Source organism: Mesoplodon mirus (genome assembly GCF_964341445.2).
Source record: "Mesoplodon mirus genome assembly, chromosome: 18".
Lineage (NCBI taxonomy): Eukaryota > Metazoa > Chordata > Mammalia > Artiodactyla > Ziphiidae > Mesoplodon > Mesoplodon mirus.
This window is the reverse complement of record NC_138994.1, coordinates 12,618,292-12,755,863: the sequence shown is the minus strand read 5'-3', so window position 1 is coordinate 12,755,863 and position 137,572 is coordinate 12,618,292. Positions and strand designations below refer to the sequence as shown.

General features: G+C 53.5%; 8 protein-coding genes and 1 long non-coding RNA gene across 16 annotated transcripts; 4 read left to right on the top strand and 5 right to left on the bottom strand.

Annotated features, from left to right (window-relative positions):
* Nucleotides 1-7,041: 7,041 nt before the first annotated feature.
* Nucleotides 7,042-10,393, bottom strand: CD7 (CD7 molecule). Its single transcript, XM_082603062.1, has 4 exons — nt 10,213-10,393; nt 8,637-8,951; nt 8,261-8,394; nt 7,042-7,476 (listed from the first exon to the last, which is right to left on the bottom strand). Exons 1-4 carry the CDS (start codon nt 10,280-10,282, stop codon nt 7,369-7,371), a joined length of 627 nt encoding a protein of 208 aa, XP_082459188.1. The 5' UTR covers nt 10,283-10,393; the 3' UTR covers nt 7,042-7,368.
* A 3,220-nt stretch (nt 10,394-13,613) lies between these two features.
* SECTM1 (secreted and transmembrane 1) lies at nt 13,614-25,501 on the bottom strand. The gene is made up of 6 exons (XM_082603065.1): nt 25,476-25,501; nt 15,627-15,780; nt 15,127-15,441; nt 14,518-14,550; nt 14,102-14,265; nt 13,614-13,723 (listed from the first exon to the last, which is right to left on the bottom strand). The coding sequence occupies exons 2-6, from the start codon at nt 15,712-15,714 to the stop codon at nt 13,709-13,711; spliced, it is 615 nt and encodes a 204-aa protein (XP_082459191.1). The 5' UTR covers nt 15,715-15,780; nt 25,476-25,501; the 3' UTR covers nt 13,614-13,708.
* Nucleotides 25,502-33,692: 8,191 nt separating this feature from the next.
* On the bottom strand, nt 33,693-34,723 carry TEX19 (testis expressed 19; the record flags this gene model as incomplete). Its single annotated transcript, XM_082603052.1, is given in 3 exon segments — nt 33,693-33,995; nt 33,997-34,203; nt 34,205-34,723. Coding segments are annotated over 3 exon segments (1,029 nt in total).
* Nucleotides 34,724-55,908: 21,185 nt separating this feature from the next.
* On the top strand, nt 55,909-57,063 carry UTS2R (urotensin 2 receptor; the record flags this gene model as incomplete). The annotated part of the gene is made up of 1 exon (XM_082603041.1): nt 55,909-57,063. The coding sequence occupies one exon, from the start codon at nt 55,909-55,911 to the stop codon at nt 57,061-57,063; it is 1,155 nt and encodes a 384-aa protein (XP_082459167.1).
* A 6,050-nt stretch (nt 57,064-63,113) lies between these two features.
* On the top strand, nt 63,114-66,778 carry LOC309792995. Its single transcript, XR_014291847.1, has 3 exons — nt 63,114-63,269; nt 63,452-63,530; nt 65,935-66,778. It is a non-coding gene; the product is annotated as an uncharacterized lncRNA (long non-coding RNA).
* Nucleotides 66,779-69,277: 2,499 nt separating this feature from the next.
* On the bottom strand, nt 69,278-87,035 carry OGFOD3 (2-oxoglutarate and iron dependent oxygenase domain containing 3). Its single transcript, XM_082603054.1, has 9 exons — nt 86,913-87,035; nt 84,643-84,860; nt 81,619-81,694; nt 80,446-80,488; nt 77,773-77,837; nt 77,167-77,223; nt 76,070-76,223; nt 72,417-72,540; nt 69,278-69,600 (listed from the first exon to the last, which is right to left on the bottom strand). The coding sequence occupies exons 1-9, from the start codon at nt 86,984-86,986 to the stop codon at nt 69,464-69,466; spliced, it is 948 nt and encodes a 315-aa protein (XP_082459180.1). The 5' UTR covers nt 86,987-87,035; the 3' UTR covers nt 69,278-69,463.
* A 503-nt stretch (nt 87,036-87,538) lies between these two features.
* On the top strand, nt 87,539-105,109 carry HEXD (hexosaminidase D). Of its 4 annotated transcripts, XM_082603017.1 has the most exons (14): nt 87,539-87,654; nt 87,957-88,006; nt 89,730-89,870; nt 92,629-92,738; nt 94,709-94,796; nt 99,199-99,363; nt 100,501-100,684; nt 101,523-101,594; nt 101,724-101,919; nt 102,692-102,774; nt 103,701-103,779; nt 103,855-103,956; nt 104,128-104,217; nt 104,764-105,109. In XM_082603017.1, exons 2-14 carry the CDS (start codon nt 87,992-87,994, stop codon nt 105,023-105,025), a joined length of 1,587 nt encoding a protein of 528 aa, XP_082459143.1. In that variant the 5' UTR covers nt 87,539-87,654; nt 87,957-87,991; the 3' UTR covers nt 105,026-105,109. The 4 variants fall into 4 exon arrangements, with proteins under 4 accessions (XP_082459143.1, XP_082459144.1, XP_082459145.1 ...); XM_082603018.1 differs by lacking the exon at nt 89,730-89,870; XM_082603019.1 differs by lacking the exon at nt 104,764-105,109 and having other exon boundaries at nt 104,048-104,174.
* On the bottom strand, nt 105,105-111,630 carry CYBC1 (cytochrome b-245 chaperone 1). Of its 4 annotated transcripts, none has more exons than XM_082603072.1 (7): nt 111,529-111,627; nt 110,363-110,490; nt 109,254-109,295; nt 108,581-108,654; nt 107,897-107,993; nt 107,138-107,282; nt 105,105-106,735 (listed from the first exon to the last, which is right to left on the bottom strand). In XM_082603072.1, exons 2-7 carry the CDS (start codon nt 110,445-110,447, stop codon nt 106,615-106,617), a joined length of 564 nt encoding a protein of 187 aa, XP_082459198.1. In that variant the 5' UTR covers nt 110,448-110,490; nt 111,529-111,627; the 3' UTR covers nt 105,105-106,614. The 4 variants fall into 4 exon arrangements, with proteins under 4 accessions (XP_082459198.1, XP_082459199.1, XP_082459201.1 ...); XM_082603073.1 differs by having other exon boundaries at nt 110,363-110,529; nt 111,529-111,618; XM_082603075.1 differs by lacking the exon at nt 107,138-107,282 and having other exon boundaries at nt 111,529-111,630.
* Nucleotides 111,631-116,466: 4,836 nt separating this feature from the next.
* NARF (nuclear prelamin A recognition factor) lies at nt 116,467-136,993 on the top strand. Of its 2 annotated transcripts, none has more exons than XM_082603029.1 (11): nt 116,467-116,608; nt 117,552-117,636; nt 120,623-120,762; nt 123,240-123,372; nt 125,897-126,031; nt 129,887-130,005; nt 130,593-130,722; nt 131,740-131,803; nt 132,713-132,850; nt 133,131-133,288; nt 135,188-136,993. In XM_082603029.1, exons 1-11 carry the CDS (start codon nt 116,582-116,584, stop codon nt 135,427-135,429), a joined length of 1,371 nt encoding a protein of 456 aa, XP_082459155.1. In that variant the 5' UTR covers nt 116,467-116,581; the 3' UTR covers nt 135,430-136,993. The 2 variants fall into 2 exon arrangements, with proteins under 2 accessions (XP_082459155.1, XP_082459154.1); XM_082603028.1 differs by having other exon boundaries at nt 116,468-116,608; nt 117,552-117,632; nt 120,619-120,762.
* Nucleotides 136,994-137,572: the final 579 nt, after the last annotated feature.

Here is a 137,572-nt window from a genome sequence, read left to right as displayed (position 1 = left end):
ATGTTGACATCTTCCACTCTAAGAATACAGTGCCTTATATCAGCATGAAGAAGTTACAGAAGATGGACCTTCACCCACGATCTCATAAAAATGGAATGATGTTTGACAGTGGGGAATTGAAAGAAGCTCTTTTGCCCCTTTCCTGTTTGCCCATTCCTGTTCCCCTCCAACCTTAAAAGAACCTAATTATAGGAACAAGATCACTAGGCAATTTAACCAAACTCCTGACTTATGCTCTCCTGAATGCACACCATGCCTTGCCTAATCTGTTGATTTGTTTCCTAGATAAAAAGAATGAAGTGAGGGACTTCCCTGGTGGTCCAGTGGTAAAGAATCTGCCTTACAATGCAGGGGGCACGGGTTCGATCCCTGGTCAGGGAACTAAGATACCACATGCTGCAGGGCAAATAAGCCCGTGCGCCACAACTACTGAGCTCATGTGCCTCGACTGGAGAGTCCGTGTGCCGCAAACTATAGAGCCCACGCACCCTGGAGCCTGCCCGCCATAACTAGAGAGGAGCCCGTGCACCGCAACGAAATATCCCACATGCCCCAACAAAGATCCCACGTGCCACGACTGAGACCCAATGCAGCCAAAAATAAAATAAAATAAATAAATGATAAATAATCTTAAGGGGGGAAAAAAAAGAATTGAGCAGTTAAAAAATGACTAGCTCTCTACCTGCAATAGTCCCCTTAACAATCCTACAAGCAGATCACGAAGGCAAGATAATGTCTGAAGCGTGCACACAATGGAGAATATGATGCAGAACCCAACATCCTCCCTCAGTGCTTCACTGAGATTCTTTCCCTTTTTTCCCCTTTAAAAACTGTCATGGCTGAGCAGAATCTTCAGAGTTGGTCTTGGGACATGAATCCACTTCTCCCCAGATTGCTGGCTTTTGTGATTAAAGCAACTTTCCTTTCTATTGCTACTTGCCTCTTGAATTATTGGCTTTTGAGCGGCGAGCAGCTGAGCCTGAGTTCGGTAATAACCTGAAGGAGCCCTCCTTCCTGGGCCATCCATCAGGGTGGGGCTGAGGTGGGGGCCAGTCACCCACCCTGGCTTGGTTTTGTCCCCGGGGGGTGGGGCAGGGCATGGCCTTGTGAGGACTGAATGCCTGAAGCCCAGGGCTTGAGTCTGAGAGAGGCAGGTGCCATGCATGTGTCGGGGGTCAGGTCCAAGGAACTGTGGGAGCTCCAGGCTGAGGAGACAGGCCACCTGCCCATGGCTGTCCATCCCCAGGGAGACCAGGGTGGCTCAGGAGGCCCTGAACGCCATCCAGTAGAGAGCAGAATGCTCAGAGTCTGCAAAGGGGTGACACCCCTCAGCCAGAGGACTGAGAAGGGGGAAGAGGAAGAGGGGAGGGCAGGAGGGTGGAAGGAGCCTCCAGGAGCTGGGGACAGGTGGGGAGGGCTGGCCAAGGGCTCCAGAGGAGGTGGGAGCAGAGCCCAGCTGGGGGGAGGGCTGGGCCCACCAGGACTGTGGCTGCCCCGGTGGCTGGGTAGGGGCAGGGGGTCAGGGCAAGGTGCACAAGAATCCTTGGCCCGTGTTGGGGCTCTGGGTTTTCATGTGCCAAGGTGGTGAAGGGGGTACATTTTATTAGCTGCTGGTTCCTTGGTTTAGGTGTGAAAGACAGTTGCCTGGATACGGGTACCACTTGTGCCGTTGCCCTTGTGGGTGTTGGGGGCTGGGGAGGGCGGGGGGCTGCAGGACTGAGCAGGGCTGGGGCGGATGTGAGGCCAGCGGGGGAGTGAGAATTTGGTGGGGGGCACCGCAGGCCTCGCCTCTCCTTCCTGCACCCAGACAGCAGCTCCCGTCACGGCAACCACAGCCTCTGCTGGCCAGGCTGACAGGTGCCTGTGAACAGACTGACATTTCTGTGGCTGCTCACCTCTGCGCCTGTCGGGGAGGGTCTCCTCGTGTTTACCCTTCCCCCTCGCCCAGGCCTGCAGACCTGAGAGTCCTCCATAGGGGCAGTGAGGGCAGCAGATGGACTTACCTACAGCCCTGACCCTCGGCGTGGTGTCAGGCTGAGGCCCTCCCCTGGTGTCCCCAGGCTGGCCCCATGGAGCATTGCCGCCCTCTCCCGCCCCTGGCTCCCCGCATCCCCCTCCTGCAGTATTTCTCACCAGCACCCAGGTGCCTCTTTCCAGATCTCTCTCCTGCCACCTAGGAGTGCTGGCTCCTTGGGGGAAGGGCCCCTAGTTTGTTTACCGCTGTACCCACAGCACCTAGACCTGTGCTCTGTGCAGTATGGCCACTCGGTCAGTATTTGTTGGATGGACATAAAAGTTATTCACTTAGAAGAACAAGAACTGCCCCTGGCTCTACCTTTGGACCCCAACCTGGTTACATCACACGGACATCAATAGGGCACAGCCAGCGTGTTCTTCAGGGGCTGAGCACCCACTGCCCCTTAATTGCGTGTCCCCTACTTGGGGAGCCAAGAGCTGACCCCACAGCAATGTGGTGTATGGCAGGGCTGGAAAGTTCCTCAGTGGGGTAGGGGCTTGGGGTGGCCTCAGGCCTGACGGTCCAAGAGGTCCACAGAAGACCCTCAGGGAAGCTTCAGGATGTGGGGCTGAGTCGGGCTTGCGACCTGGGATTGGTGCTGCGCCTCAAGTACCTGGGCCCCATCCCGCCTGCCGTACAGAAATGACCACCCACTCTGTGGCATCTAGAAGCTGTGCATAGGTGGCTTGAGCTGGAGCTCAAGGTGGACATATCTCCCAGAACCACCCTGGCCGGTGGGCCCAGGCGGGTTTGCTATGCGGTTCTGACACTCAGGCCCAGCCCCTCCCAAGGCCTGGAGGGTCAGGTGTGATGTAAAACTTGGTAAAGGTGTGTAACCACGGTGGTTCAGACCCCTGTCTCCTTCTAGTGTGCTTCTGTGTCAGGTGGCCTCAGGCTGGCCCAGAGCATCTCTGGGGCCCGGCTAAGAGGAAGTTGGGCTGGGGATACATTTAGTTGGTTAGTGGATCTACTTATGAGTGTGAAGTGGCTTCAAGATCTATGAAGATTTTGCTATCTATCTGGGAGAGGGATGGTGCACTGAGGGTGAATGGTACCCCCCAAAATTCATGTCCACCCAGGACCTGTGAATAGGACCTTATATGGAGACAGGGTCTTTGCAGATGTAGTCAAGTTAGGAGACCATCCTGAATGGCCTTAATCCCGTTATGACTGGTGTCCTTATAAGAAGAGAGAAATTTGGGTACAGGGAGAAGGCCATCTGGTAATGATCTTGGAGAGGCAGCAGGTGAGAGGTGGCTTGAAGCGAGATCTTAGTTCCCTGCCCAGGAATTGAACCTGGGTAACCTGTATGAAAACCCTAGCCACTATACCACCAGGGGCTAGAGGCTAAGAAGCAAAACTCCCCCGGCCCTTGCCCCCATTGAGAAAATGCATTTCTCAAGGAGGCAAAAACTATACAAACAGGTACAAAATTTACTATTAAAGACAGTACAACAAGTGGGAGAGCACACAGAGAAGCAGTTTGTTTAGTTAAGACAGAAGCAAGGCAGAGATACACACCCAGAGAAAAAGGGTATGGGCGTCCCCCCTAATGAAGAGGAGCACAGTAAAGAGGCGGTTAAATCATTTACATAGGGCAGTTCTCCCCGTCTTTGTTTACCTTTGACCAATCATCTGGTTGCCTTTTCCACACCTGACGCCCCAGGATTCTCCCCAGCATACGTGTGCAACATTTTTCCAAGATGGATTCCAGCCCAGAGGCCTGTGGGCGGCCTTGGCATCACCTATTCTGGGGTGCTGCCCCCTCCTTTTTGACCCCCAAGGTTTCTGCGCATATGCAATGTCTCCCTTGCCCCAAGGATGGGAAATATATGACCTCTTGATCTTTTACTTAAACAGGGTTTAGCCCCTCTCTGTTCCTGCCTTGACTGTTATCTTAAAGTGTCCTGGATATTTACCCTGTTTCTGTTGTTACTTCTTTTTTTTTTTTTTTTTTTTTTTTTTTTTTTTTGCGGTATCTGGGCCTCTCACTGTTGTGGCCTCTCCCGTTGCGGAGCACAGGCTCCGGACGCGCAGGCTCAGCGGCCATGGCTCACGGGCCCAGCCGCTCCGCGGCACGTGGGATCTTCCCGGACTGGGGCATGAACCCATGTCCCCTGCGTTGGCAGGCGGACTCTCAACCACTGCGCCACCAGGGAAGCCCTGCTTCTATTTTTGCTCAGCTCCTCTTGATAGTAAGTGATCATTTTTTAAAGTTTCACATATGGTGTACAGTCATGTCTATTTTCTGTTCGATGAGTGTGGGATTTCACATTAACTAACAGCATGATTCAGATCTGAAGGAGCAAATTGAAATCTCAGGCTTAATTGGTTGATTTATCTATTTCTCACAGTGGTTACGTCCTTCCTGTTCTTATGTATTTTGCTGTTTTTAGATTCATGGGTTCACACTGGTTATATGTTTTTGTTCTATTGTTGCTTTGCCAGTATTACTACTTTGCCAGAAGGTAGGATTGATAACTCCAGCTTTCTTGTGGTTCATGTTTGCTTTTTATATGTTTTCCGTTCTTTTCCTTCCAACCCGTGGTGTCCTATTGTTCCTATTGTTCTTTGCAGACAATATAGTGTTGAATCTTTTCTTTTAAATACAGTTTGAGACTATCTTTTAATTAGTGAGTTTAGCCCCAGGATTTGGGGCAGGCCAACCTGGAGTGGGAGGGGTGCACCCCTGGGCCAGCTGAGACCCCACCCTCCGACCCCTCTGCCCACTGTGCCGGCCCCTCCTCATTGGCTGCTGTCCCTGGCCAGCCCCTGTGTCAGGAGGGTCAGTGCCATGCTTTGGGGGCCAGAGTGAGGAGGAGCCAATGCCCAGAGGCCCATGTTTCCACTGCTGCTCCCAGTGCTTGGCCAGCTGGGCCAAGCTGACGCTGTTTCTCCAAGCCCCCCACTGGAACCCCCAAAGCTTCGGTCTGAGGATGGAGCCTGCTGCCACAGGCAAGGCCTTTGCCTCTAGCTGCCGTAGGCTCAGTCCACACCCGCAAAGATTGTGAAGCACTTGCTCTGCGGAAGCCACCCTGAGGGCTGACCGAGGTATCTCGGTCCTCATGGCCCCACCAGGTAGGGAAGCTGCTGCCCCCATTTTTTTTTTTTTTTTTTTTGTCTGTGCCATGCGGCTTGCAGGATCCTAGTTCCCCGACCAGGGATCGAACCCGGGCCCTTGGCAGTGAAAGCACCAAGTCCTAACCACTGGACCACTTCCCTGCCCCCATTTTACACTGAGGAAATCGAGGCCCAAGAGGCTCAGACCCAGACACAGACATGTGAGAACCAGGACTCAGGCCACACTCAGGTTCTCTGTCACAACGGAAACAAAGCCAGGAGTATTTAAATGCCACTGTGCTTACATGTATGTAACATGCCCAGCATGCAGTGGTGCTCAATGTGGGGCAGGGGGCACATGGAGGAGGGACCCTGCCCTGCCCTTCGTGTCATCACCGTCCTGGCAAAGGACAGAGAAGCAGATGATTAAGGGGTGATCATGAGAGGGGAGGACAGTAGGGAGCACAGCCCCGAGCACGGATCACAAGGAGGGGAGGAGGACCGAGGGGCACAGCCTCTGGTCGCTGGGATGGAGTCGGGTGGAGAGATGCCTCCGATGACAAGGGCCTCTGGAGGCGGGCCGATGGCGCTGTCTGCTTCCGTCTCAGGTGGTGGGAAGAGGGCAGAGCTACGGTGACAGCTGAGGGTCAGGGTGACAGCTGAGGGTCGGGGCAGTGGGAAGGGTGGCCAGTGTGACTGGTAAACCACAGAGTCTAGCCCTTGAAGACAGCGTGGATCCCACTCCTCTAATTTACAGATGGGGAAACTGAGGCCCAGAGAGGCAGGACTTGCCCAAGGCCATAAGAGTGGAGACCAGAAGTCAGCAGGCAACAGGTGGACACCTGCTGTATACTTGGCTCTGTAGGGTGGCCTGCCTTTCCTCAGGGCCCTAGGAGGTTGGGGGTACAGGGGCGCTGTGTTCCTTGTCTTTGCCCCTGGTACCCGTTTGGGTCCCGGTACCCTCCACAAGAACAGCTGAGATCACATCCTGAGCTGCCCAACCCAAGCCCAGGGTGTCCCAGTGACTCCCTGCCCCGGTGACACACACCTCACAGCGACAGAACCAGTGTCAACACCCCATTTGTTCTTCCATTACGTCATCCGTGTAGACATAAAAGTACTGTCATGTGTTTAAACAACTACATACACCCATCTGTGCTTTATAAATGTGGGGTCATACACACACTGTGCACCAGCTTGTATCGTTATGGCATCTTGCAAAGGTCCTAGTGTGATGTTTCAGATTCTTCATGGTGCCCTTTTAATGCCTGCTGCATGTGCAAACCGTAATCGATATAGCGCTTCTCTTATTTGGACATTTAGGTAATTTCTCAGTTGTTGATTTTTGTATTGAAAGCAACACTGCCATGGATATCACTGCAATCTTGTTTCTATGCCCAAAGATCATTTCCCAAAGATAGAATTCCAGCTAAAACGAACATCATTGGCTAATGACACTTTAATCTTTGCAAACCCCGTGGAGGAAGGGTTATCTCATCTCAGTTGGTGGGCAGCATGGTCTGCTGTTTCTTGGCCCTGAGTCCAGGAGGACGCAGCCACGGTTCACATCCACTCTGGGCACGCCTGTTTCCCCAAGGTCGGTTCCCCAAGGTCCCATCGCACCCCAACATGAGCGCACGCCGGGAGGGGCCCTCTATTGAGAACCCCAGACCACTGCTGCTGGCTCCCCTTCCTCCATTCCCACGTCACCCCGTGGTGGAGGCTAGTGAGGCCAGGAGGACTCTGGTGGATTCGTCCCTTCTCCAGCCTGAACAGGGGCTGGAGTGAGTGTGTGTCCCCGTGCCCCTCCCTCCTTTCTGAAAATCTCACACATAGTCCCTTAGGCTGTCAAAGTCCTTGGAGACTCTAGGGAGGGTGTCAGGCAAGCCTCCGAGCCTCCTTGACTCTAAGCTGGCTGAGAAATAGACACTGGAGTTGGAAAGGGGAGAAGAGAAGCCCTTTATTTCTGGCAAGGCTGGGCTGGGGTCAGCGCTCAGTCCCCAGCCTCCCCAGCACCCCCAGCTGTCCGTTGCCCCAGGCCCAAGTCCCTCCTTCAGAGCAGCCTCTTCTGCCATGGAAGGGTCAGGGCAGCAGGACGACAGAAAAGCTTCCTTCCCGGTGGCTCCAAGGTGCCAGGAGCAGCCTCAAGGGTGGGAGGCAGGCAAGGAGGGCTGCCTGGAGGAGGCAGCAGGAGCCTGACTGCTGTGGGGAGCTGCCTGTGTGTCCGTGCTGGGTTGGATGGTCTGCCCAGAGCTCTGCTGGACAGAGGGAGGCCTGGGGTCCTGCCAGGCTCACTGGTACTGGTTGGGGATGGAGATGGTGTTACAGCGGCTGTGGGACATGTCCTCGTAGATCACGCACACCAAATTCTTATCCTTCGCACAGCAAAGTTTCTGGATCTGAAAGAAAGCCTGTCATCTACCACTGGGGCAGCTCGCTCAGGGCCACCCTCTATCTTCAAGGCATCTCTCCTCAGGAAGCTTTTAGATTTGGGGGCCTGCATGAACCCTTTTTAGGCGGGTCCTCGGCCAGACCCCCAGTTCTCCAGAGCTGCCCAGGCCTGGGCAAGGGTGGGCGAGGCAGGGCCATCGGGCAGCGGCAGGGAGGTGGAGGTGGAAGTGACCTTGCTCCCTGGCCCTGGACAGGGAGGGGTCTGGCTATTGCAGGGGACATGGAGTTGGAGGCGCTAGGTGAAAGTGGGGGCAAAAGCTGATGGACCAGGGACAAGCTGACCACTTCCTGGCCCGTCTCTCTTGCCCCCTCCCCTCCTGCCTCCAGCCCATGATCGCACATGGATTTCACACACCCACAAGCCTGACACTCGCATATGTACACCCATGCACACGTGCGCACACTCTCACAGTCACGCGCGGCATCCCCATGCTCTCCGAAAGGGTCTCTCTGGACCCTCCTCTCGCTCCCCCGTAAACGTCTGACCAGGACGTGTCTTCCTGGCCCCACGCCCGTCCTTGCTGGGGGCTCCAGTTCTTGGGTTTCCTCCCACCTTGGACCTTGCCGTCCAAACCCTCTGAGCTCCAGGAGACCCTGACAGAGGGAGTGGCTGGGTGCTGAGGTTTCCCATGTGGCCAACTCCCTGGGGCTTAACCACTCTCCTTCCCTCCCTGCTCTCTGAGGGAAGCGGGCTTATAGGGATGCAGATGATATCTGAGGGTCCACACTGACCTCTGTCCTTCTCAGCACACACACTGCTCCCAGCCCCAGCCCGACGAGGAAGAAGCCCACAGCCAGGGCTGTGGGGAGGGCAAAGAGTATCAGCTGAGTCTCCGGGCACGTGTTCACTGTTTGGGGCAGTTTTTCTGGGAAGAAGGAACAGAGAGAGGCATTTGGCAGGTGAGGGAGTCCACGAGAGCCTCTGGGTTCAGGGCGAGGTCGGGGCTCTGGAGTGTGTGTACATGTGGGAATCCAGGAGGCTTCCTGGAGGAGGTGGGCTCACGGTAACTCAAGCAAGGGTAGAGGGAAGATCCTCAGACAGGGGCCGATGGAGCCTGGGCTGGCCAGCAGGCAGGTGGAGTGGTCCCCGGGGTGGCACACTCCTTACCTGTCACCACGACCAACGTCCCGGGGCCCCAGACCTCGTTATTCATGATGGCCTGGCAGGCGTAGTCACCGGTGTCGGCCAGCTGCAGGTGGTGCATGCTGATGGTCAGGTTGTACTGCAGCCCTGAGAAGGTGACGCGGCCCTGGAACCGCTGGTCCACGGTGGGCTCCTTCCCGTTTTCAAAGTAAATCACGTTGCTGAGCTTCGGCCACCTTTGCTTCAGGTAGATGCCAAGCAGGGGCCCCCGGCTGGAGCAGGTGATGTTGACAGAGTCCCCCTCTAAAGCGATCGTGTAGGCGGGGGACTGCCACACCTCTGCAAGGATGGACCTGCCACTGTCACCACCAGCCTGGCCAGAGGGGCAGGGACCCACCTCTCCGCCGGGGATGGTGGCAGGGCAGAGGTGCCCTGGGTCAGCCCGCTGGGTTTTCTCTGTTTTTATTTTATTTTGTTTTTGTTTTTTAATTTAAAGAAGGCTTTAATCTCTCTCTCTTTTTTTTTTTTTTTGGCCACACCGCGTGGCATACAGAATCTTAGTTCCTTGACCAGGGATCGAACCCGTGCCCCCTGCAGTGGAAGCGTGGATTCTTAATCACTGGACCACCAGGGAAGTCCTGGACAGCCGGCTGTTGTCAAGGATGAGGCAACTTTCGGAAGCCTTGAAGCACCTCATGGCGCCAGCACCCTGGGCTGTACTCAAGTTCCAAAGGGGCTCCAGGGGGCTGGGCAGCCTGTGACCTCTCCCCACCCTGAGGGTCGGAGCACGTCGGAGCTGGGGCCTCTTCCTTCCACAGCAGCAGGCCATCCGCTGAGACCTCCAACCACTCTCCCAGGCGCTACACCTTCCCCCTATCTTAAATGAAGCTCCCGAGGGCTGGGGGCAGCTGTCTGTCTCCCTGTCTCTTTCCAATGTCTACTGCCTCAGTTTCTCCACCATTTTCAGGCACCTGAAGCCAGTGGCTCCATGGGGTGGGCATATCCTGGCTTGTCCGTGGGACACCCAGAAAGTTCCCTCATCTGCCCAGCAAGGCCTAGCAGGACCCGCTTCCAGGTGCAAACATAATCCAAATACCAGCTGTCCACAAACTAAATTCTGCAGCTGTTTTTGGGAGAGAGAACACAAGAATTTCACCTGCCGGGTCCCCATCCCACCTTGTGGAACTAATCTCTCCTTCTCACTGCAGAACTCCGCACAAAAGGTAAACCGAAGGACAATGTTCTCTCAGGACAAAGGCAGCCTTGCTGGTTGTAGGAGAGAAAGTCCCCAGACATTCAGGTAAAGAGAAAGAAGAGATTCAACCATAGTGATTCTGCACCCAGATATCAGCGTCTTGGTGCCCATTGTTTTTTGTCTAAGTGTCCAAAGTTGGACCTTACCCTCTGGAGGGGATGCCAAGGCTTCAGGGGAAGGTCACACTCAGCATCCCCAGCATCCCCGGGAAGGGGGAGCACCCCCTTCCCAGAAGGAGAGTCTGGGGCGGGGAGGGGAGGGGTGCAAGGGTGGCTGGGTGGGAGCACTGGGCCCGCTGATGGGTGCAGTGGGGGACGGGGGGACGGATGGTTGGGAAGTGCTTACCTTGGGTAGCCAGGTTGCAGGGGAGCACAAGGAGCATGGGGAGCAGCTGGAGCCCCAGGAGCCCAGCCATTCTCACTGCAGTGGGGGAAGAACAGGGCCCCGCTTACAGGTCTGTCGAGACTTCCTCTCTGCAGCACCTAACTGCGTGCCGCCACCTCACAGCCACTTCCAGGGGCAGTCGGGGCAGGATGGAGCAGGAGGTAGGCAGGGGGACTGCACACAGTGACTGTAGGTTGGACACTCCAGGAGGGCTTCCTGGAGGCGGTGCCATGAGTGAGGGGAGGTGCTGTGGGCGAGGCTGGGAGGGGCAGCCCTCATCCCCGCCTCTAAACTGCTGAGTGCCCCCAGGTAGACCCATGGTCCTGGTCCTCTGCCCCTGCTTCACAACAGGAGAGGAGAAAGGAGGGTGCGGCAGGGGCAGGCCCAGGAGAAAGATAAGGGGGTCCCCACGTGGGGACCTGATTTATGCCCAGAAACTTGGAGTATTTTGTCAGTCATACCCGCAGCGTGGAGGCTTGGTTTGGCTGTAGGGACGGGGCCAGGGCATGTGCCCAAGGCTACGGCTGCCCTGGTGGCTTGCGATTCTGCTTCCTGTGGGTGCAGGGGCTGGAGGCATCTCAGCTGGACTAACATCCTATGTTGGTGCACCAGGCCCTGGTGATCAGCCCCCAGGGCAGAGGGAGACCCATGCCTGGCCCCTGACCCCGAGGACACGGAGGAAGACTCTAGGCAACCAGGAGGTCATTTTTCTGTGGGCCACGGGCCAGATGGCCAAGCCTCAAGTGTTGGGCCCAAAGCCACATGTGCATGTACACAAGTATGTGTGCATGGCTCACATGTGGTCTGACAGCCTTAAGCTGTTTCCTTCCTGGAAGCCCCCTCCACTGGCCAGATGCTCCTGTCTGTTGATGGCTCAGGGTCCTGAGCGGGGTTTGGTGATGGGGGCAGATTAAGTCTGCTGGGCTGACCCACAGACGCTCCTTCCACGAGGGGTATCTATTTCGGGGGCAGAATCTCGCCAAAGGCCCCTAGGAACCTAGCAAGTTGTTTGCAGGAGGTCATGAAAGCATAGGGCTTGGCAAAACAAGACCCTTCCTAATCTCATTCTGCCTTTGTTTATCACCAACCCTCACTGGGCGCCCGTATGTGCCAGTGCCTGCCAAGAGCAGAGGGCAAAATGGACAAGAGGCCTGTGGCCCGGAGCTGACCTCCAGGGATGGACAAGCAGACCTGCAGCAGGACACACAGCCTGTGTCGGGAGAGGGGGCCAAACCTCAAGGGGCCATAGGAGTAAAGCACTGAGGAGATGAGGGAGGGTCATGTGGTGCCTGGGAAGAGCATTCCAAGCAGAAGGATCAGTAGGTGCATGATCCCTGAGGCCAGAAATTGCCTGGTGTGTCTGAGAGTCTGCAAGAGGCCAGTGTGGCTGCAGAGGGGGAGGGGGAATCAGGAGGAAGGGCTTCTAGGGCATTGCAAGGACTCAGAACTAAACGTCCTTTAGAGAAATCCTTGAAAATACAGACAAGCAACAAGTAGAAAATGAAAATTAGTCAAAGACCGAGATGCAGTATTTCCTTCTAGGTTTCCTGCCTTGGGTGTGCAGGGGCTGAATGACTTAGTGAGCCCTTCCCACCATAACACCAAAGTTAAAATAACCTTTGAATTACTTCAAATGCATCAACACTTTTTGTCTGTTTCAGGCAAAATGGAACAGATGTCCACGGCCCCCAAAGCATGGAGGTCCCAGGTGCCGTGCACACTGTGTCCCGTGGGCTTGGCCCTGTGGTGGCACAAACCCAGTATTTCTCGTGTGAACCTTACTTTAACCTGAGAGATGGAAATGCAGCCCATTCTAGACCTGGACTCTGGGTGCCAGCAAAGCTGCTCTGGGATCATCCTCCTCCTGCAAGGCCACAGTCGTCAGGCACCGCGCAGGGTCTCCAGTTTTGGATTCTTCATGGTGAGTGAGGACTCCCAGATGTCTGGTCTTTTGGATGCCTTGGGACTTTTTAGTTTTTGAGGCTCGAAGCAGCTTGTTTCAGATTTTTATTTTCTCCACTTAAAAACGTGCTTCTCAGCTCATTTGATGATTTGCTATTTGGTTTAGTTTATTCATCTTGAGGGTTAGCAATACGGATGTTTTGCAAAGCACTGAATGCAGTACTTCTAGAAAAACCTTCTTTTATCACCTTATATGTACCTTTTAAGAATACACGAAACACATCACCAAACCAGCTCTACAACAAATACTAAAGGAACTTCTTTAGGCGGAAAAGAAAAAGCCACAACTAGAACAAGAAAATTATGAAACGGGAAAGCTCACCAGTGAAGGCAAACACACAGTAAAGGCAGCAAATCATCCACCCACAAATATGATATCAAAACCAGTAATCATGAGAGGAGGAGAGACCAAATGCAGGATATCTGAAATGCGTTTGACATTAAGAGATCGGCAACTTAGAACAATCATGCATATGTATAGACTCCTATATCAAAACCTCATGGTAACCACAAACCAAAAATCTATAATAGATATACACAAAAAAAAGAAAAAGGAATTCAAACACAACACTAAAGACAGGCATCAAGGGCTTCCCTGGTGGCGCAGTGGTTGAGAGTCCGCCTGCCGATGCAGGGGACACGGGTTCGTGCCCCGGTCCGGGAAGATCCCACATGCCGTGGAGCGGCTGGGCCCGTGAGCCATGGCCGCTGAGCCTGCGCGTCCGGAGCCTGTGCTCCGCAACGGGAGAGGCCACAACAGTGAGAGGCCCGTGTACCGCAAAAAAAAAATAAATAAATAAAAGACAGGCATCAAATCATAAGAGAACAAAAGAGGAAAGGAAGAAAAAAGACCTACCCCCCACCCCCCCGCCGCCAAAAAAAAGAACACACTCAGTGGAGTTACACAGTTTTGATCACGAAGACATCTGGCATAAATGGGTTGGGGACCTAGAAGAGCCAGCAGGTGGGGCAGATGTTGGGGACGGGAGCCCCAGGGCTAGGGGAGACCAGGGGGTTGGACACAGGTCCCCAGCAGCCACCTGTCCTACTTCCCTTCCAGAGGGGCCGCTCTACCCCCTGGTGGTGGAGGAGGGGCCCACGCGCCACCTCAGGCCCCTGATCCCCGCATCCTGGCACCACAACTGCTGGCAGGAGGGTCCCCAAAACTTGTTCATAGTCCAAAGACAGGAGGGTGTCCATGATCCACACAGGACCCCAGACTGGGGTGTCTCCGAGGTGACAACAGCGGGGCCCTCCTGCCCCAGGGAGGAGCCCAGGCCAAGAGGCCCGGACGGAGCAGAGGAGGGGGAGGGTCCTGCGGGGTCAAGCGCTTTGGAACTTGAGACGTTTGCACTTTGGGCCAGAGGAGCTGCTGAAGAGCCCTCCCTGGCTTGCATGTCAGGGAGAGGCCAGGACGTTGCCAGGCTTCCTAGTCCTCCCCTCACTTTCCCTCTGTGTAGTGTAGTGCGCGGTGCACACAACTCCCCACTCTGGCTCAGAGCCTCCTTATCTGGGGAGAGAGGGAGGGAGGGATGAGAGCCATCAGCAGACACCTGTGCCTACCGGCACACCTGAGGACACACCAACTGCCCACACATCGTAGGTCTCCTGGAAGGAGCAGGAAGTCCAGCTCCCCCCATGCCATCCTCTAGGGTGTCCTGGGGACAGTGGGGACCTGGTGGTCCGGCTGGGAGTGAGGCATCTGTGTGCTGGGCCTGGAACTGCCATAGTGGGCTGGGGTCCTCTGGGGGAGGACCCTGCACGCTCCCCACTCTCCCACTAGCCCCGGTGGGTACAAGGCCATGGGGCCGAGTGTCCATGCTGAGTCTCAGAAGACCCCGTCCAAGACCCCCTGCCCGACCCACAGACCAGGCACAGGGGCCCATACCTGCCAGAGCTTGGAGAACTTTGGGGAGCCAGACCTTCTGCACCAGGCCAGCAAGCAGACCAGCAGGACAGAGAAGGCGACCAGGGCGAGGATGGGGAGGACCACCTGGACCTGGCTCTTGTCTTCGGGGTCAGGCTTGAGATTGGGGAGCAGCATCTCCGGGCCTGTGGGGAGTGGGCAGGACCTCCACCCTGTGTTCACTGGTGCAGGAGCCACTGCCTGTCTTGGGGGCACCCTCGAGGGGGACATCACCTCCAGCCAGGAAGCCCATAGGTGGGAGAGTGGCAGGGAGATGGGGTGCATGGGATGGGCAGGGTGCCAGGCACAGAGGGTGGGGGTGTCTGATGGGGGGAGACCCAAGGGGGCTCCCTTGAGGCTCCCCTCCTGTACCCCAGGATGAAGATAGAAACACCTACCCCAGGAAGGTGTGAAGAGTGTGTCCTGGGGCTCTGCCAAAGAGAGATCCCAGATAGGTTGGTGGGGACCTGCCCTGGGCCAGCCCTTATGCAGCCCCTCCACCCCAGGTATCAGATGAGCTCTGGATACAGGAGTCCATGAGGGCCTCACTGGCTTCCCCTCCCAGGGCCCGGCTAGGCTGGGGGTGCCGTTCTCAGCCCCTCCCACTGTACCTGGTCGGGGGCAAAGCTGAACCTCTGCTCCCTGTCCCCAGAGCTCGGGGTGACCGTGACTGCATTACAGCCAGGTGTGGGGGCGTGAGACTGAGGGGTGGTGACTTGGGAAGTTTTGCAGCAAAGGAACGGGGAGCGGGTAGGAGGTTTTCAGGGAGGGAAGGGACCAGCTCCCTGTGCAGACAGGGGATGGTGCCCAGGGCATGCGTGCACGGGCTGCCCTGGGGAGAAGCTCGGAGGGGGCACAGATGTGGGGTGGGCGGAGCAGATGGAAGCCCTCTTTAGGCCCCACCCCTGTGGCTCTGGGCACCTCAGGTGAGCAGGAATTGCTCCTCCCTGGTTGCTGCCCCTCCCAAACAGGAAAGCACCTGGGCATCAAGGCGCTCCTCCCCTCACCTGAGACGTTCAGGGTGGTGGTTTTGAAGTTTCTCTGGAGCCCCACAAGACTCCACCTGTACTGCCCTGCCTGGGCGTCCTGGGCTTTTTCAATCACCAGGTGCGCCTCGCCCCCTTGAACCCAGAGCTGCCAACCATCCTGGCGGAAATTTCCTGGGGCCTTTACACTGAAGACGAGCTGCCAGCTCTCCCCGTGGTGGGTTCGCCGGGAGATGTTGATGTGGGAGAAGAGGTTGGTGATGTTGCAGGCCATCACGGCTGGCTCGCCCCTGAGCACAGAAACCACGTCCTCGGTGCAGCTGGGGCTGTCCCAGTCTGTGTGGGGATACAGTCCAACGTGTGGGTCACAGCTGGGCCTCAGGACTTCCACTGATTGCCCTCCCTGGGGTCACTGACACTACCTGGGGCCTGGGCCCTCCTGGCCTGACCTAGGTCTCTCCTTCCACCCCTGTCTCACCCCCAGGGGGGACCCCCTAGCAGAGTGGGACCACGAAGTTTACCTCCACTCTGAGCACTCCCAAAGGTGGCCAAGAGCAGGAGGGCCCAGAGCATCCTGGGAGCGGGAAGGGGAGATGCCGAGGTCAACATGGCCGGCAGGACGGGGAGCAGGCCTCAGGGGTCCCTCGTCTTCCTTAGTGGTTTTTGGGACACTCCCTGGAGGAAGGAAAGCCGATGAGTCAGAGGCCCCCTGGCCTCCTTCAGAAGCCAGTGGGAGCGGCCACAGCCTGGCCAGGGCGGGTGGGGGTCCCCAAGCTCCTGCCTGACCGCTGTGCCTTGACCCTTCTCTGTGCCTTTATGATGTGTGCAGTGGGGCCACTGTCAGACAGATGAAAAACATGGATGAGACGGGAAACAAGTCCCTGGGACACAACCCCATTTACATCGCAGGGGTTATCCTTCAATTTTATATAAAACATACAAAACTGCCTGAGCCGTGTGTCCTGTAGAGATGGGTTGTGACACACAGAGTCTCGCATAGCCGCTTGAACCTGACACCAACCTAAGACCACCTTGGAAGCCCCCAGCCCCTCTCCTCCTTTTGCATTCCACAGCTGGGCATTTGGGGACATTTGGCCCGCTTGCCAGATTTATTAACGAAAAGAGTCTTCCTGTGGAAGTCGTGAGTTCTGATCTGGAAAACTGAACTTTCACTTCCTCTGAAACAAGGGTCCATCTCAGGCTTCAGCCTCCAGTAAAAGGGACATTTATCCTGATTAGTTTAAGCTATTTAAACTATTGACCCTTTGATTAAAATAATAATAATAATAATAATAATAGACTTTTTGGTTTTGTCTTTGAGCAGTTTTAGGCTTACACAAAAATTGGGCAGGAAGTGCAGATAATTCCCACACCCTCCGTTACTGGCATCTCCAGTCAGTGGGGCATTCATTACATCTGATGAACCTATCGTGCTTTGTTCTCACTGACTGAAGCCTACGCTTCACATCAGGGTTCACTCTCGGTGTTGGACATTTAATGGGTTTGGACAAATGTATAATTACATGCATCCACCTTTAGGTAACATACAGAGTAGTTTCACTGCCCTAAACATCCTCTGTGCTCCATCTATTCATCCCTCCTTCCCCCCAACTCTTGGCAACCACTGATCTTTTTACTGTGTCCATAGTTTTGCCTTTCCCAGAACGTCACAGAGTTGGGACCCTTCCGTTTTGAATTCAGCCTTTCTGATTTTTTTTCCACTTTGGGGGGAATTGGGCAGAAGGGCCAGGAGCAAAGGGAACTGTGAACGCAATCGCTTCCAGGAGCTTGGGGCCGTCGGTGAACAGGCTCGGTCCTGACCTCAGGAGGCTCTGGGCCGAGCAAGGAGAATGACGATGGGAGGGACAATCTCAGTCCCCCCCGCCACTGTGGCCACAATGCACCCCCATTCCAAGCACTGCATGTGTGGAAACTCGTCAAATCCATGGGACTTTGACCAGGTGGAGCCTGTGGTCCTCCCTGTTGTCCCATCTCCCCATTCCGCCCCAACCCTCACTGGGTTCCTGCCTCAGAGCCGAGCTGACAGCTGACTAGCCTGTAGTCTTGCCCCCTCTACCTGCCTCGCCCCTGGGACTCCTGTTGGACCAGCAGGTCCTGGCCAGTGTACTGGTGGCCCTGGGAGTTCCTGGCAAGAGTGGGACAGGGTGCACAGCCCTGCTGATCTGGGGGCCTCGGAGCAGCAGGAGAGGGAGGCCCACTCTACCCTGGAAGGAAAATGGCTATATCCAGCTTTTGAAAGAAACATTGAATTTGAGTCAGGAAGGGTTTCAAGAACGTAAAGTGCAAACCAACCCAAGCTCTCCTGTCCTCCTCCTGAATGGCTGGGTCTGCAGGGGCTCTGGGTTGGCGGCCACACTCCTGGGGAGGGCGGGGGTGGACCCTAGCATGGGTGTGCCCATGGGCCCAGGGCTGGTCCCAGGCGGCTCACCCTCCAGGGGGATGGACCAGGCAGAGCAGACAGACAGATGGCCAGGCTGATGGATGGGTGGTGCTTTCTTTCTCACTCAATCCACATGGGATTCTGGAGTCCCGGGGCGGGGTGTGTACAGGGTATGGTGTACCGGTGACAACGCATCCCCCTGCCCTTAGGAGTCTTGGTGCTCTGGTCTCTAGTAGACGGTGCTGACCCTGGGTGCATCCTGGATGAGACCCCATGGCAAACCGAGAATGGACTCTACGTGGTATGTGCCTATTCTCCTAAGAACAGGGACCCTGAATCTCCCTGAGGTTTGATTAATTGCTGTGCTGCATGTGCCCAGGCATCTGATGACAGCGCTAGGAGCACTGTTCCTAAACTTCATAAATCAGAGGCAATTGCTATACCCTGGATGCCAGTTTTCCATCTATGCATGCATACCTGTTTAATCTAAGAGCACACATGGCCCAGAGCTGCATTACTGGGATTCCTGGTGTGTGTCTTCCCACCACTGGTCCAGTTCATTCATTCATTCACTCACAATAATCAGCACCCATGAGCCCACCTCCCACATCAGGCTCTGGCTGACCTTGCCCCTAACCTGCACCCACCAGGCGGCCCCACCGGCCCACCCGCTGCCTCCCCCTCCCAACCCTCCACATCACTCCCTTGCTTTTTTATGCATTGTTTTGCGCCTCTGCATTCATAAAAAATAGAGAAGCTTTCTTTTGGCTGTCTTTAATAGTATGATAGGCTACTGGCCAGTTTCCGCTGGGGAGCCTCCTTTTGCCATCCTTCCAGGCTTAGCTGGTGGACCCGGTTGCCAGGAGGCAGTGGCAGGTCCTGAGGCAGCGGAGGTGTAGGCCACCCTGGAAGCTGAGTCACCAGGCCCCACCAGGTGTGGCCCCTTCCAGCGGTTCTGAGCTTCGTGGGGTCGGGGTCGGGTTCCAGAGTGGTCAGTGGGCCAGAGTCTGAACTCGTGTGACCGGTGCTGCTGTTTCCCAGCTTCCTTTGTTTGACTTTCTAAACTTGTTTCTATTCCTAATTCACCATCAGAAGGACAGCCTTCTTTTCTCATATATGTACCATATATGTAGCTGAGGAAGAAAAAAGCACTGAAAGATGTCAACTGAGAGACACGTATTCTTGTGCACACGTATGCACACACACGCGAGTAATTTTACATATGTGGAATCATATTAGACGAGCTTCATCAGAGATGCCCACTGCTCGTCCTCTCTCCTTTCTCCCTTCATACTGTATGTAGTGGGGTGAATGGTGACCCCCAAAACACATGTCCATCCAGAACCTGTGAAGGTGGCCTTACTTGGAAATAGGGCCTTTGCAGCTATAATTAAAGATGAGGTCGGGGAGTACAGGGGGCAGACCGGCTCATCCTGTTTTTGGCCCTTTGAGTTTCTGCATTGCCACTGCCTTTGCAAACCCTTTGCCCATTTTCCTGGGATTGTCTGTCTTCTCCTTACAGGTTTATAAGACTTTCACGCCTTACAGAAACAAACCACCATCCACGGCAAGTGCCTCCCCATCATCATTTCTCCCCTGCTTGTTTCTGAAATAAAGACTCCACATGTTTATGTCGTCCTGTCTGTCTTTTCCTTGAAAGTTTCAAGATTTTGTTTTAAAGTGGTTTTTGTTTGTTTAAAGTATCCTTTTAAAAAGGCCTCCCAGGACTTCCCTGGTGGCACAGTGGTTAAGAATCCACCTGCCAATGCAGGGGACACAGGTTTGAGCCCTGGTCCAGGAAGATCCCACATGCTGTGGAGCAACTAAGCCACAACTACTGAGCCCGCGCTTTAGAGCCTGTGCTCCACAACGAGAGAAGCCACCATGATGAGAAGCCCGCGCACCGCAACGAAGAGTAGCCCCCGCTCGCCGCAACTAGTGAAAGCCCGCGTGTGCAGCAATGAAGACCCGACGCAGCCAAAAAAAAAAAAATTAAAAGAAAATAAAAATAAAAAGGCCTCCCAGACTGTTGAGAATCCATCATGGCCAAATTTTGTCCATTTTTATATTCAAATCTTAAATCCACCTCAAGGTCTTTTTGCAAGTGGCATGTGACAGGGTCTAATTTTGCTTCCTTCCAGGAGGGCAAGTGGTACCCAAGGCACTGAAGAGTGAAGCACCCTGTCCCCTCTGGCCGAGGGACCCCCACCAAGCGGGGCCACTCAGGGCCTGCCAAGCCATGCGGTCCAAGCCGCTGTTGTCCATCGTGTGTTTTCACCCCTGGGATGGCAGGCTCTCTCTACTGCTCTGTTTATCTTTCCTTGGACTTTTGTCTTACATGAGAACATCAACATAATTTTAATCAATTTTTTTTTTTTAGAACCAAGTTTTTGATGATTGAGTGGAGAGGGGCCGTTGTCCCGATCCTGCCTGAATCTGCTCAGCGTAACACAAAAGAGGCTGAGATTTCACAGTTGGACACAATCCAGTGGCTACCTTTCTGATTTTACTGCCAGTCAGCAATTGCCAGGATGGGTATAAATAGCTCATCGCCATTACATGTTGCTGAGAGCCTTGTGATAGAAGGTTCTAGAAAGAGGTTTTGCAGCTTTCTGTGCTGGGGCTTTTCCTGGCACCTCAGATAAGATCTGCTCAGTCCTTTTCCTGAGTATTTTTGAAAAACAAGTTTTCTTAAATTGGAATACACAGAATGGTGCCGAGCAACACATGGGGCCCAAAGGCATCCTTGCTGGTGGTACACAGTGACCCCTGGCCCCCTGGCCAGAGCCCTCAGGGCTACCTGGAGGGAGACCCCTGCACAGGTGTGTCCTACCCCGAGCCTGGCTGAGCAGACAGGAAACTCATCTTGTGTGGTCATCTCTGGCCACTGGCCGTCCCTAGAGGAAGCCTTGGGCAGGACCCCCAGCATTTCCAGTCTCCTCAAGGTCTCCCCCCACCCCTGCCACTCTGCTGCCTCCACTGACCTCAGAACAGTCTTTGGTCCCCACACTTCCCCGGCCATCCAACGTGGGTCTGGGTGCCCCACTGACGGGGAGGCAGGCCAAGTCTCCCCAAGCCGGAGATGCGGGAGGACACGCTCCCAGGGAGGCTTGCCCGCTGACCCCCAAGGCTGGAGCGGGCAGGTGTCCTCAGGGCCACATGAAGGATTCACTCCCAGGGGACCAAAACATGAACGCCACCTAAGCCCATGCTCTGGGAGCCTGGCCCTTCAGCAGCATGAGTGGTGGAGCCCCCTGCTGGTGGCCCGGCATATCCACCGAATGCCCAGTGCACAGACTTGACACCCGGAGTCCTCTGAACGCGAATTTATTTCTACCACGTTCCTTCTGTGCAACCTCGAGACTTAGCAGGCGTGTTCTTTCTGGGAGGGAGATACCCAGGGGTCTGTAGTATCCAGAAGGAAACCCTCCCCCTCAAAACCTTTCCTCATCACATGTTTTCCTGACTGTTGTCCGGCGTTTATCTTTCCTATAAATTTAAGAGTTGTGTTTCAAGTTCCAAGTACACTTTCTGAGATGTTGATTGATAATAAATGAATGGGTGGGTTAGTTCACAATCCTGGACCATGCAGGGCCTCAACAGCTGGGAGAAACCACCTCCTCTTCAGAGGCTTCCTTGATCCTACTCCCACTCCCTGCGAGGCCCACCCCTCTACGTGCAAGCAAGCACACAGGGTGCACACACACACACACACACACACACACAGTGCTGGGGGGAGGGCCCCTCAGGGCCTCCCACTTGCTCTGCATACAGTAGGTACTTAATCCCTGCAGACCTGCTCAGCTTCCCCTGCAGGGCCGTTCCCATGAAGGGTGCAGTCAGTCCCCCATGGTGGGCCCTGAGCAGGGGCCTCAGTTGAGCTGGGAGGGTAAAGGTCAGCCTTGGTTCGCACCTGGATCAGGTGACATGGAGAGGGGGTGACCTCAGCAAAAGTGTGTTTATATAACAGAGGCTGACCTGCCTGGCTGGACTTTGGGAGGGAGCATGTATGTTGCCAAGTAAAAGGAAAGCAAAAGGAAGCAGCAGGCTGAGGTCCAGAGGTTGGCTGGGAGGACAGCCGGGGACCGCCAGCAATGAGGAAGGGGCCCTCTGAGAGAGGTGTGCGGGGATTCCCCGAGCCTGCCACCCTTTGCCCTCAGTATTGGTATGTCCTACTTCACCTGCCTGCGAGGGAAACACCCTAGTGAGGTCAGCCCACCAGTCTCCCAATCCCACCAGCCTCCCGCCCCAACCTCTGTGGTTTTCACCACACTACATACCCCAGTATCCTAACAATTATTTTATTTATTTATTTATTTATTTATTTATTTATTTTTTTTTTTTTTTTTTGCGGTACGCGGGCCTCTCACTGTTGTGGCCTCTCCCGTTGCGGAGCACAGGCTCCGGATGCGCAGGCCCAGCGGCCATGGCTCACGGGCCCAGCCGCTCCGCGGCATATGGGATCCTCCCAGACCGGGGCACGAACCCGTATCCCCTGCATCGGCAGGCGGACTCTCAACCACTGCGCCACCAGGGAGGCCCTATTTATTTTTTATACATCTTCATTGGTGTATAATTGCTTCACAATGCTGTGCTAGTTTCTGTTGTACAACAAAGTGAATCAGTCATATGCAGACATATATCCCCATATCCTTCCCACTCTCCCTATCCCACCCCTCTAGGTCATCACAAAGCACAGAGCTTATCTCCCTGTGCTATGCTGCTGCTTCCCACTAGCCATCTATTTTACATTTGGTAGTGTATATATGTATATATAGTGTATATATGTCGATGCCACTCTCACTTCACCCCAGCTTCCCCTTTCCCCACCCGCGGTGTCCTCAAGTCTATTCTCTATGTCTGTGTCTTTGTTCCTGCCCTGCCACTAGGTTCATCAGTACCATTTTTTTTACATTGACTCATTTTTTAAACATTAGTATCTATTTTAGCCTCACCTTAAGAAACACCCATCTGTAGTCATTAGATGTGCTATTTATAGGTATGTTGTCACACACAATGAAATGACCAGAAGACTATTAAACCAGGAAGTGTCACAGACCTCCTACCGCCACCTGGTGTCCTCCTGAGGGGGTATGACCTGGGTAAGGGTGACCCCTGGCCATGCTCTGTCATGTTGTCTGAGGGAAGCCAGAGGCTGCTGAAGTTGTGGGCTCCCAGAGAGGCCCTGGTTGGGACTCCAGGCTCTTTTTCCCACTGCCCAAAGCCTCCAGTCTCCTCTGAGCCTTCCTCGGGCCATGGGAGGGCTCTGCCCTCACACACAGGGACCTCTCAGTCAAACTTCATGTGCTCCCTGAGGTTCTCCTCACTGGGAAAGCCCCTGGATGATTCCAGAATCCAGATAAGAGAACACCTGGGTCGCACACATCTCTGCCCCCAAAGCACAGCCACCTTGGGCCTGGCTCTTCACCATCAGAGGATACAGCCTAAGAGCTGGGCAGACCTCCAGCTCGGGGCAGACCCCCAAAACTGTGGACAAGTCTTAACTCAACTGAACAAGATCTATAAAATGGAGACACAAACTTCCACCTTATAGAGCACAGAAGGGCTGTCTGCAAAGAGCTATACTGGAGATGGAGGAGCTGGACTGGGCATGGAGGGAGATCCCCATGTCCTCAGGAACATTCTGCTGCCTTGATCTGTCTGGGGCTCCACTGCTGTCTTATTTTTAAACCTAGGTATATTCTATGCAACATTTGCGACATACTTGTATTTCAAAGTGATTCATTATCTGAAATTCAGATGGGTTTTTAAGTTTGGCAGCTCCACTCCTCTGCTTGAGTCTCCCCTCTCTTCTCCAATGCTGCAAAGGACAGAAAAATGGGAGAGAGGGAGGCCAGGGCACAACAGGGAAAGTGAGGGGTGGGAAGGCAGAGGCTCAGGTGTGGCACAGGAAGACTGCATGCATGGGGCAAGGACTGGAGGGGCCCCAAGACTTCTGGGATTGGGAAAAGCAAGGCAACAATTCAGATTCCTCTCAAATCATGGGCACGGGTGCTGGCATCTGCACATATCAAGATGGGGCAACACAGCTGGGATTTGTGCAGTCACTTGGGAGCTCTTCACATTTGGGGGTCAGGGAAACACCTTGGGAAGTGCATGCCATTGCCAGCACCGTGTCCTGCCACAGGATCTTGGGGAAACTGAGGCAGCAGGTTTGTGGAATCAAGGGTGTCGGTTGGCCAGGTGCACAGGGGTCCTCGGTCAGCGGGGATCTCCATTCCCACAGCACCTGTGAGCAGCGGGAACAGCTTTCCCACCTACCGCAGAGGCTCCGGTAACACCCACTTGTATGTACTTGGATGTTTACATGGGAAGGTGAGCGCAATGCTGCCCCGGCCGGCTTTTCACCGACACTGTGGAGGGAGGCGACCAACCACCTCCAGAAGATAGCTGAAAAGGCGCAGAGCCCCAATTCTGGCTCAGAGGGAGGAAATGCCCCAGTCCAGGGCGCCACTGCCCATGTCCTGTCCCTGCTTCTGTGGCCTGGAGGGAATCCCCACTGGGCATGAAAGTCCTCCAGGCCTAGGGGCCGAGCCTGAAAACCCTTCCCGCCTCAGCCTCAGCACATGCCTTCCCTTCTGCCTTTCTGCCTGGCTGCTTCTCACTCTCATTCACAAGGTACTTCCTGAGGACTTCCCTGGTGGTCCAGTGGGTAAGACTCTGTGCTTCCACTGCAGGGGGCCCGGGTTCTATCTCTGGTTGGGGAACTAGATCCCACAGGCATGCCGCAACTAAGGATCCTGTATGCCGCAACTAAAGACACGGTGTGAGCCAAAAATAAATAATAAACAAATAAATATTTTAAATAAACAAATAAATACATTTGGATATCCCATAAGACTTTATAAAATAATAATAAAAAAACCCCACAAGGCACTTCCTCTGAGAACTCTCCTCCCCCTGCACCTGCTGGTCGTACCCTCCTGGGACCTCAGCGCCTCCCCACCACCTTCACTATCACTATCAGTATGTCCCTGGGGATGAAGGCCTCCCAGGGGCTCTGGCACCACAGGCATGGAAAGTGGTTTTCAAACTGAAGCTCATTAATCAGTAGTGGGTGGTGAATTGAATTTAGTGATTGCTGCTGCAGTTAAACCAAAAATGAAAGGGAAGCGTGGAAAGGGGAAGTTGAGCACACCACACCTTAGGGGAAGTCTCTGGGGGGTTTCATTCTTTTTTTTTTTTTTTTTTTTTCGGTACGCGGGCCTCTCACTGTTGTGGCCTCTCCCGTTGCGGAGCACAGGCTCAGGACGCGCAGGCTCAGCGGCCATGGCTCACGGGCCTAGCCGCTCCTCGGCACGTGGGATCTTCCCGGACCGAGGCACGAACCCGTGTCCCCTGCATCGGCAGGCGGACTCTCAACCACTGCGCCACCAGGGAAGCCCTGGGGGGTTTCATTCTGTTTTACGAGTGTTTGTGAGTGAATGAGCTGAGTGCCTGTGAGTGTGAGAGTCCACGAGTGTGCGTGTGCGCCCCTGGGAGTGCACACAAGTGTGAATGTGTGCACGAAAGTGAGCGTGTGTGCACGAGTGGGAGAGCCGCCGTGCTGGGCCTGGACGTGAATGCGTTTCGCCACAGACGTGGTCGGGGGCAGGAGGGGCTCTGTCCGGATGGGTGGATGCCTGGGAGCCCGAGATGCCACCTCTCTGCCCCTCCAAGAGCCGAGCCTAGGGACGCCCTGCAGAGACGCAGTTCCCCACCTCGACGCGAAGTCCCTGTCCCCTCCCTCGGCGTGCAACCTGCGCCCCCGGTCGCTGGCTCGCGGACCCCGGCCCGGCGCTCTGGGCGCAGCTCTGTGGCAAGAGGCAGCCGGCGTGAGTGAAGGTAGGGAGCTCCGCGCCCCCGTTGTCTGCATCCCAGCGCGTGCCTGAGTGCACCAAGCTGTCCGACACCCGGAGCCCCGCCCCCGCCCCTCTGGGCCTCCCCTCTCGGCCCGCGAGCCCCTCACCTGAGGCCAGGGTCCCGGTGCGCCCGGCTCCTCCACGCCCGCAGCTGCAGCTCGTCTGTGCGGTGTGGGCCGGATAAAACTGAGCGATCCCGGGGCGGAGCCAGGCGAGGAGGCGGGAAGGAGGATCCAGGATCCGCTTGAGGTTGGCTGGGCACCCAGGTCCTATATTCAGGAAGGAAACCCAAGTAATGAGAAATCACTCGAGTTTCAGGAACTGCCCTGAGTTCACGGGAAAAGTTGATGATTTTCTTGGTAGTGATTTCCTACACTGCATTAGATGATCATTCTAAAGATAACAGCAAGTGGTTGTTTTTCTGGAGAGCCAATCCCTGGAGTTCTCCATCCTCAAGCTTCCTCAGAACAGATGCTTCTTTGGGGAGCTGGGTGGGTTCACTGCCCTTCGTGGATCAGGGGACCTGCCAGTCCCCTCCTGTGTGCACCACCCCCACACACAGGCTCGCACCCAAGGGTCAGAGCACTGCCTATTGAGACTCCTCAGAGCCTGATTCCAACTTGTCAGAAATGCAAGTTGGGTCCACTTGGAAATAGGACTGGGGGTGCAGACAGGGATAAGGAACCACAATAAATAGGCGCAGTGGTCAAGAGTTAAAAGGTTAGACTGCCCTTTATTAGCCCTTGAGCAGAAGGAGCTCCTCCTCCCAGCTCTCTCTGCACTGAGGGTCATACCCAGGGTGGGTGTGGAGACACATCGTGGGCAAACGAAGGTGACCTAGGGGCATACCTGTGTGAGATCGTTCCCAGAGGGTGAAGGCCGATAGGTGCTGACCTTGGAGAAACATTGGAAGCTAGGGGTTCATTACAGGGGTTTGTACGTTTCTCATGTACAGATGGTTTTGGTGCTTATTATAAAAATCACTAAGATAAAAGTTTCTCTTTGAGACTCTGAAAGTGGGGAATAAGGGGAATATGTGAGCGTTACATGGGTGGGGAAGGGCGGAGGTGTTTGAGTCATTCTTTGTTCACTCTAGTCTCCATTTTTCAAATTGCTGGAGGGAAGCAGGTGTTGTGGACTTGAATCCAGAATCCTTGGTCCATGTCCAGCTTTGCCAGCTTTGGGGGGCTCATCAGCAAGGCCCAGCTTTACTGCAGACCAGGAGGCAGCTGCTGACCCTTCATCCACTCGTTGTCACTCCCCACTGACCAACCTGCTTAAACTCGCCAAGCTTCATCTTCCTTGTGACAGAGGGGCAGGTGTACAGATGCAGCTGCAGGCAGTCTGGGTCCTGTGAACTTACACCTGGGGCAGTGGAGTCATGAGTCAATGGCTATGAGAAATAAGGGGGCGTGTGCAGGGCTGTGTCAGGGGATGGGGGGCAGGAGAAGGGGTTTGTCTCTATCCAGAGTGGGACGTCCCTCATCAGACCTGAGCTTCCAAAAGCCCCCTGGAAGGCAGGGGTGGGGTGGAGGCAGCGAGTCTGGAGGTGCTTGCAGTGGTTCCATGGGGGTGGGGAAGGCTCGGAGGTGTATGGAGAAGGGAGAGCCCACAGATATTGCTGGTTTGGAGGTGGGGTGAGGAAGCCTGGAAGTGCTCAGTGCCAGCTGGGTGGCACGTGGACTGCCCTCTTCCACTAGAACCCAAGGTGACCTGGTGGCAGGGTGGAGTAAGGGACAAAGACATGTTTCTAGGCCACCAGGGGAGAGGTCCCACAGGCTGTGGACCCATGGGTGGGAAAGTCCTTGTCAGGCAGGCAGTGAGAGGTGCCAGAGTAGGTGATGCCCCAGTTTCATGAAAAGAGAGGAGGATGCAGAACTGAGTTCTGGGGGACCCTTGAATTTTGCGGGTGGCAGAGGAGGGCCCCAGACTGGACAGGACAGAACATTCCAGCTGTCCCACAGGTGGAGCATCTCGGCCTTCAAGGAGGTCAGAGGGCAAAAGGGCCACCTCTTCAGCTGGACTTGGGCCTGAAGGTTGACCAACAGCCTGGCATCTGAGCTAGGCAGAACAGGACAAAGTCCTGGACGTGCCAAAGAAGTAACCTTTGTCTAGTGGGCAGATAAACCTTAAAGCCAGTCATCCTCATGGGAAGGTGGCACCAAGGTCAGTGTGAAATTCAGCCCCTCCACAGAGGGGCACCGAGATTGGGGTCCCCAGCCCCATCCCGAGGGCCAACGAGGCACTAGAGAAAGGCCTCACAAATAACCTGGCCTGGGGACCAAAGTACCACATGCCATCCCCTTGCCCATCATGCCCACCTGGGCTGGAAGGAGCATCTGATCCCTAAAGCCACCACCCAAATCAGTCCTTCCTTCCCCTCCCATCCAGCCCTGCCTAGGGTCTCTCAGATCAACGAGGGGTCCTGGGCAGGGGCTGTTTGAGGAGGAGGGGAGAAGGGTCCTACACACTGAGGGGCCTTGAGCATCAGCTGAGGGCTTAGTCTCGTCCCTACAAAATGAGATCCACTGGGACTTTGATGAACATGGGTGTCCTGATAAAGCATTTACACTTTTGAAATGAAACAGTTTGTATCGAAAGTAAACCAGTCATATGTCATAAGAAGATAAGCTAAGCGCTTCCCTGGTGGCGCAGTGGTTGAGAGTCCACCTGCCGATGCAGGGAACACGGGTTCGTGCCCCGGTCCGGGAAGATCCCACATGCCGCGGAGCGGCTGGGCCCGTGAGCCATGGTCGCTGAGCCTGCGTGTCCGGAGCCTGTGCTCCGCAACGGGAGAGGTCACAGCAGTGAGAGGCCCGCGTACCGCAAAAAAAAAAAAAAAAAAAAAGAAGATAAGCTAAAACGAACTGCGCTGTCATCTCCCTGGGACTGTTTACTTCCCAGAGGTAACGCTTGTGGACACTTCCTCATATAACTTTTTAGAAGTTTTCTGTGTCTGTACAAACACACATGCTTGTTGTCCAAGGTGTGCATCTTTCACGTTTTTAGACAATCCTGGGACCCCGTCTTTGGAGGGCACTGGGCTCCCTCGTTGTCTTCCCTTCTCTTCTCTCAGAAGTTTCACACTAGAATCTCAGCCTCTGCTGAGAGGTGGAGTTTCATTTTCCCTCAGTTCTAGGAATTTGTAGATTTCAGTTCTGATTTCCTATCTGACTAAAAAGAAAACATTCAGCAGCATGTTCTTCATATTCCAGAAATGCTGTGATGTTTATCTTTTTGTTGCCAATTTGTAACTTTGTTCTAACTTCTGTCCTCATTCTCTGGGCTCCCTCACTTTGACACCTTGCCATTTTGTGCCTCGGTTGAGACACACACACACACACACACACGCACGTCAATTGTTATAAATGCCTCGGGGTCCTTGAGACATCCTTGTATCCTCTGTGGTCCCTCCTGTCAAGGTGATCGGTGGGGTAGTACAGATCTTTTATATACTTGCCGAATTTTATCAGCTTAAGCTGATTTGTCAATGATTCGGAGAGGTGGGTTGGAATGGCTCAGATGATGGGGAATCATCCATTTCTCCCTGTAGTTCTAGCAATCTTATCATATATTTGAAAGCTATTTTATTAGATGTAAAAATATTTAAGTTGCTGTATCTTCTTGGTAAGTTGAGCCTTTGTTATCAGATAATGACCCTTTTCACACTAATCATCCAATTTATTTTAGTCTCTTTTGTTTGATATCAGTACAGCAACACCAACTGTCTTTGGTTAAAATATTCCTGATAGGGCTTCCCTGGTGGCGCAGTGGTTAAGAATCTGCCTGCCAGTGCAGGGAACACGGGTTCGAGCCCTGGTCCTGGAAGATCCCACATGCCGCGGAGCAACTAAGCCCGTGCGCCACAACTACTGAGCCTGCGCTCTGGAGCCTGTGCTTTGCAACAAGGGAAGCCACCACAATGAGAAGCCCACGCACCACAAGGAAGAGTAGCCCCGCTCGCTGCAAGTAGAGAAAGCCCGCGTGCAGCAATGAAGACCCAACGCAGCCAAAAATAAATAAGTAAAAAAAAAAAAAAAAAAAAAAAGTGCAATGCACAGCAGGGACAGGGGCGCCTGAGAAGGGTCCTTGCACACAAGGGGCTGTCATATCCACACTCATGCTTCCAGGTGAGGTCCTCATTTGGCAAGAGGTGGGCATGTTCCCCCCACCTTCACTGGAGAAGGGAGGCAGCTCAGAGCCCACTGCCTTGGCAGGAGCCCAGGAGCAAGCCCACCCACATGGAGCTAGGAGCTGGGCCAGGGTGGTAAAGCAGGAGGCATGGCTGTGCTGCCCCCCTGGGGCCATTTGTGTGCCTGGTGGTGTCCCCTCGTGGCATCCCCTCCTGGTATCCCCTCTGAGCGTCCTGTCACGGCTCCCCTCAAGGAGTCCCCTCATGGCTGCCCCCTCACAGCATCTCCTCATGATGTTCCCTCATGACATCCCCAAATGATGTTTCTTTCCCTCATGCTGTCCCCTCATGACATCCCCTGATGATGTGTCCCTCATGGTGTCTCCTCCTGGCCCCCTCATGATTATCCCCTCATAGTGTCCTCTTTGTGTCCCCTCATGATTCCCTTCCTGGCATCCCTTCAGGACAGCCCCTCATGGCATCCCCCACTGTGTCCAGCAGTGGGATCCATGGTGGTGACGACAGCTGCCCACGTATGTTCGGTGGCTTCTCCAGTGCAGGACACTCCACGGCCTGTGGATGGGATCCTCATGGAGCAGAAGTTGAGTCAACGTGGCCTGTGCCTGTGTCAAATGTCTGACCCTCCCAGCTCACTCTCTGTACAAGTTTGGTTTTGCTCTGACTTCAACATGAACAGATTAAACTGAAATGAATATGAAAACTGCTTTTAACTGAAAAATGTGTTATTCATGGAGAGCCTCAGCCTTTCACTCCGATGACAGACAGTGATGAGCCTGGTCTCCATGAGGGCAGGTCGGCAGTCGCTGAGGCCACATTGTTATGATTTGCCCAGAATTTTTAATCCTCAGCATTTTTCCTTAGTTTCCTTTAATGTGTGTTTTTAAGGAGATGACATTTTTATAGGGTGATGAGAGGAAAAAAAAGAAAATCTACCAGGAGCATCCCAGGTTTACGTCTTTCATGTTTGGTGTATTTAAGCAAAGGGGTCTCTGGCTCACGGGTTGCACATCCATGGGGCCGCCTCTCCAATTCTCAGGTGGGGCCAGAGCGGGAGTCTTTGTCCAGATCAGCACCACTCAGCCGAGTCCTTTCCGCCCCCTCACTTGCCACCCCCCACCCAGCCTGCAGTGACCCCGCCTGCCTCAGGCACCCATGAGACAAGGGGGTGAACCCACGGCCACCCTTTCCCCACACGTGCAGGTGGCTGTGCTCACCATGAATTTGGAGGGCAGGTGGTCTGAAAACAGAACCCTCTGCAAGAAGAGGCGGCTTGTAGGTGTGAGGTGAGATGCACGTTTTGAGGTATCAGGTTCCGGCTGCTAGCCTCCCATGTAAACTTTCTGAAAGAAAAAAACAATATTGCTACATTCCAGGGAAACAAACACAGTAAACCCAGGTGGTCTGTGTGGCCCTGAGATGGGGCTGGGAACCCCAAAGGCTGGAGGAGTGTCAGCCAGATGCAAAGGCTTTTTTGAGGGATGCCCTGCGCCCTCAGACCCCGCCCTGGGCCCGACCTGGTCACTGGCTTGGGGTCTGGCCTGTCTGGGGGCAACATTTCCAGAGGTCTGAGCCTCCGGAGCACCTTGTCGGGCCTTTCCCTGACCTCTCCCCAAGAAACACCAGTGCCTCCCACTCACGGGGCTGCTCAAAGCTGTGTCAAAGACCTTCCCAAGCAGGTCTCTGCTGACTCCACAGGGCAGCCTCTGCCCTTGCTGTTGCTGGTGAAACCCCCCCTCCGGGGTGGAGGGGGCTCTGCTTCCACCTCCCCCACCCCCTAACTTGGTCCCCAGCTGCCCGGAAACCCACCTTTAAATGGCGACAGGTTATCTGCTAATGTGTCCGGCTACAGTGGCAAGGACATGCATATGGTGAGGAAATCCCTGTGCCCCTTCAGGCAAAGGGCTCTGTGGTTCCCACACACATTTGCTCCTTTCCTGCTCAGGGACTATGGTCTACACAACCCGCTGGGGCTTCTGGATCAGACACAGACTCTGGATTCAGAAGGGGAAGCCCTGGCCATGAGGGAAAATAGTGGACTCTGAGCCTCAACCAGGCTTTGGACCTGCCCAGGGCAGATGATAATACCCACCCCACCTAGATCCCACCCCAGAAGGGCTCAGAACAGTGCTGGCCACAGCTGGATGTCGGTGCCCGGGCCCTCTCTTCCTGCACCTCCCGAAGCCATTCTTCCTACTTAAGAGTAACATGCAGACACCACACTTTAAAATATATATATTTTTTAGACAAAAAATTCTAAATATCTACAGAAAAATGAATAGTACAATACGTACCAAACATCGATAGCACTCTGAGAGTTGTGTTACCGGTGATGTTAATTTTCCTCTTACTTATCTGTTTCCTAAATTTTTTTTTTTTTTTTTTTTTTTTGCGGTACGCGGGCCTCTCACTGTTGCGGAGCACAGGCTCCGGATGCGCAGGCCCAGCGGCCCTGGCTCACGGGCCCAGCCGCTCCATGGCATGTGGGATCCTCCTGGACCGGGGCACAAACCCGTGTCCCCTGCATGCGCAGGCGGACTCTTAACCACTGCGCCACCAGGGAAGCCCGTTTCCTAAATTTTGGGCGATGGATATGCATTATTTTGAAATAAGCAAACAATACTGGAGGTTATTTTTTAAAGGACAGTCTCTCAGTGCATGATGACCAGAGCGTGAGAAGATGGACTACGGAGGTTCCCGGTCTCCTAGAGCTCTGGTGAGAGATGTGACCAGGGCATGTGGATATGCTTCCACACTGCAGTGTCCTGGTCCCCTGGAACGAGAGAGGCAACAAGAGGTCAGTAGGTGGGCAAAGCAAATAAGACAAGGAGAGGTAGGCTGGAAGGGATAGGAGGCTCCCTGCACAGTGCCTCCCTTGGCACATCTGACTCTCCTCGTTCACCACATTCTCCATTCTCAGGTACGTCTTTTTATCACCCATTTCCTTCCTAGAGTGGAAACCCCATCCCATGGAACCCTCCTCCATCTGTTTTCTGTACTGACATACCCCTTGTGCCTATAACAGTGCATGGTGCACAGTAGGCCTCATTAAATGTTTAGAGACTGATGGTTTCCAGTACCAATCACAGAACAGTCATCACACAGATGTGAAATGTTGACCCCCGAATTTACTGACATTCTATTCACCCAAAGGTCTGTATGGCACGTGCCTATGTCACAAGGTCATTGGTGTGAGTTACTGTGAATGTGAATGTGTTCGTGTGTGTTGGATCCAAAGTTCCATAAACCATGCCTGGGATTTTGACTGGATATTCAGTTGGTTATCAGACCATCTGGGGGAAAAAGGGAAAACAGACACTGCTCACCATTGCTTCCACTCTTCCAGGAATACTTTCTCTGGGCCAATCCTCTGTCCTTCCCAGGAATTGAAATAGGAAAGACCCAGACAGGGTCACCTTCAGGCTTTCTAACCATCACTAACCTGGAAGCTATAGATTTTCTTAGTCACCCTGGTCAACTGTGACTGGTGAAGTGGGAGTTGCCAGGATTGACCTGTTCCTGAGAGGGAGAGGAAAGGAGAACCAACCAAGACTTTCTGAGGAAGAGCTCTGGACAACACTTGATGCAAAACTCTATGACTTTATTTAGTTAAAAATGACACACAAAGAAACAGGAACTAAATAGGCAAACTGCATAAAACTGCCAATATTTGAAACAAGGTTTCTCCCACCGCACAGTCCCCAGTGCTGATAACTGGGTCCTGTGGAACCCAGAGGCCAATGGGTAAAGGCAAGCACATGTCCCTATGGTCCCCAAACTCCAGCTTGTTCCTGGGAGTGTGTCACACTTGCGACATCCCTCCCCACAGCCAGGGTGGGGCTGGTGCACAGATCTGTGTGCTGTTCCCCACTTCACACACTGCCGGCAACCATTCACCCAGCACATCCTGAAGAGCCTCAAATTCCTAACTCCATGACATTTGACACAGAACTTCTCTCCCAGTTACAGGTGTTTGGGTCCCTTCCACCTGATGCTGTGGTGGGTCCCATTTCTCAGTCTCTGGGCCACTCACCATTCTTCCTCCCCAGGCCCAAGTCTCCAACCTTTGCTAATTGCTAATAACAACCCTGGCTGTTGTGGAGGGGTCAGTCCTTCCCAGCTTCTGGTGTCCTGAGGAAGCCAGGACAATGGTGACTACTTGGGCCTCAGTTCCTCAGTTTAGGGGCCCTGGGCTGAGGGTCTGGAAACATGGCAGCTCCCCCAGGGCTGAGGCTCCCATGACAGCCAGGCTCTCCCCAGGCCCTCTGGGCCCACTGGTGCTGGGATCCCATCCTTGGGTGGAGGACTGTGGCCTAGAGGCCGAGTCCCCCTCAGTCCAGGGTGAGTAAGAGAGGATGGTGAACCCCCTCTTAAGCAGGGCTGACTCTGCAGGGACCAGCTCCTCATTCTGGCCTGGAGAGGATTCCAGAATGCTTAGCCTCCACTGGTGCAGGTCCTGCTTCTGGGGTGCATCTTGGGAGTCTCACCACCCTCACCTCATCAGGCTTCAGCAGCAGTTTCCAACACTGGTCTGGGGTCCTCAGGGCCCATCCTGGTTTCATCTTCCGGAGGTAGGTAAAGATGCAGGTAAAGATGACCTGCAGGTCCAGTAATGAGGCCTTGGCCTCAACAGGATCCGTGGCCCGGGTGCTGCCCAGCTCCAATACCATGGGCTCCCGCCGGGAGCAGGTCCACTTTGAAAAACCTGCGCCATGGAGGAGAAGGGCCTGGCCAGTGTGGGCAGGAAAGGAGTCCCCCAAATCTCCAGGGAAGGCTTTGGGTCCAGTCAGCATCCTCAGCACCCAGGCCCAGGGGTGTGGCATCCTGAGGATCCAGCTCGGTGGGCACAAAGTGATCGCCCAGGTCCCCCTCTTCTGACTCCACGGGGCCTGACGCCAGGGTGCCCAACCCCCAGTCCACAGACCCACCCTGTGCAGGCTGCCCTTGGCCCTGCCCCCAGCTTGGTCCCATCCCCAGGGATGCCCCCTGCTCAGACCCTGCCTCAGTGTGGTCCATCAGCTCGGGGTCCCAATCTTCATCTTCCCAGTCTTGCAACTCCAGCAACTGTCTCAGGACCAGAAAGGCAGACTTGAAGCAAGCGAAGCAGACCCTTAGCTGGCCGCCATGTTGAAGCTGATACCTCCAGGACGTGTGGAGGTAGGACATGCCCTCCGCCTCACACCGCATGCTGACTGGGGGGCACATGGCCACGCCGCCTACAGGACTTGCTGGGATCTTCGGGGGTCTGGCCCACAGTGAAATGCTGGGGGGCAGGGAGGAAGGGGCGTGAGAATGAGGAGGAGAACGGGGAGGATCAGGAGGACGACAAAGCTGTTTCCGGCGTGGGGATTTGGTGGGGGGGATGAACTGGGTCCTAATCCAACAGGGACCTGCAGAGGTTGGGAGGGACAAACTTCTGGAATTATCTTCAGCTGATGCAAGCGTTCTGTCCTCTGGGAACTGCAAAGGAAAGCAGTGAGGTTAGGGCCCCCCAGCAGGCAGGTGGGAGCAGGTCCCGCAGGGACGAGTTGGGTGCCAGGACCTTTGGGGTCAGACCTGGCCCTTGCGCTCTGCCTCTGCTCAGTTCAGCTGATCTGGGGCCAGTGGGCCACACAGCCTCTCCCCCAGCCAACTCCCTACCCTCCCACCTCAGGGATCCCAAAACCCAGTCCGCCTTGCCTGATGGAACTGAAGGAAACTGAGGCAACCTGTCACAACCTGAGGGAACTCGAGAGAACCTGAATGAGCCTGACAAAACCTCAGGGAAACTGTCGGAACCTGATGCAAGCTGTCAGGACCTGAGGGAACGTGTCAGAACCTGAACAAATCTGACCGAATCTGACAGAACTCGAGAGAGCCTGACCAAATCTCACTGAATTTGACAGAAGCTGACAGAACGTGACAGAACCTGAGAGAAACTGCCAGAAACTGAGGGAAGCTGTCAGAACCTGAGAGAATCTGTCAGAACCTAAGGGAAGCTGTCAGAACCTGATTGAACCTGAGGGAACCTGCGAGAACTTGACGGAACCTTACTGAACCTGTCAGAAACTGATGGAACCTGAGGGAATCTGACAGAACCTCACAGAACCTGAGAGAATCTGTCAGAACCAGTCAGAGCCTGACCAAATCTAACAGAATCTGACAGAACCTGAAGGACCCTGACAGAACCACCCCTACCTGAGCTAACCCGTCTGGCCTGAGGCCACGCTGGACCACGTGAACTCTTCAGCCTCCAAGCCCCACACTCCACCAGCCCGCAGGCCCCAGACCCTCTCCTCAGTCCGAGGGGCTCTCTCCTGGCCGGGTACCTCCCTCCTGTGGGCACCTGGGGGGAAAGGAGGGGACACAGCCCGCCTGGCTATATAAAGGGCCATTTCCCATAGTGCTCTGGGCTCATCTGCATATCTCCCATGAGCCTCAGCCCACCAGGAAATGAAACTGCTGAGTCATTCGTCTCCTCCCCTCCCCCCAACCCCGCCCCGCCCCGGAGAGCCTGTGTAGCCCCCATGGAGGGCAGGCCAGTTTCTCCAACACTGTCCGCAGGGTGATTGTGCCTGTGATATTTGCTCTTCTGAGGGCTGAGAAGACTGTTTCCATCCGTCTTTCAATCTGCAGGTTTCTGAAATTCTGTGGGCAAGCGTCTCTCTTATGGTCATTGTTCTATCCCTGGGTACCCTGGGTGACCTACTTGGTCAAGGGTCCTAGCCTTCTGTGGTTATAATAGATTCCTTCTTTGTACCTTTTGGTTAAACTTTCTTTATGAATTTCAGAAACTGATCGATTGCCAATTATTTACATTTTAAGCACATTTCTGTCTCTTTGGCTCTTCTCACTTTTAAAATAAAGGCTCTTTAAATGAGCCTTTAAGCCTCTTTCACTTTTTTGAAAATACGTTTTAACCACATTTTATACACTTTTTTTTTTTTTTTTTTTTTTTTGCGGTATGCGGGCCTCTCACTGCTGCGGCCTCTCCCGTTGCGGAGCACAGGCCCCGGATGCGTAGGCTCAGCGGCCATGGCTCACGGGCCCAGCCGCTCCGCGACATGTGGGATCCTCCCGGACCGGGGCACGAACCCGCGTCTTCTGCACCGGCAGGCGGACTCTCAACCACTGCGCCATCAGGGAAGCCCCACATTTTACACTTTTGTGGTTCACCTTTTCACTCTGTTTAAAGTCTGTAGGTATGGTCAAATGTATCAATCTCTTTTTTGAGAAAATATTTTTTTGGTCTTTGTAAAGAACATCTTCAGTTCTCCAAGACCACAATGTTAGTTTCTTGTATCTTCAAATTATTCTTTCACATTTTTTTGTTTCTTTTGCTTCTTAATTTTTAATTTAAATGTAATTTGCTTTTGTAAAAAAAAAGAATGTAATACAAGAGAATAGGTACAGGTATCCCTCGCTTTTCAAAAGTTCTCTTTACGCCACTTCTTTTTTATGAAAGACCTACATTAATACCTGTTTTCGCTAGCCAAAAGAAATCCCAAGAGGATTTTTGCTTTTACGAAAAAGGTGATTGTTTCATCGCTTTATGCCATTTCAGCTTATGAAAGATTTCATAGGTAGGCTCTACTTGGATAGTGAGGGACACCTGTAGATGGGTTTTTAAATAATTTGCTAAATTAATCACATCATTCAGTCCTTCCTTGCAAATTTCCAACCAGTGCATCCAACTGCATCTGCCACATCTACCCAAGGACATCTGACGAGTGTTCCCAAGTAAACAAGTTTGCATCTAGGCTCCTGGTCAGCATCTGGGTCTGCAGGAGAAGACCACCTGACTCTGGAATTAGATGACAATAAAGTTCCTTGGATCAGTGGTTCCCCAGTTTTGCTGCATGTTAAAATTGTCTTAGGAGTTTGAAAAATCCCATGTCACAGCATGTGGCAGACACCCTGAGATGACCCCCAGGCAGTCATGCCCTCCTCATGATTGGAGGGGAAAATGTGAGTTGCTTCTAACCAACAAAAGTGACAAGGTGATGGATGTCGCCCTCTTGACTACATTATTATATATATATGTACATTATTGCATATATTATATATTACACATTATTTTCTATACATACATACACTATCAAATATTTATATCTTTATACACATGTACATCATCTACATGTTCACATATACACATGTACATGTTCAGATGCGCACTTGCTCTCCCATGGTCTTAAGGAAGGAGAGCTCTGTGCTGTGACTGGCTAGAGGCTGGAGCTCTGGGGCCCCTGGCCTTCGCCTGCTGGGCAGGGACTGTAAGGGACAGGTGGCTGCCTCTGGTGGTTTGGAAGAGCTGTGGACTTGGAGGTAGAGGGACATTCTGTGACCTGCAGGGACACGAGGTGCCCCCTCTCTGGCCCCTCCCAGGGCTGGGACACTAACAAATAGCATTGACCCTCCTGGTGACTTCTCACTTGTCTGCTGACCCTGGCAAGCCATTGCCTCCCCAGCATTAGTCTGTCCTCTATACGTGCCTTTATCACCACCTCTGGGCCGAGCACCCAGAGCAGAGGACTGACTTTGACTCAGGTCTCTGTATTTGTATTCAGAGAGGAAACTCAGAACATAAAACGTGATCATTTGGAGAGATATTGTCCCATTCCCTTCTCAATGCCCAGGGTTGTCAGGCTTTGACTCCACCCAGGATATCTCTGTGGCAGAGCCTGTGCCCCCAACCCCTTACCTGACCCCAGCTGTCCCCTCCAGCAGATGAATAGTTCTGAGGCCTGGGGGGCGATGCCCCCACAGCAAGGAGGCCAAGAGTGGGCATCTGAACCCTGGCCTGTTGAACCTTCTCCTGCCACCCGACACGGGCTCACCATCGAGGGGCCTGCCCTCAGCCATGAGCTCTCATGGACTCCAGCATTCAAGGTGACAGTCTTGGCTCGTGGACCCTGAGCCTGGGTGGGAATGGGCTGCCCACCTTGGCTCTCCTGGCTGTGTGTGTGTGTGTGTGTGTGTGAGACCTAGGGGAGTGAAGGCACTTAGACACCTGGGGGGGGCAGCCCCCATCCTCCCATTCCCTCCCCCTCCCGGCATTAGGGATCCACTCTGGATCCACTCCAGATCAGCACAGAGGATCAGAGGACAGTCTCGCTTCCTATGGATCTGGTCCTTGATTTTTTTTTTTCAAAATTGTAAAAAGGTTAATCATGTGTTCATATATTAAACCCAGTGCTTTAATGTTATAACTTCTTCAAAGAATAATCACTTCTTAGATGAAAATGATTAAACTTGCTCTTAATCTGTGTGAATTCAATAACAATTTAAATATGTTTGTTATAAAAATCTTATCATTCCTGACAACAGAGTTAGGGTTACTCAAGAGAAACAATATCCTCAATATTTCGATCAATTTTTCTTCAGTGAATTCAGACATGATTAACTAAGATCTCTCTTTATGAGGACTCGTTTTTAAAATGTCATTTTTTAGATTATTTGTTTTTATTTTTACATCTGTAAAATTCTGGTCATTGGTTTTTCATTGATCCATCCACACATCTGTTCAACAGGCTCTAACTGCCCCTGCCCTGCGCTGAGCGCTTGTCCTCGCAGGACGCACAATCGTCCAAAGACAGGCCGGAACAAATGGCCAGCATAGTGCCAGGACGACGTGAGCGAGGTTCTGGAAGCAGTTTCCCACACTGGGGGCCGGCAAGTCTTCTGGAGCAGTTCCCGAGCTGGGAGAGACAGCGACTTGTTCTCAGTGTCATGGAGACATGGGCACAGTCTTCCCAACATCCACGCACCCTTCGGAATGCTCGGATGGGTCCATGGAAGGAACGATCTAGAACTTAGGACAGCCTGGGGAGCCTCAGACCCGTGGATTCTCCCAGCAGGTCTCTTCAGAAACCAAAGGCAGTGGCCAAGGATGAAGACAATAATGAACATCATGAGAGAGACAGAAGGGAATGATCCTGCACAACAGGAAGGTTGCAACCCATTCCCACGAGAGGTCAGCAAAGATGCTGATATCTACAGGAATAAGTTTAAAACTGCATAACTGGAGGTCCATTTTGGAACGACGTGAAGAGTGGAAATTGGGAAACAATATCAGTGTCCACCGGTAGGAATGCACAGGATACGGCCACACCATGGAACACACACGGCCACACCATGGAACACACACAGCCACAGACAACAAACTTCAAAGAAGATCTGCTGTGAAGTGATCAGCATCTGTGCAGTGAAAAGAAAAGAGCAGGTTGTAAGTTGTATACATAGTATTTTTAAAAATATTTTTTAAATGTGGGCCATTTTTAAGGTCTTTATTGAATTTGTTACAATATTGCTCCTGTTTTTATGTTTTGTTTTTTTGGCTGAGGGGCATGTGGGATCTTAGCTCCCCGACCAGGGATCAAACCCACACCCCCTGCATTGGAAGGCAAAGTCTTAACCACTGGACCGCCAGGGAAGTCCCTATGTGTGTACATAGTATTGCCTTGATTTTGTAGAAGAAAAAAATCTGTGGCCACATGTGCAAACGTCAGGTGTGATACGTGCCGGTGGATTCCTGCCCCTGTGCACACATAAGTGCCATGCGTCTGGGCACATCTGTGCCCTGTGCACACATGTTGGGTATCACATGTCTGCAAGCATATAAAGAATGGAAACACAATATCAGCATGATTACCTCTGGGTGGTGGTATTGTGAGTTATTGAATTTTCCTCATAGATTTCCATATTCACTTAATTTTCTAGAATAAATATGTGCTATGACCACACCTCTGGAAGCCACTGAAAGCCCTTGGAAGTGCTTTGTGGGTGGTGGTGGGGTCTAGACCAGCCCCTCCTGGCTGGAGTCCTGAGCACAGCTCTCCCCACTGCTCACCTCCCCCAGCCGCCCTCCAGCACCTGCCTGTTATGCTGCCATGGACTGTGGACCCTCACACCTCCAGACTCCAGCCAGGGACTGGCGCTCGGTGAATGGATAGGATGGCGGGGTGAGTGCTGTCCCGCGAGACCATGGCAAGGCTGGACCTCCTTCCCAGGGTCTTCCGCTGCCCAGAGCCCTTAGGGAGATGACTCCGGAGCCCCTGGAACCACCCTCAGGTTCTTTCATTTCAACCCTCGTGAGTGTCTGAAGCTCCCCCATAGCCACAGCCTCCACGTGCACTCAGACCCTGAACGGCTGTACACACATCCATCAGCCGTGCCATTGCCATGGTTACTTCCAGGCAGCAGAGGCTCCAGCAGCTGCAGCAGCCGTGAGAAGAGCCAGATTCAGGGTGAACATGCCCCAGCAAGTGATCATCATGTGTTCCCCGTGTCCCCACATGCAGTGACCAGCAGCCCAGCCTAGCTCTGGTCACACTCTGCTGGGAGGCACCCATCTCTGCTCTGGACGCCACCCTCGACGTGGCTGCCTCCACCTCAGGGAGCTCATTGGACATGGGACGTCTCAATGTCCCCTACTCCAGAGTCCCCAGAACCATCCAGGCAGAAGCACGTTCATCCTGTGAGTTTGCGGTGGCTGCCACAACTCAGTGGCTTAAAACCACACAATTTCTTCTCTTAGAGTCTGTAGGTCTGATGTCTTCAGTGGGTCCAGGGCTGGTTCTTTCTAGAGGCTCCAGGGGAAAATCCCTCCCTCCCCTGTCCCAGCTTCTAGAGGAGCCACACTTCTTGGCTCACGGCCCCTTCTTCCGTCTCCAGGTCAGCAGCGCAGCATCATCTGTGGCCTCTTCTTCCGTCCTCATGCCTTCTCTCTCTGACTCTGCCCCCCTCCCCCTCCCCTTGTAAGGATGCTGGTGATGCATTGGTCCCACTGGCGTCCAGGCCACCCCCACCCCCACCGCATGTCAAGGTCCCTAACTTAATCACACCTGCAAAGCCTCTGCTGTGTGCGGTGACATACTCACAGGTCCCAGGATTAGTGGACATTTTTGGGGATGTTGTTCAGCCATCCTGTGCTCTCAGTTGTTCCTGTCCAGCTCTGGAATTCTGGAAACATCTTTCCTCTCAGGACACATGGGAAGTGCCCTGGCTCTCAGAAGCCGACTTCTCATACGGGGCCGACCTAGAAGCTCACATGAGTCAGAAGTGGAGGCTCAAGGCCGCCCTCTGCTCCGAGTTCTGGGACAACTTGTCACAAGCATCTTCCCAAGGGACTGAGAAAAGCCAGGCTCTCGGAGCACACACCTCCTTTCCCTATTGTTCTGGCCCTTTTCATGCGCCACACCTGACAGAACAAGCTTAAACAATGATAAAAAAAATCTCCCTTCAGTGTCAGATATGAAGAGGGTTCTGCTGCCCAGATGTTCCCAAAATGAAATACCTGCACAAACCATCCACGTTTCTAAAGGGCATTCCTACAACCCTTGAGAAGAAAATGAATTCATCCAGTTACAGATGGTTGGTGCCACAGAGACTTGAAATGCACATTTGCTGTGAGAAGCAGTAGCAGAAGAGAGAAGGAAGAATTAAACTGATTTCCCTCGTCTGCCCGGGATGTTGAGTCTCCCACGAGCATTCCCCTCCCGCACGTGCCCTCTTCCTAGCTGGGATCGTAGCATCAACTCCTGCAGTGGCCCCACTGTGTCCACGGCGGCCCTTCCCTGGAAACCCTGCAGCCCAAGTTCCTGCTATAAGACATGGCCTGTTAGTATCGTTTGACAATATCATTTACCTCATTCTGGTGAAACACAGAACTTTCAGCCCCAAATCTGAGTCTGGCAGGTCAACATGATATGGAGGGCTGGGCATGTCTCCCCCTACGTGGAGGTCCAGCTGCAGTGACATAGTGCAGCTGGATTCTGGAGCCCACTGGGACTCCTGCTGCTGGGACTGACAGCCCACCTGCCCACCCATGGGACAGATGCCTGCTGAGGGCCTGTCCTGGGTTGAGGAATTCAGGGGGTAAAAAAAACATGCCATTTCTTGCTCTGCGGCCTCCATTTTAGTGAGGGGGAGCTAACAATAATCTCCTCAGCAGAGAAACACCTTAATTTCAGATGGTAGAAGTCGGGGGCGATGTCATGGAGAGTGTGGCCACACACAGGGCATGTTCCTGCAGTGTGACACGTGGCAAGCCCTGCGTAAGGAGGCGCAATCTGCAATATGTTATCCCCCCTCCTGGGGAAGCTTGTGCTGCCTGGAGACTGGAAAAGGCAAAAGGCCTGTTGGGGGAAGGTATCTTTTGAGGTCAGACCTCTAATTGGTGGCAGCTGGAGGCAGAAAGGACAATGGGGCTGTGACTGGATGTGAGACAAAGACCAGTCAGCACAGAAGGAGAACAGAAGCCGCTGAACTCTTTGATTCTATAAAATTCTAATGGTAAGAGGGAAACAAATGAAAATGACTCTCACACGCTTAGGTGCAAATGATATGAAAATGGGAATCCAAGATTCTTGCTATATCTTCAGATTTATCATGGCATTCAAAATTTAATGTCCCTATAGAAGTATGTGCCTCTAAGGGAAACTGGAGCATGGTGCTAGAGGCCCCCACTCGTGTGAGACCCCAATTATACCCCAGGGGATTGCAGAGACAGAAATCAGTGGCTCTGTACATTATTTTACAGTAAACTCATGCACCTTACTCATTACTATGGCTGACTTTGAGTCTTATTAGCATAAGTTGGTCAGAGAATTATTATTCGTCCTTGTCTTTGTGGGCTTTCCGTTCCTTTTGGAAACACAACTCTAATTTTATGGGCAAGTCAGTAAAAAAATAGAAAATCAACAGACAGGCAACTTTTCAGAGCACATCTGTTCTCCACGGCAATGGGGGTGTCTCACGGCCTCTGGGCCTCACCGGGTGTCTGCTCCCCGTGGAAGCAGAGATCTTCCTTTGCATCAACAGGCAGTGTCCCTCTGAAGAACTCTCTGTAGTGAATTGAGGCAAGAAAGTGTTAAACTGTTCATCTCCTCCTTTATTGCCTGTGAGGAGGAATGAGAGGGAAAAGCCAATAAAAATCTACTGAAATGCTTGGCGCAAATATGGAGACTGGAGGTAAGGGCTGGACTTTGCTTTGTAATATAAGAGCAACGACGTAAATGTTTAAGATCCAAGTACTTGGACTTCACTGGAATAGGCAGTGATCCCTTCCTCATCTTGATTATTACAACAGTTTTCAAGAAGGTTTTATTTGGTGAGTCACTTGATTGTCTAAACACACTTTTCTTCCTTGTCAGGGCTTGACTCCAGCTGGGTCACCTGCCCACACATCCAAGCCCGTGGGGCCTTGAGGGCTTCGTGGGTTGGGTGGTTTCTCTGGGCACGACTGGCCATGTTGAGGTCAGATTCCCGGACGCGCTGGCAGAGCCTGTGCCTGGGAAAGGCACCGACCCAGGCTGGCTTGAACCCATCCAGAGATGCAGGGGCCATGCCCGGGAACACAGCAGGTTGGGAACGCTGTGATGGCTGGCTATCCTGAGGATGGAGGTCACCAAGCCAGAGAAGGAGCAGGAATGTGTCTACCCCACAAACCTCTCTGGAATGTTCTCTGAGCCTCAGGAGCTGCAGAAGGCCAAGTGGGTGAGACTGCTAACTTCTGCTGCAGCTCGAAGGCGCTGGTGCTCTGGGGGCACATGGTAGGGTTTCGGTCTCCTTCCTTCCACGGGTTTCAACCAGTGTTTGCGCCCAGCCCCCCAGGCAATGGGGCCCTAAACTGACCAGGGCAGTCATCCTGGTGCCCTTCTGGTCTGTCAGCCCCACTGACCCTCATCTTCTCTCTCCCCCTTCTCCATTGTGAGAACTCATGTGTCCCGGGCCCATAGGAGTGGGCTTTGGGCAGTGGATAGGTCTGGGTGCCAGATTCTGGGCCCTGCTGGCCTCCTGACCGTGACTCTGGCCCCGTGAGGGCCATGTGGGTCAGGAACTCGAGGCAGGACCAATTATTCAGTTTGTGGCAGGTCATGGTGGGGTGTCTGAGTCACAGGGTGGGGCAATCAGGTGGTCAGAGGACCATGGCTACTGGGGGGTTCCTGTGGAGATTTGATTGGGTATCGACTGGACTCAGACCACGTTTACCAGAGAGGGAGGAGGGATCAAAGGACCCAATATCTGTGAAGAGTTCTAACCTCACCCAGTGATCTAGGCACTAGTTCTCGAAGTGTACACTTTGGAAGCACCTGCAGAGTTTTAAAAGACACTGATGCCTGTGTCCCATGTGTGAATTCTGCTATCATTGGTAAGGGGTGAATGTAAGTTTTCTTTTGCTTCGTAACAAATTAGCAAACTTAGTGGCTTAAAAGAGCACACATTTATTTTCTCAGTTTCCATGGGTTAGGAGTTGGGACATGCCCTGGCTGGGCCCCCTGCTCAGGGTCTCACACAGCTGCAACCAAGGTATTGGCCAGGCTGTGCTCTTAGCTGGCAGAATTCACTTCCTTGTGCTTGTAGGGCTGATGGCTTTGGCTTTCCTGGCTGTCAGCTGGTCCCAGAGGCCACTCACAGTTCCCATCCACAGTTCACAACATGGCTGTGTCCCTCTCCAAGGCCAGCAGGAGAGAGCAAGAGCTGTGTAGGAGTCTTATGTAATGTCATCGCAGAAGGGACACTTTGCCACATAATGTAACCTCATCAAGGAAGTGACATCCACCACCTTGACCACTGCTTTTTGTTGGAAGCAAATCACAGGCTCCACCCCCATTCACAGGGAGGGTGTGACTGACTGGAGGTCCCCTTAGGTGTGTCTGCCACATGCTATGATGTGGCCATTGGGTCTCTTCAAACCTCCCAAGAAAATTTTAACCTGCAGCAAAATCTGGGAGCCACTTATCCAAGAACCTTCGCTGTTGTCTAATTCTAGAGGTGGTTGTGTCTCCTTCCTGCAGGCACTGCCCAATCCAGGCCCAGCTGCTGACTGCTGATTCCTTCATTCTGGGGTGCTCGACAAACATCTAGGGGGAGACGTTGCTGGTGTGCTTCAATATATCTGTTGAAGTTTGGAAAGAAGGACTGACTTACCCAATTAACTTGGCAAAAGCTGCCTATCTACATTCTTATAATATTAATAAAAGCAACTTCCATTTAAATTGCATTTTGTATAAAAATGCAAAGAGAAGGGCTGTAGACTGAATTGGTCCCTCCAAAATTCATATGTTGAAGCCCTAATCCGCAATATGACTACATCTGGAATAGGATCTTTAGGAGATAATTAGGGTTAAATAGAGTCATAAGGGTGGCGCCCTAATCAGATAGGACTGTGGCCTTATAAGAGGGAGAGAGAGAGAGATCTCCCTCTCTGTGTTATGTGATGGCACAGTGAGAAGGTAGCCATCTGGAAAGTCAGGAAGAGAGCTCTCACCAGAACCCGACCATCCTGCACCCTAATCTAGGATTTACAGTCTCCAGAACCGTGAGAAAATAAGTTTTTGTTGTTTAAGCTACTCACTCTGGTATTTTCTGATGGCAGCCTTGGCTGACTAATACAAGAAGCAAACAAAAATATTAGAGAGTAAGAATTAGATGAAATAAACTAACATCATGACCTTGGAACTGTAGGATATACTTTAAAAGACAACAAAAAAATTTTTAAGAAAAGATTAACATTTGATTATATCTAAAAGACTCTAAACAAGTCTTTGTTTTAAAAAGTGTCTGTTAAAAAAAAAGTGTCTGTTACCTACATAAATATAGTCAACTGATCTTTGACAAAGAAGCAAAGGCAATACAGTAGAGAAAAGATAGTCTGTTCAATGAATGGTGCTGCAAACAGTGAACATCCACATGTAAAAATATGAGTCTATTCACAGATCCTACACAAAAAACCAACGCAAAATAGATCATAGACCTAAATGTAAAATGCAAAACTGTGAAACTCCTAATAGATAACAGGATAAAATCTAGATGACTTTGGATACGTCAATGACTTTTGATTTTATTTATTTATTTATTTATTTATTTATTTATTTATTTATGGCTGTGTTGGGTCTTCATTGCTGCACACGGGCTTTCTCTAGTTGCGGTGAGTGGGGGCTACTCTTCATTGCAGTGCGTGGGCTTTTCACTGCAGTGGCTTGTCTTTGTTCCAGAGCACAGGCTCTAGGTGTGTGGGCTTCAGTAGTTGTGGCTCACAGGCTCTAGAGCACAGGCTCAGTAGTTGTGGCACATGGGTTTAGTTGCTCCGTGGCATGTGGGATCTTCCCGGACCAGGGCTCGGACCCGTGTCCCCTGCATTGGCAGGCGGATTCTTAACCACTGGGCCACCAGGGAAGTCCGGCAATGACTTTTTATTTATTTATTTATTTATTTTTTGCAGTACGCGGGCCTCTCACTGTTGTGGCCTCTCCCGTTGCGGAGCACAGGCTCCGGACGCGCAGGCTCAGTGGCCATGGCTCACGGGCCCAGCCGCTCCGCGGCATGTGGGATCTTCCCAGACCGGGGCACGAACCCGTGTCCCCTGCATCGGCAGGCGGACTCTCAACCACTGCGCCACCAGGGAAGCCCGGCAATGACTTTTTAGATGTAACATCAAAGTCTCAATTTATCAAAGAGATAATCGATCAGCTGGATTTAACTAAAAATAAAAACTTCGGCTCTGCAAAAGACAGTCAAGAGAATGAGAAGACAAACCAAAGACTGGGAGAAAATAGTTCCAAAAGACACATTTGATGAAGAACTGGTATCCAAAATAGACAAAGAATTCTTAAAACTTAACAATAAGAAAATAAACAACCTGATTTAAAAATAGGCAAAAGACCTGAACAGACACCTCACCAAAGAAGGTATACAAATGGTAAGATGCCACCAGAAAACTACTGGTGCTAATCAGTGAATTTGGTAAAGTTGCAGGACACAAAATTAATACACAGAAATCTCTTGCATTCCTATACGCTAGCAGTGAAATATCAGAAAGAGAAATTAAGGAAACAATCCCATTTACCATTGCAACAAAAAGAATAAAATACCTAGGAATAAACCTACCTAAGGGGGCAAAAGACAACTATAAGTTACTGATGAAAGAAATCAAAGATGACACAAACAGATGGAGAGATATACCATGTTCTTGGATTGGAAGAATCAATATTGTGAAAATGACTAGACTACCCAAAGCAATCTATAGATTCAGTGCAATCCCTATCAGACTACCAATGGCATTCTTCACAGAATTGGAACAAAAAACTTTACAATTTGTAAAAATTGTATATATAATAGTTTGCATCTGCTAATCCCAAACTCCCAATCCTTCACTCCCACATCCGCCATCCCCCTTGGCAACCACAAGTCTGTTCCCTATGTCTGTGAACCTGTTTCTGTTTCGTAGATATGTTCATTTGTGTTGTGTTTTAGGTTCCACATATAAGTGATATCATATGGTACTTGTCTTTCTCTTTCTGACTTCGCTTAGTGTGATAATCTCTAGTTGCATCCATGTTGCTGCAAATGGCATTATTTCGTTCTTTTTTTATGGCCGAGTAATAATCCATTATATATATATATATGTATATATATATATATACCACATCTTCTTTATCCATTCACCTGTCAATGGACATTTAGGTTGTTTCCATATCTTGGCTATTGTGAATAGTGCTGCTATGAACATTGGGGTGTATGTATATTTTTGAATTATAGTTTTCTCTGTATATATGCCCAGGAGTGGGATTGCTGGATCATATGGCAACTCTGTTTTTAGTTTTTTGAGGAACCTCCACATTTTCTCCATAATTGCTGCACCAATTTACATTCCCACCAACAATGTAAGAGGTTTCCCTTTTCTCCACACTCTCTCCAGCGTTTATTTATTACTTGTATTATTATTTGTAGATAAAGAGCCTTTATTTTAAAAGTGAAAAGCCAAAGAGACAGAAATGTGCTTAAAATGTAAATAATTGGCAATTGATCAGTTTCTGAAATTCATAAAGAAACTTTAATCAAGAGATACGAAGAAGGAATCCATTTTAACCACAGAAGGATAGGACCCGTGACCAGGCAGGTCACCCAAGAGACCCATGAAGGGACAATGACCATAAGAGATACGCTTGCCCACACAATTTCAGAAACCTGCAGAATGAAACACTGATGGGAACAGTCTTCTCGGCCCTCAGAGGAGCAAATATCACAGGCACAATCACCCTAGGGACAGGGTTGGGGGAACAGGCATGCCCTCCCCTGGGGGCTGCACAGGCTCTCCTGCAGGGGAGGGGGATGACTCAGCAGTTTCATTTCCTGGTGGGCTGAGGCTCATGGGAGTTATGCAGATGAGCCCAGAGCACTATAGGAAATGGCCCTTTATATGCCCAAGCGGGCTCTGTCCCCTCCTTTCCCCCCAGGTGACCACAGGAGGGAGGCACCCTGCCAGGAGAGAGCCTCTCGGACTGAGGAGAGGGTCTGGGGCCTGCGGGCTGGTGGAGTGTGGGGCTTGGAGGCTGAAGAGTTCACGTGGTCCAGCGTGGCCTCAGGCCAGACGGGTTAGCTCAGGTAGGGGTGGTTCTGTCAGGGTCCTTCAGGTTCTGTCAGGTTCTGTCAGATTCTGTTAGATTTGGTCAGGCTCTGACTGGTTCTGACAGATTCTCTCAGGTTCTGTGAGGATCCCTCAGGTTCTGTCAGGTTCTGACAGGTTCCCTCAGGTTCCATCAGTTTCTGACAGGTTCAGTAAGGTTCCGTCAAGTTCTCGCAGGTTCCCTCAGGTTCAATCAGGTTCTGACAGCTTCCCTTAGGTTCTGACAGTTTCTCTCAGGTTCTGTCATGTTCTGATAGGTTTCTTCAGGTTCCCAGGTTCAGTCAGTTTCCAACAGCTTCTCTCAGATTCAGTCAGGTTCTGTCAGCTTCTGTCAAATTCAGTGAGATTTGGTCAGGCTCTGTCAGATTCAGTCAGATTTGTTCAGGTTCTGACAGGTTCCCTCAGGTCCTGACAGCTTGCATCAGGTTCCGACAGTTTCCCTGAGGTTTTGTCAGGTTCATTCAGGTTCTCTCGGGTTCCCTCAGGTTGTGACATGTTGCCTCAGTTTCCTTCAGTTCCATCAGGCAAGGCGGACTGGGTTTTGGGATCCCTGAGGTGGGAGGGTAGGGAGTTGGCTGGGGGAGAGGCTGTGTGGCCCACTGGCCCCAGATCAGCTGAACTGAGCAGAAGCAGAGTGCAAGGGCCGGGTCTGACCCCAAAGGTCCTGGCACCCAACTCGTCCCTGCGGGACCTGCTCCCACCTGCCTGCTGGGGGGCCCTAACCTCACTGCTTTCCTTTGCAGTTCCCAGAGGACAGAACGCTTGCATCAGCTGAAGGTAATTCCAGAAGTTTGTCCCTCCCAACCTCTGCAGGTCAGGCCAGCAGTGCCTCTAGGGAGAGAGGACAACGGGAATGTGGAGGACTGAGGATGCATTATTTCCTTAAACAACCATCTGAAGCAAATATGGAAAAATACTGTCACTTGAGCTAGATGGGGGTGCCCAGGTGTGTATTATGTACTGAGTGAAGGTAAAAATGCTGCTGTTCCTGGTGGTGGTGGGGGTGATGATGATGATGGTGGTGGTGGTGGTGATGGAGATGGTGATGAAGTTGATGGTGATGATGGTGGTGGTGATGGAGATGGTGATGAAGTTGATGGTGATGATGGTGGTGGCAAAGAAAGTCCCCAGGAGAGACTTCACCTCTGTTCTTCTGTAGCAACAGAGACCCCCACTCTTGGATTTTGGCTGCTGCAGAGACCCCTCCATTAGTCTGGGGGCTCAGGCACCTCACTGCTGTTTTCATGGATGGGGCTGAAGGGCCTCAGGAAGAAGGTGGTGTCCTGACCTCCTTTCCCAGGGAGGCAGGGAGGAGAGTGATGGCCATGCTGAGGGGAGAGGTGCCTCTACAGTCTGTTACTTGGACAGAATCAGGAGTTAGAGTTCACCGACACAGTGAAGACATCTGGCCTCAGCTGTACTGCTTTCAGGAGAAATCTGGAGCCCCTGGGGTTTCCATCTTCACTCCTGCATTGATTCCCACCTTTGCCATCCCCGGAAGGGCTCTCAGGGCCTCTGCATCCAGCCTCTTCACTCATAATATGCAGTTTCATGGATCCTGAATTGGGGCCCTTTTCTGCAGGTCACCTAGCCTGAGAGAGCCCCTGAGACCTGGGAGGCGGCAGTGTTGGACCTGCAGCACCTCTCTAAAAGGCAGAAGGCCCACGTGGCTTCCCTAGGGACCGCAACGTCGATTCTGAGAGAGACAGCGTTGTGTGTACTTGACATTTCTCCTCCCTCTCCCTTGCATCCAGCTTTCCCGAGCTCGGGCATTTTCAGTCGGGACCTCTCCGAACTCCATGCTGTTTCATGCCAGCTTTGCACTTCAGTCACGTGGATCACTCAGATGCTGGAGACTCTCCGTTAATTTATAGGGGCCCGCCTCCAGCTGGAGACCTGGGCATGTTTTAATTGGTTTGATTGAGATCCTCATTCCTCCAGCTGGGTCTCAGATCTTGGGTATTTGAGACAAGGATTGGGGAAAATGTTGTTTTTGAAACTGAAATCAAGTAATAACGTTAGCAGCAGCACCAAGGGAAGGGTCTCCTGGAAAAGCACAGTTAACTATTGATTGCAGAGGGGCCCTGGGCTGGTGTGGAAGTGGGGGCCGGCCGAGCAGGTGCGTCCCTGCTGGAACCTCCTTCTGGGTCAGGTGCCCCCAGCTGGGCCCCAGGCAGCCTCTGCCCGTGACTGAGCCCTAGGTGGGGTTACGCCAGCCATTTCTGCCCAGCTCCAGCCTCCCCCTAGTCTTTGCTCTCCTGGGAGGGGCTGGCCTAGGCTCTCAGGGGCGCATCGAGGCCTGTGCGCCTCCCACCCCCATTCCTGCTCCCTCCCCTTTCTCTTTCCCAGGCATTTTTTTTGAGGGGGGTGGGACAGGGCAGTGACAGGATATGTCTCTGACAAGTCTGTGGTCAGGCTGGATGGGCACCTGTGAAGAGACCCCATGAAGCCAGATTCTGCCTATGGAAACTCATTTGCCCAGTAATTTTGTAATACAGTTGGGAAAGAGTTCTTGCAGAAAAATTATCATTTCAAGACATAATGAACCCATTATATGCAGAGCGAAGCTTTAAAGTCACATTTGTGGAAAGTGGGGGCTTTATGATTATGATTTATGACTTAATGGTCCATAAAGTGAATCAGAGATGGGCAGAGTTATGTTTGCACAGAGCACAGTAGGTTTTAGGGGGGGGGTCCCCCAACCCGAGGGCAGCAGCATCAGTTTCCTGCAGGATCCCGGTCCCATCTCCTCGCCCCTCTGACCTCTGCAGCCACTTGGATCCTCTCAGATCCAGAATGAGGACACTGTGCAGTAAAGGAAGGTTCTCAGGTATCTCCCTGATGGCACCCCTTGAGGGGACATACTGGCCACCAGCACCTTCGTGTCTTGCAATATCTCCCTCCACCCTTGGCCCCAGTTGTTCACACTCAGGACAGCCCAGCCCCTACCCTACCGTCCATGGGGTCTGTCTAGCATGCGTGCTGGATGGGTGTCTGTCCTTCCCTCGTGGTGCAAATAGAGAGAAGGCCATGGGCCGTGTGGCCTGCAGCTCTGCAGGACATCATGACCAGGAGATGAGACCAAGGCTTCTCTGAGATGGGCAGGGAGCTGACCAACACTTAAGCAGATGCTATCCTTGGTCATCCATATGTCCTGGCCTGTGGCCTTGAGGGCCTGTGTCAAGCTGGGCTGCTCAGTGACACTGGCAGCTGGCCCTGGCTGTGTTCCTGGAGGTTTCTCTCTGTAGCCTGGGCCCACTCTGGGTTACACGGTGCTTGGACCAAAGGCAGCAGATGGGCCTGAACACCATGAGGCCGACCAGCTTGAATCACCTGCCCAGAGAGCAGGAGGATGAGAGCAAGACCTGTCCATGGGTCCACCTGTCTGAGAGCTGCAGTGGGGTGACTCAGGCACACCCCCATGCCAAGAGCATCCTGGCTCAGGGTCCCCATCTGTCAATGAGGAGTGGAGAGCAGTGCTCGGAGCGTCCCAGGCTCCCTGAAAATGGAGTCATCTGAAAAAGACTTGACAATTAATGATGGTTAGGATTTTTCAAAGAGATGAAGGAAGAAATATGATCCATAAAAGGAACAGGAAATTGTGAATCAAAATAGCAGCACTAGTCACCATCACCAAAAGGGGAAAATAACCCAAGAGTCCATCACAGATGAGGGGATAAACAAATGTGGTGTGTAAACGACGGAATAGTATTCAGCCTTGAAAAGGAAGGAAGCTCTGACACTTGCTACAACATGGAGGAACCTCTTAGACATCATAATAAGTGAAAGAAGCCAGACACTAAAGAACAAAAACTGTATGATCCCACTCACAGGAGGTGGGTTCCTAGAGCAGTCAAATAAAAAATGGAGACAGAAGGAGAATAGTGGTTGTCAGGGCCTAGGGGGATGAGATGCGGAGTTGTTTAATGGGGACAATTTCTGTTTGGGTTGATAAAAGGTTTTGGAAGTAGTGACGAGTGCACATTATGAATGTCATTAATGCCACTGGGTCGCGGCCCCGCCTCGGTGTCTCAGAACCACCCCCCCCTCACTGTGTCCCCACCAGGTGCACGGGAGGGTCCAGGGCTTGATTGACAACCGCTCAGCGCCTGGGAAACTGAGGGGTGGGGTGCAGAGGGCGAAGGGAAGCAGAGACGCCCCGCACAAGGGCTGCAACCTGCCTGGACTCGGCTTCACCCCACGGCCGAGGAGTGACCTGCCCCCTTCCCTGCGCACCCCCCCCCGCCCCCGCGCCGGCTGCCCTCTCCCGCCCCCCCGCACCTCCCCAGCCGCCCCAGCTCATCCCCGCCCCCCTCCCTCCCGCGGCCCCCCCGAGTTATTAATGCCCAGGCCGGGCGTAGGGCCGCGGCACATTCCCAGCTGGCGGCCGGGCAGGTGGCTGCGGCGACAGGGGCCTGGGCGCGGAGAGAGGCTCTCCCGGCGGGACCGGCGGGCGGGCTCCCGTCCACCACGCGCCTCTGGGAGCCCGCACGCCCCTCCGCGCTCCCGTCCGGGACGGAGCCCTCGGGAAGGTTCCCGGAGACGCGTGGCGGCGAGGAGGACGTCCCGAGCGCGACCCCGGGGCTCGGCGCACAGACCTGGTGGCCCAGTGACCGAGGTGGGCATGGACGCTGAGAGGGTGCGGGACGGGGGCGGGGGCCGGGACCTGGTGCGCGGGGCGCCCTCCCCGCCGGCCCGCACTGTGCCAGGTAGGATCGCAGGGCCACTGAGCCCTCCTCGCGCCTCGGGGAGGATGTGCAGCGCTTCGGGTGGCGAGCGGTGAGGTGCGCGCCGCGGGCTCGGCGAGGGCTTTGCGTCCCTCCCCGGGGGCGCCCTCGGCTCGGTTCGCTGCAGCCCCTGGGGTAGGGCTCCGGAACCCTGACCCCCGGGGGGCGGCGGCCGGGGAGGGAGCCTCCGGCCAGTAGGAAGGCCCCCAGCTGCCCTCGCCAGACTCGAGGCTGGGCCGGGTCCCGCGGAGAGGGGGTCTGGGGCGGCATCTCTGCACCCAGGTTCCCTTCTGCACGGAGGGCTCAGACCACGTCGGGTGGACGCCCCGAGTTTATCTGTGTTAGTGTGAACGCTGGACCTGTAGAGGGAAGAAACCTGGAGCCAGTGTTTTCCCTGGATGTGGGGAGATGGGGCGATGGATGGGCCTCTCCTCTCAGTTCAAGTATTTCCAGTTTTAGGTCTTTTTTTCTTATGACGGCAATTTTCACACAGCACGGGTCATAGGTGTGCAACTCCGTGAGTTTTTACACGTGTCTACACCTGTGTAACCACCACCACATGAGGACACAGCACAAGTCCATCCCTCAGAGTGCTCTCCAGTGCCCCCTACCAGTTGACACCCCGGCAACAGCTATCATAGAGACTTTGCCTGCTCCAGAACTTCAGGTAAATGGAATCACAGTGTACTCTTTGTGTCTGTTTTTTTGTTTTCTTTTGTTTTTCTCAACATAGCATATTTGAGTTTCATCAAGTTGTTGACTGTAGGGTAATTCCATCTTCTTCATCATCTCAACATTTTTATGCAGGGGTCACAATTTCTTTATCCACTACTGTTCATGGACAGTGGGTGGTTTCCAGCTCCTGCCTCTGTGAAAATTCTCACTCTTGCTTTTTGTGGACACTTGCACTCATTTCTCTCGGACACAAACCTAAGAGTGGAACTGCTGGATGAGAGGACATGTGTCCAACTTTACTTTTTTTTTTTTGATGGTGCCAGATTGTTTTCCACAGGGGCTGCACCATTCTACGGCCCCTCCAGCAGTTCAGGAGTCTGGTTCCTCCACATCCTCCCAGCACTTGGGATCTGCCTTTTTTTTTTTTTTTTTTTTTTTCGGTACACGGGCCTCTCACTGTTGTGGCCTCTCCCGTTGCGGAGCACAGGCTCCGGACGCGCAGGCTCAGCGGCCATGACTCACGGGCCCAGCCGCTCCGCGGCATGTGGGATCTTCCCGGACTGGGGCACGAACCCGTGTTCCCTGCATCGGCAGGCGAACTCTCAACCACTGCACCACCAGGGAAGCCCCTTTCATATATTTTGATTACTAGTTCTTTGTCTGATATATGTCTTCTGATAACCTTTTCCTAGTCCATGGTTTACATTTTTTACTCTCTCAGTGAAGTTCTTAATTTTAATGAAATCCACTTGATGGGTCTTTTATTGCAAGTATGTCTTGCTCTTTTTTTTTTTTTTGAGAAATCTTTGCCTACCCAAGGTCATGCAGATATTCTCCTGTTTCTAACGCAACTTGATTAATTAATTGATTTACTCTGTTACATACAGGTGCACAGTCCATCTTGAATTATTTTCACGTGTGGTGGGAGGTAGGCATCAAGGTCCATTTTCCCCATGTGGATAAAGAGAGATTACAAGGGCTTTCCCCTCTTTACCAAACATATTTTCCTATTTGAACTTTAAAGTCAGCAGATACTACTTTTGCAATCCGAACAAAATATATTTTTTAAAACATACAGGAGAAATAAATTGGGAGAAAGGACACAGGGGTCAGCACGGTCTCCCTGCCCTTCACAGATGAGGAAGTGAGGAGGCCTAGGGAGGACCCCTGGTTCCATCCACTGCTGACCCCACCCCTGCGGGCTGCCTGCTGTGCTCTGGTTTTCAGAAAAGTCCAGCCAGCCCAGAGGCCTCTGGACTTGCATTGAGGCCCAGGGTGGGGGTGCTGCTGGGGCACACACGGGGAGCAGCTGGTCTAGGTGGTCCCCCTACATAGCTGGGGAAATGAGGCAGAGTGTTAGAGTTTTGAACGAAGAGTCCCCAAGGGGGTGTTGCAGTTGGCGAACCCCATCCCTCTACAGACCTCCCTAGCCCAGTGGGAACTGTGTCATCTCACGGCCTCCTGGGAGTGGGAGGGGGTGCCTGACCTGCATCTTTAATGGGCATCCTCTCCCGCAGGACGAGCTTGTCATCCACAGATGCCCCTTCTCTGCCTAAAGGAGCAGCAGGCCCCAGCCCCAAGCCCAGTGTGAGGCAGCAGAGATGGCACTGAGTCCAGAGCCGTTGAGCAGGTTCCCTGTGCTGCCTACGACAGGCAGCACTATGCCTGAGCCGCCTGGCGCCCCCAATGCCTCTCTCAACAGCTCGTGGGCCAGCCCAGCGGAGCCCAGCTCCCTGGAGGACCTGGTGGCCACGGGCACCATTGGGGTGGTGCTCTCGACCATGGGCGTTGTTGGCGTGGTGGGCAACTTGTACACGCTGGCTGTCATGTGCCGCTTCCTGCACACCTCGGCCTCCATGTACGTCTACGTCATCAACCTGGCGCTGGCGGACTTGCTCTACCTGCTCAGCATCCCCTTCATCGTGGCCACCTACGTCACCAAGGCGTGGCACTTCGGCGACGTGGGCTGCCGTGTCCTCTTCAGCCTGGACTTCCTGACCATGCACGCCAGCATCTTCACCCTGACCCTCATGAGCAGTGAGCGCTACGCCGCCGTGGTGAGGCCACTGGACGTGGTGCAGCGTTCCAAGGGCTACCGCAAGGTCCTGGCGCTGGGCACGTGGCTGCTGGCGCTGTTGCTGGCACTGCCCATGATGCTGGCCATCCGGCTGGTCCGCAGGGGCCACAAGAGCCTCTGCCTGCCGTCCTGGGGCCAGCGCGCCCACCGCACCTACCTGACACTGCTCTTCGGGACCAGCATCGTGGGGCCCGGCGTGGTCATCGGGCTGCTCTACGTCCGCCTGGCCCGAGCCTACTGGCAGTCGCAGCGGGCTTCCTTCACGCAGACGCGGCGGCTACCCAACCCCAGGGTGCTCTACCTCATCCTGGGCATCGTGCTGCTCTTCTGGGCCTGCTTCCTGCCCTTCTGGCTGTGGCAGCTCCTCACCCAGTACCGCGGGACCCTGCCGCTCACGCCCCGCTCCGCCCGCATCGTCAACTACCTGACCACCTGCCTCACCTACAGCAACAGCTGCGTAAATCCCTTCCTCTACACGCTGCTCACTAAGAACTACCGCGACTACCGCCAGCGCTCGCTCCAAGGCAGGGGCGCCCACCGGCCCGGGGGTACCTACAGCTTCCCACAGGCCCGCACCGGCTGCCAGCGCGGCTCAGGCCGCTCACTGTCCTCCAGCAGCCAGCAGGCCAGCGAGACCATCGCGCTGTCCCAGGCAGCCCCTAGGGGGCTCTGCACCTGAGCGTCCCCAGCCTCCAGGTGGGCGCTGGAGTTGGGGTGGGGAGTGGTCCCCAGAGCCCAGGTCACTCCGGGACTCCCCCACTGACTGCCTCCCTTCCTCAGTCCTCTTCCAGAAAGTTCCCTGCTCTCCCTTCCCCATCACTCACTTCAGCTCCATCAGCCCAGCCACCTTCCCGTAATGCCCCCCTGCCCCGTCCATCTGTGAGGGTCTGTAGGAGGCTCAGGCCCAGGACTAGCTTCTGAAGACGGTGGTGAGTGGAGTCTTCACTGCCCCCATCAGACGTGAGCGCCTACGTGACGCGTGGCGGGGCACACACTGGCAGGTGACAGCGTGTAGGCACACAGGCTGCCTGCATGGGACCCTCCTCCTGGCTGGTGCATGGCCCTCTCCCCATCCCTCCCGGCTCCCATGTGGCTCCATCCCTCACAGATTCAGCACCTGGAACAATAAACTCTGAGCTCTTCGAGCCTTGTCCTGCCGCAGCAGTGTGGGTGGGATGTCAACGGAGGCAGGACCCCTAGGACGTCCCCCCGCACTTGGATGAGCCTGTCCACCTGGCTGGGGAGGAGACACATCCAGCCATTCAGCCTTCCTGACACGGTGGGTGGGTGCCATCAGGCCTGAGCCGGGCCCTGGATGTGGGGCCTGAGACCCTGGGGCGGGGCAGGGAGCCATTAGCCTCAACCTGCTCAGGGAGGAGGGGCAGCTGGGGCATCACTCCAGGGCAGGAATTCGGCACCTAAACTGAAACCATGAGCCAGAATTCCTCTCCCTTCAGCAGCTCACCTGCCTCTCCCTCCCCAGACCTGGGGGGTTGGGGGTCAGGTGGGGGGTGGATCGTACAACACATGTAGGGGTTTATCTCATGCCTCCTGTGTGCAGCATCCGAGCTGGGCCTCCTGTGGACATCAAGACCACTGGACCCTGCCCGCAGAGAGCCCGCCCACAGGGAAAGATTTTGGACCTCTCCCCACCCCTACCCAACCGTCCAGCAGCCTGTACACTCCACATTGTGGCCCCGGCTCACATCCCACAGCTGGGTCTCAGCCTTGGCTGCACATCAGACTCACCACCAGCCAGGCCCTCCTGGACCCCTTTCAAGACCCTGACAGGATCCTAATGTGTGAGCAGGTGGAGATCTACACCTACCTCCCCGATGGCCCCTAAGTATGGCGTCCAAGGCCACCAGTGCAACTTGGAACCCCAAATGTTTTTGGAAGTAAACAGCCCAAAGTTTGTACCTTGACCAAGACCCTGGGTCTCTGCTCCCCAAATCCTGATTCCAGGATGTGCTGAGAAGCCCCCAAACTTAGAAAACTGAGACCCCCAGAAGTGGCCCTGTAGCCCCCATTCATCTGTATGTGTGAAGGTGCTCTGTGTGCTGTTTCTCCGAGTGATGCTGAAAAAGTTACATTTTTGGCTCCAAACTTAAGACCTGAGTACCCTGGTTAATGCTCCCAGGTAGGCCGGGCGAGCCTCCACCGCCAGGCCTGGGACAGCTGCAGGGGCTGTCCTCCCATCTTCCGCTTGGAAGTGCCCAGCCTCTGGGGAGTCTCATGATGACACCCTGAGTGTTTCAGAGTGTTTAAAAATGTTAGGCAGGGCCTCCCTGGTGGCGCAGTGGTTGGGAGTCCGCCTGCCGATGCAGGGGATGCGGGTTCGTGCCCCGGTCTGGGAGGATCCCATGTGCCGCGGAGCGGCTGGGCCCGTGGGCCATGGCCGCTGGGCCTGCGCGTCCGGAGCCTGTGCTCCGCAACGGGAGAGGCCACAGCAGTGAGAGGCCCGCATACCGCAAAAAGAAAAAAAAAAAAAAAAAAAAAAAAAAAAAAAAAAAAATGTTAGGCAGGCTCTCACGCCTGTGTACCCACACACACAGCCACGAGGAGACTCCCGCTGGCCTACTGTGGCTTGGCCAACCTCCCTGGATCCACCACCCACAGCCTCTCCCTCTCCCCTCACCAGGGCCTCCGGGACCTACCCGTCAGGGATGGGTGATTTATGGAGGCCTAGTCTGGCTCAAGCCCATCAGGCATGGTGCCCAGCCCTCGGCAAGCTGGACAGCAGAGGGTCCCGGGGTGAGGGGCCAACCGGGGCATGGCTAGAACCGGCTCTAGCAGGTGAGGGCTCCTGTTCAAATGCTACAGCTTTATTGGGGGCAGTCTCACACCATAAAACTCACCCGCTTAAAGTGCAAGTAATGATTTTCAGTGAAAAGACAGAGTTGTGCAACCATCATCACAATCCAGTCTCAGGACATGTCAGGCAGGGAGCTCCAGAGAAACTGACCAATAGGACAGACATAAATAATAGAAGGTTCTATGAAGGAACTGGTTCAGCAATTAAGGGGCTGGCACATCTGAGATCCATCGATGGGGTGGTGGGCTGGAAACTCAGGCAGGAGAAGATGCTGCAGCCTTGGGGTAGAATTCCTTCTTTCCCGGAAACCTCCAGTTTTGCTGGAAGGCCTCCGACCGCATGGAGGAGCCTCACCCACCACATTCCGGGAACAGACGCCCGGCTGCACAGCTTGGGCAGAGCTGAACGTGCCCCATTGGATGAACACGTGTCAGTTTGGGGCATTTGAGTTGCTGCCACAGTTTCACCAAATGATCAGGGCCGCCGTGGACGCCCCTGTGCGCGTCTGTGTGGAGGCGTTGCTGCTCTGGAACCTCTGGACTGTTCCCGGAGGACTGTGCATCTGCCGCTCCTTCTAGCTGCCCTGCGTGAGGGCTCCTGTCCTCATGTCCTCCTGGACTCTCCGTCCTGCCCGCACTGCCCTCCCTCGGGGCAGGCACTGTTTTATGACAAGAGAGCAGCTGTTCTGGGTAAACTCGGATTAAGAACGGGCAGCTCCGGACGGTGACCGTCTCTCAGAGTCACACGCCTGTGGGGCCAGGGACGTAGGCCTTGTTCAGATGGGCAGGGCGGGGAGGGCAGTGCTGCCCGCAGGCTGTGGGGGGCAGGGGCACCCCCCTTCCCATCCTCATCACCTTGGCCTCCGACGGGAGTGAGTCCAGGCTTCCTCACCTCCAGTTCTGTCCCAGACACCTGGGGCTTCCCCACCTGGCAACATGTACTGAGGGAGGGGCAGCCAGCAGGGCCCCTCGAGAGAGAGGGACATCGTCATGGCCATCTTCACTGTGGATCGTCTTGCTTCTATGGGTCATCGCAACCCTTTTGGCCAGGTTCCCCTGTCCCCAGAAAGGCACTGACCAGGTCACCACCGCCCCCTGTGACCTGGGGAAGGCACCAGCCAGGTCTCCCGTCCCGTCTCCAGGAAGGCACTGACCAGGCGTGTCCACAGGTCTGGCTGCTCTCACATCCCGCTGGGCGGCTGGGGCTGCTCCACTGCCGAGTCTTTTCCAACAGTTCAAAGGCAGGGAGGAGGGCTCAGAACCCGGGGTTCACTCTGCAGGTTCCCTCATGGTATCTGACGCTTAAGGCCACAGGGCTTTGCTGGAGATCTGGCAGTGTGGACGCCGTGGGGGCAGGTCATCGGGAACAGAGCCAGGGAAGCCCCGGGTGGATGTTCACCCTGGGGCGCTGGGGCCCTCTGACCTTAACTCCCACACTCCCCAACCACAGTTGGAGCTTGAGATGCTCTTGGGCCTGTGGTGAGGGGGCCTTGTCCTGCAGGGCCCCCCTGGGGTGGGCACAGGTGCTGTCGGCACCAGCGTGGGCTGCTCCCCTGCCTGCATCCCGTCCCTTCCCTGCCTGCCCCAGAATCTCAGGCCCCCACAGGTGCCAGTGGGCCTGGGCCTCTGCCCGGGCGTCCTTCCCCCATTGTCAGGGCCCCCAGTGCCCCAACAGCCTGCACTGGATGCCCTGGATGATAGCATCTGCTCATCCTGAGCAGGGAACCACCAGAGCTGTGCACAGAGCTACTTTACACATAACCAGGGAGGGAGGGGGACACAGGCCACCACTCGAGAAAATCGTGACAGTGCCCCTGTCCACTCTGCAAGCATCAGATCCAGACCGAGTTCCTGAAACCTGAAGGCCTCACCTGGGGCTACCGCCTTCCTAGGCTGAGGAGCCAGTGGGGGGAGTGGAGAAGGGAGGAGGAAGGAGAAAAGGGGAGGGATGGGGGGAGAGAGGAGGGGGAGGGAGTGGGAAATGACAGGGAGGACCAGGAGGAACAGCCGGCACTCTTTTGCTACAGCCCTTGATGCCAGGAGCTGAGGGCACCTTCTGTCTGAGCCCAGCCCTGGCCTCCAGGGCAGTGGTGGTCAGTAGTGGGGATGGGAGGGCTGTCGGCTGTCTGATGGATGAGCACTCGGGCTGAGGGTCGCTCAGGGTGATGGACGAGGTCTCGACATTTCAATGCCATCCACCCAACACCCAGACTTGCAGGTGAAGAGGCAAAATGCCAAAGCCAGGCTCAGCCCTCGGTGCTCCTAACGGCTTTCTTTTGAGGCACTGTTGCCCTCACTTCAGTCCCGACCACTGCCCCAGGGCCAGCCCCACCCTGCACTGGGGGAACGAATTTCTTTTCATAGACGGCTACTGGGATCCCTTTGTGAGACACTGTGCTCAGATGGAAGGTTTTGTGAATTTGGACTTGGTTCCAGGGGGGCTCCCTTGAAGCTGGGTTAATGGGGTGCAGGCTGGGCAGGGAGGCCTTTGCTGGGGGTGGTGCATGAAGCTCCTCTGGAAGACCTTGGGCACAGAGCCATGGGGACTGGGTGCCCAGCTGCATCGGGAGGGAGCCATGTGCCAGGCCTGGGGCATGTCCCCGGCCCCATCCCCACCCCCTGCACCCTCTTCCCTGAGTTTCCCCAGCCCACTCCCCTCGGTTCCTATAGCAAAAACAAGGAGTGGGGACAGGGGTCAGGCAGGCTGTGGGGGCTGTGACCAGGACAGTGGCGGCCAGCACCCAGTGGGGAATGAATGGACAAACGGTCCCTCCACCAGGGACCCGCTGCCCTTTCTTATTCTGTCTTCCCTCTTCCCGGAGGTGGTGGAGGGGGTTGGTGGAAGGTGGGGAAGGAGCCAGAGGCGGGTGAGTTCACAGCCGAGTTCACAGCCAAGCTCACAGAAGGCGCAGGGATCCAGGAGCCTAGTGGCGGAGGATCGGATGATGGATGATGGATTTACCAGGTGCAGCACATTCCTGCTTCGCAGGCCGGTCAGTTTCCAAGAGGCTCAGGCTTGGCTGGGATTTGGCTGCTGACCTGTGGGTTTTTTCAGGCCCAGGAGAGTGGCCTGGCCCAGTCCAGAAACCTGTGCCTTGAGCCCCTCCCTGCCACCTTCTGTGGGTCCCCGGGGGTGGAGGCAGGGAGAGCCCAGCTCCGCAAGGAGATGCACCAGCGCACAGAGTGCGTGTCACCAGGCTGCATGCCCAGGGCTGCTGCACTGTGTAAATTACTCATCAACAAAGATACACACGCAGTCCAAAGTTTCCTCTACTCCTGATTTTTCCAGGAAGTCATTCTTTGGGAATTGAGTTGCACCTACAACCAGTAGACACATCACTTTTACCTGCCTAGGGAGCTCTCTGCTCTTGTAGACTGTCCTCACCAAATGGAGCTCTGGGGGGCAGTGCCTGGGGCCATGGGTGACACAGTGACAGTGGCCCTGCCTGGTAGGGTGGCCTAGTTCAGGTGTGCAGAGACCTGAACTCTTACCTGATTCCACACCTGAACACGCCCAGCTGACTGGTGTTCCTGATCCAGGTCACCTGGAGGGCCAGCCTTGGGGGGGGTGCTGGGGCTCCTTCTTGCCCTGGAGAAAGCCCTCAGCTCATCGGCACCTCCACTCACACACCCAGCATGCAAGGGAAAGGAGGGGGCTCAGCCAGCAGAAGGTGGGAGCCCCCATCCCAGGCAGGGGGTGGGGATGACCAGAATCTAGCCTGGGTCCCATACATCTGCAAACCACCAAACCGGGCATGTGAGAGCCACAGGGCCACCTGCAAGAGCAGGGTTTTTTTCCATTGGAATTCCAGACAGATGACGCTCTGAGCAGGAAGCCCGAGAGGCTGCCAATGGCCAGCAGCCAGGAGCTCCAGACTCCTGCCTTTTCCAGGCCAGCCGAGGGCCCAGCCCCACACGGGGTGGGGGCCAGTTCTCCTGGGACCCCGTGAGGGCCCAGAGGAGAGCCCCATCCCCTGAGCTGCCTAGAGCGGGCCCCCAGGCTGGATGGCTCTGTCCTGCCACTTTTCCCCTCCTGGAGCTGTGGAGACCAAGGCTTGGCAGGCCTGAGTGGTGAGCAGGGTCAGAGCCAGGAGGCAGCTGGGGCGGTAGGTGGCCTGGGGACTCCAGTCCAGTGTTCCAGCCCCTCTCTGCCCTTCCTCCATGTGCAAATTCCCTGGCCCTCAGGTGGCCCCCTTGGCGAGCTCACCACTGGGTCATCTTTTATACAAAATTCTCTTATTCCTGTTTCACAGCTGAGGAACCAGGCCACACGGGACCCGGGACCGGCAGGAGCTGGGAGCATCCACCCGCCTTTGCCCTTTGTGGCTCGAGGTACCCCGCAGCGTGATTGAAAGCCCAGAGCCTGGCCTCACCCCAAAACTATGTGTCAGTGTGAAATACCGAGGCTGCCCGGGTGTCAGAGCTGGCTGCCCTGCACCAAGATTCCTCCCCAGGGCCGGAGCGAGTCAGGGCTGGGACTGGGGTTTGATGGGGTGGGGGAACCTCCATTTCTGCCCTCAGCCTCCCAGCGCCCCCCACCCCTCTCCTCATCCTGCCCCTTCCCCCCAGCCCATGGTGGCTGGGCAGAGCTGGGATGGACCCTGTGTGCCCCACAATGCGCCAGGCTGGGCAGCAGGCAGCTGGAAGCCAGGAGCCTTCTCCACCAGAGATGTGGCCGGGAGGTGGTCCTGGTGCACAGGCGATTATAGGGATGGGGGGAGGTGCTGAAGGACCAACGTGAGCCCACATGCCCACATGTGATGGATGCAGGAAGGCTGCCTGAGCTGACAGCGAGGTTGGGGTGCTAGCTGGGGTCTCGTGGGCAGGTCCTGACCTGAGAGGTCTGGATTCCCCCTCTGAGGGGTGTGTGCCTGATGCCATGCCCCAGGAGGCAAGACCCACACACCCTGGATGTGAGGCCTCAGCGAGGGCTCCAAGGGGCCAGTGGAGCGTGGAGGGCAGGGGTCCCCAGGGAACAGCAGCTGCACCCCCACCCTGCATTGGCCTCATAGAGACACGGGCACAGGAGAGCACCCACTGCGTGGCCCCCACCTCACTGCCACATCCACCTCACCCCACAAGCCCTGCTAAGCCCCTTGCAGCCCCTACAGGTAAGGGCAGGGGGAGGGGGAGATTTGGCTACATGGGGTGGGCAGGGAGAGCTGGTGGGGGGCTGGGGACTCTGGGAGGGGGCAGCAGGTGTAAGCACGTGGCCTACTTTTTCCTGGGGAGGACGTCTTGGTCCAGGACCCACCCTGGGTGTGCAGAGACCCTGGACGGTGCCCACCCACCTCCCCCTTTCTCTCCCCTCCCTCCTCCTCTCACCGGAATTTTCCAGGAATGGGGCCCTTCCTAAGAGACCCCCCCAGCTGTCTGTTCTTTAACAAGGGGCATGGGAGGAGACAGGTGAATGCCCCCAGGCCTGGGAAGCCCAGGGACGACTGGTGGAGGCAGGGGGCTCAAGCTGGGCACCTGGCAAGGTGTGTGACTGCAGCAAGATTCCAAGCCTCCACCTTGTGTGTTCACTGGGATGGGGGGTGGTAGCCATGACCCCCATGCTGCAGGGTGGGAGAGGTGCCCTGCGCTGGGGCAGGCAAGGCCCAGCCCTCCCAGAGCCCCCACTGGCCTTCTCAGGAATGGGGGCTCACCTGCACCCCCAGCTCCATTGGGATCTGCCTGGCCTCAAAGGTGCTGAGACGGAAGGAACATAGAGGTGATGCCAAGAATCCTGGCTCTCTGTGCACCGATGCTGAAAAGAAATACGGAGACAGACTTTTGGAGGAACGCGAAAGATAGCTTTTCTTATTCTTTGCCTGGCAAAGGGGGAACACAGCAGGATAGCGCCTTGAGAACTGTGCCCCCCTTTTCCTGGGAATGGAGAGAGTTTTATATTCCAGGGCTCATGGTCTATGGGTAGGTGATAAGGATCAAAGCAATGAAGGTCTTGTATTTTTTTTTTTTTTCTTCTGCAAATTTTCAGCCAAAAGCTGGCGTCAGGCAGCTCAGCAACCCAGTCTGGTGTCCCTGAAGTTATCGCTGTGACCTTCTTCCTTTTGAGATGCAGAATCCTACAAGGAAGTGTAGGAGGAGAAGGATGCCAGGTGCAGAGTATAATTCATACGTAATCAGAAAGTAATTAGCTTTGTGAAGGGCAAGTCTAGCTACAGGTGTGAGTAGTAACAGCTAAAGAATAACTGAGATTGCTTAACTCTTTCAGGCCTGTTTGGCTGGTATGTGCCTAAGGCCATTTACTCATGTCTATTTTTTTATCTGTTTATTTTTATTTTTTGCTGCAACAAAGGTGGGGCCTCAGATCTGCAGGGAACAGAGCACAGCCCTCAGTGCTGGTCCAGAGCCTCCCCTGCCACACTGCAGGGCATGTCGTGCTGGCCAGCAGGGGAGGTTCAGGCCCCCGAGGGTGAACAGGGTTACAGAGGGGCTACTAGGGGCTGAGTTACTAGACAGGAGCCTGCAGGGCCCATTCCTGGGGCAGAATGGGGGCCTTAAACTCAAGATCAAGATAAGAAACTGGTATTAATGTGTCAGTGCATCCAAGGAGACCCCGAGATGGGTTGGATGTGGACTTAGGATGTTTCGCTCTTCCCTGGGGCCACCGGGAGCCTCAGGCCTGAAGTTCGATTGACATCTGGTTCACTGGTGTTCTCCCGTGCTTGGCCTCAATCTGCTAGGTCATTTCGTCTGTCTTACTGCTTTGTACTTTGTCAACTCTTCTCAGATTGTACACACGCTGGGGGATAAACTCTTGCTGCTCCCACCTGCCCCCACCTGCCTCCCCCCAACACACCCCGGGCCCTGCCTTCCAGGCTGAGCACTGCCAGGGCCCTGAGTTTGGTGTGACTGGCTTGGTTTCTGGAATACGCTGCATCATTCAGGACTCACATTGCTGGGGTCTTAGGTCATCGGCCCCCAGTCTCAGGGATGAGCAGAAGTGTCCCCAGACTCTTCCTCCCTGTGAAAACCTCTAGAAGGTGTGGGAGGCTCTGAGACGCTGTGACTTCAGAAGGCAAATAAGCCAGTACCCGGCAGGCGGGGCAGAGATGCCGCCAATTAGGGGGCTGGCGGCTGGGACCACTTCCCTGGACTGCATGAGAAATACCTGCGCCCGAGGCCCCACAGCACAAGCCCAAGAGATGCCCGGGAGTCAGTGCTGCCTGGGGGCTGAGGGCTGGTGGGGACTGGGGCAGCTCAGTCCCAGTTCTCTTGTGAAGACCGTGTTGGAGGAGAGAACATGGAAGCGAAGTGACTTCAGGATTAGAAGATCAGGACTGAGAACCAGCATGGATCCCGAGACCATTCGAGGTGGTTCCAGTTGTAACTCGAAGGGGAACAAACAGGCTGGTGTTTTGCTCTGGGGCCAGCCCTGAGACAGACTGGGCAGCTGCGGAGATTTCTATAAACAGCAACCCCCATGCCGTCCCGCCAGCGGCATCTCTGTGGCCCCTGCGACAACCACCCGAAGCCATGGCGCCCTGCTCTGTGGCCCCTGCCCACCGGCCCTGCCCTAATCACAGGGTTGCCACAGCCACATCCTTCCCACCTGCCCACGCTCACGCCCGGTCCCGCTGTCTGTCACTGCCGAGCACCTTCCGAGCCTCCCAGAACCCCAAGGCAAGGCGAGGAGTCAGCCACACCTGCCCACCCGGTGAGAGAGCAGCGGAGGTGCCAGGCAGTGACTGGCAAAGCCAGCCTCAAGGTGGACACAAGGGACCCCACCCTCCCTGCACTGGCCGAGCCCAACTTCCACACAAATGGTGGGGCCACACCTGCCCTGCATGCCATCCCTGGCACGTTGTGGCCACTTCTGCTTCTGTGATCTTCTGCCATTTTCTCCTGCGCGGGGCAGGTGAGGTAACTCGCAGCTGGCTCAGACCCCGTCCCACTGGGTCAGCTCCTGACCTGATGTTTCAGCTTCTGCTCTCACGGAGGCTCAGCCATGCTCAGGCCTGGCCCTGGCGGCCGGCTCGCCAGGAGAGATGGAGCGGCAACCCCTTCTTTCCAGCAGTGAGACCAACGCTCATGTTCTTTGATTCAGACTAAACACTTATTAGGAAATAAATCACTCAGCAGAGGACGTGCCAGGAACGTCCTCTTCTCCCTGGAACACACCACATCTGCTCTCAGGACCGTCCCGTAGGACGGAGATGCCCACGTGGCCCCAGGTGAGCGCTTCTGGAGGTCACCGGCATGGGCTACGCACCTTCTCTTATTTTAAAAGAAGGACAGTCTTTTTTTTTTTTTTTGCCACGCAGAGTGACTTGTGGGATCTTAGTTCCCCGACCAGGGATTGAACCCATGCCCTCAGCAGTGAAAGTGCAGAATCCTAACCACTGGACCGCCAGGGAATTTCTGAAAAGAAGGACATTCTTGCTTTTGCCCAAATATCTTTATTCCTTTGTCCAAGTACCTCTGTGATGATTATGAACAGGATTAAGTAGCAAAGAATGTCAATTAAAACCAATACCTTACTTATTTCCAAAGCACTTCAACCACAACTAAACCATCAGACCCCCCCTCCTTAGATGTAGTGAGTGGCCACGTGGGCTGTGGAATATCCGAGAACGTCTGCCCATCCTCACACTGAGGGTAAGGCATCATTCAGATAACATGAAGGTTACAGAACAAAGTGAGGCCTGCACGGGGCTTTCCTGTCGGAATTTGCATCTCAACCTGAGACTAGAGCAACAAACCTTTGAAAAGCCAAGACAGGAGAAGCCAGAGGACAACTTGGAATGGGAGGGGGTAGCTTTTCCTGCACAGGACTGAGGCCGGCTGGTCCAGCCTAGAGACAGTGTCCCCAAAGCATCGCCAACCCTAAGGTCAGCCCTGCCCACCACCCAGAGCATGGCCTTCATCCTTCCCAGATCTGCCCAAAGTCCTTTAAAAACAGGAACCACGACAGGCCATCATGTGGGTGGTGGCCCCGCCTTTCTGGAAACTGCAACCATGACCCAGAAGGGAGCAGATCCCAAGCCACTGTCTGCACGTGGAAACTCGGCCCCTACAGCCCTGAGACACGCATATCATCATCACGGTGTAGGAGGGTCACCCGGCAAACCAAGGGGCGGACCCAGGGGTCCTGGCTTCCAGACCCTCATGGAGCCTCCTCAGATGCCATGCAAATGGCTCATCCCAGGGTCCAGGAATGCTGCCCCTTTCTGTATGAGCCTAAGCAGCCCTGTGACTGCAGAGTGTGGGGAACGCGTGGGGCTGCGGTGGCCGTGTTCACATGTCCATGCTGGGTGGGCGAAAGGCAAAGTGTTGAGGCTCCTCCTGGGTCAGGGTGGCCGGGAGAGTCCTGCTCCAAGAGCCGTTTCTGGGGATCCCTTTACACTCACAGCGGGTGATCGGCTGTTCTCCCAGAAGATGCCCAAACCCCAGGCCAGTTGCTTTGTGGGGCCCGATCCTGGCAGAAGCCAAATGATGGACGTGCCGCCCTTATCCTGGGGCCGTGCTACCCAGGCTTCCCCCATGGCCAGTTTATTTACTATTCCTGGCTCCCCTGACTGTTACTTTTATGTAAAAGGCATGGACAGCTCCAGGACGAGAAGAGGGTTGCTAAGACCTGAACCTGAGCAGACGAAGGCCCCAGGCGAGCTGCGGATGGCCACGCTGGGAACACCCTCGGACCTTGTGTCAGGGACCCTGGCTGGCGATGGGGCAGAGCCCAGTCTGGCATGGACATGGTGCCAGGGTGACTCTCAGTGGCCAGCAGTGTTGGGGGCTCTGCCCAGAGCCGCCAGAACATCAGATGTTCGCCTCCACCCAGTATCCAGCAGTATCAGCCCTCCCAGCCCTCCAGCTGCTGCTCCCAGAGCTGCCTGCCCCCGGAACCTTCTCCAAGGTGCCATAATGCTGATTCTGCTTCCCCGAGTGGAGGCTGCTAGCCCCACTCAGCTTCATCCACACTTAAGTCGGTCTCCAGTGGCTGGGTAACGATCCTCTGTCTGCTGACAAACGGGGATTCCACCCCAGGCACAGGATCCCTTCCTGAGAAAAGGAGGGCATGGTGGCCCTGCCAGCTCCCGGGCCCCACATCAGCATAGCAGAGCCAACGCTGATGCTTGTGAGCGGAAACTGGTTCCCCCCATTTACTCACAGTTGAAAAATGATCAAATGTTAGCAAATCAAAATTCAGGATGATTCGTAAGGCACCTTGTTCAGTGGAAATGGGCTGAGCAAGAGGGAAGGGGTGTGTGTCCAGCGTGGCTGCTTCCCTGCAGGGCTGCTGGACAGGCCTCCCAGGGCTATGTGAACGTTGGGTCCGCAATGCCATGGTCGGGGTCGCAGGTGAAGGCGATGGTGATGGCGTAGCGGGTGCCCCAGTGAACCTTCTCCACCCGGTGCAGGTTCTCGGACCCCGAGGTGAAGAAGGACACCCGACCTGGGAGAGAGGAGAGCAGAGCATGACTTCAAGGCCACACGCATGGCCGGGCCTCAGAGGACCTGTGTTTAGGCCAACGCAGCAACACGACCAACCGGGCAGGCTGGAGAAACAGCTGATGCAGGAAGGCGGGGGCTGGAGACAAACCAGCAGGAGAGCCCTCGCACAGGACGAAGGGCACCGCAGCGCCTGGCCCAGCCTCTGCGGGCTCTTTGTGGGGCAACCTGGGCTTGGGGTGAGGCCCTGCTGCCACCCCCAGGGGCCTCTACGAGCCATGTGACCTCCTCGGGCCCACCCTATGATCTTTTTTTTTTTTTTTTTTTTTTTGCTGTACGCGGGCCTCTCACTGTTGTGGCCTCTCCCGTTGCGGAGCACAGGCTCCGGACGCGCAGGCTCAGCGGCCATGGCTCACGGGCCTAGCCACTCCACGGCATGTGGGATCTTCCCGGACCGGGGCACGAACCCGTGTCCCCTGCATCGGCAGGCGGACTCTCAACCACTGCACCACCAGGGAAGCCCATATGATCTTATTTCTAATCACACATGGAACAAAACTAAACCCTGGAAGGTGGTGACAATGTTTTAGCAAAGGATCAGGAAAGACACGTCGTCGAGACAAACACCCAGCGCCTGTAGCTCCCTCCAGGGCAGCTGAAGACAGGACTCGGGAGGTGGCTTCCGAGCGTCCTGGAGTGGGGGTCCTCCACCCACCTGTGTTCAGAGAACCTCGTGTTTGTGTGCTTCCATATTTAACTGGCCTCATACACCCACCGTAGGTTTTTTTTTTTTTTTTTGCGGTACGTGGGCCTCTCACTGTTGTGGCCTCTCCCATTGCGGAGCACAGGCTCCGGATGCGCAGGCTCAGCGGCCATGGCTCACGGGCCCAGCTGCTCCGCGGCATGTGGGATCTTCCCGGACCAGGGCACGAACCCGCGTCCCCGGACTCTCAACCACTGTGCCACCAGGGAAGCCCCCACCATAGATTTTTTGGGACAAACGAGTTGACCGTTACAGAATCGTGGGGGAGGAGCCCCGGGATCCTGTAGGCGCCGCGTCGCCGCCACACGGCCCTGCCCCAAATGTCCCATGACAACTTCATTTCTCTTCAAAAGGTCACTGCCAGGAACTCGACTGCTAAATCTTTGAGAGAGGAGAAGAGTCTACCCCAGAGTCTGCTGCTTTCTGGTTTTAAACAGAGAACCGTGCTCTGCCCAGAAACAAGGGAGCAAAAGAAATCGTGTGACACACGGAAACCTCTGCATGGGGGCCTGGGGACACCAGGAACTCAGACCCTCCTCTGGACCAGCCAGGCCGCCCCTGACCTGAAGGAAACACTCTCTCCCAGAGCAATCTGGAGTCACGCCACTTTCTGAGGCTCACGCTGCTGAAGGACGTTTTGTCCTCAGTCTTTCCACTTTCAGTCACACCTGAGACCTTGGACACGTAGCCAGGCCGTCTGCCCATCCACGCCATCTGCGCACGCCCCCACCGCCACCCCGCTGCAGACAGTTATCAAATGTCGCCGACTTGCAGCAAGAGTGGGGGTCTCTGGGTGCCCCCACCCCCACCCCAGCATTTCTGCACACTTTGCAAACAGAGGCACCAAAAAACAGAGAAGAAAAGGACTGAGGAAAAGTGAAGCTCCTCGTGGCCTGTGGGACAATAGGAAACCGTCCACCATTCATGTTAGAGCCTCGAAGAGAGGAGAGGTTCATAGTGGGGCAGGAAAAGGCGATTTGAAGAAAAAATGACCAACATTTTCCCTAATGTGATGAAAACTTTGACTTTTAATCCAATAAGCTGAGCAGGATAAATACTCCAAGTGGGATAAATACAAACAACTCCACACTGAGGCACATCATAGTCAAACTGGTGAAACCAGAGATTAGAGAACATCCTGAGGTCGCAGAGCAAAGAGGCAGCTACTATGGGGCAGTGACAGCGGTGACAGCAACAGGGGAGCCAGAGGAGCGGGACGATGCTTTTAAAGAAAAAGGAAAAAAAACCCACCAATCCAGAATTCCACATCCAGTGAAAATATGCTTTAGAAAAAAAGGTGAAATAAGGACATTTTCAGAAAAACCATCACCAGCAGACCTGCACACCGAGAAATGCTGAGGCGGAAGGGGACTGTACCTGTTGGAAACCTGGATGCACAGGAGGGGATGCAGTGGCTTGCAGGACTGCCTCATGGCTAACGGGAACGTTCTAAACCAACACAGGTGGACAGCCTCGTTGGTTTGAGCTGCCTGCTGCCAGGCGGAAGCGGACACAGCTACACACCCAGTAAGCAGGGTGACGCTGTGGGGTCGGGTGAGCCACGGCAGCAGGTGAATGGTGCTGGCACAGTCGAGGTGCCCAGGCCAGAGCCAAATGGCCTGGCTCTGTCTCTGAGTCTCATCTGGGGCTGGGCCGGGGCCTGGGCTGCCCCTCAGGAAGCCCCTGGGGGATCCCCGCCCCTCCCCACCCCAAAACCTGGGGAGGAGAGGGGACGATTCCTCACTCCACGCATGCTCACTGAGCAGCACTGAGTGTCCGAGCTGGGCTGGGGGCAGCGGGAGCTCTGGGACCACCAGGTTGGGGAGGCAGGTCCCTGTGCTCGGTGCGGTTTACCGACATTAGGTCAGGATCACTGCCTCGTGTTAAGCTTCGAGTCACTACAGGGGATGAAGCGGGGCTGGCTCTGGGAACTCGCTCTGCAGTGACAGCAGTGACCGTGGCCACGCCCGCCTCCTCCTCTGATGGATGTGCTCCATGGACACACTGGACACACCGTAAACGCAGCATCCCAGGAAAGGCGCCCCCGTGAGTCCTACCTGCTCGTGGCTCCACCGTCTTGTTGGCCCCCACCTCCATGAACACAAACCGCCCGCCACCGAAGTCATCCAGGTAGTCGGAGAGGTACAGCAGCGATGTGTAGTCGAAGGAGCCGTAGGTCACCTGCGTGCAGAGTGTTGAGGGCGTGTCACCGTCTGCTTGCAGGAGGACACGCTCCTCAGGAAGGGACAGACCGAGGCCTCGCGCTGCCTCCCAACTACAGAAAACCCTCTGCCGAGCACAGGCGCGCGGGCCCACCTGGCTCCCGCACAGTCAGAGGTGCAGCCCACGCCAAGAAGCCCACACGCGTGACCCCCAGGGCCGCCACGCCACCCACCCACCCGCCAACAGGACCCTCCCGCGTCAGCACAGGGAGCAAAGGTGGTGCTTTCGCTCTTTCTCCAGATGTGGGCACTCCAAGCTTTCTTTTAAATTGTGGTAAAATACACAAACCATACAATTTACCGCTTTACCCATCGTTGAGTGCACAGCTCAGGGGCACTAAGCACACTCACACTGTTGTGCACCCACCCACGCCGACCATCGCCAGAACCCTTCATCCTCCCAAACTGAAACTCTGTTCCCATTAAACACTTAACTACCCCCACCACCACCACCCAGTGCCCATGCTACGCTGTCTGTCCTTTCCTGTCTGGCTCTCTTTGCGTGGACATTCTTTTGGAAGACGGCATGGGCGGTGGAAAGCAGGGGATGGGGGTGAGATTTGTGCTCTGGGCTCACAGGAGCGTGGACCCTCTGGGCCTGGGTATAATGTAAACAGGAGGCACTATCATTTGTTTCCCAAGGACCCCTTGAAGTCCGGGAGGGGAGGTGGCCAGATAGTTGTCCCATCTGTGGATCTTCAGGACTTATTATAGGTAAGGGGTGCCATATGAAGAACTTGATTTCAATGTGAGATAGAGGAGTTTGTTGTCTGTAATATGTGAAGCAGGTGTTGTTTCCAAGGACATAAGAACTCACACAAGGGCCTCCCTGGTGGCGCAGTGGTTGAGAGTCCGCCTGCCGATGCAGGGGATACGGGTTCGTGCCCCGGTCTGGGAGGATCCCATATGCTGCGGAGCGGCTGGGCCCGTGAGCCATGGCCGCTGAGCCTGTGCGTCCGGAGCCTGTGCTCCGCAACGGGAGAGGCCACAACAGTGAGAGGCCCGCGTACAGCAAAAAAAAAAAAAAAAAAAAGAACTCACACAAATTAGCACCTACTTAATAGAGGGAATCAGTGAGATAGGCTATTTTTTTTTTCCACGCAAAGACAGTGACTTGCATGTACAAGGAATTTTAATCACATGGTAACAGCTCCCAGTCTGAGGAATCATTCAATTAGCAAGACTGGGATAAGAGATAAGGAAGAATGAAAGAGTCCAAGGACAGCAGCCCAAAGTCATCCTATCAGTGCCCTATCACACAGCCCCAGGCTCCTTTATCTGAGCTGCTGTGTTTAGGAATAGATTCTTAAATGATTTTACTGACACCTGTAGGCACCATGGGAGCAGTACACAGAAGCCCCAGATCAATATCCATAACACATTTGATCAAGGCTCAAAAAGTCCAAAAGCCCCGCTCCCCCTGCAACCAGCTAGGCCACCATCACCGTGACAGTGGTCATCTCCTGAGAGAGGGTGGGCTGACCAGGGGGGAGAGGCAGCAAGCCTGCCAAGGTGACTGAGTCCCCGTCACCTTCTCATGAACTCAGTACCACGCCATCTGTGGGACTGGACTTTCTACACAGACCTGAGCTCCCTCCACCTCCCCCACCAAGACCCCATTTATGGGCCCCTTATCCAGCATCAGGGCACCAAGCAAACATCAAAGTGACCTAAACCTGAGAACAGCCCAGGGCAGTGCTTCTGAATCGCTTCAGCAGTGAACCTCATGTCCACTACCTGCATAAAACATAAAAGAGACCCGGGGGCGGGGGTTGTCCAGGAGCCTGACCCTCTCCTACCCACCCAGCTCAGATTCTGCAAAGGAACCACCCCAAACCCACATGAACACAGTGATCTGGGAAGGAGGTGGGTAATGGCAGGTGACGGGGATGGCAGAGGCCAGCAGGGCCTGAGCTGTCCTGAGCTAGAGGCTGGAGAGCTTCAAGGCAAGGAGCAGATGCATGGGGTCCCCTCGTGCGAGGATGTCTTTTTGCTGTGTCCATGCATGAGTGACCCCTTGGCTGTGATAGCCACCCTGGTCCTGTAGACCCTGTCCCGAGGTCTCCTGGCTCTGAGATGTCTGAGGCTACCCCACTTGTCACTGTTGACTCATTTTCTCTGCCTGAAGAATTTTTTCCTTATCTTTCTTCCTTTGAAGCTGGATCACTGAACCAGGCTACATTCAGTGTTGTCTTTCCTGAACCCACACTTCCCAGTACATGGAGGGCTGCTCTTCCTTCGTTGCAGGGAAATTCTCTGGACTCCATCCCACGCGTGAGGCTCCTTGCTGTGTGAACCTGTCTGTCCTCCACACACGTCGTCTTTGCCCTCAACCCCATAAAACCCTGTTTTTCCCTCTGCAATATCTACGATGATCTTATACTGAAGGTCTCGGTCCTGGTCCCCTAATGAAATAATGCACCTGGGCAATGGTTATCAATGGGTCAATGGCTGCTAGAGCCATGAAGTGAGGGTGGACAGGAAGCTTGATCGTGGATGGATCAGTCCGAACCCACTGATCAACCTTAAGCCCATGGGAAGAGAACAAGCAGACACTGTACGCCCCCTTAGGGTGAAGCCCACACTTCCAACCCGAGTTCCATCGAGCCCTCCGAGCTGCCCTGGCTCAGACAAGCCACTGGCCACATAAGGCTACTTCAATTTAAGTTAATTTAATTAAATACTGGGTTCCTCAATCTCACTAACCACATTTAAGTGCTGCCCTCCTCCACTGAGCTCAGACAGTCGAGATTAAATATACGAATATCCGACTGAATTTCAGGCAGAAGCCCAGTCTGCGAGCTTCTGCTCAAACCCTCTGCTTATTTTTCACTTCGCTTCCTTTGTTCCAGGGTCAAGCGACACAGAGATTTATCTGGGTCACCTGAGCACACCCGCGGCTGGGGTGACCGCCAATAGCCCTCAGACGTTTCCGCGGCCAACTATCCCCTGGCACCATGCTGCGCGTGCTGGCTGAGTGGAGCAGGGCAGTGGCTGCAATGCAGGCGGGAGAGGGCTTCAGTTGTGGCTGATCAGGACCACTGATTGATTAGGTGCCACTGTGTCTAGGGAACAACAAGAGATCAAGAAAGGGGAATCTGCAGAATCTGGAGTGGTCGAGAGATCTTCCCAAGAAACGGTGAAAAGTGGGGAGAAGGGGGCCTCCTGGGCAGGGTGCGGGACGCAGGCCCGAGGGGAGACCACACGACAGAAAGGCCAGATCAAGGCCGGGTCAGGTTACATCCGACGATAAGCTCACAGCTCAGGTGCAGACAGCTCTGCGTGTGGGAACAAGTAGCAAAGGATGGTCCCTGTCAGGCCCTCACTGTTCTGTAATGTGCTTTTCAGTCTTCTCTCACCTCATCACACAAGAAACAAATCTTATCTCCTCGACTGCATCAGTGAGAGAGGAAACTTCTAAAACCCTGACCACGTGAACAGACAGCACCCAGCTTGGGCCGTGGTGGACAAGCCCCAGGTTCGCTCACCTTGTCCACGTGCGCGTGCCAGTACTCGTCATGAGCCGTGCGGGCCGCCGTGCTGTTGATGCGGGAGAAGAAGGTGGGCTTCGTCAGGTGCAGCAAGGACGCGCTGATGCCAAATGCCTGGGCAATTGCCAGCTGGACCTTCTGCCGCAGGTCCCTGCCGAGAGGACATAGGTGTCAGCCACACAGGAAAGAATTCTCCCCGGGCCCATAGGGCCTGCACCATGTGACACTGAAACGGAGCAGGACCCTCTGGTCCTTGCCCCCAACCCCCATGTTCTCAGCCTGCCTTTTGTCTGTGGAAACACTTTAGCCAAAGAATAAGTTTAATCAGAGAAGTGGGAAAATGCAGAAACAAAGGAAAATAGTCAAACGAGACCAGATAATAATAGTTTAGTCATTAAGCATAGTCAAGGACCTTTAGTTCCTCCTTAAGGGCTATAAATAATATTCTGAGCCATATCCCGTGAGCTGTTTTGCAGCTACTGAAGCCCCCACCAGGGGGAGGAGGATGACTACATGATGACCAAATTGAAGCCATGACATGAGCTCCTCCACTTCACACAACTCCGAGAACTGACCTCAGAGACATGGGAACAAACCCTGGAACTAAAGATTAACTGTACTTAAAACAACCAAGGTGATGCTGATCAGACCACATTACTGGTTTCAAGCTGAGTGTCAGAACTGACTATGCTGTTCTGCTCCCTCTCTCTGCCTATATAACCCTGAAACTCCCCTTTAAAAGTCCCTGTCCCCTGAGCAGCAATTGGGAGTTGGTTCTCGGACAGGAGTCCACCCTCTCCCCCGGTGGCTGGCCTCTGACATAAAGCAACCTTTCCTTCCCCACCAACACTTGTCTCTCAAGAATTGGTTTTCGAGGAGCGAGCAGCCAGACCTGGGTTTGGTAACACTACAGAAAGACAAGGGCTGGCTAAGGTGAAAGGTGAAGAGATGCACACACAGGTCCGCACACGTGGGACAGGGTATCACGTGCACACCCAGGAACCTGAGGGTCAGTTCTCTGCAGGACTGACCCCCAGCACTCCCAGCCCCGCCGCCACCTTCCCCCCTCCTGACCTGGGCATTCCTTCCCTCACCGGTACAACTGGAAGTCCTCTTCTGAGAAGATAGTTTGTATTTTATCCCCAAAGTATCTGTGAAAAAATGAGTATTAACAAATGTGATGTTTTATTAATGTTTCCTTATTTCCTTTCAATTCAGCCTTTCCTCCAGTTAACCAGCGAAAACCAGCTGGTCCTTATTATCTTGGAGCTGCTCCTTCTACAATGATAACTGTGTGGTAAAAGGGAGGAGGGTGGGAGGGAGGTACCTGGCAGGTGGGGTGACATTTATCAAGGTTGGGGGAATCTCTTGCTTCTCCTGGCCCTCGGGGAGGATCAAAGCCTCTCAGGAGGCAGCTCTCAGGAGCCTGGCCTGCCACTCACCTCTCTCACCTCTCCCTCCAACCCCACCCCTTGGTCCATTCCTAACTAAGCTGTTCCCCTGAAGCTAGCCGGCAAGGATCCTGCCCTTTGGAAGAGCTGCATCTTCCAGTCCTCATCTGGCCTCGGCCCGATGGCAAACGTCATAGTTTACCCAAGACTTGAAGCCGCTCTGATCCATACACGCAAGCCTCACTCAGGTGTCTCCAGCTAAGAAATAAGCAGAGACCCCACCCCCACCCCCAACCCTGGGGTTCTCACCTGTACAGGTTCACAAAGTGCTTCCCGACAGACAAGGCCCCCGAGTGCAGGTCCAGGATAGACGCCTGGAAAAGACGTTGGCAGGGCGGCGTGAGGGCTGCCTGGCAGGAGACTGAGCTCTAAAAGCCACCAACGTTAAACACGTGTTCCCGAGACCCATCTTTGCACACCCGGGTCAGGGCGACGATGCACACGGGCTGGGTTTCAAGACATTTGGACAAAGGTGTGTGACCGAGGATATTTCTCTCCTGCCCTAAGAATGAAGACTCTCTGGTCTAAAATTCTGAAAACAGTCCACAGATACAGTTCCTCCATGGGTCTAAGAACAAGCCCTTCCCCCGGCTTTGCTGTGGTATAAGCAACACACAACGACCGGCTCCTGTTTAAAGTGTTCAGTTTGGTACGTTTTGTTGTCGTTGTTGTTTTTGTTTCTTTGCGGTACGCGGGCCTCTCACTGTTGTGGCCTCTCCCGTTGCGGAGCACAGGCTCCGGACGCGCAGGCTCAGCGGCCATGGCTCACGGGCCCAGCCGCTCTGCGGCATGTGGGATCTTCCCGGACCGGGGCACGAACCCGTGTCCCCTGCATCGGCAGGCGGACTCTCAACCACTGCGCCACCAGGGAAGCCCCAGTTTGGTAAGTTTTGATGCTGGCATGCACCAGCGAAACCACCATCACTACCAGGATAGGACACACATCCATCACCCCAAATTTCCTTGCACCCTTTGCAACCCCTCCCTCCTGCCCCTCCCCAGGTGCTTTCTGCCACAGCAGCTGGTTACTTTCTAGAACCTGAGGCCCTGGAGTCACGAAGGTGCACTCGCTCTTGGCCTGGCTCCTTTCACTCAGCATTGCCTCCCTGTGACTCCCTCCGGTCGGTGCAGGTACCTGCCGCCCACTGTCTCCTGGCCAAGGGGCACCCATCGTTTGGGTAGGAGTCACTTGTTGGTCCATTCACCTGGAGATAGACACGTGGGCTGTTTCCAGCTTAGGGCTGTTGTAAATGAAGTGGCTGTGACACTGGGACAGCATTTCATCGTGGGAGATGCTCTCGTTCTCCTGGGTAACTGCCCAGGAGCGGAATCGCTGGGTCATAACTCTTTAATGAACAGCCAGTGTTTTCCACCCCTGCCCACCCTGCCTCCGGGGGGCCTTCCCACGTCTTGAGAGCTGAGTGGGCGCCAGCACAGACCACCTCTACCCTGTCTGGGTGCCTTTTCTCATGGATGCAGCGATCAGCCCAGGGGTTTGTTTGAACACAATTTGGGCTTTAAAAATGTTAACTGCGGGCTTCCCTGGTGGCGCAGTGGTTGAGAGTCCGCCTGCCGATGCAGGGGACACGGGTTCGTGCCCCGGTCCGGGAAGATCCCACATGCCGTGGAGCGGCTAGGCCTGTGAGCCATGGCCACTGAGCCTGCGCGTCCAGAGCCTGTGCTCCACAATGGGAGAGACCACAACAGTGAGAGGCCCGCGTACCGAAAAAATAAAAAAAAATAAAATAAAATAAAAATGTTAACTGCACATAAAGGTATCAAACCTGGATGATTCATTGCAAGACAACTTCCCGAGTAAATGCTGAGCACAGAGTAAAAGATGAGTCCACGCACAAATAGGTTTTTAATAAATATTGCCCCTGAACTGAACCAAAATAAAAGAAGAAGCTTAATTTTCAGAACTCAAGAGGAAAGAGTCTGCAGAATAAAAGACTCATGAAGATAATCACCAAACTATGCAGAGGAGAGTGGATCTTCCTACGGGCCCACATGCCAGGCAAGGAGATCCCCATTTGGGACCACACGAAAATTCCCGCCAACGTAAGGTACTCGCGGGGGTGGACTCCTAAGCCTGCCCAGGAAGCGGAACTGCATCGGCCTGGCTGAGTTCCCCGTGGTTGCTGTAAACAATAGGCTTAAAACAGCAGGAATTCATCCTCTCAAGCTCCGGAGGCCAGAAGGCTGAGATCAAGGTGTCGACAGGGCCCCGCTCCTTCCAAAGGCGCCAGGGGAGGATCCTTCCTTGAATCTTTGGACTTCTGGTGGTCCCAGGGGTCCCTTAGTTTGTGCCACATCACTCCACCTCTGCCTCCATCTTCACACGGCCTCCTCTTCAATCTCAAATCTCCCTCTGCCTTCCTCTTACAAGGACTCTTGTCCTTGGATTTAGGGTCCATCCTGATAATCCAGGAAGATCTCATCTTGAGACCCGTAACTTAATGACATCTGCAAAGACCCTTTTCCCAGGTAAGGTTCCATTTACAGTTCTGGGTGGATGCATATTTCAGGGGCCACTGTTAGACCCCCTGCAGTCTCACCTGGCGGATGACAGTCCCCATGCAGCATCCATGGGAGCCTCCTCCACGTTGCGTGGTCCTCACTGTCTCCCACCAGCTCCTACCGCGTGTGCTGGCTCTCCCATTCCCAGGGCCGTCACCCACCTCAATGGGCCCCTGCTCATCACCCACTCTGTTCACTCACTGCCTACGACCTCTCCCCACAGCCCCCAGCCAGGGTGCCTGACACAAAGATGTAATCCGAGGCAGCCCTCCTGTGAAGGGAGGGGACACTTCATTCCCAGGAGCAGGGCCTGCACACCCGGTGCCCTCGCCTTCCCCTCGGAGGGAGAGCAAAGTTAAAGGGGTAAAAAGAAAACCGAAGCAGGAACGGCACACAACTCACCCCTCCGTCCGATCCTCCCAGGGACAGCCCCTTCTCGGCTATGCTGTGGGGAAGACCGTCTTAAATCAGAATTCAGTTAACAGCATCATCTATGATACATCTAGACACGTATCAATCAGCACGACTAACACAATGTTAACAGGCTGCTTAATGTTTATGACAAAATCGCATGTTTGGACCAAAGGACTTGACTTTCAAGCTAAGTGAGTAAATGTTAGTGTTTTGTCACCATCTCCTTGACCACGTATGACATAGCTTGGGGACAAGTGGGCTTAGTTTCCATCTTTAGCTCAGAGACCTGGTGCTGAGTTGAATGGGTTCCTCTGGACCGGAAGATCCCTCTCCTGTCATCACAGGCTGGGGGGCAGCCTTCGTAATCACCAGCTCAGGAGGCAGAGGCCACATGGTGGCCTGTGCTGGAGCTCACAGGACCACCCACGTCACCAAAGATGCAGGGGCTTCTGGTGCCTTTGGCAGATGCTTCATGGCCGCCCGGGAAACTGACTGGGGGCTGGATCCATCCCTCACACCAGGGACCCTCCCCACCCAACCAGCCTCTACAATGTTATCTAGAAACAGGAGGAGAATCTCCCCTCAAGACGCAGCTCGGCATGTGGACCAGACGCTGCTCCACTGGGCACATGCTTGTGTCTGAACTCCCTGTTGGAAAATCAGAGCTTCAAGATCTTGTTTTTAAAAGACAATAAGGAAAAATCCAGTGCCAACTACTTCTGAGTAAGACTTCCTGCCCTGTCATGAGTCACGGCTAGGAGGCAGAAGGGCTATCCCAACCAGTTTTGGAGAGGAGACGGAACTAGTCTAGTGACCGCCTGGGGCTGCTGGGTGAACACACTGTCTCTACACAGGCACCTGCTGGGCCCCTCAATGGCTGACGGGAGAGCATCCCCCCAACCTCCCCACTGGGCCAGAACTGCTGCCCCTGGAGAGGGCCCAGGCCTCTGGAAGGTTCCGTCAGCAACCACATCACTGATGACAACAGCCTCTCCTCCTGGAAATCAGAAAAGGCCCTCTTTGCCTTGGAAGTGCAAAGGGGAATTCTTAGGGAGTTCTAATGAATTTCTTTAAATCATCCTTTTAGTAGTAATTCTCTGTGCTTCACCCACAGCCCCCCTCTCCTGCTCGTTCAGGACAGAAACTCAGAGACACGTGTACCTGCGAATCCTCCGGGCTTCGTCCCTGGTGATGATGGCATCGCTGACGCCCCGGCCACACTTCCTCGGGGAGCAGCCTGGAGAGAGTCGAGCCGGGATGAGATGCCACCCCCGCTGAACCCCGACAAAAGAGCTGCCCACTGCTGTCAAGGACTCACCTGTGGGCTCCCCAGGGACAACGGAATTTTGTGGGATGGGGCCTTGCCTTCCATGGGATTAGGGGGCCAGGTTTGGCAAATAAAATATAGGCCACTCGGTCAGATGTGAATTTCAGAGAAGCAACGGTGACTTTCCAGTACAAGCAGACCCCTGCGGCACACACATCTCACTGGGAGGGGGTTGTCCTGGCAGCCCCACACCAGGCGGGTCACTCCTGAAGCAGCTGACACTCTGCCCACCCTTGAGAAAACAGCCCAGAGGCAGCATCCACGATATTCTAGAACCATCACTGACTACAGATCCAGACCCGTTGGCTAGTGCCTCCTGGATGACCAAAGCTGTGCTTGCAACTGTAGCCACTGTCCTTCTGCAGGGCCTGGCAAAGCTGCCCCAAGGTGCTCACCACACACTCCACCCTGCCTCCTCCTGCCTCTGCACCCAGGACTGAGCTGCTTAGAGGGAGGAGGATGGGGGAGCTTGGATGGGGCCAGGGTCGGGTGCACAGGGCCAGGGTGGACACGGCCAGGGTCAGGGTGGACAGGACCAGGGTTAAAGTGGCCAGGGTTGCCACTGGGCTGGGGTGGACAAGGCCAGGGTCAGGGTGGAAAGGGCCAGGGTCAGGTAGATGGGGCCAGGATGAGGGAGAAGCACCAGAGATGGGCAAGCTTAGCAAAAGCCCCTGGTGTCCTGGCGCCGAGGGCAGGCTGGCTGCCTCGCACTGGGTGGGCCCTAGGATATGTCCTGGCTGATGAGATGGGGCCTTGGGACACTCTTAGGACACGCTGGGCTGGCTGACCTTTAGCTTTCATCCTCCTTTCTCTCTTCCTGCCTGGAACGTGCCTGGAGGTGGAGCGATTGTCTTGGGACCATGTGAGCCACACGCTGAGTGGGAGAGCTGGGGCGCTCAGCCTGGGGTGCTTACAGGGAGCCAGGCTGGCCTGGGGTGCCTTTTTCTGGGTCTCATCATGTGGGAAAAATAAACTTCTACATAGGGGTCATTAGGGGAGGGGTGCCTCAGTTCCACGGAGCTAAATACAATCTATTAATATAGGTGTTTTTATTAAGACACAAAAATGCTTTTTATAAAGGTTGAAGGTAAAGGCAAAAACAACTATAACCAAAAGACAGCTTGGGGAGCGACATCATATCAACAAATACATTTTAACACAAAAGAATTGTGAGAGGCAAAAAGATTGATAACAGGAACAGTTTCACCAGGAAGATGCAGGGGCAACAAAAGCACCAAGTGACATCGCCTCAAACACCTCTGGTGGCGAAGCGGCCACCAGACCCAGAGTCTCAGTGGAGACCCTGCCTCGCGGCTCCCGGTAACTGTGAACGGCGAGACACAAGTTCAAGAAGACGGTCTGCACTCGTGAGCGTGAACTAGGAAGCACGCAGAGCTCTGCAACAACCATTCAGAAACACACATTTTTCCAGGTACACGTGCAATGTTAACAAAGACATATTAGCCCAAAAGGAAAGTCGGTTCAGCGTCACAAGGTCTGTACCATACAGGTTACAGTCTCCAGCTACAGTGCAATTAGAGAGAACCCAAGCCCCATCGACCTTGAAATCTTAAAATCCAGCAGCGACACAATAGGCTCAATGTGAATGAGCATCAAGGGCATAATTTTGGTGAGAAAGTGAGTTGTGAGCGGCTGACGATGTCAGTGCACATACACGAGTGCACACGCTGCAAACACGCACACACACCACCCAGACACACAGGCCCAGGGCAGGCGGAGCCCCTGTCAGCTACAGGAGGAAACAGGGTCGAGAGGGAGGCGGAGTCCAGAGGCTTTAATGCACACTCCACCTTTTTTTTTTTTTTTGGTAAAATATATACAACCCCAAATTTACCATTTTAACCATTTTAAAGTGTACAGTTCAGAGGCGTTAACTACGATCACACTGTTGTACAACCATCCCCACCATCATCTCCAGAACATTCTCATCTTCCCAGATGAAAACCCATACCCGTCTCCACTAACTCCCCCTCCACCTCATTCCAACTGTTTTTAATGTTGATAAATTACTAAATGGGTAGGAAAAATACGTTCTCAAAAGCTGGGACTTTAGAGTGAAAAAGCTGACCAAGACAGAGAGAGCGTGCCCACAACAGAACCTATCCACTTTCCTGACCCCTGAGGGGAAAGGCAGCCCCCATTCCCTGGGCGGGTCTTTGCCTCCCTTCGTCTAAACCCCACTTGTGTGCATCACAATGGCGCCCCTTGGTGGAAGGATTTAGCAATATTTTCTTGGTTCAAGTCCAAAGCATGTCTCCGAAGAGAAAAATAAACTGAATTTTGTCTCTCTGGTTAGGTTTTTAAAACTGCTGCCCTCGAGCAGAGGAGGCAGGCGCTGGGATGGGGCACACGACATGGGAGAAGGGCCTCTGGTATCTACATTCCCTGTTGCAACATTTTCTGCAGTAACAACACCCTAAGACAGAAAATGCCTTTTCTGGGTTCCACTTGCTCATTACTATCATCCTAATTCTGTTACATCCTTCCAGGCAAACTGCCTCTTCCATCAGATGGCACCCACAGTGTGGGGGACCTCAGTGAAACACTGGCCACGGCCTGGGCCGTGAGGCCTGGGCAGTGACCAGTGGGCCTGCCCCTGCACAGGCAGGGCCTGAAACACCCACACTTCCGGGTCCAGGTGTGGGCTAACCAACCGGGGGCGGGGGAGGGGGGGAGCGGGGGGTGGTGGTGAGGAAGGTCACCTGCCCAACGCCACCCCCACACTACTTTCAACCTGATTCCCATCAATTCATTGCAGCAAAAAAAGACGCATTTTGAACACACTGAATTCCATGTTAACATGCTGCTCTTTCCCGGATCACCTCAGCATCGCGTACCTTCAAACCTTCGGTGACTGTCATAGTCCTCGGAGCAGGGCACCTCGATGAACCTGCCTGGCAGCACCTCACTTCGATGAGCTAGGACCTCAGTGATGTTGTCATCACCCCCCAGACTGCCCCAGAGCAGGAGCGCGACGAGTGTGGTGCAGGCCCCCAGGACGGCAACCCTCAGCCACTTCTTCCACACGTCCCGAGGCGCCCGGACACTCTTGGTGCTGAGAACAGAAAACAGCTGTGGTCACCCAAATGCACCTGCATGTGCTGAAAATGCAGACCACAATGACCAGAGACCACACCTACCCTTAGTTACAGCCTTAAACTGTTCCCACGCTTGCCGTTGTCAGAGCTACTCTCAATCAATCCAGAGGCACTCGCCAGCATGGGAGGATGTGGTGGGGAACGTGCCCCTCACCCCATATGACCAGACAGGGCTCACTTGCTCCCAAGGGCAACAAGATGAACTGCCTGTTGGTGTTCCTCCCAGCCTGGCCAGGCCCATGGAGAACCTGTCTGCGAGGTCCTGGCAGAGTCTGTGGCACCGATCACGTTGCCTGCATCCAAAAATGACTGCCACAACCCCATGCATGTGGTCCCAGTGCACGTGCGTGTGCATGCACGTGTGCACACACACACACAATGTGAAGTAAGTTAAGCATGAGTCAAGCCCACTTCACTAAAACCACCAGTCAGCCACAAAGAGAATACAAGTACAAGAGAAATGATTCACCGGTAAGACACTTTCTGTACCACCCGGGTTAACTGTGGGATTCACACTGCCTGTGCAGAAGTTGTAGGCATGTCTGTGTGTGTGTGCACATGTGTGTCTATGTGTGTTTGGGTGGTATATAACCATGCATATGTGTGTCTGTGTACATGCACGTGTGTTTTCACGTGTGTGTAACTGAGCAGCCGTGCACTCTGTTATCTAAGAAAAGTGTGAAGGGCTTGAAGCACTGGCAGAAATGAGAAAAGAGATCCAGGCATCCTTTCAGGAGGTGCACCTCATGTCTTCAAGTATACGATTAAAAGCAGAGAGCCTGCCTTCTATTTTTTTTTTTTTTTTTTTGAGATATGCGGGCCTCTCACTGTTGTGGCCTCTCCCGTTGCAGAGCACAGGCTCTGGACGCGCAGGCTCAGCGGCCATGGCTCACGGGCCTAACTGCTCCGCAGCATGTGGGATCTTCCCAGACCGGGGCGTGAACCCGTGTCCCCTGCATCGGCAGGCGGACTCTCAACCACTGCGCCACCAGGGAAGCCCCTGTCTTCTATTTTTATATGCCTCTCCACACTTCAAATTGCTATATATATAACACACAAATTCTGATTAAATAAATCCCAAGGTGGGCACAGCTCAGTGAGACTAGGTTGGGTGAATACATGATCATTTTAAACAGGGAGCATAGTTGCCCAGAAGACAAAGACCCCCACCCCCACTCCTAGAACTGCTGTCTAGCCTCCAGCCCACCTGGCCTCCTCCAATTAGACCAGGGTGGACACCTCACTCCGGTGGTCCCATCATTTCTCTTCCCCAATTCCAAATGGGGCAGGGAGACTGCCCGCCCATCTCAGCAGCAGGGGCTGGAACCCCAACTGCAGGTGCAAAACTGTGGGTGACACCTTCGCCTGGAACAGCCCGGCTGCTGAGACAGAAAGGGACACAGAGGAAGGTACAGAGACAAGAGGGGAAAAAACAGCTTCCTGGGCCAGATTCGGATGCAACACTCCCCTGGAGGTCTCCTCAAAATAAGCACCCCTGTTCAGGGTAAGCTCGCTCAAGCTGCACCCCTAGAATCTTGCCAAAACAGAAGGGGATTTGGAGCAAGGTCCATGGCCCATGGGGCAAGCACGACGACAAGGTAATTTATCCTGGAATGATTAAAATACACCCCTGGCTCTTAAAGATTTAGGCAGTTGGGTGAGAGAGGTCAGAGAAAATTCACGACGGTCTGCCCTCTCCTGGGCCGCCCCCCACCCAGCCCCGATCCTCCTGGCGCGGGCCTCGCGGGATTCTTCAGGCCACGCCCTCCAGACACACCACACCCCTCTAGAGCCCGATTCGCCCAAGCATATACCACGCCCCTCGAGGCCACACCCACACTGCAGGCCCGTCCCGGGAAAGGTCCCGCCCACACTGGGTCAGGCCTTTCCTGACCGGGCCGCGCCCACAGACCCGCCACACCACGCCACGCCCCTCCAGGCCAGGCCCCTCCCTCTCGACCAGGCCCCGCCCACGCCGCCGTCCGCGCGCTCCCGGCGCTGACCAGTACCTGCTCGGGCGCCGGCGCTCCGCTGCCCGGTTGCCCTCGGGTGCCTTGGGAGCGCCCCTCCTCTGAGGTGCCATTGGCCAGGCCGCCGTGGAGCCGGGTCGAACGCGGGATCCGCCGCGAGCCCGGGACGAGCGCCGCGAGAGTTAGCGCGAGACCAGCGCGGCCAGGGACGCGGAGCGACGCGTTCCGCCGTCGACCTCCGGTCTGGTGGCCAGGCCTGAGCAATCGGAGGCCGAGCGCCGAGCGGGGCGGAACGGGGACCTGCGCGCATCCGCGGCGCACCCGCCCTTGCCTGACCCCTCTCCTCCCCTGCCCTCCGCGGAACCCGAAGAGCCTCCAAGCCTTCGTCTGAAGTGTGTCCTCGCCCCGCCGTGCGTGCTCTCCCGGCGTCTCCAAGCCCACCCCCCGGGGGTATCCAAGTCCTCCTCCCGTGGCTCTCCAAGCCCTTTCCCCGCCCGGGGCCTCCAAGCCCTCCTCCCAGGGACTCCGCACCCTCTTCTGTGGGGTTTCCACGCCCCTCTCCCCCGGCCCATGCCACACCGGAGGGCACTGGGTCCAGTTGGTGCTCAGTACACATGTATCCGTTAGGCCCTGCTGCTTGGTTTACAACATTCAATTTCCCTAGAGAACCTTACGTCCAGTGGGCAAGAAGTAAGATCTTAACCAGCCCTGTGGAGATACCTGATTCTGAAAGAGTGGAATTAGCAGTGAGGTTCATTCATGAGGATTAAGTCTGAAGAAGGTGAGTAATTTACTGATACAGGGGGAAAAGAAAACCTACTTAGACTCATTGAACAGGAAAAGAGATCTGCCCAACAATCCCGAAACTGGGGAAATCAGATGCCATTTCCTGGTAACTTAACTGGAAGCCCGAGGAACTGGGACAATTGCAGACCTGCCAGGTTGTCTGGTAACAATAATGACAGTTGACCCAAGTCTTTGAAATAATCACATTTCTATAGACTTCATGCAGGAGGGAATCAAAGCAAAGAACTACACACTCACAAGATGGATTACTGAATTCTCCCTCTCCTTTTCCTTTAGATTTTGCAGCAACTTACATTGATAAACAACTCTGAATGTGTCTGATGCAGGTAAGATGTTTGTGTTCATTCCTGCCCTAGGGCTACAGGAATAATAGGAGGATTTCTTTCTGAACACGAGGAGGCACACACAGGACCAATGCAGACTTCTCAGCTCAAAATTTTTTCTTTTGGGACTTCCCTGGTGGTCCAGTGGTTAAGACTCTGCACTTCCAATGCCTGGGGCGCAGGTTCGATCCTTGGTCGGGGAACTAAGATCCCACGTGCTGCACGGCGCAGCCAGGAAAATATTTTAAAAAATTTTTTTTATTTCTTTTAATCCTTTTCCCAGGAATATAGATTTGGGTTTTTTTGGGGGGTGTTTTTTAAATGTAAAACAATTCAACTTTAAAACATTGCAGTTTTTCAGAATGCTTTGTCTTAAACTCATCCACTTCTCAGTTGTAATTTAGGTAATTGATTTAAGAACTTTGTCATTGAGACTGTCTTGAATATAGTTTATTCTTAAAAAAATCAAACTGATTGGTTTCTGTGTGCATTATGTTATTTCCTCTGCTATATTATGGATTCCTTAAGGTCAGGGATTTATGAATCCTTGCACAGAATGAGTAGTTTGAATTACTGAGCTGAATATATGACCAATGTACAAAGATTTTCTTCCATTTTCCAATCTAATCCTTGGTGTTTTATGATAGAATAAATAAGATTTCACTGTTTCCCAGCTGCTTCAGTATCATCCAGAAACTTTCTCTAGTTTAACATAAACTAGCCAGCACTGATAAACTTGTGGCTTACTTGTTTTTTAAATTATCAATGGCCTGTTTTAAATCACAGATAGTTTTCTCTGACCTAGAATAAATTTTTAGAACTTCCTCCTCTGTACAACCAAGCTGACTCGAACTCTAGAAACATAATTGTTTTTAACGCTATTCAAAGTAGAATTAAATTGAGGATAAATTTTCTACAAAAACATCATATTGTGGGGCCTGAAAAGTGTTTGAGATATTTGCCTGTTTTCACTGGCATAGTATACATAGGATAAGAGAGTCTTTAAAACAAGAAATTGTTTTGCAGTCATTTGTGTTATTACAGATTATAGCCATCTTGTAAGGAAACAGTGCTGTTCTGTTTTAGGGACAAATCACAACTAAATGGCAAGGGTCCCTATGTTTGAACATGGAGACAGACATCCTTTTTTTTTTGATTTGGCTGCGCTGCATGGCATGTGGAATCTTAGTTCCCTGACCAGGGATCAAACCCATGCCCCTTGTAGTGGAAGCATGGAGTCTTTTTATTTATTTATTTAGTTAGTTAGTTAGTTAGTTATTTTGGCTGCGTTGGGTCTTTGTTGCAGTGCGCGGGCTTCTCATTGCGGTGGCTTCTCGTTGTGGAGCACAGGCTCTAGGTGCACGGGCTTCAGTCGTTGTGGCATGCGGGCTCAGTAGTTGTGGCTCGCGGGCTCTAGAGCGCAGGGTCAGTAGTTGTGACGCACGGGCTTAGTTGCTCCGTGGCATGTGGAATCTTCCTGGAGCAGGGCTCAAACCCATGTCCCCTGCATTGGCAGGTGGATTCTTAACCACTGCGCCACCAGGGAAGTGTGAAGCATGGAGTCTTAACCACTGGACCGCCAGGGAAGTCCCGAGACAGACATCTTGATTCAATTTCATGTCGGTGAAATGAGTTCCCTCCCAGTTCATATAAGAACTGAAACAGACATTGGAAGGACCAGGCCAGTTGAGCCTCTGGAGTCTATAACCCTGAATTTCTCCACTAGGAAGAAGTGCCCAGACAAGAGGTTTCTTTGTCACATGACTTCACAAACAATAATACGATGTCGGGTTGCTCACCATTTAAGATGCGACTGGTTCATCTGGACCTGAAAGGAGCCCCACCGAGGGTCTGCTACCTCTCGGAGGTGAGAGCGCCCTTGCTCCTCTAGAGAATCACCTTGCCTTGGGTTTGGTTATGAAGTTGTGAACAATCCGTGTTCTGTAGACGTGTGCTTGGAGCACAACTGTGTGCTCTGTGTTGGGGCACGGTGGTGGCAGCAGCGTAGGTTTTGAATTTCCCCCGAATCCCCTCACGAAGCAGACAGCAACCAGGACGGCAAACGGAAACACAGAAAGGACAAAAGAAACCACCGCCTCTTCGTTGTGAGCTGAATCGTGTTTCCCAAAAAGATGTGTTTAAATCCTAACCCATCGGACCTCGGAATGTGACCTGATTTAAAGACACGATCTTTGCAGAGGTCATTGACATAAGATGAGGTCATATGGAGATAGGGAAAGCCCTAATCCAATAAGTGGTGGCTTTATAAGGAGAGGAGAATGTAAACACAGAGACTTACACAGAGGGCAGATGATGTGAGGACACAGGGAAGGTACCACATGAGGACAGAGGCAGAGATTAGAATCGATGCATCCACAAGCCCAGGAGGACCAAGGGTGCTGGAAACTCCCAGAAGCTGGAAGAGGCAGGAAGGATTCCCCTTACAGCCTCAGAGGGGGAGCATGGCCCTGCTGACTCCCTAGATTTTGGACTTCTGCCTCCAGAACTGTGAGAGAATAAATTCTGACTGTTTCAAGCCACCCAGTTTGTGGTGACTTCTTATGGCAGCCACAGAAAACCCAGGTACTCTAAATGAAAAATAGGCATCAGGGTATCCCTGTGAATTCCAAAATGCAAGGGGTGGGGCCAAACCACCGACAGCACAACACCCACGTGGGGTTAGCAGCCTGGCAGGGGGTGGTAGAGGAAAGAGAAAAGAGAATTCAGACGATGTCAAGACCAGAGGACCCAGAAAAGAGCCCAGCTAGTAAAGGTTTGTCAGAAACTGGGCGAGTTGTCCCTGGCTCCAGGTTGAGGGTGAGTGCCCAAGGCCTCAAAGCACTCCAAAATACCTTCCAGAAACTTCTTCCAGAAGGACAGAGCCCACACTAAGGACACAGTGTTGGGGGGGAAATCCACATTGAGCTGGGCAGGAACATTGAGGGTGAAGTGGAGAGAAGTTTCAAATACTGGGGGGACGGGATCCAGAGGGAGTGGAGACCACGTGCTGTGGCAGTAGCCACACAAAGTCCATAACTGCTAATCCTTTATGTAACAGCAGCAGAGGGAGCCCTGGGCCCAGCTCCATCCCAAACAGAAGAACCTGCTCTCAAAAACACAAGAAAACACATCTCATTTAAAAATGAGCAACAGAAAAGAAGTGTAGTTGTGCCACACAAAGACACTGTAAGAAAAAAGAGGACAATGATCTGAGTAACAGTGAAGGTGCACCAGGAACGTGTGACCACAAAGCAGATGACATAGTTCCGCAGCATTTCAAAATGAGAGCAGAGATACTAAGAAAGTGATACAGTTATGGAAGAACAGCATAAGTCAGAAATAGAAAAGCCCAGAAATGTGACAGCCAGACAGAAGGAGGTTGTGAAAAGATTGCCTCCAGACTCGGGAATGAATTAGAAAGTAAAAGAAAAAAAAAAGTCAGAAACGGAGACCAAACTAGAAAAAAAAAAAGTGAGTAGATGCCATGTGAAACAGTATTGGGAAATAAATGGCAGAGAAGAAAAAGTCAAGTGGGAAGAGATAAAAGCATGGTGACAAATGGATAGATGTGGAAGACAGGCAAAGAAGATCCAGCTTATGTGTAGCTGGAGCCCCCATTTCATTACCTGCTGCTGCTGACAGAGTCAGAGGTTTAGACAACAATTTCTTATTCCTCCTGTTTCCACAAGTTGGCTGGGTAGCACCCTTAGGCTGAGCTTAGCAGCCCGTTAGCCACCCACAGCACCAAGGATCCCTACCACCCCCAATGGAAATGCCAAAGAGGCCACCCAGTGGTCAAATGGCCAAAAGGCTACAAGGGAAACCAGGAGCAAAAACGCTGAGGAAAATACGAAAATGCTGTAACCATTATGTTCCATTTGTGTAAGTGATTGACCTGGGTTAGTTTGACTCCTTTCCACAATCTGCCTCTTCTTGTAATTTGCAGTCAATTATTGATTACCCATTTTACAATTATCCCAGCTAATTCTTAGTCCCAAGCTGATTTCCTCCTTCCATCCAGCATGCTTCAGAACATCCCCATATTCTTGGGGAAAGAAAACTTCTGATAGCAACATCAACAAGAATGCTACAAATCACGTAAAACTCACAGTGGCCCTTGTCTGGACGTGGGTTACTATTCTGAGTTTCTGCAGGAGCCCCCTCCCTTAACACCCACCCCTGGCCATGATGCCAGGCTAGAAGAAAATCTCAGTCCTGTGTACAGTAGGCACAGTCCTAAAAGTCCTGGAGAATAGGGATCCATGTTCTTTGAGGTAAAGGTGGAGAAAGAAGTGGGGGAGAACCAGGGGAGGGACCCCATGAGCACAGCGGGACAGCCTCTTTCCTCCTTCATCTCCCTCCTCTAGGCTCCTTCCGGGTGCTCCAGTAACCCTCCAAAGCCCTGTAGGCTCCCCTTGCCCCAGCCCCCCCCATTCCGCCCCCTTGTATCCAATGAACACATCACTACTTTAGAATTTGATTTGGCATCACACAGAGTACGTGGGAAAAATACAAAGATCAACTGCAATCCATGTCCATCAGCTGGAAGAACGAGTCCGTGAGCTTCACGTGTGTCACTTTCTGTTCAAATAGTCACTACTTCATCACATCCCCCTCTCCCCCAGATTTTCCCCCTGTTCCGTGCCCTGGGTGCAAACGGCCTCCTCATCGAGTATGAAGACATGTTTCCCTACGAGGGCCACCTGAGGCTGCTGAGGGCCAAGCACGCATACAGGTACCTGAGCCGCCAAGCAAGGCGATGCCTCTGCAGAGAAAATGGGGTGTGTGGGGCAGCAACCTGGAAGGGAGTGGAGGGCAGGCAAGAATCGAACGACAGCAGGACAGTCCTCTTCTGTCTTGTTAAATGTGTGTCTTTAATCATAAAAATAAAGCATGTTCACTGAAGAGAATTTGGAAACATTTAAAAGAAAATAAGCATCAGCTATGATCCCCCACAAGGAAGCGCTGTGATCTGTTTCAGTCTTGTCTGGGTGTGAAGTGCGTGGAGGACACTTTGACAGGTGTCCATGCAGGGGAAGGAGGGCTGCTCTTTAAGGCGGGATCTTCACCAGAAAAGTGAGGATTAAAGGGGAGAGGATCAGAATCAGTGAAGTCAGATAGTGCGGTCATGGGTGCACCCCACTTGGCTTTAAAATTATGGGTATCCATGTAAATCGGTAATAAATAGCCCAAAAGAAAATGGGCAAAGAACATTTTGATCCCCCCAAAAGAAAGAAAAATAGCCAATAAGTATATGATAGTAATAAAATAACAGTGAAATGCCATCTTGGCTACCAAACTGGTGAAGCTTTTAAAAAAATGATAATGCTCTGTGTCCACAAGGGTGAGCAAAAGCAAGCCTCCCACTGGTGGGCTGTAAAGCAGCCCAGCCGTCCTGGAGGGCAGCTTGGCTGCATGTGGTAGAACTCCCAGCACGTACGTGTGGGCAGGAAACAGGAAAGGCATGAACCAGAGCATTAATGTGGTGAGATGGCGGAGGTATTCGTGTTTATTCCTACAATGAACACGTTTTGTTCTTTTGTTTTTTGTTTTGCTTTACATCTTTATTGGAGTATAATTGCTTTACAATGGTGTGTTAGTTTCTGCTTTATGACAAAGTGAATCAGTTATACATATACATATGTTCCCATATCTCTTCCCTCTTGTGTCTCCCTCCCTCCCACCCTCCCTATCCCACCCCTCCAGGCGGTCACAAAGCACCAGGCTGATCTCCCTGTGCTATGCGGCTGCTTCCCACTAGCTATCTAACTTACGTTTGGTAGTGTAGTTCCTTCGTTTTTGAAAGTGAAAAAGGTGCCAGGGTTCCGGTGAAGCTTGAAAAAGGTATATTTAAAGACAGAACTTTATATAAATCAATTCATTTATAGAACTGGTTAACTTTAGAGATGGTTCAAACACATACAGAAGTTGAGATAAATTCACAAATGACAACTCACGGTGGAGCAGGCAGTGGGCCTTTCCAGGATGGCGTCCTCAGTGGCCTCAGAGACGAAATGCTGGCTTGAAGGGACACTCCCACCCTAATCTTGAAACTCTTCATTTTTCTTTCCGCTGTAAAGGGATCACCAGCCTTCTGTATAAAGGGCCAGACAGTAGATATTTTAGGTTGTGCAGCCCAACTGATCTTTGTTAACAACTATTAGTGGGGTAAAAGCAGCCACAGGTGATAATAATGAGTGGGTGTGGCTGTGTTCCAATAAAACCCTATTTGTGGACACTGAAGGATGAATTCCATACGATTTTCACATGTCACAAAATATTCTTCTCTTGAGTTTTCTCAACAATTTTAAAACATAGAAACCATTCTTAGGTCACAGGCTGAACAGAAACAGGTGGTGTGTTTGTTCTCAGGCCCGTCTTCCCACCCTTACTCTAAAATATGATTGCTTGTGTGGCCTAGTTTCTTGTAAAATGACTTTAGCCTGTTGTCGAGTTTGGGTCAGAATAGCTGGTACTATTCTCACAAGAAGTAAACTGTTACTTGACATAACAGAGCATCGTTTTCCTAAATTCTAGCATGGGAGTCTTCTCTGAAAACTTGAGAATATCCGTTGGGCTTTTCAGAGTTAGCAACCCTGCTAGTTTCCGCAGTAGACTCGTCCCCCAGGAACCTGACGAGGGGGGTTGGGGGGAGCCTGAATGGAAGCCTGCGTGAACCTCTCTGGGTGGTCTTGGTCTCTCTAGCCCCTCCGAAATCAAAGAGATCCTGCATCTGGCCACACTGAATGAGCTGGAGGTCATTCCCTTGGTGCAGACATTTGGGCACATGGAGGTAAGTGGGAGGAAGGAAAGTTACCTGGTACCCAGGTGTGGGGTTCAGGGGTGCACAGACGGGGCCAGACACAGGCAGGGAGCAGCTCAGTACTGTACAGAGAGGCTCTGGGAACGGCTGAGGAGCTCGGAGCTCTAGGTGGGAGCACCCTCTGTCCAAGGAGGGGAGGGGAAGAGCTGGATGGGGGTCCTGATTCCCACAGAGCCCTGCAGACTGGGTTGTTTTCCTTTTTAATGTATATTCATCAAAGTATTATTGTGTGAGGTGAAATACAACATTAAGAAAATGTGCTTTCTAGGACTTCCCTGGTGGTCCAGTGGGTAGGACTCCGCACTCCCGATGCAGGGAGCCCTGGTTCGATTGTGCTGCCAATGCAGGGGGCCCGGGTTTGATCCCTGGTCGGGGAACTAGATCCCACATGCATGCTGCGCCTAAGAAGTCCGCATGCCACAACTAAAAACAGATCCTGCGTGCCATAACTAAAGATCCTGCATGCCGCAACTAAGGATCCCACGTGCCGCAACTAAGACCCGGCACAGCCAAAATAAATAAATAAATATTTTTAAAAAATATACTTTATTAAAAAAAAAGAAAACGTGCTTTCTGTGTTCTCCTTTTTCACTTAATGTTGAAAATATTTTCCCAAGCTCCTTTGTTATCTTCAAAAATATTTTTCACATCTGCCTCAGATAAGGGGAAGCAGATTAAACATAATACTGATTTAATGGCTCTCAGGCTCCGTTTAGATCTATCAGCAGTCCTTCTCCCACATCTTCACTTTCACTTCCAGTGATGGCGCTTTCCTTCCTGTTTGGGGATTCTCTCCCATCATCTGCCCTCCAGCTCTCCTGGTGCACTCTCCCTGCTGTGCTCTCTGGGCTCCGGTCCTGACATGCTCTCGTTACCCACAACCCCCTTCTCCTAAACCCTACAGCCTCCTGTTCCCCGGCTCTGGCTGTGCCCAGCATCTTCTCTGTGTGCTGTCCTGTAGCTGCACTGGACTTGGCTGTCCCCATGGCACCTCTCGAGGGCCCTCTACTCACTTCACACTCCTCTGGACAAAGCCATTTCCCCCTCCTGCTTCCCTTTCCTGTCCTCAGTGACTCCCAGGACCCCCGTCTCTAGTGCAGACCCTGGGTTCTAGTCTACAGTTGTCTGCTTGGTGTCTCTGTTGAGAGGCCCCTTCCAGCCTCAGGGAGGGGCTGTACCATCCCCAACCCCCCACTCCAGCTGCATTTCCCGTCTACTGTCAGGTCCTACCCTTTGCTCTTCTGCCACCTGAGTCAGCATTCCCTCCGTCCCACTGTCACCATCCTTGTCTAAGCTACTGCCTGACGGGCTGTAAAGTCCTCCAGTGGGTCTCCCAGCATCACTCTGCCCATCCCCACCCTGCGCCCTGCTCCCCTCCACAGCTGGTCTGAGCACCTCAAGTACAGCTCCATCGTACCACGCCCTCCTGCTCCTTAAGTGGCCTTGCTCTGCTCTTAAGGTGGATTCGTCTCCTGGGGCTACCATAGCAAAGGACCACAAACCAGGCGGTTTAAACTACAGACATTTGTTCTCTCACTGTCTGGAGGACAGCGGTCCAAAATCAAGGTGTCAGCAGGGTTGGCGAAGACTCTATGTCTGGTCACTTGCATCAGAATAGCCTCTTCAGCAGTGAAGCACAGTTCAAGGATTTTGCGCATTTCACTTTCTGAACTGTTGAGTTTTTAAAATTCTTTGTTCTGGACAAAGTCTTTTGTTAGATATGTGATTTACAAACATTTTCTCCCAATCTGCAGTTTGTCCTTTCATTCTCTTAACAGTGTATTTCAAAGAGCAAAAGTCTTTAACTTTGACGAAGTCCAGTTTATCCGTTTTTCTCTTTGATGCATCATGCTTTTGATGTCATTTCTAAGAACTCTGCCAGTCACCAGGTGATGAAGGTTTTTCCTGTTTTCCTCTGAAGTCTTACACTTGAACATTTTCTGTTTAGACTTATGATCCATTTGGGGTTAGTTTTTGTGTGAGGTGTGAGGTGGAGGTTCATTTTTCTTGCGCGTAGTATGGCACTACTTGACCAGTGGTGCCAACACCATTTGTCAGAAACACTGTGCTTTCTTTGAAATTTGGTATTGCCTTTGCACCTTTGTCAAAAATCAATTGACCACATTTATGAGAATCTATTTCTAGACCCTATTCTGTTCCATTGATCCATGTGTTATCCCTTTGTCTATACCACATTATCTTGATTGTTATAGCTTTATTGTAAGTCTTAAAATCAGGTAGTGAGATTCCTCCAACTTTATTCTTTTTCAGAATTACTCTGGCTATTCTAGTTCCTTTGCCTCTTCATATGTATTTTAGATTCAGTTTCTCTATGTATCTACTAGAAACCTTGCTGAGATTTTGATTGGGATTGTGTTAAATCTGTAAATCAGTTTTGGCAGAAAATTACCTCTTTACTGTGTTGAGTTTTCCAAACCACGAACGTGGTATGTCAGCCATTAATTGTGTTATTCCCCTAAATGTGCCTTTTAGGTTATGTTGTGTCCAGGTTTGGGTTTCTTTGCCTTTATCTTCCTTGGAGTTTGATGAGCTTCTTCACTTTTGTGAAGTTTGGGGCCATTTCTTCATGTTTTTTTCTGTCCCCTTCTCTTCTTTTGGGACTCCTTAGCTCATGTGTTGGCAGCTCGATGTTGCCCTGTGGTCTCTGAGGCTCTGTTCATTTTCTTGCACCTTTCCTCGGTTACTCAGATTGAATAATTTCTGTTGATCTTTTGTTCCAATCACTGACTCTCTCTTCTGACATTTCAAATCTGCTGGGCCCATTGAATGGATTTTTTTTTCCACCCTGCGTGGCTTGCAAGATCTTAGGTCCTTGACCAGGGATTGAACCTGGGCCCTCGGCAGTGAAAGCACAGAGTCCTAACCATTGGACAACCAGGGAATTCCCCCTGAATGGATTTTTTAATTTCCCTTATTGTAAATACTTCCTTTCTTTTTTTTAAATTTTTTTAAAAATTCATTCATTCATTTACTTTGGCGCGTTGGGTCTTTGTTGCTGCACGCGGGCTTTCTCTAGTTGTGGTGAGCGGGGGCTACTCTTCATTGCGGTGCGGGGGCTTCTCATTGCAGTGCCTTCTCGTTGCAGAGCACGGGCTCTAGAACACAGGCTCGGTAGTTGTGGCGCGTGGGCTTAGTTGCTCTGCGGCATGTGGGATCTTCTCGGACCAGGGATCGAACCCGTGTCCCCTGCATTGGCAGGCGGATTCTTAACCGCAGCACCACCAGGGAAGCCCCTCCTTTAATTCTTGGAACATATTCATAATAGTTTCTTTGAAATAATTGTCTGATAAATCCAACATCTAGGTCCACTCAGCATCAGTTTCCATATAATTGTTTTTTCTTTGAGTCTGGGTCCCACTTTCCAGTTATTTGCATGTCTCAATTTTTGGTTGAAAACTGGACATTTCAGATCATATGTTATAGCAAGTCTGACTTTTCCCCCCATGGGTAGTGGTAAGTTGCCTGGATTTAATCTGTCTCCCCAGCTGTGTGTGGCCACGGATGCCTCTGTTGTTTTTGTATTCTTGTTCTCGGTTTTTGCCCTAGGGGTCACTCTTCGGTCTTCACAGCTGATGATTCCGCAGGGTTTGGGTGGTGGTTGTGCCCGAGCCCATAAGGCCCCACCTTATGCCACAGGGGTTGGGGGGCCACACTCAGGGTTCAGGCAGTTCTCAGTCTGCCGCGGCTTCTGCTTTCCACCCAGCCTGCTCGGGCCCCCGGGTGTGTGTGGCCCCAGCCAGCCGGTGCGTAAGGAGAATATGTGTCACCTCTGTAGCCCTGTGGGGACCGCAGAATTCAGAACAGTTTGCCACTTTCACTGACAGGTCCCCAAAGGCCGGGTTTACCCACAGCCAGCCATTGTGGGGGGTGGGAGCACCTAGGCAGAAGCTGCAGAAGCTGTTTTTACCCAAAGTTATGGCAGCCTTTCATGAACACGCATTTCCCAATTTGTTGTTCACCTTTGGTTGGTCTCTGGAGCCCTGAGACGGTCGTTTTGGACAAATCATTCCACTTTGTACTTGTTTTGGGGAGAGGATTTGCCAGCATCTTCACTTGAGCGAGAAGTCCATCCGTGTGTAATTCTGTTGTGAAGGGAAGCTATCTTTTCCGTTTTCTCATTCAGCCCAGTTAGAGTTGGAAGGGAGAAGGACGGTTGACCAAGCAGCCAGGTTACTCAGAGACCCGCCCACTTGGCACCCTGGCTCTGGTCCGCAGTGCAGCCCCGCCGGCCCCTCCAGGGACTCTTAATAGATGCGAGGCCATCAGGACGCAGAGGCAGGAGCTGGACTTCGGGGAGCTCGGGGACAAGGTCCTCCCCAGGGCCACCAGCTTTCCTGTTGTCTCCACACAGTTTGTGCTGAAGCACGAGGCTCTCGCTCACCTCCGGGAAGTGGCACTTTTCCCCAACACCCTGAATCCCCACAAGGCGGAGTCCCTGGCACTGGTTGGAGCCATGATTGACCAGGTGATGGCGCTGCACCCGGGCGCCCGGTGGCTCCACATCGGCTGTGACGAGGTGGGTGCCTTGCCTTGCCAGCAGGCGGCTCCCCCAGCTCTGCAGCAGCCCCTTTTCTTCACCTCACGGTCACCTTCTCCCACCTCGTGGGTTCTTCTCTTAAATAGAAAAGTAGTTCCGAGGATAAAGAAGTGCTGGCCGAGGAGATGTCCCCCGTGAGGGCCTTGGTCCCAGCTGACGGGTGATCTCGTACCGGCAAACCTGCCGAGCCAAGCAGGGTGCAATGGGGTGCAGGCACCCACGGGACAGCAGCAGAGCAGCCCCCGGTTACTGCACATTCATGTCCTCGGGGTCAGCGTGGCCATGAGTTTGAGCTGGTTACTTTCTTCCAATTGAAGAAGAACAGTTTTGGACTGTGGGAGAAAGGAAATTACCACTTTAGGGCCGTGGAGCACTGGCTGGAAAAGTGGCTCCCGGGGGTGCCCTCCTTGTCCTTGAAAAACACAGTGGCCAGGAAGATACCGAGCCACCGAGCACAGTGACCCAAAGGCCTCTGCTCGTCTGAGCTTGGGCATCTGAGCTGGGACGGTGGTTTGTAGGCATTTTACCCCAGAGCTTGATCCTCTTCTTCAAAAAAAAATCTCTTTTTTGTAGTAAAATACACACAACATAAAATTTACCACTGTAACCACTTTAAAGTGAATAATCCAGTAACTTTTAAGTCATTCTCAGTGTTGTGCAGCCCTCCCCCCGGCTACTGCAGGACCTCTCATCTCCCTGCCGCCCTGTCCTCCGCCCCTGCATCCATCAGTCTCCTTTCCATTTCTACGTTGCCCCCCAGCACCCCATAAACGGAGTCCTGCCCCATGCATGGGCTTCTCTCACTGGGCACCCTCTCCAGCGTGGCTGAGTGATGTTCCAGCAAGTGGACGGGCCACGCTCTGTTTATCCATCTTGTGTTATTGGACATCTGGTTATTTCCATCTTCTGGCTGCTGTGGGGCTCCAGACTCGAGACTTCCTTGCCCAGGCTCAAGGGAGTCTTGAGTCGAGGTTCGGGTCTCGGTGCAGAAGGCAAGGGCACCCTTCACTGTCTCCTCCCCGTGGGCAGCTGCCCCGAGAGTCTCCCAGGCCACAGCGTGAACCCGCGGGTGAGGATGGGTGGTCCTGGGGCAAACCCACCTGTGTCTCCTCCCAGGTCTACTACCTCGGAGAGGGTGAGGACTCAAGACAGTGGCTGCAGCAGGAGCCCAACACCAGAGCAGAGCTGTGTCTGTCCTACATGGAGGCGGTGGCCAGCCACGTGCAGGCCCGGCACCCCACCACGACGCCCCTGGTGTGGGATGACATGCTGCGGGACATCCCCGAGGACCAGCTCTCAGGTCGGCCAGGCATGGCCCTGGGGGACCGGCCACGCTCCTCAGGGGGCTTCCTGGTGCCATGAGGGGAGGAAGCCGAGCTACTCTGAGCCCCCGACTGTCAAGGAGAGACCGTGTAGTAGATCCGTACCAAAGCTAACTCTAGACCATCCTGTTAGGACTGTTTCTCAGATGAAAATGCCATTCCCCTAAAAGGCCTCCTGGAGTCTTGCCAGGAGTACTGTTGTGAGAGATCTGACCCAGAGAGCAGCACGAGGCCCCGAGGGGCGCTGACCATCAAAAGCTGGGTGTGCGGGGGGGAAAGGGCCCCTGGTGGCGCTTGAGAGCTTCCAGTGCTTCTAGGGGCCTCAGCCCCACACACCTGCACGGCCAGCCATGCAGGGGCCTCTACTGAGGTTCACACCAGCTGGTGGAGGGAAGCAGTGGCCCCCCAGCCCTCCGGGGCCCAGCCTGCCTGAGGCTCTGGGGGGAGACAGGGAGGTCGTGGCCCACGCTTCCGCAAGGCCCACCCAGGTGTCCTCACTGCAGCCTCTACCACATGTGGCCACTTGGGTTTTAATTAATTATAATTAAGTCCACTTAGCGGTATGTTCCTGTTGCACCTGGGCCGGCCCCGCATGCAGACAGTGTGTCCCCCTCGAGGGAGCTCTGGGACCGCTGGCCTGGGACTCACCCCTGGCAGCTCCAGCAGTGTCCAGTCACTTCCAAAGCCAGCTGGCCTTGTGGCTGTGGCATTTACAGCCAAAATCATAGCATAGTATTGAGTCTGTACTTAAATCCATTTTAACACAATAAGGGAGAGTTAGAGGGACGCGCCCTCACAGCTTCTCTCCACCCCCAGCATCGAGGGTGCCGCAGCTGGTGGAACCTGTGCTCTGGGACTACGGGGCCGACCTGGACGTCCACAGCAAGGGTCAGTACCATAGCAGAGCCCGGTGGTCCTGGGCTCCTCCCGGTTTTCCACCTGGACAGGTGTGTGTTTCGGGCTTCCCGGCTGCACCTCTTCAGGTCTGCCACTCACACCTCTCACTTGCTTACCCAGCGCTCCTCATGGAGAAGTACCGGAAGAGCGGCTTCTCCTGGCTCTGGGCCGCCAGTGCCTTCAAGGGAGCCACAGGGGCAAGCCAGGCCCTGACCCCCATCGAGCACCACCTCAGAAACCACATGCAGTGGCTGCAGGTGGCGGGCAGCGTGCCAGCGGACACGCTGCAGGGCATTGTCCTGACTGGCTGGCAGAGGTGAGGCTATGCAGGCCCCAGGGACGTTCTTGGGGCCGGCCTTTCCCGGGAGGGTCTAAGCGGCTCCCGTCACCTAGGACACACCACCCTCCTTGGCCCATCCAGTCTGGGCCTCAGTCCTTCCTGCCATTCGGTCAAGGGGAAGCAGCCAGCCCTCTGAGGAGGGTGTGGAAGGACCAGCTGCACAAAACAAGCCACTTGGGGTCAAGCCCCTCACACCACACTCTGCAGAGGGGACACTGCTTGGGGTGTTCAGGGCCCTAGGGCACTGGCCCTCCTGGCCCATGCTCTGTCCAAACCACCTGTCTCTTCACCCTGTCCTGCCCGCCCCCGCCCGAGGTCATGTTGGGAGAGGCATGAGGACAGACTTTGGCTTGTTTAGGATTTCACATCATTTGAAAAGTAGAGCTACAGGTAAACCCCTGGTCCCAGGCAAGTCCTGGCCTCAGGTCCCATCCTGAGTGGGAGGCCAGGTGGCCCTGACACCAAGAGCAGGAGGCCCTGAACCCACAGGAGGTAGCGGGAGGCAGGGCTGACCCACTGGACCTCAGCCCTCACTCATACAGCTGAGTCAAAGGTTAACTTAGGGATTTCAGGATGGCAACCACAGAACATTGAGCCCAGGCAGGTCACTCTGGGTGAGGTTCCTGCAAAGCCATGGAACCTTACGGAAGCAGCAACCGCTCTGCAGAAGCTTCTAGATCCGTCCTGTCTCGCGGTGACTCGTGTTTGAGCATCTGCTGTGCTGAGCGTCCCTCTCCCATGGTCTTAGGTATGACCACTTCTCTGTGCTGTGCGAGCTGCTGCCCGTGGGAATCCCGTCCCTGGCTGTCTGTCTGCAGGTGCTTCTACATGGTATGGTCCCCTGCTCCTCTCAGGATGCCTAGTGCCCGGGGCCCCCAACTGCCACCTCCTTGGGGCTGGACTGTGGTCTTCCAACCAGTGCAGGGGAGGGGAACGCACCCATGGCCCCAGCTCACCCACCCACCCACCCACCCCACTGCAGCCCGGGTCTTCGAGCCTAAACCCAAGACACAGACCAGGAAGTTAGGGGGACATGCCCCGCAGGCACAGTGAACCCACAAGGAAATTCATCATGGTTAGGGTGCAGGGGAGGGTCTGCCTTCGTAAATATCCTGAATGCCCAGTGCTGGTGGGTGTGGCCCCAGTGGGGCAGCTCCCTCACTTCTGGTTCTCGAGGGAGCAGCCAGGTGTGGGCATAGATGCTTAGAGACAGAGGAGACCAGCAGGCAAGGTTGGTGACGAGGCCCTGGTTACATAAACTGCATGTTATATGGGACCAGGTGGGAATTTAAGTAGCAACATATGTGATGTTGACACACAAAAACATCGAGGTGGTTGAGGAAAGAGGACTGAAAAACACACTTTGTATTGTGCTGAGCTACAGGGAGGTGGAAGGACAGATACTGGGACTCTGGCTTATCCTCTTTTGAAGTGTTAGTTCTGAACTCTTCGGGAAAAGGTACAGACAACAGAGCAGATGCCTGTGCTAATAGGAGCGCATTGGCCTTGGCACCCCTTCCCCAGGAGGCAGGCAGCACAGAGCCTCCAGCGTGTTCTCACCTCCCCACCAGGCTGCAGTAGCCTTGGGCTAACCCACCCCTGAGGTCAGCATGTGCTCAGCTGGGCCTGGCTGGTGGTCCTTCTCAGTTGCTTTGCCCACCACCCATGCCTGAGGGCCAGGAGGTCCAGCCAGCACGGAGTCCAGGCCACCTTCTCCTCCAGAGGCCCCTCCAACCTCCGTCTGTGGTTGGTTTTAGGAGGCTTTGCCGAAAACGTTAAAGCAAGAGTGGAGAACTTTCTTGGGACTTCGAGCTTGGAAGCAACGGATTTTAGGAGGTAACACCCTCACCCCCAGCCCTGCCTGTCCCCTCATATTTGGATGCATCCTCAGCACGGCGGCTCCCTGTGCAGTGAGAGGGCCGGCTCCTTCCCTGGCAGTGACATCTTGAACCTCATCACACAAGTCAGCCTCCATCTGTGCAGCTCCGTGGATGCGCTGCTGGAGAGGGACAGGTGAGTGACCCCCTACCCGGCAGGATGAGGGCCAGCCAATCCTGCAAGAAGACTTTCTGGGTGGAAAACAACTTTTTAAAATTTCTACCAGATTTTCAAAGGTCTTATTTTACAACGACCGAGCCTTACGAGCCACAGCGTGCCTACCTGTGTGTGTGGATTTGCCCCCAGGTATGTGACCGGCTGGTTCAGTCCCTACCATCGCAGGCAGAAGTTCATCCACCCCGTCATGATCCAGCACATCCAGCCCCAGGCGCACAGGTAGCCCACACCCCTCCCAGCCGTGCCCATCCCCGAGGCTGCCCACCCTCTACTGCATGCTGGCAGCTTTCTAGACAAGCTTTCTAGTTATTGCAGCCGTGGATTCCTAGGTGACTCAACTGAATCAGCTGTGCCTTTAGGCTTTAGAGAAACTGAGGTGTTCCTGCCTGAGAGGGTGAGGGTCACCAGATGCCCTGAGCAGGGTCCAGGGCTCACCATAGAACCAGACTGCCTAGGGCTGATCCTGGCTCTGAGAGAGGCCAACACAGACTGTCCCCACTGAGTATAAGATGCAGTCAACTGTCAGCAGGTTCATGCACCAAGAAAAACCCTGCCAGCCAGTTGTGAAGTGCCTTCTAGTTTCAGAGGTCAGACTGTGACAGTCATTCACTTATTCCCAACAACCCTATGAGGCTGGTGCTAACGGCCCTGTTCTATGGATGAGTAAACTGAGGTACGGGATGTACTGACCCGTGGGGTTCTGGAGGCCATGAGGGTATGCCCCAGGGCCCTCGCCAGGCAGGCTCACTGCCTCCTGGTCCTCAGTCTCCTGGCCAGGTGGAGCGTTCTCGTGGAGGAGCTGGAGGCTGCCCTGCAGCGTGTCTTCTACCCAGACGCAGTGGAGGAGTGGCTGGAGGAGAACGTGCGCCCCAGCCTGCGGCGGTTGCAGGCTCTGCTGCAGGATCTGGGTGAGGCAGCCAGCCCCAGGCCCGACTCGGGTCAGGACCCGAGGGGAGGGGGCCAAGCTCAGGCTGTCGGCCTCCCTGCAGTCTCATCAGCTGTACCCGGCCCCACGTGCGCCTCCTGAGCCCTGGGCAGCCGTGCCAGCAGACAGCGCCCACAGAAACAAGAGTAAACATGGAAGGAAAAGACACTCTGGGCCTATGCAGTGATCAGCGTTAGAACTTTAATTCTTTCAAAATAAAAAGGAGAGTGGAAGCCAGAACTCTGAAAGACTTAGTTACTGGCCCTCACGATGGTCTGGAGACCCTCCTCGCACAGCCCAGTCCTGGGAGAGGGGAGCTGGCCAAACACCCTCCCTCCTCCAGCCCAGGGGCAAACACACAAGAAACCAACCATAGCTGTTTCACACCTTTTAAGAAAAAAGTATTTCAGGTTTAACCATTTAGAAACCTAACTTTGGCATGTTTAAATGACTGTGTGCCCAAATTAAGGGCTGGCTGGCGGCCACCACTGGTAAGGGAGAGGATCTCATTTCTCTGGAGTTCCCTGGAAGTTGCCATCTCTCACCCAGGCAGCCTCAGAACCTCTGGTCCATGCAGCCATTCCCAGGTGCACAGCCTCATGGGTCCCTCGCTCAGAGGTGCTCTGGGCACATGCTGTACCTCGGAGGAGCCTAGGTTCAGAGAAAGCAGGAGAAAACTAATAGTGCAGTTGAGGGTCAGTGTGGCTGGCACCCAGACTCCACAAGGGTGGCTGCAGCTAGCTGCTCAGGCACTGCTGAGGGGCAGCCATGAGCCCAGCGATTCCGGCCCCAAACACACAGGCCTAGCACCAGAGTTCAAGAGAAGCTGGGAATCTGGGTTCTGAGGGATGGGTCCAGGTTTTGTTTTTTTTTTTTTTTTTTTTTTTTTTTGCGTGGGTCCAGGTTTTTAAATGCTGCACAAAGCTAGAAGAGAGAACTTCTGCCTACTCTGGGGGCAGGGGCGGGAGGTTATCCTCTCTGTGAGAGCCTGGCTGCAATCCTGGTTGGACTCGAGATGAGCCACCTGAGCGGACAGCAGTCTGGGGGCTGTGGAAGCCTCAGGAGTGGCTGCAGCACACCAACCAGGCGTGCCCCTTAGCGTCCACCCTGAGCCCTGGCAGCTCCGCAGGCAAGCACCTCGCTTCTGACCACTGAGGACATCCGGCTGCGGGGAGGGATGGGTGTGGGGAGCAGGGCAGGAGATGGGACTCCTGGGGATGACGTGTGCGGCAGCATCCTCAGAGCCTCACCCAGACGCTGGCCCTGCGCTGGCCTGCTGGAGCCTCACCGCAACCCTCAGGACCTGGTCCTGGCAAACCTCTCGACCCAAAGAGCTCAGCCCTGGCCCTCACACCCTGGGACCCTGGGTGTTCTTCCTTCCCGTTTCAGAGGCCTTGAGCCCCCCACAGCTAGCACGTCTGGCCTGTCCACACCAGGCCGCTGCCCCAGTGGGCTGTCTGATTCCAGAAAGAGACAGATCTGAGGCCTGTGCCCTCTCTGGACCCCTCGGAGCCTGCAGAGAAGGTCCCACTGTGGTTTTGCTCAGAGGACAGAAGCAAGCAGCAGGAATGGCTGAGGGTCCTGCCCCGGGGCTTCCAGGGACACAGCCGGGAGCTGAGGAGGAGGACTTGTAGGCGGCCCATCAGTCCTGCTGGGGCCCCACCAGAACCAAGGCGGGGGTTCCGTGGAGGTCAGCTCTGGTCCCCAGGGCCATCGACCTCACTGTCACTGCTCTGAGATAGCTCCATGGGACTTTCAAGGCAGTGCAGCTCCAGGAAAGTAGTGATGAGCTTGGCGATGGCTTCCACGTCACTGGTCCAGACGGGCACAGGGAGGAAGGGTGGGTTATTGTGATGGAGGTACTGGCCACCCCGCAGCAGCCAAAAGACCATACCTGTCTCACCCCAGGTATCTACCTCCAGGGTAACCCACTAGGACCCAGCACCTTCAGTCCTGATCCCCACCCTCACCTGACCCTAGCCCAGTCCTCTATGCCCACTGGGGACCCCTGACGTCCCCATCCCCTGTCCCTGTGGGGACCCCTGACCTCCCCATAGTGGGTGGTGGCAGGCCTGCCCCCCCGGCCTCACCTCCTCCCCCACATTCCTGAGGCCTCTCTCCATGCCCTGCCGTGCAGGGCAGTCCCTGGGGAGGACCACCTGACTGGGGGCGAGGGGCAGCCCTGGCCAATCAAGTCGCCCGTCCTCGGCTTACCTGCGGTGGCCCATGACAGCACTCTGCGTGAGGGGGTGGGAGAAGCCCGTGGCAAACCGAAGCACCGCCACATAGCCCTTCCCGAAGAACCGGACCTTCTCCTCCTCCACGTTCACGTCCCGGATGTCACTAAGCAGGACCACCACTGTGGGCAGGGCCCTGTCAGTGGCCGTGTCCCCCACCCACCCTGCCCCTCCCACCTGGGTGCTGGCACAGTTGCTTCGGGGCCACGATGCAGAGGATCACATCACGCTTGTCATGAAGCAGAGAGCACGTGTCACCCCATGTCTGAGGCTGGGCCCATGCCGAGACCCTGATCTCAGATGTCACAGGTCAGTGACCACAGTGCAGGGTTGTGTGGCTGCTGGTTAATGTCCAGTCTGGGTGAGAAGGAATGTCCAGCAGGCCCACTGTTGCCTTGAAAATCCCACCCCTTCTCTCAGTCTAACACCTCAGGGGGTGGCTAAGCACAGTGCTGCCCAGCTTTCTGCTTCGTTTTCCCCAACTGCTGGAAAATGCCTTCCTGGTTTCTAGTGGCCAGTCACTGAGCTGGGGGCTGCCCAGCAATTTCCTTTGGGCCAGGGCACGTCTGGGGTACACAGCGTCCACAAGGCAGGACACAACCCTGGTCACTGAGCGGCCAGCTTGGACCCAGCCCATTTCCAGGCCTCAAGCTGCTCCCTGCCATCACACACAGACGCTCACCGCCCTCCGTCCATCCCAGAGTAACCTGTGTCCTGTTCACTCCCCACGCCTCACCTTGATCATGGCCTGCTCTGCAGAGAGTCAGCAGCTTTCTATACAAGCTGAACGTCTTCAGCACGACCTTCCCGGTGCTCTTATTGAAGACGGCTTCCTAGAACGCCAGCCACAAGGCAGTCACCTGGCTGCTAGCCTGTGAGCCAGCCCAACACACACAGACTTGCCGACTGCGTCCCCCCCCTCACCAGAGCAGACACTCAAGGAGGCGGCCCCTCTTCCTTCCCATCCCAATCAGAACCCCAAACCCCTGCAGCCTGATCCCTCCCGGGGCTGGGGTGTGAAAAGCAGAGCCTCTCTCCGCACTCAAGAGAAGCGAGCACGGCGGACGAGGTCATCAAACGAGGGAATGGAAATCGGCAGTCAGAGAGCAATACTGGGGCCAGGCGACCCAAAGGACACGTGAAGAGGGACAAAAGGGAGGTGAGGGAAGTGGCCTTGCCCTTCTATTCTAGGAGAACTTCTGGGAGAACAACAGCTTTAGAGGATTCCTTCGCCTAGGGATGGTCACAGGCAATGTCCAGAGGCCAAGTCCAGCTATCCAGAAACCACTAAGCTCAAGTTTCAGGATGCGGGGTGGGGGGGGGGCATTAGGCCCCTGGAGCCTTTCTTCCTGCTTTGATTCGCACTGCAGGGAAGCCCAGGAGCCCAAAAGCCTGGGCACCCTTCCTGCGCTGGCCTCACCTCCCAGTCCTCCAGGTTCTGCACGGCCACGAACAGACAGCCCGTGACATAGAAGAGCTTCCAGCCCAGAGTATCTGAGGAGCAAACACAGGAGACAATCAGGCGAGGGAAGGCAGCAGAGGGGCGAAGGCCAACGTGCCCAGAGACGGTGCCCCCTCCCCAGCACAGCTGCTTCCCAGACCGAGGGCAGGAGTGGCACCTGGGGGCCTGGCTTGCTGCCCATGCCTGCAAGGACACCCCACCCTCGCCATGGCCACCTAGCACTGCGGTCCCTGTCACTTGGGACAGGACGTGCTCCCCCAGTTCTGCCCTCACTCTCCCCTGGATGTCTACTCGTGATGACAATCACGGCACGGTGAGTAAGAGCAGAAAGGTGGGAACGCTTACAGGGAGCTGCTGGAAGCACGGATCATCCCTGCAACAGAACATGAGGCAGACACAAGAGTGCCTTTCTGAAGAATATTTTATGATATATGAAAATGCTGGAGATGTACGTGAAAAACATAAGCTGCGGGGGACACACCAGCACGTGGAAGTGGGCCGCATCCGCAAACAATTTAGAGGCAGAGGCAGTGCCCAAAGCCATGCCCTGGCAGATTACAAATGACGGGCTTTCCTTTTTTCTCTCCCAATCAGCTGAGGAAGTTCCTGGGGGGCAGGTGATGCATCTCACCTCCACTGTAGTAGGCAGCAGCCAGGCCAATCGACAAGATTCCTGCGAGGAGAAAGCAGGTACCTTCCCATTGGGCCACCACCAGCCCAAAGCCCAACTCCTCCCAGGACCCACAGACCCAAGTAAGCAGCCCCTTCCCATTGCCAGGGATGGCTGAGGGCAGGGAGCAGGGGGCAAGAAGACCACCAGGCTCCGAAGTGGGGGAAACAACTGGGAAGTCTGTTCAGAAGAATGTTCTACACCAGTCACAGTATTCACTGGACACATGTCTATGTGAGGTTGCAGAGCTGACGGGGGAACCAGAAAGAGGAACCTGATGTGGGCTTTACCCACTGACAGCACATTGTGTGGAATGAAGACAAGGCTGAAGGTAAAGAATCACAACTCAGGGCTTCCGTGGTGGCGCAGTGGTTGAGAGTCCGCCTGCCGATGCAGGGGACATGGGTTCGTGCCCCGGTCTGGGAAGATCCCACATGCCGCGAAGCGGCTGGGCCCGTGAGCCATGGCCACTGAGCCTGCGCGTCCGGAGCCTGTGCTCCGCAATGGGAGAGGCCACTACAGTGAGAGGCCTGCATACCGCAAAAAAAAAAAAAAAAAAAAAAAAAAAAAAGAATCACAACTCAGCACATGAGACACATCAGGCAGAGTCCTGGGAAGGAAGGCCCACAGCCAGGCTGCTGAAGGCACAGCAGCTTCTCCCCACACACCTAGGTTCCAGTCAACATGGTGCAGCTGCCCAGGGAGTGCAGGGCCCTCCAATGGGTACTGACAGGGATGGAGGCCAGGGCCCCCACCGCCTTACTCCTCACTGTCTCCATCATGTGGGCCCTGACATAAATCAGATACCTGGGACTGGGTGTATGAAAACAAGCAAAAGGGGAAGTACGGGGACCTCAGAAGAGCATGCAGAGTATTAACGAAAGGATGTTAAACGGTGAAAAAAGACAAGACAGACACACATCATCTGTAAAAGCACACGTAGAGGATAAAAGTTGGAAAGGCACAATAGTTGCCATATCTTGGGGTAACAGAACCATGAAAAAATTTAGTTTAATTTTCATCCTTTTTTAAAGTTAGATTTTTAACTTGAGAAATATGAACATCCTTACCAACCAGCAGGGACCAGGACCTGATGCCTGGAGCCCTCTTCAGATGGAGGCAGGAACTGGTGCGTGTCTCCACCTGCATATACATCCCTGGAACGTGCTGCCACAACTTTCAACAGGAGACTGGGGGGCTGGGGAAGGGCAGACAGACAGCTGGAGCCCTCGAGCCACTGCCAACAGACAAGAACCCAGCTCCTCTCCAGAACAGGAAGCCAGGCTGCCCACTAGCAAGGCCCACACAGGCTCAGGAACCAGTCAGCCCGTGCTGACTGCAGTCTCTGCGGTCTGGCAAATCACTTAATCCCCCAGAGACCTGTAAGGAAGGTTCTTCTCTGCTCAGTTGTAATGGTTGCACTGGGGCTTTGTCCCCTGCTCCGACTCACAAAGCATCAACAAGCACTTGATCATCACCTGCTCCCTTCCTACCTGGAAACCTCAGTCTCTTGGAAACCGTTAGCCCCCAGCAGGCTTCAAACTTCCGGCACCTTACCGGAACCTACCAGAACACCCTCATTTCCCTGTGCTGGCCTCTGAAAAAGGGAACTGAAAGTCTCATCATAGTTTGAGTCTGTACTGGCACTGACCGAAAAAGCCAGCTCTACGGTCTCCTACAGCTGCCGAGAACAGTCTGCACCCAGCGGAGGGAGCGGAGGGAGCGGAGGGTCCAGAGCACTGGTTTAATGAACGAGTCAGCAAAGGGGACTGATCTTCCACACGTGGAGAATTTTGCCCTGCACGCTGCAATACGCTCGAAATGCTGGCTCCAGGGACCCCGTTCTGGGTAGCTTTTCAGATATTCCCTGTGAAGTCAAGTCAAATTTCTGACAACAAATAGTGAATTCACTTCACACAAACGAAGCCAGGATCCTGGGACATCACCGGCTCCTTCCCCTGACATGCCTCATCTGTCTCCACGCGCGACTCAGCCGCCCGCGGGGCGAGATCACGCCTGTCACCGGCACAAGCCACCCTGGACACGCCCCGCTGACCCCTGCGGCCACACCAGGCGCCCCGCCGGCTCGCGCGCCGCCAGGCCTCCGGGGCATTGAGCCGGGCTGGGTCCCGAGACTGCGTTCCCAGCAGGACCCCGGCTGCGGGAGCCGCCCCCCAGCCCACCCCGCACCTCCCACCCGCGACGGCGGTACGGCCCGTCCACTGCGGACACTAACCTGCGGGCGCGGACGCGGGGAAAGGCCGGACCGCCAGGCTTCAGGACCCGCCGGCCTCCGACTTCCGGAGCTGGGGGGCTAAGCCGGCTGACTTCCGGACCCGCGGGGGCGGATGGGAAAGCTGACTTCCGGACCGGCGGTGGGGCGGGCGGGCGCTGACTTCTGAGGCCCCCATTCAGCCTTCGAGGTGGGAGAACGGGCGGGGCTACAACGGGAGGTCTCCTACGTAGCAGCAGAGGCGGCCGCGTGGTGTGGTGTGCGCGCCCTGTCGTTGAGCAGATAGCGTTTGGGGTCACAACCCTTAGAAATTCCGCAGAGGAAGGTGAGGTGAGTTGTACCACGAAACATCCGCTTAGGATGGTGAGAAAACGTGAAGTACGTAGTTAACCTCACAGCAGATACGTACGAACATTATGGTAGATTCTGTAAAAACTTTAATAAGAAATATTAAAGTAGAACCAAGATATTTGTTCATGGACTGGAAAATTATTGTAAAAATGTAAATTCTCCCAACGTGATCTGCAGATTCAATTGCGAACCCAGTAAGAATATCAGCAGGTTAAAAAACTAAATCTGAACAATGCTGCAAGGCACAGTGGAGGAGGGTAGGGGAAAACCAGAGATCCTTGACCCCCCAAAAACTCAGTGTAGCTGGGGAAACTGAACATTCACATGTTCGTGATGGCAGTTTTTCTGCTGCTCAGAAACTTGCCCCAGTGCCTGGGAAGGAAGATTGTAGTAGGAGAGACAGTTTTCTCCAGGAAAATCTTGAATGGCCGCTTCAGTGGCCTCCCTGCTCCACTCTCCACCAAAACACTCAGCACCTGTCCCCACAGCCCCCAGATGAGGCCCCAAGCAGGACCCTGACTTGCCTTTCTATTTTCCACCAGATGGAGGACCCTACCTGGAACAGGAGAGCCTCCACCACACGGCCACTGCCTGCTTCAGTGACCTCCAAACTGGGATGGTCAAGACGATCTGTGGAGTGCTAGAAAAACATACTAGAGCTTGTATTCCTACTTATTTTATGTTTTTATATCTATTGTCATGTGTCTTATAATTTACATAAGATTAATACACAGTGCATATTACCTTATAAAGAAATATACATACATAGATTTGCATAACCCTAGATGTTTTATCAATATAGGCACAATGTCAAAAATTTGGAGATGACTTTTCTATTTTACCAGCCTCCATATACTCTCTGCCTGTGGTTCAGAATCACCTGGGGGGTTTGTTGAAACACAGACTGTTGGACCTGTTCCCAGCAGTGGATGGGGCCTGAAATGTACACGTGCTGCTGCTCTGGGAACCACACTCAGAGAACTTATGTGCTAAGCTGGAACAGAAGAAGGTTCTGCCTGAATGTGGCAGGTTTCCTGACCTGATGCCTCTGCTCACATTCCATCTTCTTGAAATGCCTTCTCTGGTAAGATCCCACACCATCTTGACGGTCCATTTGAATTGGTTAGCACCTCCTTTAAGTCCCTCTTGCTTGGTACAGCTGAAAGTGATCTTAATTCCTTAGGACTTAGGGAGAACTGAGTTGATACCCAGAAAATTCTACTTTGCATTACAGTTATTTGCATAATTTCACCTTTTGTACTAGAGTACAAGCCATTTAAAAATGAAGCCTAGGGCCTCCCTGGTGGCGCAGTGGTTGAGAGTCCGCCTGCCGATGCAGGGGATACGGGTTCGTGCCCCGGTCTGGGAGGATCCCATATGCCGCGGAGCGGCTGGGCCCGTGAGCCATGGCCGCTGAGCCTGCGCATCCGGAGCCTGTGCTCCGCAACGGGAGAGGCCACAACAGTGAGAGGCCCGCGTACGGAAAAAAAAAAAAAATGAAGCCTAGACGAGCTTTCTACTAATGTTAAATGAGTGAACAAATGATGTCTGATTTGGTTAAAATCCTGCTGAATATTGATAAGAGCAAAAGTCTGGAAATAAATACAAAATCCATAAATAGGGGACTGAGTGAGGAAAATCTGCATATTTTGCCAGTTATCAATGCATTATATATGTTCTAAATTCAGACTTCATTGCCTGTTCTATGAAAATGCATCTGAGCCCTTATTTTGTTCTGTGCTCTCTGGCATGATATTAAGCTTTGTCAATAGAGGGTGCTGGAGACACTTGGAGGAAGAGTTTCCTTTCCTGGTTCTGGTTCTGTTGTGCTGGATCCACAGGCTTCTGCAGTGCACAGGGCTTCTCCAGTGTCCAGCTTTTACAATACACACTGGCCAACTACACCCAGCATCCACCACCTTCCCCAGCAACCCCTAAGTGGTTTTGTAGCAGAGTGCCTTCAGTGAGACTTAAGTCAGGTCTGAAATAAGAAATGTACAAGGAAATGTATTAAAAAGCAAAGAGACTGGGCTTCCCTGGTGGCACAGGGGTTAGGAATCTGCCTGCCAATGCAGGGGACATGGGTTCGATCCCTGGTCCTGGAAGATCCCACATGCTGCGGAGCAGCTAAGCCCGTGTGCCACAACTGCAGAGCCTGCGCTCTACAGCCTGTGCTGTGCAGCAAGAGTAGCTACCGCAATGAGAAGCCCACGCACCGCAATGAAGAGTAGCCCCCGCTCGCCGCAACTAGAGAAAGCCTGCGCACAGCAACGAAGACCCAAGGCAGCCAAAAGTAAATAAATTTATTTTTTAAAAAATGCAAAGAGACTATTAATGTCTTGTCAGAAGAATTCAACAGAATAATCAAATAGTGGATAAGAGGAATTTCTCATTATGGAAGTAGTCCTGCTAATAAGTGAAGAAGAAATTACAGGAGTAAGACATCACCCTAATGAGGCTTCCCTGATGGTGCGGTGGTTAAGAATACGCCTGCCAATGCAGGGGACACGGGTTCGAGCTCTGGTCCAGGAAGATCCCATATGCCACGGAGTTAAGCCCATGTGCCACAACTGCTGAGCCTGCGCTCTAGAGCTCGTGTGAAACTACTGAAGCCTGCGCACACTAGAGCCTGTGCTCCACAATGAGAGAAGCCTGTGCAATGCAACAAAGAGTAGCCCCTGCTCACAGCAAGTAGAGAAAGCCCGCACGCAGCAATGAAGACCCAACACAACCAATAAATAATTTTTTAAAAATCACCCTAGGGCTTCCCTGGTGGTGCAGTGGTTGAGAGTCTGCCTGCAGATGCAGGGGACACGGGTTCGTGCCCCGGTCCGGGAAGATCCCACATGCCACGGAGCGGCTAGGCCCGTGAGCCATGGCCGCTGAGCCTGCGCGTCCGGAGCCTGTGCTCCGCAACGGGAGAGGCCACACGTACCGCGGGGAAAAAAAAAAAAAATCACCCTAATGAATCTAGGCAATCTCATCAATGGCTGCTAATTAACATCACAAAAAGGACAGACAATAGAACCCCCTGGAGGGATTTCACAACACTGTTTATGTAGTCTTGCCAAAAAATTTTTACCTAACTGTGATCAAGCCACTAGAATGTTTTAACTACCCTTTGCTGAAAATTCAGAATAAAGGTATGCTAAAGAACTCCACATGGATGCATTCAGCGATTGCTGAAAACCTTGCAGTCAACCTGATTTCTTTATGATATGCAAAGAGAGAGGGGGGTTTGTGGATGGAGCCTAGATTTAAAAAACAAACCAAAAAAACTCCCAAAACCTTAAGACTGGGAACTCCCTGTACTATATTTGTTAACTTCTAAGTGAGCCTTATTATTTTTTCTAGAAACAAAGATTTCTAAGAGACAAACACACAAACCAATTGAAATATAGACTAATAAAACATTGAACCTTATTTAGATCCTGATTAAAACTAGAAAAATGATGAGACCATTGGGGAAACCTGGACAGAAACCTGGACACTAAATACACATTCGATGGAACTAATTGTAACTTGCTTTTTTCACACGATGATACTGTTATGTTTTTAAAACATTAACAAAATATATACAAATGACAACCTGAAATTATTTTCTTCCAGCTGATAATTGAAGATGTTTTCTGAGAGGTGCTGACATAGATTTGAGTAATACAGTGCGTTAATCTGGCAGCTAGTGAGGACCTCCTGAATTTAACTGATGGCATTTGTTAAAAAAAAAAAAAGTGGTACGAACCAAAAACTATTTTTAAAAAACGGTTTTAATGGGGGAAATTTTAAGATCCTAGTGAGGTTCTGCTATGTGAAATATACTTGAATGTTTTGCTGACCTCTGTGACCCCCTCCCCCAAGGTTAGGAGGAAGAAGGGTCCATTCCTGAGATTCCTGTGAACTGCTGGTGTTTGATAGAGACACCCTCATGCTTTTCTTCCAGGTGTATTTCTCATTTCCGATGGTACGATGACCATGCACAGGCTTCATAAAATCTTCACAGTGGACAGAGTTCAGCATCTCCATTTAGCCTTGTATCCGCCCCCACCACCCCCGGTTTGCTAGAGGCAGCGGAAAGACGCAGGTCCAGCACCACCGCTTCACAGGTGCCTCGCGCTCCCGACGGCGACACGTGCTCCCGACCCGCCGCGCGTGCGCACTGCCGCCCCGCCGGGCCTACGTGACGCCTCTCGGGGTGAAAATGGCGGCGGGGCGGCGCCGTCTCGGCCGGCCCGAGCCCGGAGCGGAGCGCGCGTCTGGCGCCAAGCTGACGCGCCCGAACACCCTGGGAACGATCTCGGGCCGTCCCTTTGGGACGGTGAGCTAGCTCGCCCAGAGCCGCCATCAGACCCTCACGCCGCGGAAACCCACCGGGGAACCGGCAGCGGTCTTCGCGGGGGTCCCGCCCGCTCCGCCCCGCGTGCTCCTATTGGCTCCAGGGCCTGACCCGCCCCTTTCCCGCGGTCTCATTGGCCTAGGCAGAGCCCTGAAGCGTGGAGCCGCACCGCCCTCTACGCGCTCCTGTTGGTTCAGGCTTGTGGCTCGCTCGCTCCCGGAGCTTTCATTGGTCGAGCGGAGCGTCGAGGGGTGGGGCCGCGTCGGAGCGAAGACAACAAAGGGTGGCGGGCAGCGGGAGGCGGGCGGTGGTGAATGCGTCTCGCGGTGCTCCGCTCAGGCCGCGCACCCGGACCTGCCAGCCCCGCTCCAGATGAAGTGTGAGCACTGCACGCGGAAGGTGGGCTTCGCGCGCTCGGGCCGGGGCAGGGTCCGGGGCAGGGTCCGGGGCCGGGAGGAGCCTACGCTCGTAGAGCCCAGGCCCTCGGGGGCGTCGGGAGCCTGGCAGCTCCGAGCGCCTCTGCCTCCGCGTTGTCGCTGACAGAACCTCCGGGCGCCGGCCCGCAGCTGCCGTTCTCGGGGGTGGAGGCCGCTGAGGGTGGGCCACCCGCGCGTCCGGTTCCCGCTCCCGTCTCCTGGAGGCGGCGTGACGTCGGGGCGCATGTTTATCCTTTCAAAGTACCTTGGAAGCCAAAAACCACCAGACAAACCGACCAACCTTTGCTACCAGTCAGGGCACTTATAGCAGACACCATCCTTGGTGTGAATTAGCGATACGGTGATAAACAGTGTTTTTAGGGGGCTTTATGCTACCTAAAAACTTTCGTGCTTACAGTAACGAAAACGATACAGAAGTGCAGGAAGGAAACGGGCTGGGCCTTCTGCTACCTGGGTAACCACGGTAACTGTGATAGCGTTACCCACTTACTTCTAGGCTGTGATGCACGGGGGGGTTTCTGTTTGTTTTTTCAAAATTGGATCGTATCATAAATATTATTCCATCACTTGCTCTTTCTTTCACTCAACGTTATATAGGAGATACCTTTTCGTAGCATTACACACAACCTTAGTTCGTTGTATTCCAAGTATACACATGTTCAGGTAGTCTGGCATTAATTTACCTGTCATGAGAGGCCACATTGCTTCTAGTTTTCATTTGCTGCAAACAATGCAGGTATAAAGGTGTGTATGGGTGTGTTTGTATGTCCACAATTATAAGTGCTTCTATTTCTGTAGAAAAGATTTTGAGACATGCGATGAATTCATCAACAAGTATGTATGTTTTTTTAAATTCACAGTCAGATTAAAAGTTGTTCTTTCATATGTTCCTTTGCCTTTTCAAGGAATGTAGTAAAAAAACAAAAACCGATGACCAAGAGAATGCATCAGTCGATGTACCAAGTCCAGCCCACGAGAATGGAGAGGCAAGTAGATTTTTCAGTTTTGTATCAGCCTGGAGTAAACAGCTGCTGCTGTTTTTTTCCTCTTTGGGGGCTCACATCACCAGATACATCATTGCTGTAAAAAAGAAAGAAGCAAGAAATGCAGGGGCTAAAAAGCCCCTGCCAGGGGCCAAACGTGCAGGTCAGTCAGTTGGAGGCACACGATCTTCAAGGTAAGAGTACGAAACAGTGTCTCTTCACAGAACACACCAAGCCAAGACATACCATGTTAGGGACAAAGAAAAATGTTGTCCTTGGCTGTTTATTAGAAATAGAGCTGTCATGTTTAAATCTTTTTTTTTTTTTTTTTTAGTGAAAAGTTCTATTCTGTAAGATGGGATTTTAGGTAGGTAATTTATAAAATAATTCAGATTTCCTGATTCTGTAAGTTTATTTTTCTAATGGTTTCTTCTCTCAGTTCTTGAGTTTTTAAGTTTTCCTTAGCTAGTAGTGACAGTTTACAATTACTGGGTACATACCCTGAGCTGGGCGCTAGAGAAAGTGCTTTATACATGTGATCTCATTTCATGCTCAGAATGAGCATTTCAAGTAAGCCCTACTGTTGTCCCCATTTTACAGAGAGGAGGATGCGGTACAGGGAGGTTAAGGTTATTTCTTCCCTTAAAAAGTACTGGTGCTGGTTTTAGAAATGGAGAATTGGCAACATGGAAGAAGCAAGCAGCAGGTTTCCTCTTTAGTTTAGGAGTCCTGATACAACATTGAGTCAGACAGGCTTTGATCTGGTTCTGTCATGTACCAGTGCTGATGTGTGCTCTGGTGACTGTAGGGCTTAGTGAGCAGCAGGGGATGAGACAAGCACCCAGGGCACTGAGGCAGAAGAGAGGCAGGGAGCACCTGGGGCCTTGCAGCCCCAGAGCACCTGGCCTGGGGCCTCCCACACCCACCCTCTGGCTACATCACCCTGGACAGACATCTAACCCTGGGAGCCCCAGTTTCCTTATCAGTGACATGGGGAGTTGGGTTACTTCTCTCCCAGGGCTGTGGTAGCCGGGAGATAATGTGTGTACATGGCTTAAGTGGGCGCCCTGCCAGCACAGTGGGCGGACCCCCTGATGGGAGGAGCCAGTCAGGAAAGTGGCTACTGGAGTGGGCCCTGAGGGGTGGTGAGAACTGAGGGTGGGGATGTAGGGATGGGGTGAAAGCTCATCAGGCACAGGGAAGGTGTTAAGGACAAGGAGATAGATTGGATGCATGTTTTAAGGCAGGTGGCTTAAGCTGACTAGAGTAGGGGAAGAATAGAAGGAAACTACTTGGGAGGCTGAGGGTGGTGAGGCCTGGGTGGGCCAGCCAGAGTGGCAGAAGCAGGAAAGGGGGCACGGCACAGGGAGCTGAGTGCAGTTTGAGCTGCATGGACACTGAGCTTTGCAGGATGTCAGTCTGGAGCTGGGGAGGGAGAGAGCTCCCTGGAGGCCGAGATTGGAGAGGTTGAGTAGGGGCCTGACGCTGCTCTGAGAAGTGAGGCTGATTGGAGAGAAGGGCCAATGGATAGGCTTCTGCAGAGAATGCCCGTGTTTAAGAGGCAGCAGGAGAAAGGGGAAGGACCGCAACAGGTGGAAAGGAACCAGGCCTGGCCCTTGAAAGCCTGCAGAAGGATGAGGATGACGGGGTGGCGTGTGGCTCGTAGGCTGGGAGGGAGCCCTGCTGCCCGCGGCGGCTCAGAGTGTGGTCCTGGGCGCCTCTGCAGGGGCAGTGGAGGCAGAGCTCTCAGTGCCGCTCAACAGTACCTATTAGGCACCAGCTGTGTGCCAAGCCATGTGCTCCAGACCCTTGGAGCAGCAGCTCTGGCCCCACCTGGGGGCTTGTTAGAAGTGCAAACCCTTGGGTCCTGTCCTTACCTCCTGAATGAGTATCTGCAACATAACAAGGTCCCAGAGTGAGCGTTGCACAGTGACACGGGCACATGGGGAGGAGGCAGGTGACAGTGTGCACTCCTATTCAGAGCTGCTGTGGACGGGAGGGCCACACCACCCCCACCCCAAGCCCTCTCTCACCAAATGTTTGAAAGAAAAACCAATGTACAACCATCAGGAGCTGTTGAAATGGCTCTAGTAGGCTTTAGAATATTCATATGTTCATCCACCAAATATTTATTGAGTGCCTTCTGTATACAGGAGATGTCAGAGAACAGAAGGGAATGAGACAAGGTTGCTCCCTCAGAGCTTGCATTTCAGGGAAAAGAGGCAACACATAGATGCCAGGGGGTGCTGTTCTGGCAGGTGTCTGCGAGGGTCCGAGGGGTGAGCCAGGCTCTCAGGGAGCATTTCCCTTGGAGACCCAGAGCAGGAAGGGCCAGAGTGGCTAGAGGTGAGAGCTGGGAGGAGTGACGGCGATGAGGGCCTACATCGGAGGTGTGGCTTGTGTTCTGGTGGACCTCTGCCTAGGGAGGGGGCTGCAGGGAGCAAGTGGGCGCAGGTGCAGCCAGGAGAAGACGAAGCAGCCAAGGGTTATTGTCTTGGCGTCTAAGGGAACAGAGTCACTGATGTGTGAGTGTGAGCGTCACAGCTCTGTGACGCGAGGGCCCTGTCGCCCACGGGTCAGCAGTGAAATACGTTAGTTGTAAGCCTCTCAGGGAGGCCAGTCTGTGGGCTTATCCATGGGAGGCTTCTGTGGGGAGCCGTGGGACTGGGCGAGCTCAACGGCGAGTGCAGAGCAGGCCAAAGCAGGAGCCCCCAGTGGCAGCAGGGAGAGGCGTGGGGGCAGAAGCCCAGAAGTGTAGCTCTCCTCCTGCCACATTTGACGGTGCTGGCCCGCTCCCCGCACATTGCCATCCGTGGGACCCTGGTACCATGGTGTCTGCAGCACCTGGAGCTCCAGGCCTGGCCTGGATGTCTCAGGGATTTTGCACCAGTTTTCTGTATTATGCTTGTGCTGTTACTTTTTCTGAAGAAGCAAGTATTAAAGAGATTTTGTTGAAGAATCAAGCCAGAACATCATCTTTCTTTCGTAGAAAGGAGAATTCCATAAATTGGCTGATGCCAAGATATTTCTGAGTGACTGCCTGGCCTGTGACAGCTGTGTGTCTGCAGAGGAAGGAGTCCAGGTTTCCCAGCAGAACGCCAAGGACTTCTTCCGAGTTCTGAACCTTAACAAGGTACGGCATCCCGGGCGCTTTCTGGCGCCAGAGGTGGGCGGAGGTCAAGGTGAGGCATGAAGCCTCTGCTGGGGCTTGGGGAGTGCATCTTGGCCCTGGCTCTGTGTCCCTTGCTGTAGTTGACCCTCTCCATAGCCCTGTCAGAACAAAACCGCACCCACAGTCACACTCCCTCATTGATGTGGACAGCAGCTATGGCCGGCACCACCGACCAGGCTCCCCTGGCTTGGGGGAGGCCTCTGAGTGCTTGGTCACGGGATGGTGTGGTGGCTCAGCTGCTGCCACTCTGCCTCTGGGGCGTTCTCAGGGGCAGGGCTTCTGTCCTTACAGGCTCTGTGACCTGGGGCAGGGCTGTGGTCCTTCAGCTCATCCCTGCAGACTCAGACTCCCTGTACAGACGGAACTACTCAATGTCACTTGTATTCCAGTAGTGACAGGAAGACAGGTGAAGGGGAAAGACAGGAAACGCAGAGGCAGATGAGGCTGTAAAGCACATCTCTCTTTGCCCTCACTCTGGCCTGGGGTGTTTGTGCTCTCACAGCTGCTTCCCAGGAAGTGTGTGTACCGGCTCTACACACCTTGCTGGGCGCTTTGGCCCATGTGAGGCCCAGGTTTTTTCCTAGGTGTACGGACTGCAGGTAACAAATTTTATCTTTTCCAGTCTGTGTATATCTTATTTCTTCTTCTGATGGTATTGTCTAGGACCTTTAAATCAACCTGAAATAACAGTAGTGATAAAAATAGTACTAATGTCAGGACTTCCCTGGCGGTCCAGTGGTTGAGGCTCCACACTCCCAATGCAGGGCTCGCAGGTTCAATCCCTGGTCGGGGAACTAAGATCCCACATGCCCCGTGTGGCGTGGCCAATTAAAAAAATAATGATAATAAAATTAAATTTAAAAAGATAGTCCTAATGTCTTGTTTCAGACTTTAGTGGAAATGCTGGTAAGGTTTCACTATTAAATAGATGTTTGCAGAATCTTTTACTATTAAAGAGATGTAGATACTCATACCAATCAGCATTTTGGCTGTAGAAAATTGGTACCCAAGTCAAACTAGCATAAAAAGGAAATGCTTAGTTATTTCATGAAACTGAAAGCGTAGAAGTGGGAGAGGTTGGGGGTTTGGCAGAGTGAGTGAGTCGGGGCTGTCATCAGGAAAAAGCAGTTTCTATTTCCCTGCTGCCCTCGGCTCTGGGCTCAGGCTGTTGCCCTCTTGGTCATAAATCGGCTCCCTCAGAGGAGGTGATATTTGAGTGAGAATGAAGTGAGGAGTGCGCCCTCGCAATTCCCTGGGCAGGGTGTCAGAGGGGCAGGAAGTGCCGAGTCGCTCCTGAAGCTGGGGACAGACTGCCCTCTGCTCTTCCTGCTCCAGTAGCATTTGAAACTTGCACCCCCTTGTTCCTGCTTCCAAATTTATATTAGGGTGCTGCTGGTCACAAACCACAGAAACCATGCCTGGATGGCTTGGGCATCATAGGAGTTTGTGAGGGAGCTGGAGGTCAGTGTGTGCCAGCTTGGCGCCCTGATGGATTTGTTGGGTGTGGGCTTCCCAGGCGTCACATGAAGGTGAAATCCCATCCAGAGGAGACAGGCAGCCTCAGCGTTGTCTCGCCTGAGCTTCGAGGCAGGGGCATGGGGACAGGACCAGACTGTCCTGTCTGTGACCAGTCCACAGGTAGACTGTGGTGGAAGGTGACCACTGTACGCCTCTGTCCAGGTTTCCGCTTTTCCTCATTTGCAGACAGTGTCTGACCTGAACAGTCTCTGTCATGATAATCCTGCATCTTCTCTCCTCTAATCCCATGTCAAGGGATCCCACTGCTGACTTTCTAATGCCCGACATGCTTGCTCATGCTGCTCCCCTGGGTTATATCCTGTGTGTCCGTGATGAATCAGCACGCTTCTAAACTCAATTTGTTCATATTTTTCTAGGGATTTCTTGAACTGCCAGCATCTAGTTTTGGATTCAGCGTGTGATAGCCTGGTTTCACGCTTGTTTGTTTGGTATTTATTAAAGACTTCACAGAAAATGAGGATCATCTACTACTTAAAAATTTGCTAAAATTTGCCACTAAGTGACCTGGGCTTGAGGTCTCTTGGGGACAGACCTCAGGGCCCCATTTTCATTGTTATGGGTCATTTCAGTTATTTACAGTCCAATATTGTACATAACTTTTATTTTTCCTTTAAATGTATCCATTTTCTCCAGATGGTTGCATTTATGTGTAATATCGCTGTATATATTTCTGATTTAATATTGTTCTTAAAGTCGATAAAACCCCCTGGAATGTCTCCTCCTCTGCATTCTCGTTTTTTTCTCCTTTTTCTTTGTGCTGGCCAGTGCCTTGTATATTTTATTAGTTTTTCCGTAGGGCATCTGTTCCAGTCTGTTTGTTCCAGACTTTTCGTGAAGGTGTCTTACTTTCGCTCCCTGTGTCGTCACCACGTGTACAATGTTCTTCTCTGTTTCTCTAGAAACGTGACACCTCAAGGCACAAGGTGCTGGCAGTGTCGGTATGTCCTCAGTCTCTGCCTTATTTTGCTGCTAAATTCAGCCTCAGTGTGACCGATGCATCCAGAAGACTCTGTGGCTTCCTCAAAAGTCTTGGTGAGGTGCCTTTTGATATTATTTATAGCACATAAGTTTGATTTAACTTGAATTTATAACTTGAGTTTTTAACGGCCCTTTTAATCTCTAGAGTTCAATTTTCAAGGGCACAGGATAGGTAAGAGCTTCCATGAGAGTTTTGTGGAACATAAGAGGACCGTCTCTCTGACCCATGCATGGTAGGCTGGTGTCACTTACCCTCTTGCCATGCAGATGGGTGTTGTATTACGGCCGGGGATGGCCCCTCCGGGAACAGCAAATGGCCATCTTAGGGCACGTAGCTGGGGACACCTGGGACCCACGCTTGCCCAGCAGTGTTGAGTTGCCTGGCTCATAGTGGTTACAGAGGGCGTTTATTTGAAAGAGAATCACATCTACAATGATTGGCATCTGGTTTCCCAGGAAGCTCTCTGAAGATCAGAGCAGGAAGGGAATGGGCTATGTCCTTTGTGTGAAGAGTGAAAGGTCAGTACACGAGGACTCACAGGTGAACGAATACTAGAGTAATACTGCCTCAAACAGCGATAAGAATGCTTCTGTCTTGCCTGTCATGTCAGACTAGAACTTCCCCTCCAACCCAGAGTGTCCTACAGGTGGGCTCAGAAGAGGAGAACTTGAGCCATTTGCCAAATAAGAGTTTTTACTGTTCCTCAATGGATTTTTAAAGATGTAAACGCATTGGGATTACTAATAAGATGACACGTAGACTCAATGTCCTCGCACTGGTCTGCCTGCCTCACCGCTCTGTGTTGCTTTCCCCGCGGAGCTGTTTCTCGGTGCAGTGCCTGCCACAACCAAAACTAAGGCTGCAGCTACCAGCGTGGACTCCTTAAGTTGTCCTTTATGCTTTTAATCTTAAAAAGCCTGAGGTTAGCTTACTTTTACCAGAGATCAAAGTTATTAGATGCTCTGTCTTCTCATAGTGAAAGGCCCTATTTTTAGGGGGGGATTTTTAAAAAATAAATAATTGGGCATTATATGTTAATATTGATAAAGAAAATATATCCACAGTGAAACTGATATTTTTAAGGTAACTCTTTAAGGTGACACAATATTTATAATATTTCTTTTTTTAAATTATTTTTTATAAATTTATTTTTATTTTTGGCTGCATTGGGTCTTCGTTGCTGCGCGTGGTCTTTCTCTAGTTGCGGCGAGTGGGGCTACTCTTCGTTGTGGTGCGCGGGCTTCTCATTGCAGTGGCTTCTCTTGTTGCAGAGCACGGGCTCTAGGCACACGGGCTTCATTAGTTGTGGCACATGGGCTCAGTAGTTGTGGCTCGTGGGCTCTAGAGCGCAGGCTCAGTAGTTGTGGCACACGGGCTTCATTGCTTCTCGGCATGTGGGATCTTCCTCAACCAGGGATCGAACCTGTGTCCCCTGCATTGGCAGGCGGATTCTTAACTAGTGCTCCACCAGGGAAGTCCCAATAATATTTCTTTTTAAGAATAACTGGCTGCTTTTAAGGTTTAGACCAGCTGCAGATATTAAAATTACTTGCTTGCTTTATTTTATTGTAATTATCGAAAGCACATTCTTTTGTCTTAGGTTTATTTTCCAATATTAAGAACTTATTTGCAGTAACATGGATGGACTTGGAGGGTATTATGCTAAGTGAGTTAAGTCAGACAGAGAAAGACAAATACTGTGTGATATTTCTTATATGTGGAATCTAAAAAAATATAATAAGCTAGTGAATATAACAAAACAGAAGCAGGCTCACAGATACAGAGAACAAACTAGTGGTTACCAGTGAGGAGAGGGAAGGCGGGAGGGACACTATAAGGGTGGGGGATAAAGAGGTACAAACTATTAGGTATAAAATAAACTGCAAGGATATATCGTACAACACAGAGAATATAGCAAAAAAAAATTTGTTTTTTGGCCACACCACGTGGCTTGCAGGATCCCTGACCAGGGATTGAACCCGGGCCATGGCAGTGAGAGCGCTGAGTCCTAACCACTGGACCACCAGGGAATTCTCTATAGCAAATATTTTATAATAACTACAAATGGAGCATAACCTTTAAAATATGTGAACCACTATATCATACACCTGTATATAATACTGTATATCAACTATACTTCAGTTTTAAAAAAAAAATATTAAGAAAAAGAAAGCTAGTTAAAAATCAACATAATAAAGGTATGCTCAGCCAGTTTACTCATTTTGTTTATTTTAAAGATATCAAAGACCATTACAGACTGGAATTTAATTTAGCCAGTGAATTGGAAGAGAATACCGCTGGTACCTTGTAAAATTCCATTAATTTACATATGGAGTACGGTAAGGTGTTTGTGTACATGTAGAGGGGAAAAGAGGAAGCAGGAGAGAGAATATATATGTTTTATTGTGAAAAATGATACGTGCTGTTGTTTGAAAGAATAAAGGTCACAGTCTCCTACTTCAGCAGCTAGCGATGCTTGTGGAGTCTGCCCTTTCAGTTTGTCGCTGACACTCCAGACCCTGAGAATAGATCCCACATTCTGTGATATGGAGCCGAATGCGCCTCTCTTCCCTGCAGGGGTGCATTATGTCTTCGATACAACAATCGCTGCAGATTTCAGCATCCTGGAGAGTCAAAAAGAATTTGTGCGTCGATTCCGCCAGCACAGTGAGGAAGAGCCCACGTTACCCATGCTGACCTCTGCCTGTCCTGGTGAGCACAGGGCCTGCGGCTGGGCCTCTGGGTGCCTGAAGCACCTTTTCACATCAGTCTGCGTTTGGGGGCAGGCCTAGGCAGTGGATGAGGTCAGGGGGTCAGTGGGTCTTGGGGAGTAGTTTGAGCCTTGAGTAGTTTTACATCGACCAACATATTTATTAAAAGTATGACATATTTCAAATGTCCAAACAGTTGTAGATAACATGGATCTTTTGCCAGCTTAAACAGAAGTTACATAATAAAAAATATTTCTTTACATTAATACTAGATTCCATCCTGGAGCACTTTTTAAAACAGTCTTTAATTAGTTTTATTATATAGAGCTTGGTGCCTGAGGTAGAGAAATTTTATCACAGGTTTTTTAATTCTGCAGAAATAGAAAGTTTTGGAATAAGAAAATGTTTAAAGATGATGCATAAGGGAAGGGAGGAAGTGCTGTACTGGTAAGTGACATTTAGTGAAAAAATTATTTCTAAATAAATCAGGTCTGTGAGAGCCCAGGTATGGTCTACATAATCTTAGGTTTTTGTTCACGTTTCTATTTTCAGTTTACCCCTCCTCCCCCACCATGGTTCCAAATTTTTCTAGCATTTTACATGTCACCCATCAATCATTAGGATTACGATTTAATAAAGTCGAATGTTGACATTATGGTGGCTTAGAATTTGGAAATACTTTCCACCCACTCGTAAAACCATGGAAAGGAAATTTGCCATCTGTCCAAGAGGCCCATGGGTTGATTCATTAACTGAGTGATGTTGTTCAGCGGCCCGCGGGCCGGCGAGAGGTGATCAGCATCAGGTGGGGCTTATTTCCAGTGTGTAGGTTGTCCTCCTGGAAAGGTGACCCCCCACATGGATGCTCCCAGCTCTCCAGGCGTGTCAGGCAGTTTCTGTATCCAGAGTCTATGTATAAACTGACTCTAAATGCACACTTTGCTGGACTGTGGTGTCCACTTCTGCATTTACGTCCTTATAGGTGTTTTCGCAGCTGCTTAGGAGTAGGTATGCACAGCTGACGTCTTGGAGAACCACCTGGCTCTCCAAGGGCACTGCAGAGATACCCCTGCCCCTGGGATCCCCGCACCGGATCCTTGTGGGGCCCTCACTCAGTGCCACACAGCCACTCACTGTGGCTCATTCCCACCCATCCAAGGAAGAGGCAGTATAAAATGACCCGAGCTTGGCCCGTGCCCCCAGGGCAGTGGTTCCAGACTTCCCATTCCACGTTCCTGTCAGCAGGATCACAGGAATTCCCGTGCTGTCCTGACACCAAACCTTCAGATAGCGATGGATTCCTTATGTGGGAGGCCCTGTTGGGATGGAGCCTGGGACAGAAACCTCCACTCCTAGAAGGAACTAGCCCTGCTGACCTGGGTAGTAAGCAGGTGGTTGATTCCTGCAGAAAGCAATGGGCCCTCTGTCCTTGGAGTGAGTGCAGCGCTGGTGGAGACCTGGGCTGTCTGCTGTTGCTGCAGACCAGCCACTCGCCCTCCTCCAGCGTGGTGTTTGCAGCATTTGGTGGTCTCCTTGAGCTGCTCAGGGCTGTTTACTCATGGGTTTGGAGCTTCTCCAAGTTTTCTTCCTAGATAATGATGCATTTTCCTTCGGGAGCTCTTCGTAGCTAAGCCAGTCAAAACTGTAACTGTTGTTCAGGTTTATGCCACCTCTCAAATTCAGGGAGATGAGGTGAGATCTGGTTCGGACCTAACCCTTTTGTAGAATTTGGTGCTGACGTTTTGCTTCCCTGTGACAACTTAGGGAAATTAAAACAACACCAAGTCAGATGATTTGACCTGGCACGCAGAATCAGGCTATAGGTAGTCCTGGACTGACTTGTCAAGCTTCTGCACACAGGGTCCCTATGTCCCAGTCGTGCTTCCTCAGACTGGAGGGCAGCACATCCAGGCCGGGATAGGGACATCTGGGCAGGCCCTTGCTGCCCACAAGCCGATGGAGCACCACCTTGCCGATGTACCTTTGCCCCGTGGGGGTGGATGGGAGAGGAGGTACTGAGCTGCTCAGCTCTGGACATGCTCACGGGCCTTGGGCTGTGTGATATCCCGCCAAGAGCACTCATTGAGCTGAAGTGTGGGAAGTAATCTCTCCAACCCAGCAGAGTGTCTGGAGAGCGGGAACCTTGTGCCAGGCACTTCTCTGAGCAGGTTCCCTTTCTGCCTTCAGAGAGGGTCACTGAGAAGAGGTGGGTAGTCTGACAGGGTGGGATTTGGGTGCCCTATCCACACCCATGCTGCCACCAAGTTGGGGGGCCAGCGGGGCTTACCAAGCCCCATGCCGGTGCTGGTAGCAAGTTCTGATCAGGGGTGCCCATGAGAAAGTGCTAGCCTGTCTGGTCTCCGGTGCCAGGTGCTGCGGACCCTGTGACCCGGTTCCTCTTCCTCATCCCTGTTTGGTCCTCTTCCCCGGCCCGGCCAGGAGGTTCTCCGGGGCCCTGGCTCCTACCGCCTGCTGTCCTGCCTGATCTTGTGCGAGGCCTTCACAGCACGTAGCACACTCGCCCGCAGCATGGAGCTGGGGTCTGCCTGAGAGCCGAGTCTGCAGGTGCGGGCACTGGCGCTGAGACCAGGGTGCACAGGGGCCTTACAAAGCCAGACCTGTGGTGGGAGTGGCCTTGGGCCCGCAAACGCTCAACGACCTTTGATAGTTTTTCTTTTTTCTTTTTACTTATTTATTTATTGGCCGTGCCATGCAGCTTGTGGGATCCTAGTTCCCCAACTAGGGATTGAACCTGGGGCCCCAGCAGTGAAAGTGCTAAGTACTAACCACTGAACCACCAGGGAATTCCCTAGTTTTTCTTTTTCAATGTGAACCATTCCATGTACATGTGCAGAGGCTAGGAACGAGGGGAGCCATCCTCCAGCAGCATTTCTCTTAGGGGCTTCTGCTGGTGACCATGAACATTTCCTGAGTATGCTCAGGCCTGCAAGCAGGTGATGGCTGTGGTTTGCGTTTGTTCAGGTGGGATTGGCTGGTGCTTGCTGTTCCTCCTTCCGGGAGTGGGCATGGGGAGGTGGCTGCCCCAGGGTTCTGGTGGGCAGCTTGTCTCCAGGCTTCCTCGCCCCCGCTCCCCCACTGACACCCCTTTCATGGTGCTGTGGTGTGCACACCAGACGCTCTCCTCACCAGGTCGTGCCCAGCGGGAGAAGGGAGCAGGCTGTTGCTCCTGCAGGTTGAGCTGCTGGCTGTTTGGTCCGCTGACCTTTCTGACCTGCAGTCCACCCCGGAATGTGTGGAAGCGGCGGTGTACTCACAAGGCATTGTGGGAGTCAGCGACTCGGGGGAAGTGCTAAGGGCTGTGCTGGGCACGCCATGGGCACGCTGCAGGTTGTGCTGCTTATTGTGTGTTGCTTGGGGAGTGTGGGTTTCTCATATTTCATTGTCCTAAAAGTGGGCAGTTACTGGGCTGTTAATTTCCAATAGGTGAGTGAAGCTGGGTAGGCCTGGTGACCAGTGGCTCCTGTCTGAGCTGTGGCCACCCATCCTGGCTATGAGAACAACTTTGTAGCTGGCAAGGTGGAGCTGGAACCAAGCCGCCCAGGCCGCCACCTCGTAGCTGCTCCTCCAAGGCTTGTTCTCGATTTGGGGAGACCTGCTACCCCAGCTCTTACCTTCCTCTTGCTCTGTTCTCTCTGGTCTGGGGCCGAGGGAGGCGCGCATTCCCGGCACCCTCCGGTCTTGTGGCAAACGCACCTGGGATTCCCGTGGCCAAGCCGCTGAGGAGAGGCGGCCTGGTCAGAGGGAGCCTGTCACGCACTCCTGAAAGAAGACGTGTCCTGCTCTACGCCGGGTGAGGCAGCCACGAGGAGCTGACACGGGGCCCTTCCCTCCTCAGGCTGGGTCCGATACGCTGAGCGGGTGCTAGGTCACCCTGTCACCCCCCACCTCTGCACTGCCAAGTCTCCCCAGCAGATTATGGGATCCCTGGTGAAGGACTACTTTGCCAGACGGCAGGTAAGCCAGCCTCTTCCTGAAGGGCAGCATGCAAGTCAGGCGACGAGCTTCCCTGTGAGGACAGGTGCTGATGGGCACTGAGGGCGAGCGAGGGAGGGCAGGGGAGGTTCCACCGGGTGTGCAAGGTGGTCTCAGCCCCAGGCCCTGCTGATTGAGGGGGCATCGAGACACCTGGTCACTCAGCTTCCAGCTTCTGGCATTGCCACCAATTCCTGCTCAGCCAGGGGCACGGAGAGGGGCGGCCTGGTCTCTTGGGAAGCATCTGGAAAGTCTGCGGGGAAAATGGCTGGGCGTTCATTTACAGTCCAGCAGCGGCTTGTTGTCACGATGTTTGGTCACCATGTGCATAGTTCAGGGGAAACAGGCCAGCTTCTGGCTTCTCCCTGTGAATGTCCAGGCAGCAGGTCTTGAGCGCCGTGGGTGGGCTTGGGGGTGCTGCGGCTCAGGAACTTGGTCTGTGGGAGCCGGGGCTTGGACCCCGAGAAAGCACCAGGCCTGCTCCCTTGCGGCATGTTCTGGCTCCAGCGCATTAAGCTGCCCCCTCCCTTCTGCATGGCCCCCAACATGGATTTGCTTTTCCTGCACAGAACCTGTCCCCAGACAAGATTTTCCATGTCATTGTGGCCCCTTGCTATGACAAGAAGCTGGAGGCCCTTCAGGAAGATGTTCTCACGGCCTCGAGGGGTTCCCGGGGCACTGACTGCGTGCTAACCTCAGGTGAGGGTGGGGCCTCGGGAAAGGCAGCAGGGGGAGGCCAGCCCCGCGGCCGGTGCATGTCCACGGTGAGGGCCTGACACACAACCACACTGGGGACACTGAAGCTTCGTCCTTCAGAGCAAAGCAGAAAGCACATGTGTGACCGGGGACATTGCTGGGGGACTCCTCATGGAGGCCCTGCCCCTGGACTTGTGCAGAGAGCCCGCACCACCTTCTCAGTGTTGGGATAGGAGTGATTCCCTGGAATCCTCAAGAGCCATTCAGAATGCTGCCATCAGTTGAGGGGTAGATTAAGTCTTTACTGAAGCCCAGGTGGGTGTACTTCAAATGGCCTTGAAAACAGGTCCCTATGGCATGGAGGCAGAGTGGCTGACTCTCTGGCAACCTCCGAGGACAGTGGGTCCCCTGACCAGGAACTCCCCACATGGAAGCCCGTGGAAAGGTGCCCACCGCACAGGCTCCTATGGCGGTGATGGGGGTGAGTGGGGTGGGAGAGCCTCAGCCACAGCCCTCTGCTCACCTTAGATGATGGGTTTTCCTAAGAAGCACACTCGGGCATCTTTTCTTTGAATACAGTAGATTTTACTCTTTTTCACAGATGTTCAGTCTTCTCACACACACCTGACACCACAGCAGTTGGTTCAGGATACACCCTTAGTGTTAAGGGTTTCTTTAGGATCCCTTGTGCAAAGGGAGATACAAAAGTGGTCCTGATTTTCGATCGGTCTTGTTGCAAATAACTGTCATCCTATCCACATGAAAGCTTTCCACTCAGGAAACAAAAACACCGGGAGACGTTTGTAGAAGCCCCCGTTTCAGGGGCAGAAGGAGGAATTAGACTCTTCCCTGGCATTTCATCAGTGTTACTTTGCATCTGTTGCCTGTGACAGGCGTGATGACCAAGGTCATTGTAACCTAGAATGTCCTCCGGGGGAAGGAGGTGACACCGGGAGCAGCTCCTGAGGAAATGTGGGCCATGTCCTGTCATGGCATCTTATGTTGCTTCTTTGTCTGTAGGTGAAGTCACTCAGATGATGGAACAAAATGACCTCTCGGTGAGAGACGCTGCTCTGGACACTCTGTAAGTGGCTTTGCAGGGAGGGGCACCCTTGCACCTTGGGGGCCTCCTGTGTGACCTTGTGACCTCTGCCAGGCGCATGTCCCAAGGCCTCCCTCCTTTACAGTGAGGCCACGTGCCACACTGAGGCATGGGTGTGGTGAGGCCCCTGGTCTGGGGGACCATTCCCTTTGTTGCCCCACTGCGTACGACCCTTGGCTCTGAATAGAGCACGCGCAGCACCATGGAGTGGACACCAGCACCCCCCACTCCTGAACTTCACATGTTCCTGACGTTACACCTGGACTTATGGGGGATGGGGGGGCACCTTCAGACACAGAGTGGCTCCCTCAGGTCCCTTTGCCCAAGAGCAGCAGACTGCGTTTCTGCCATCAGTGGTGACCCCAACCACTGACCGCACTCCTGCTGCATCCTGTTCCCCAGAGTGCACACAGCCTGCAAGAGCACGCGAGGGCCACAGGGCACACACGGGCTGCGCAGCAGATCCTTCCGGCAGTGATGTCAGGCCCACGTGTGGCCCTGGTGTGGAAGGCGGACTGTAAGCATAGGATGTAAGCGACTGGTGTGCCTGTGGCCAGAACCCGTGCTTGGGCCCAGGCTGACCCAGAGGCCTTGTCCTCACTGGGCACAGACGGTGTGCCCTCTCAAGTGGCCCTCAGATGCCTAGTTCTCGTGCCCCGAGTTGTGAGGTTCTAAGGGTCATACCTTGACACACATGCAGCCAGAGGAAAGGAATCATTTGGGTAGTAGTGGGCGCGCCTGCACCTGCAGGCTTCACGTCAGCCAGTGAAACCCAACACAGATGAGGTTTTTGCCCAAAGTCTAAATACTTGTAAAGGTTTTCGCGACCTTGGATCATAAAACTTAGGGAGTTGGATTTAACTCTTGCTGTCGCTTTTCCTGCCTGGTGAGGTTTGGAGATATGAAGGAAGAGGAGGTTAGGCGCCATGACGGAGCCAGCTCCGACGGATACCTGGCGCACATCTTCAGACATGCGGCCAAGGAGCTGTTCAACGAGGACGTGGGGGAGGTCACCTACCGCGCCCTGAGGTGCGTGGGGCTGGGGTGGCCTCTGTCTGTCTTCCTTTGTGGTCAGCGCTGCCTGTCAGGTGTAAATTCTATAAATAGGACCCCCGCCCCGCAAAGCCATCTGCAGGTCCGGGAGGGAGGTCCTATTTATAGAATTTACACCAGTCGAGATCGAAAGGCCTTTTATGTGTTATTCACAGACTTTTAAATTTTGCTGACACTCCAAACTTAGATTGGAAATAATCCTCAAACCACAGAGGAAGGACCCTACAGATCAAAGTCTGTGTTGTTGATTTTATAGGAACAAAGACTTCCAGGAGGTCACCCTCGAGAAGAGCGGGGAGGTTCTCTTGCGCTTTGCTGCTGCTTATGGCTTTCGAAACATCCAGAACGTGGTCCTAAAGCTGAAGAAGGGCAAGTTCCCGTACCACTTTGTGGAGGTCCTCGCCTGTGCCGGGGGTAAGACTCAGGGGCCCAGGCTGAGCTGGGCACCTCTGAGCCCTGTAGGAAACGGGCCCAATTGGCCACCCCCAGCCTCACTCAGCTCCAAGGGCTTTGTGGGAGTGTGGATGCTGCCCTGGTGGTTGTGGTGTGATGGTCCCTCTCCTTCCCTCACACGCACATATTGGAAAGTGCAGGCTGGGAGATGTCACCTTGGAAAACCTCTTGGGGACATGGTCCCAGAAGAGAGTTGCTTGGGTGGCACCAGCTGAGAGCCGGCTCGTGTGGCAGCTGGTGTCGAGAACACTGAGACTGCCTGGTAGCTTGAATGGCCCCTACTTCCTCAAGCCAGGTTTGTCAGTGAGTGATGGGAGAGGCCCGTGTGATGGATGGAGGCCCATGAGAGGGGGTAGGGGTCCCGCAAGAGGACCTGCTGGTGGAGTCGGGCAGGAGGGAAGCGTGCGGGCCCCATGGCCCATCAGGCCCCTTGGTGGTGATAGAGCCAACTCAGGGGGTCGGGGATGTCTGTGCCATTCTGGGGTGGGGGGTGCCCACAAGATACGCAGGTGGAAATACCTGGGCGGGGGGATGCGGATCCAGGTGCGAGATGGGCTCAGGGAGAGGAGGCCCCAGTGCGGGTAGCTGAGGGCAGAGAGGCGAGCGCTGGCCATGGGGGATGGGCAGCCTTGGAGACCTCACTCCAGGGACCAGGACATGGAGGGCAGATCCCATGGTCTGAGCGGAGGAGTGGACAGGAGATGAGGACGAGGAGGCAGCGGGGGAGCTATGGGCTTGAGGGGTCCATGCAGGCCCTCCAGGAAAGGCACCCCGATCCGGGTAGAGGCTCAGCAGGACTCACTTGTGCCCTGTAGTTAGGGCATCAGCTGGGGGAGCAGGAGCTGGGATCTGAGGAGAGAGAAGCAGGCCCCTGGGGAAGTGAGATGTGAGGTCCAGAGGGCAGCTGTTGGGTGCAGCCAAGGGATAAGTGGAGGGAAGTTTGGAAATTTGCTGCAGGTTCTTTTATTTTTATTTTCATGTTTTTATTTATTTATTTGGCTGTGCCGGGTCTTAGTTGTGGCATGCAGGATCTTTGTTGCTGCATGTGGGATCTTTTAGTTGCGGCATGCTGGATCTTAAGTTGCAGGCACGTGGGATCTTTAGTTGCGGCATGCGAACTCTTAGTTGTGGCATGTGGGATCTAGTTCCCTGACCAGGGATCAAACCCAGGCCCCCTGCATTGGGAGCGCGGAGTCTTAACCATTGGACCACCAGGGAAGTCCTGCTGCAAGTTCTCTTAAATGAATTTTTATCTTACAAGTCATGACATCATCTAACACGTTTGAAAATAAGTAGCATCAATACGTAGGAGGCATGTTCTTTATTCAGGCCGAGGTGTTAGGCTCATGGGTCTCCATCCACCGTCCCCACCCCGTGCAGCCCAGATGTGGATGCACACACTATGTAGACACCGGTGATTTAGCTGTTCATTAATAATTTCTGTGCTCTCCTGGTTTTGATAAATTTCAAGAGAAACTAGCCACTCACTTCTAAAAGGTTGGCAAGTTATTTCGGCTTTAGATAAAAACATTTCATGGGTAATGTAAATAGGAGAGAATAGGAAGCACCAGGGACTGTGAGCCTGTGACCGGGGTCTTGGGGCCCAAGGTCCAGCTCCAGGCTCTGGCCACAAGACACTGCACACTGCTGTCATTCCTCTCTCTTCCAGAACCACCGTCCCTTTAAGATGAAAGGCAGGGGACTTCCCTGGTGGTCCAGCAGTTAAGACTCGTGCTTCCACTGCTGGGGGCGAGGGTTCGATCCCTGGCCAGGAAACTAAGATCCCACATGCCATGTAGTGCGGCCAAAAAAAAAAAAAAAGTGAAAGGAGGGAAAGAGTAAGTTCCCTTTGTTTTTCAGGGTGCCTTAACGGCAGAGGCCAAGCCCAGACCGAGGATGGGTGCGTGGACAAGGCCCTGCTGCAGAAGATGAAAGGCATCTACGCTGACATCCCTGTGCGGCTCCCGGAGACCAGTGCCCATGTGCAGGAGCTGTACCAGGAATGGCTGGATGGCACTGACTCCCCCCGAGTCCAGGAAGCCCTGCATACCGCGTACCAGGGCCCAGGGCATCCTGCTAACAGCCGAGACATCAAGTGGTGAACGTCGAGGAGGCTGGGAGTCAGGCCTGTCAGCTGCCTGAGGATGGAGGAGCTGCCACGTGTGGGTATCAGAGACACTGGAAGAAAACAGCTCAGCTTTTCTCTTATTACTTTGGTTTTTCAGAATTCTCTGCTACCCCCATTTGTCAGCAGCCCCCTCCCTCAGTTTGATGAGGTGCTATCTTCGTAATATATATGTGATTGGAATATTTTAACGTGAGAGAAGGGTGCCCCAATTTGAGTTTCCTTTAAGACTGAAAAATTCCAAAGAACAAGAATGGAGGCAGAGTACTGTCTTCTGGGCTTAATGAAAATCCAGGAAGGGTCCTGTGAACAGCTAAGACCCCAGGAGTTCTGATTCACATGCCTCAGAGAGATTTGATGTGGAAATGACAGGAAGCGGGCAGGATGCGGGGGTCTGTGGTCTGCCCAGTTGGCTCTTATTTTTACCCACTTATTTTATTCTTAAAAATGTTTTTGCCGGGCTTCCCTGGTGGCGCAGTGGTTGAGAGTCCACCTGCCAATGCAGGGGACACGGGTTCGTGCCCCGGTCCGGGAAGATCCCACATACCGCGGAGCAGCTGGGCCCGTGAGCCATGGCCGCTGAGCCTGCGGTTCATGTTTTTGCCAGAATGTGAATGAACTGCATCCTTTAGGAATCGGGGCTCATAAATATGAATCTGGATTTTCAGCTTTTCTGGAGAAAAAGTTCTGGCAACAGTGGGCCACGTTCCTCACTGCTGTAGTGTCCAGAGTGCAGTAACAGCCGCCTCCTGGGACCAGACCCTCTAACTGTGGCCCTGCAGGCTCTGGCAACTTATGTCCCAAACTCACGCTTTCACATTCAGTCTTTAAGTGAACTCACCTTGAGGCAGAGGGAGGCCTGCGAAGGATGACAGGTGTTACAGATGGAAGGATGGAGAGGCAGCTGCCCTGCTCAGGCTAGGCTGTGTGGTCGGCAGTCAGCCTCCTCCATCCTTCCTTGGGTGGGGTCAGGCAGGTGACGGCCCTTCTGACCCTGAACTTGGATGAGGCAGCTTCTTGATGGTCCAGCCTCTCCTCGTTCTCCTCCCCGGTGTCCTACCCACACACCGTGGGCCTGGCTCGTCCATGAGGCTTGGTGAAGCCTCCATGGTTCCTGACAGGACTCCCCCACCTGGCATGTAGTGCTCACGTGAGCTCGCCTTAAAGAAAGGTGGAAGAGAGCAGTTTACCCACAAACAGAAAGGGCTAGCAAAGAATTGGAAATTATGGAATCATGGAACTCCATGTCAGGGCTCATCCTGTGAAACAAAGATGTCTGTGGATAGGCCTCCAGTTCGTTGTTCAAAGCACTTGAATTTTGTTATCATGGGTGGTGACGTTCTTCTTGGATCCCTCAGTGCTGTAAAGCCTGGGCTGTTAGATTTCCTTCATCTACTCTATGTTGTATTGTGCCTGTATACCTATCTGGGTTGACAACTGGATATAATGTGTGAAATTGTATATTTTTTGCTTTCAACCTATATACAATTGGGTTTCTATCCTCTACAGTAACTGATTATGGAATAAACACTTGAAGAGTGTCTGAGTGTGGAGAGTGCATGAACCAGATGCTGACTCCCCAGCCAGGGGCCTGCGTGTGCCCTCCCTCACCAGCCCCACCCAGGCAACTCCCTCGTGCTTTGGGAGCCAGCACCAGCCTGGAGCAGGGGAGCGTCTTTGCCCGAAGCCCTCCTCGGGCCAGGGATGCCAGGAGTCGGGTGGGGCTGCTCTTCTTGCTTCGAAAGCCACCTCTTCCAGCTACAACAAAAACACCCCTGGGCCAGGCCCCAGGCTGGGGGCGGGTGGGGGGGGCTTTCGTTCGCACATGTGGTGTCAGGTCCTACCTGCAGCTGACCTTTGGTTACACCCGCATGAGAGGAAAGTGGAATGAGGGTTGGTTTTCCTTCAGTATAACTCAGGTGGTACGAGCAGTCACGGTGAGGGGTGGTGCCACGATCGGCAGGGGGTGTCTGCTAGTGAGCAGTGCTATCCTGGCATGAGGCGAACAGAATAGGTCCAGATTCGTGTCACTCCCAGCAGCTGCCCTGCAGGAGTGCTGTTGTCTGAGTCCTGGTGCCACTGACACCTCCAGCGGACCGTGATCATGTCCTGTGGGTGTG

What these genes read in the sequence shown, in the direction of transcription:
- CD7 (XM_082603062.1), bottom strand. Translation starts at nt 10,282, where the DNA reads ATGGCTGGGCTCCTGGGGCTCCAGCTGCTCCCCATGCTCCTTGTGCTC. An exon ending in CTGCAACCTGGCTACCCAAG is followed by an intron (nt 8,952 to 10,212) that starts GTAAGCACTTCC and finishes CCATCCTTGCAG; the next exon opens with AGGTGTGGCAGTCCCCCGCC. An exon ending in GACGTTGGTCGTGGTGACAG is followed by an intron (nt 8,395 to 8,636) that starts GTAAGGAGTGTG and finishes CCTTCTTCCCAG; the next exon opens with AAAAACTGCCCCAAACAGTG.
- SECTM1 (XM_082603065.1), bottom strand. Translation starts at nt 15,714, where the DNA reads ATGTTGACCTCGGCATCTCCCCTTCCCGCTCCCAGGATGCTCTGGGCC. An exon ending in TGGGAGTGCTCAGAGTGGAG is followed by an intron (nt 15,442 to 15,626) that starts GTAAACTTCGTG and finishes ATCCCCACACAG; the next exon opens with ACTGGGACAGCCCCAGCTGC. An exon ending in CACCACCCTGAACGTCTCAG is followed by an intron (nt 14,551 to 15,126) that starts GTGAGGGGAGGA and finishes TCTCTTTGGCAG; the next exon opens with AGCCCCAGGACACACTCTTC.
- OGFOD3 (XM_082603054.1), bottom strand. Translation starts at nt 86,986, where the DNA reads ATGGCACCTCAGAGGAGGGGCGCTCCCAAGGCACCCGAGGGCAACCGG. An exon ending in CAGTCACCGAAGGTTTGAAG is followed by an intron (nt 81,695 to 84,642) that starts GTACGCGATGCT and finishes GACTCTCTCCAG; the next exon opens with GCTGCTCCCCGAGGAAGTGT. An exon ending in CACTTTGTGAACCTGTACAG is followed by an intron (nt 77,224 to 77,772) that starts GTGAGAACCCCA and finishes ATTTTTTCACAG; the next exon opens with ATACTTTGGGGATAAAATAC.
- HEXD (XM_082603017.1), top strand. An exon ending in TCCACATCGGCTGTGACGAG is followed by an intron (nt 99,364 to 100,500) that starts GTGGGTGCCTTG and finishes GTCTCCTCCCAG; the next exon opens with GTCTACTACCTCGGAGAGGG. An exon ending in CCCCGAGGACCAGCTCTCAG is followed by an intron (nt 100,685 to 101,522) that starts GTCGGCCAGGCA and finishes CTCCACCCCCAG; the next exon opens with CATCGAGGGTGCCGCAGCTG.
- CYBC1 (XM_082603072.1), bottom strand. Translation starts at nt 110,447, where the DNA reads ATGTATATGCAGGTGGAGACACGCACCAGTTCCTGCCTCCATCTGAAG. An exon ending in TGCTGCCTACTACAGTGGAG is followed by an intron (nt 108,655 to 109,253) that starts GTGAGATGCATC and finishes TTTGCTCCTCAG; the next exon opens with ATACTCTGGGCTGGAAGCTC. An exon ending in AGAACCTGGAGGACTGGGAG is followed by an intron (nt 107,994 to 108,580) that starts GTGAGGCCAGCG and finishes CTGGCGTTCTAG; the next exon opens with GAAGCCGTCTTCAATAAGAG.
- NARF (XM_082603029.1), top strand. Translation starts at nt 116,582, where the DNA reads ATGAAGTGTGAGCACTGCACGCGGAAG. An exon ending in GAGTTCTGAACCTTAACAAG is followed by an intron (nt 120,763 to 123,239) that starts GTACGGCATCCC and finishes CTGTTTCTCTAG; the next exon opens with AAACGTGACACCTCAAGGCA. An exon ending in GCTGACCTCTGCCTGTCCTG is followed by an intron (nt 126,032 to 129,886) that starts GTGAGCACAGGG and finishes TTCCCTCCTCAG; the next exon opens with GCTGGGTCCGATACGCTGAG.